At 39.1% G+C, this 127,735-nt stretch overlaps 3 protein-coding genes across 4 annotated transcripts in view; 2 read left to right on the plus strand and 1 right to left on the minus strand.

The window, feature by feature from the left end:
* The window catches only part of slc30a6 (solute carrier family 30 member 6), a 50,944-nt gene extending 36,292 nt beyond the window's left edge, over positions 1-14,652 (plus strand). The window contains exons 11-15 of the mRNA XM_079362782.1: positions 8,416-8,535; positions 9,294-9,396; positions 9,492-9,539; positions 9,941-10,009; positions 12,480-14,652. Of these exons, the coding sequence (XP_079218908.1) occupies positions 8,416-8,535; positions 9,294-9,396; positions 9,492-9,539; positions 9,941-10,009; positions 12,480-13,106 (967 nt within the window). The 3' untranslated portion in view covers positions 13,107-14,652. The remainder of the gene's footprint in view (positions 1-8,415; positions 8,536-9,293; positions 9,397-9,491; positions 9,540-9,940; positions 10,010-12,479) is intronic.
* A 66,123-nt stretch (positions 14,653-80,775) lies between these two features.
* foxg1b (forkhead box G1b) lies at positions 80,776-85,495 on the minus strand. The gene has a single exon (XM_079362869.1). It carries the CDS (start codon positions 85,329-85,331, stop codon positions 84,099-84,101), a length of 1,233 nt encoding a protein of 410 aa, XP_079218995.1. The 5' UTR covers positions 85,332-85,495; the 3' UTR covers positions 80,776-84,098.
* A 1,565-nt stretch (positions 85,496-87,060) lies between these two features.
* LOC306836013 (acylphosphatase-2-like) lies at positions 87,061-119,579 on the plus strand. Of its 2 annotated transcripts, XM_079362871.1 has the most exons (5): positions 87,061-87,348; positions 97,222-97,287; positions 112,972-112,988; positions 114,253-114,362; positions 119,329-119,579. In XM_079362871.1, exons 1-5 carry the CDS (start codon positions 87,251-87,253, stop codon positions 119,344-119,346), a joined length of 309 nt encoding a protein of 102 aa, XP_079218997.1. In that variant the 5' UTR covers positions 87,061-87,250; the 3' UTR covers positions 119,347-119,579. The 2 variants fall into 2 exon arrangements, with proteins under 2 accessions (XP_079218997.1, XP_079218996.1); XM_079362870.1 differs by lacking the exons at positions 87,061-87,348; positions 97,222-97,287 and adding an exon at positions 112,228-112,591.
* Positions 119,580-127,735: the final 8,156 nt, after the last annotated feature.

Here is a 127,735-nt window from a genome sequence, read left to right on the forward strand (position 1 = left end):
AAGTTCTCTCTCTCTCTCTCTGTGTGTGTGTGTGTGTGTGTGTGTGTGTGTGTGTGTGTGTGTGTGTGTGTGTGTGCGTGCGTACATGGCCTTCCTCTGTGGTCAAAGGTTTCTGTCAGTCAATGTGGTGGGCATGATGTCATAGAGTCAGGGTGTCAGTGGGCCGGTACCTTAGTTCTCCTGCAGGCTAAAAGCTGAGCTCGCTCTGCTCATCCTGTTCAGGCTCTTAGAGAGCCCAGCTGTCGTCGGGTGAGAAGCCAGTACACCCTGAACTGGGTGCCAGTCAATCTCAGGGTAGACATACAGGGACAAACGTGGAATGATCCTTGTTTCATAATCTGGTGTTCGACTGTAAGATTGGCAGTCCAATGAGGCTCTTTGAATGAATGATCGACCTCTGAAGTATTACAACAAAAGATTTTTTTAACAAGTTACACTGGAAAAAAATGCGTCACATATTTTATTGTAAACGTTTAGCTGAAGGTATAAAGAGCATACTTTATTTACCTCTTCAGGGATTGACTGTTATATTTGATTATCTTACCTGAATATATCTTCAATGAAACCTTACATTCACGTCTTAAATGTTGTTGATCTCTTTTCTGTGCCCACAATTTCTCCCAGTGTCTTGTGTCTTGCTCCCTTGCAAATGTGAGACTCCGGTGCTTTTCTTTATGCAGGGAGCTGAAACCTGATATGTGTGGTGGACAGCAAGGTGACACTTTGTACAAGAGTTGAATAACGCTGAATTTCTGCTAAATTGTTCCCTACAGAACTGCAATTCTTCACCGGACTAGTATTCCATGCCAGTCAGGGAAAACATGAAGTAAACAGGTTTTTACCTTTCATACAGTTTCAGTTTGCGAGCTACACCTTTCAAAACTACCATAAGACATTGTTAAAATAGTGTAAAGAAGTTACATCGGCAGGGATGATAAAAATGAAAATACGTCTCCAGTTTTCAAAACCTGCTCGGATTTGTCTGACACAGACTTTCAGGAGGGAACACAAAACTGTGTTCTGTACTATTTATAACTCAAGAAAATCTTCTCCACGCAGTACACCGACCAAGTAATACAAGGCACATCACCTGGAACTTTCTCTGACTCCTTAGTTAGTGTTGCAGTAATTTATTGTGTCTGCAAAAATCCTATTTCAAAAACTTACAATCCAGTCAGCTATTTTCGTTGGTTCCTAATGCTGTATTTTTCCCTCAACAACCATGGGACTATAAGCTTACAGTATCTTCCCTCAGTGAGCTGATATGAGAACGCAGCAGGATGTTATCAGGAGAACAAGCGAGTAGGAGTGGATGGTGACGTTTATTCCCTGCAGTCGATGCACAACTTTAGACTGTTATGCAAACTACCGGCATGATGTCTGTGCATAAAGTTAAAGAGCTGTTCATCAGTGTGTCGGGGATAGTCCTCCACTGTGTGAGGTGTGTATGTGAGGAGCCAGGTCAGGAGGTTCTCGGGAGCAGTCCTCCCGAAATGATCTCGATATTTTCAGGAGTTCACATGTGACACTGAGCAGAGCAGACTGATGCAGAGTGTCAACTGTTGTGATGAATATTACATCCAATAGTGGGTTCCCACATCTGAATTGAAAAGAACACACACACACACACACACTCGCATCAGCAGTGCAGGTTACTCAGGCCGACAGCCTGGAGAGTTCTGCAGCAAGAACTGAGTCGTGATTGGATAAGGAAGCAGAACAGAACAGGACGTCCCAGCCTAGTTTCCATCGTCTGTGCGTGCGTGTGTGTGTGTGTGTGTGTGTGTGTGTGCGTGTGTGTGCGTGTGTGTGCGTGTGTGTGTGTGTGCGTGCGTGCGTGAGTCTGTGTGTGTTTGTGTTTGCTTGTAATGTGTCTGTTTTTGTGCACCTCTGACTGTGTGGTAAGAGCGTGTCCCTGTTTAACCCCAGCAGGGTCTGAGGGCCAACTGGGTTATGTAAAGCCTGCTGCTCTGTCGGCCACACCAACCAAACGCCTGAAACCTGTGTGTGTATGTGTGAAAGTTCGCAGAGTCGAGAAAGAAAGGACAAATGTTTAGTGTGTGAAGACAAGAAGTTTGGCTCATGAGGAATTTCGTCAAATGCAAATTCTGCTTGTGTCACATTAGTTTAACCTAAAAGACTCCTGTCTTATTTTTATGTAAGTGTAGTTCATTTAAGTTCACTTTTTAATCCTATTTATTAGATTATGACCTCCATCATAGATTTAATACAACAGAAATGAATGTTAACTTCCAATGAAACACAGTTTTATTTTTCACATGTGATGTCTGATGAGGAATAAATCTCATTATTGATGATGTAAATAAATGCAACGAGGCATGACATTCAGAAGATTTCCTCACTGTGTTCGACCTCACAAAAACCCGCCCTCACATTCACGAAGAAAAACACCCAACAAGTGGAAAGGAAACTTAAACGTGCTGTTTAGTGGTCTGCTGCGTCTCTCGACACAAACCAACCCAAAGTAGCTCCGGCTGCTTTGTCGACAGTGTATAAATGTTTGCTGTCTTGGGGAAAGGGAACTATATTTTACAAAATGAACATCATGAGACCGTCTCGGTGTCACCCAGTGGTTTCTAAAGAGGAGTTTTGAAACTCAGTGAAAACCACATTGGAAATGCTATGCTTTCAATAAGCCTGTAAAGAAACAAAGTGGTGGAGTTAAGGTGGTCCTCAAGCCTCCTTTAAAACGGCATGACGCACCCACAGGTCAGTCGGACACACCCAACTTTATGCACGTTACTGCATATCTCTCAGCCTTTGTAAGATCTATATACAAGAAGTATACCCCCCCCCATTAGTTTTTCATCGATAATGAAGACATTAAAAGTGTCTTTGAATCAAACTGTAACCCTGTCCATGTCTGCTGTGACATTTTAATGTTTAAAAAGGATCCATCTGCTTTTACAGCCAACTTCAATTTGTAGTAGCAGGATTATAACAGTGATGCTGAACTTTCTTACGTCCTGTCAAATGGGCTTGGTTATGTAAACGTCTCTTTTTTCCTTTTTTTTTGCATTTGCATTTGCGTCAATGAAGTTTATGTCCTGAATGGTTGATTAGGTGCGTCCCTCAGAGCTCTGATAAACTCCCCCATGGCGCAGTCTTTAGGGGCGCGAGTCCACTGTGGAGGTAAAACGGAAACAAAGTGTGACGCAGAACTTGTCACCAAAGCAAAATGTGTCATTTAAAGTTTCAACAGCAATATCTACAAAAAAAAAAAAAATCTGAATCAAATACTCCTATGGACAAGGTTCAAACCTGACAAAAAAAAAAAAAGATTTTGTGGATATTTTCTAGCAACCATTTTGTTGTCTTTAATCCGTCGCTCTCTGTCTGCAGCATGTTTGGATTAACACACACAAACACACATTAGGTCACATGTCAAATTATATCAATGCATCAAGAGGGATTATGGAATCACTGCGATTGTCAATCTCATCGCCAACTCTCCCTTCTTCTTTCCCCTTTGTCCCTGTTCCTCTCTCTACATTCCTTGCCTTCCGTCTTTTGGCCCTTCAGTTGTCTTTGCTCCTCTTGCCTGTTACACACATTATTCTGCTGCACAATCCGAGCTGGCAGTTCACTCCCATGTTTGTGTTAATAATGTAATGGGTTCACAATGAGTTCACCGGGTTCAGTAAGATGCTTTGGCTGCAGTAACTGACCCAAAATTAATCTGTCATTTTTTAAGGTGTGTTTTTTAATTGCAGTTAAAATGGCTTAATGTAATCTCCTTTCTTTCCACCATTTATTAAATAGCACTGGGTTTTAGATAGATTAAATACTCAAAGTTAAATGGCTATAAACGTTGTACATAAAGCACCATTTATGCATGAAGAGTGGCCAGAAGAGAGAATGCATACAGTACATACACTTTCAGGATTTTCTGAACATGAGCTGCTGTGTTTTCAAATCATCTGAAAAATGTGCCCGTGTGTTTCTTAGACGTGCTTGTGAAAGTTTCGAAGCACTTTCTGACTCTGACTTCTCAGAGTTCTCCTCAGATTTTAAAACCGAGCCGAATGATAATGGAATCAGTCTTCATCTGCTCTCTCCCCCCCCTGCTAAGTTGTGTTTGACATCAACATGTTTAAAACCATGTGACTGTTTTGTTATTTAACTTTCATCCGATGACAGACACCTTGAGTCACTCTGCCGCTGCGCTCCTCCTCATGTTTGTGACGGCGTTTGATGCTATAGGCGACAGCAGACTCAGAGCGTCGGCCTTTTGACGTATTGGAAATTCAACCTGACACGCAGCGCAGGAACGATCCGCCTGGATGTGCATTCATTGACCTATTCATCTGTTTCAGGAAGACCGGGACAAGATGTTAACGGAGAGAGTGATTGGATGATAATGTGTTTGTGGGAATCACCTGAATGTTTGAGGAAGGATATCAGACGCAGCAGGCAGCTACACTTAGCCTTTAAGTGCTAAGTCGTGTTAGCTGTGTCATTTATTTATGCAAGAAGGGACATTCAAAATACCACATTTTGAGTGACTTTAATTGGCTCTTCAATTTTTGATTGTGTATCCTCTTTTTTCAGATGTCTTCCACTTGGTTGTCAATAAGAATATAAAACATCAATCAAGAGGAAGCATCACAACATTGCTTTCTTTGTTTTGGCTGTTTACCTTGTTGAAGTCAATCACGGTGTTCAGAAAAAAAGTACATGTGTAAAAGATATTGCAAAATATCTTTCAGTTTTAAAACAAGATGTCTTTTCTACTCAGGTGAGGAGTTAGGTCATCATTTCCAAACTTCATCCCCACCATGAGAGCGCCTTCCAAACACACTGGGAAATGGTTCTCTCACCCAAAACAGTGGCGCCAATAACTAGTGCATAAATCAAAGTTTTCCTCCTGCATGTTTGGCCTGTTGAAGCAATAGAAAGCGCATTACTCCGCTACATGACAGCAGCTCGTATCGACAAGGCCAGCTGCTTTGAATTCTTTCTAAAATAAGTAACATGACAGGAGCGTGAGGGAATAAAAAATGAGCCTGTTTGTAACACGCTTCTTACGATGCCCTCTTGGGATCATTGGGTGTATGATCTGATCGTGGTCACAGTGATGGATTCAGGGAACTGGATGGTTGGACCGTCAGAATATGCCAGGCTCGGCTCGTTGTGAGGTGTTGGGGCCTTTGTGCTGTATGCTGTGTCTGAACTGTGGTTAGGCTGAGATGATGATCTCTACTACTGCCTGCAGACGTCCTGGCTGACCTTCTACTGTTGACATGTGGACGTCAGGGGCTGGTTCCATGGAAGAACTGCGTGCTGTTAGATCCAGCTCTTTAAATTGCCTGGGAGGACAGACTTGTAGCAGCCAGGTGGTTCTCCAGCTCGTGCCCTGTGACTCGATGGATTCAGTGTCCTGTTAAGATCAAGTCAGCTAAAAAAGAAAAAAAAAGGGTTGTGTGCTTGTGATTGCTTCCTAGTTTCTGCCAGCATGTAAACAAAGGTTATAGAATTAAAAGGTCAGCAATATGTCAAAGTGATGATACAATCCAGCACTGATATGATTTCAGCCTTCATTTGATCAGTTTCTCCTGTTTCTGGCACGTCTATATGAATAGAAATGCAACTTATTTATGTCTTATTTATGAAATAATATGCAATATAAAGAATATTGATCTACAAAATAATCAAATATACCAAGTGTAAATCTATTGTGGACTGATTACTTAAAAAGTGAGAAAAGTCCCTGAGGATTTTCTCTGCCATCAGATTTTTGTTCACATGGCCGTGAAGTTGCTTTTTTTTCCAGCCAAATAGTAAACCTTTTCAAGATTTGCACGGTCTTTAAATGACTGATAAATTCAGAAACATTGCATCAACTCCTTCCTGCTCAGCTCTTTGGCTTCATCCAACGCCTGGTTTATTGAGTTATGAAGAGAGGATTCTTGACCCTTTAATCAACGTATCAGTGAGCTGGATTAATCTATTTAAGCAAAATAATAACTTGACAGGCTTCATTCCTTTTCAGTAAATGGAAGAGGAGTTATTGACGCGTGTCCTCACAGGGACTTTGATTCATTAAACCAACGGCATTATTCCCGCCGATTAAATCTGCTCCTCAGACATCCACATAACACAGCTGTTATTTAAACCTCCAACGTCACATGATTCTCTCTCATGACACCATCAAAGTCTTTATGTGTCACATCATTCTGCAGCATGTGCAGCTGTCAGACCACATTAAACCTTTTCATATACATCACTTCCTGCTGTAGTGCCTTTGAGCAAGACTTTGTACACCACCCCGACCTTTGTTGACAAGTTAAGTGAACAAAGAAGTCCTGATAGACAAAAATGCTTGAGAGAGGTAACACTGAGATGAACTCAAAGCCAAAATGTAGTTGAGGTTAATTCAGAGATTTTAAAATAAGAAAGATATTTCAAGTATTCGTCACCACCTGTTACCAATATTGATTGATGAGCCAAGGTTGTCATAAAAATGTCAAAACAAAGTGACTTACAAAATCACTTTTTTTACAACTCACCATTGCAGCTCTTTGTTTTGTTGTTTGGTCACTTGTTTAAAAAAAAAAAAAAAAAAAGGTCCGCTGGAAACTCGCAGTTCAACAAGTTTTTTCTGTTTAAAAAAAAAGTTGCGTCCGGCCTGTGGTTGACCTTCCCCCATGTCTCCCCCCACCCACCCTCCGACCCTATCCACTATCCTCTCTAGAATAAGGGCGAAAAAGCCCGAACATAAAACTAAAAATAAAAAAATCACTGAATAGTTTTCTGGAATGAATGACATTTAACAACACAGAGTTGCACAGTCAAATGTCATTTTGTATTTATTCTTATATTTCATATTTCTGCATCTTCGTATCTTAAATTCAGCATCTGTGACACAGTGATTTTCCTTCCTCTTCTGCTGAAATCTTGTGTGCTTAGAAATCTTCTCCAGGCAATATGAAGAAACCTTTCACACTTTGAAAGTGGAATAGACATTTTTACTGCACAGGCACTGATAATGCCATGTGATAGGCCGATTAGATATTTGCAATAAAAAGCAGTTAAACAGCTGTACCTAATCATTTCTGAGGAAACTTTAAATCCAGCCTTCATCACTGTTTCTGATCGAAGCTGCAGTTTGAAGAAAATGATAGGTTGCTGCCAAAGACCAACATAACATAAAACAAAACAAGAATGATCCAATCAACTCCGGTTCAAGTCCACTAAAGTCAATTAAGGCGGTGTGATCGGGTTAAAGGCCTAATCCCAAAGACAAACATAAACACAGAGAAGCTTGCTGTAGAGAGGATGAGGAGGAAAAAGACCCAGAGTCTACAGGGAACAGATGGAGAAACTGGTTTGGTCAGATAAATATAAATCAACCTCTATTTTTTTTTGTTATTGAAGTTCTGGGGTCAGCCGCCTTTCAGTATTCTTGAAAACTGTTTTTTTTTTTTTTCCCCCAAAAGTCCTTAAATGGATTTACTGTACCAAGATAGAACATAGAATGGTGATAAACAAACTTGATCCAAAACAAGACAAACACATAAACATCACAGATCCTCAAAATCTATTAAAATCCCGAATGTATACTAAAGATCAACTTAGTTTCTACTTAACTGCGTAAATTAATTTAACAGAAATCCCTTGAGCTAGTAGTTACACACTAGTACATGTGTTTATTGTTTTTAAGATGTAAAAAGCGCCATGATGACAGAAAGGCTGATACACTGGACCAAAGGAGTCCATGAAATGTAGTTTTGTTACATTGTTTACCTGATCTATCTTGATTTACCTGATTTATCTTTCTTTACTGACACAGGCCAACATTAATCCCTTGCAAGTTCTGTATTTTATCACACCCATAAACCCCTCTGTTCCAGCCCAGCTCAGAACAGCCCGTTTCTGTGTCTGTAGCTTTAAATGGCCCTCTGAAAGGGCTTCATTGGCTTGAGCTTTCTCACACTATGTTCAGTTGTTTATAGTGAGGTGACAGACTCAGAAGGCAAAACAAACACCTTGCTGTGGGAGTGTCATCCACCTGGGGGCGGGTTCACTGCCCTTTGTGATGTCATGAAGGGAAAACTACAAACCTTGCTGAAAAGCACACATTTTCGGAAAAGTGGAGCAAGCAAAATACGGAGAGGACGGACTTTTCTTATAATTGGGTGGTTTGTAAACAAGTTAGGGAAAGGTATATTAGTGTTAGAAAAAAACATTGATGTGTATGTTTCATGATGTTGCTCTTGATGTGTTTCGGTTAAAAATGTGAATGTATATAAAAACCTCAATTTTTCAGATTTGTCCTTATCAGAAATATCTCTTGAGTATATTATTTCTTACACTTCTGTTGCATTTCCTATATTTCTTTATTGGAAATGTTTGGAGTTCACTAATTCTGTTTTTCTTTGTGTGTTTGTGCAGTTTGTGTGGCATCATTCCAGGCCTGAGCAGTGTGCTGCTTCCTCGTATGAATCCATTTGTCCTGATCAACATGGCAGGAGCTATTTCCCTCTGCATCACCTACATGCTCATAGAAATCAAGTAAGAATATATCTCCCAATGAATACAGCTGGAAAAAAAGAAAACAGCGCCCATTACTGTGAATCCTTACTATGAAACCAAACGTTGTTCTCTGGTTTGTGTGTCCCCATGCTCGACGTCCCAGTGGGGGAAAGAACATGCAGAGATGGGAAAGAAAATGAGACTTTTTAATTGGTTGCAAAAGTGTAGTGTGTTGTTCCCTGAACATTTAGAGTGATCTTTATAGAATATTTAAAATAAAAAAGGGGGGGGGGGGGGGGCGAGGTCTCACCAAGGGTTCATTTTGTGTAACATTGAAATGTTTAAAACGAGCACAGATTTTGGAAAACAACAAAATATGTCAGCTTTACACCTTTACAACCAAATTCAACATCAAACTCAAAACTTTCAGAAGAGCTCAGAAATGGAGCTTCAAACATTTCCTTAAAGATAGAATGAAATACTCTAACTCTATATTTTATTACCTGGAACGCCATCACCACTTACCCGGACCTCAAAATGAAAACGTAGGGGTGTTTCTTTGAATCAGGCTTATATACAGCTGCACATAGGAACACAAATGTTTCTTCACTTGATTTGAAGATGTTATAACATTTAGCCTCCTTATTAAAAGTTCCATGTCTAATTGAGCCAATTGTAAACAAGGCAGCTAACATACGATCTTACACTGTTTCTGCAGTACTCATGTTTCTTTTATTTCTTGAATGTTTTTCTTATTTAGACGTTCCTCATATCCTTTGCTGTGTGTGTTCTCTTAGTAACTATAATGCAGTGGACACGGCGTCGGCAGTCGCCATCGCTCTGATGACCTTTGGCACCATGTATCCCATGAGCGTCTACAGCGGCAAAGTGCTGTTACAGGTATGACCCTGCATGTCTTGTATTCATAGACCAACACTGACCCATTCAATGCTGGGTCATTTTAATAACTGCCTCACATCTTTTTTTTTTTGCAGACGACGCCGTCGCACATCATTGGCCAGCTGGACAAACTGCTCAGAGAGGTGAGGCTCAGTGCAACTCAGCCGAACTGTGTTTCTGAACGTCTTACTGTTGCTGTCTGCAAGACAAATCACCCCACAGAGACATTAAATATTTATTGATATACATCTGTAACAACAATTAACGTTATTTTAAGGATTTTCATTGTAAATCCCTTACCGTGAGGAAAGTGTCAAATCCATCAAACACCAGCTAATATTACCAAAAGTTCAGACTGAAAAATGACCTTTAGTGTGATTGTTACATTTTCAGCCTCTCAGCTTCACACTGAAAAATCTATCCGAAAGTTAGGAAGAAATACAGGAAGTATAAAAGGTGTTAATGTCTGTATAATCAACCAGTATGTGAAGTTAATAACATGTCCATTGCCATTGGTTGATTGTTCCTCTTTGTGACCAATCAGGTGTCAACGCTGGAAGGAGTTCTGGAGGTTCGCAACGAGCACTTCTGGACTGTTGGCTTCGGATCGCTGGTATGTTTTTCCGCCACGGATGCAATGAAGCATCTTTTTCAGCTCATATTTGTGACATCGTAAAGCCGGATTCAAACAAACAGTGAACTGTAAACATGAAGGTGAAAACAGGAGTTTCTTATTGCCCCAACACATCACTTCAAATATAACATATAAAGCTCATAGAACTGACACACAGTGCAGCTGAGGCATCCCAGTCTAACGAGGTTTAGCGTCATTGGACGTGACCTCGGTCCCAGTCTGACTCATTTTTCCAAACTTCCTTTTCACCCTTTGCTCTTTTATTATCCTCTCTCTCTCTCATCTCTCCTGCCTCCCTGTTTGTTTGTTTGTTTCGCTTGTCTCCGTGTTTGTCTCTCGATCCCCTCTCCGTCTCGTTGATCCTTCTCTGTCATTCGTCGGTTCGGAGTGATGATCAGCAGTGGATTTGTTCACTCAGACAGAAAGAAGGAACAAGTCATTCATGCGGACATGTCCTCGCTGTCTCTCTCCTCCCCCTCTTTCTCCAGATATTGGAGGGAAACACTGGTGATTTCTGTGTTATGTTGTCATCATGTATGTTTTATGTTGTAGTCGCGGCGATTAACAAGGAGCTGGCTCTCAAGGCAACTGACAGTCATCGAAACAAACACAAAAACATGAAACGCATCTACTAACAGCACACACAGCTTTTGCAGATACACACTCAGCCAAATAAATGATTAATCAGAGCTTACTTAACTTAGCTGCTCTTTACCCCAAATTGTATTGTCGCTGTTACTCCATCCATTCATCGTTTTCTTCAGCTTCTCCGAAGTAGGGTCGCGTTGTCAGCAGTCGAAGTACGTCAACCAGGCTACACTCCCCCCAGCAAGGTTTTCCAGCTCCTCCTGGAGGACTTTGAGGCGTCCTACTCCCATTTGGTTGTACCTGGAAAACCTCCAAAGAGATCAGTAACCAGGAGGCATCCTAACCAGGTGCCTTACTCACCTCAACTGGCTTCTTTCTGAGCGTCGCACCCAAACTCTAAGGCTGAGCCCGGCCACCCTTTAGAGCACAGGTGTCAAACTCCAGTCCTCGAGGGCCAGCTTCCTCAGACTTTTAGATGCCTTTTATACACCTGCTTTAAACCAATGTGTTGTCATCAAGCTCTGCAGAAGCCTGATAACGCGTCACTCATTGGATTCAGCTGCGTCCGAGCAGGGAGACATCTAACAGCCCGAGGAAGCCGGCCCTCCAGGACTGGAGTTTGACACCCCTGCTTTAGAGGAAACATGATTCAAACTGGAAACCCTCCTCACCTCGGCTGGGCTTTGAGGTCCTCTCCATGACAATCAAAAACAGAATCTGTGACGAGGGCCGACACGCATGAGGAATGTGTCTGACTTTGTGCAGAGACACAGCTCCCCTTTGGTCATAGACAGACCTGATGGCTCAAAACAATGACCCCATGTTCCCCACAGTTACACCCCCCCCCGAGGGTTATGGTCATAGTTTCTCCAACTCAGGCTGGAGGACCAAACTGAACTGATGTGGACTGATTTGCAAGTCATTGGGGTTTGTTTTTTTTCATCGATAAAAGTAAGGATACAGAGCACTTAAACACAACCACATGGCGCTTTTTAACTGTAGTTGGGTTTCGTATTTGTCGGCGTGTGTTTTTGGCGTTTTAAAAAAAGATAATTGTCTTATTGACGTGTCATCTGAAGCTAATGAATCTCATTTTGTGTTCCTGTCCCGCCACTCTTCCATGCCATGCCTGTGTTAGTGTGTGCTACACCACTCGCTGCCTGCAGGAGGAGCAGCGTCCTCTATTTACCTCCTTGACGTTTTTTTTGTTATTTTTGTGTCTGTCAGCGATGCTGCTGCTCCTGTTGTTGTTTCCTCTGATGTTCCTGCAGTTACACAACTGTTGGTTGTTGGCCCACTGCTAACAGAGCAGCTGTCCAAACTGATTTGACCCCCTGACTGCACTTGTGCCCCAAGGGGGGAACTCTGAGTGAGTGAGTGTGTGAGTGTGTGTGTGTGTGTGTGTGTTCTCTGTCCTTTTAAGGTCTGAATGTTCCCATGAGGATGGGGGAAATTAGCCAACACTGACAAAATGTAGAGCTCAGTTTAGCGTTTTAAGGTCAGATTTTAAGAGTGAGAGAGGCTGATGGTGCTGAGATGAAGGTCATGGAGTCTTCAGGACGTTCAGTTCACCAGCTGTGTTTGTGGTTCCCGTTTCACAGAGACTGAGGAGGGCAGCATCATTACAGAACAGTCTGAGGTGATGCTGTGATTATGATGTTATTATTATATCTGTGTTTAGCCCAATCACAAGTGATACCCAGCTCTAGTAACAGTGAGTGTGTGTTAAGATCCAAATGCAGCCAATGCACTCACAAGCAACACTAAATATGCTTCCTGTTTCATTAAGCGAGCTGGGTTATTGCAGTTTCCTCGTCTTTCTGTTTCTTACCTCGCTTCTCCTCCCCTCTGATTGTTTCAGGCCGGCTCCGCTCACGTCCGTATTCGCCGGGATGCTAACGAGCAGCTCGTTCTAGCTCACGTCACCAACCGACTGCTGCCGCTCGTCTCCACGTTGACCGTCCAGATATTTAAGGATGACTGGACCAGACCGCTCCTCACAGGGGCTCTCTCATCCTCCTCTATGCCCCCTCCGGGTGCTGCTGAAGGCTACACCTCCACCTCTTCCTCCTCTATTCCTCCTCTGTTGTACTCCTCCGCTGGAGAGCTGGACCCACTGACCTCGACGCCTTCCAAACCCAGCAGCCCTCCTCCAGAGTTTGCCTTCAACACACCTGGGAGGAACATGCAGCCGTTGGTTCTCCCCACACCAGGGCAGCACACCCACAGGCCATATGGAGGCATGGGACTCGCCTATGGAGGGTACCCCTACGCAGGGATGCCGAGTCAGGGCATTGCTCGGCCTGGAGGGGGGCTTGGACTTGGCGTGCAGGGTCTAGGGGCGGGGTATGGACTGGGTGTGGGTGGGAGCCGGGTGCCTTCCTCTCAAAGTTACAGAACTGCCTATGGAGGGTCGACAGCGCCACTCGGGTTTGGAACCAGCAACCCTCTGGCTTCACAGTCACAGTACAGACAGAACAGACCCTGATTGTGCTGAGCTAAAACTCTGCCTCGGTACCTCCAAAAGACTTTTCATGATGGAGGTCAAGGTCTGTGAAACCGATGGGATTGTTTTCTTTTGCAGACAGGTCGGTCAATGCCGCAACCTACGGTTTCCAAATGCAACGGCGGGACGGTATCTTTAAAGAAAGATTCTGAGTTTGGTTTCAGATCTCGTCGAGTAATTCTCCCCTGACTGGTCAAGAGTGATGCTGGGTGTGGTGGGGTATTTATTTACTGAAACGTTTACCACACTACTAAAACTCAAATCTAAGCAGTGTGTTTTTCTCATTTCTAGTCCAAAATATCTCGATACACTTAAACACTACACTGCAAATGCAGCAGCAGATTTGACATTAGCAGTGTCTTAAAAGGAGATGTGCCAAATAATTTAGCGAGTACATCTCGTTTTATGACCCAAGTCAAATCTACTTTCAATATTAAAAACATTGAAGAGCAATGCGTTCCTTATATTGTGCTTTTTATATCTTGAATACGATTTGCATCTGGACTTATTAAGTGAATATGGATTAACTGTAATACGATATTTTTTACTAGAATAAAACAAAAGCACTTCTAAAGACCCCGTGTCCAACTCGCTTTCTTTTCCGGGGAAGGAAAGCGCTGTCCTGTCTCTATGACAACAGTCTGTTGGCAATGGCTGCTGTATCACCGACTGATACTTTTTCCTGCGTGTTTTATATTTGAGATGTTTTTTTGCCCCAGCATACAGAGCAAAGATCTGTAGGAGGCTAAAATAAGGCGGATATCATACATTTTGAAAACAGCACTGGTGACGTCAACAGCGTCTTTCAGAAAAGTTCAAAGATTTCCAGCTTGAGCGCTCGGAGCGGGACGCACAAAAACGACACAGCACTTGTTAAAAAGCTGCTGCACGCTGCGCTTTTCATCCAAGCGGCCGCTTTCTGTTGCCAACGCTCTCTACGCATTTACAACAAGTGAAAAAAGAACACAAGGTGGACACGGGGTCTAAGATTTGAGTTTTTATAGTGCAAGAGAGGAACTTCTGGTTGGATATGCTTTTTTTTTTTTTTTTATTATTATTTTTTATATATATATCAGGATCTCACAAAACCACCTCATTGTGGGACTAAACAATGTGTCCATACTAACTAACATTCCTTGTGGGTGAAAATAGAAGAAAAAAGCATTTCACAGAGACTTAAACTCAAAATAGTTTGACATTAAAAATGTTGGAAGTCCTTTATCACAATAACACGTCCTTTAAATATTTAAAACAACATATGGGACCAAAGGGAGTGAACAGATTGACAAGAGTTCATTATGATTTTAAAAATTCCACTTTAATATTCTGTTGTCACTTGAAAAGCATCAATTCATCTGCTTCAAAGTGTTGCCTTAAAGTGTCCTGAGTGTTTTTACAGTCACCTGTCATAAAGATATTGTTCCATACAAAAAACATGCGACTGATTCTCTCCTGCCCTTTGTTCTGCATTTCTCTTATATTTCCTTCAGATTCAAATTTGTTTTTGGAATAAAAGAAATCTTCTCTCCTTTTCTCTTTAATTGACCCATTTATCACACCTGAACATGTGAACATTACATTGTTTAATTCTGTGACAGTTTGCCCTTTGTATGCTGTATTTGTCCTTGATTTTGTGAGCGACTATATTCATTTTTACATTCAGGAATAGTTACATATTTGTTTGTTTGACTTTTGTTAGGGGACAAAAAGCTTTTATCTCCAACTTCATGAAGTTTCACTGAGTACTGTACCGATACATCACTGAAAACAGGTAATTTAGATAATTCCTTTTCCTATCATGAATGGCATTGTTGTTGGCCTACATTCATTTGCTGCGAGCATAGACATCCACCAAACAGTGACAGGACAGATAGACCTACAAAACTGAAACTGGGAATAACCTGAATTGCATCCGGTTAGCTATAATAATTAATTTACTGAAATCAACACCATTATCAAAATGTATGTCAGAACCATGATCTAGATGAACAAGCATAATAAAACTGGCAAGCTAGTCTACTTCTATATCAACTCATTGTTGGGTAATGGAATAGAGAGCAAGTAAGCAGAGGTTAGCAAGGTAGCTAGCTGGTTAGGAAGCTTAAAAATGAAAGTTTGAAAAGCCAATTTGTCAGCAAGATAAATCTGGGTAAATACATTTTAGTTTTCATAATCTTGGTTAATAAGCTGTACATTTGTTTACAAGCTAATTTAAGATAATGAAACAAAATAAGGTTGACAATAAGGACCTTAGTTTTAGGTACGGTAGACAATTTTGTCTCTAGGATATTTTTTTTAATTTTCTGTTGGGCTCTTACATTTCATTTGCATTTGTTGATGTTAGCATACTCCATTTCTATGCAAACATTAAAGTTGGCAACGTTAACAGGAGGATGAAAAAGTCGAAACATTCTGGTTGGCGCATACGTTTCTTTGCAGTTTTTTGACTATGCATAAAGAGAACCTTTATTTAATCCGCCTGTGGTTAGCAACAAAAACTTTGAATATCAGATTTTTTTTTTTTACATCATAAATTATATATATATATATATATATATATATGGATAATTACAATAGTTTTTCGTTTTAAGGGACTGAACTGGGGGGCTTTCACTTTATTAAGTTTTATTGTGTATACTTATTGTGATAAATTAGCAAGAGTTAAAATGACAAAGCTGTTCTTATTTAACATGCTCCCATCATTCATGTCCAAATCATGTAAAAGACATCAGAAAAAAACCTCCAGATGCCTTTCGTTCATGTGCTTTTGCAGGCGTCACAAATCTACGTAAGTGTGAGATGAGTCTGTATGTTCCCTCAAGGCTCAGTGGGAAACCTCTCCTCCTCATCAGATCCCGACATGAACTAATGACCTCCTGATCTCACAGCGTCTGTTGTAAAGGCAATATCTCTTCTCCTGTTACAGAGCTGATAAGCAAGTAAGTAGATCAACTTTAGACACTGTGCGAAGGAGTTCAGATCCTCGAGATTTGGAAAGGCATTCTCGCAATTCTACACATTTCCTGTAAAAAAAAAAAAAAGCTTTAATATGTGACATGAATGCAGGTGGTTCCATTGTCAAATAGGGGCGTTTCTTAACCTAACAGCAGTCTCGAAACTCTCGTGACTTTTTCAGATTGTCTTGCTCGAAATCTCAGTTTACAGCTCATGAATTTGTCATTGTAAGAGTGGTGGTACTTTACAGAAGTTCAAAAAGTCCTTGAATCAGACTACAGGTTTGAAAGGCAAACTTAATTGTAACACCTAAAGATTCAAGTGCAATGCTTCAAACATACCACAGTGATAAGGTCCAATAAAAGCTACATCCTTTTTAGAAGCTTTACATGCACAGGTAAACAAAATAAACCGTGTTCTTTCTTTTAGTCTGTGCTGCGGTGAGTCAGTTAGAAGTTCACAGTTCTTGGAAACTTTTATAGTGACCAGGGTGAGCACTTTCTCATTTTCTGACCCAAAAATATTCCTCAGTGACATTACAGATCATGTAAAGCTAACAATATAAACATTGTGATTTATGGAAGGAGCATTAAACTAATTCTGAAGACAATAAAAACACCGGGGTAATGTTTACTGAGCTAATACAAGTCCGTTTCTCACAGAATTATATATCATCACTTTCAAACTAGCGGTCACATTTCGCTACTCAGAATTAAGATAAACAGATTTGAAGTCTGTAACTCTTTATTTTTCTGTACATGACGATTCAATTTAATTAAAAAAGAAAACTTTATTTGTGTCCGGGGGCAATTCAAAGGCACACAGAGCAGTAAATGAACGTGCAGCTTAACTAAAATTAGACAAAATAAAGTGTAGACAAAAAGTAAAGTGTCAACATTTAAATGCAAAGTGTAAAATACAAAAGTACAAAGTTAAATATATCAAGAAAGAGGGAACAGAAATATATACACTAAAGAACAGATGTAAACAACCATTGTGCAGTAACTAAAGCTATGCAAAAGGATGAGAATAGAAAAAAAGGATTATAGTTCGGGTATAAAATGCTTTAAACTTGTTAAATTTTCATTTATTTTTATGTTTCTAACCTTTGGTGAAGGATTAATGGTATAATATGCAACCTTTTAAACATTTATACATCAGATATTACATAAATACAAATTTAACAGTGAGTAATGCCTTTCTTCTAAAAAAGAGTGAATTCAAACTCCCTCTGGGCTTGTTGTTCTCCGCTCCTTGTTCATAGGGAGTGGGGTGGCACTTCCTTCAACTTGTTTGTGTTTCTCCCTGTAGAGGCTCAAACGTTCATGTGAACCCCATCCTGTCCAACCTTTAGCCTTTCCACCATCTCGGGTAAGAGAGGCTGCCCAGCACACTTAGGGACGCTGACACAAGAGTACAACTGAAGGAGAACCAACATACTTTCCAAACTGAATATACTTTTTTGGTTTAAAATACGTCAAAGATAAAATAACTGATTTGATTTTGTTCTGCGTAATCTGGATTATGAAAAAGTAAATTATCTTAACCTGACCATGGGACTGTTCGATAAAGACACATCATTACATGTCAACCCAGGACACTCTTTTGACGACCCCAGCAATGTTCCTCCCCTCGTTTGTATTTCAGCCACGCGTCGCCATGCTTGCATAATAATGTATGACACACTTTAGCGACTTAGCAGCGTCTGTTCATTATTTTGTCCCCTGCAATCATGCTACCCCTTTGGCCTGCTGTTCATCGCCCTCGCATCCTTATCAGCTCGGAAAATATTCAAATGAATGAGCGGCGCTGCGGGCCGCAGAGTGAGGCTGAGATGAGGAGACAGCTTTGAGTCCAGCAGAGCCGCAATGTGTTAAGAGGCCAAAAGGCTTCTGACCCCGTTGCTGAAAGACCCGCCTGGTCTCCAAAAAAGCATTAATAGGCACAAGTTCTACTTTTTTCCAGACCAGTACTCATTGATTATCGTCAAACAAACAACAATCAAACAAAGAGAAGAAGATCTGGCACATTCTCCCTCTGAGGGAAGCTTTCCTAGGAGTTAAATCAGTTAACAAGGTGGATGTTTTTGGGCTTTGTTCCAAAACATGATTAAATACAGCGACCGTGGAAGTGCCAAACATTACGAGATGCTCGCTGACAAACCGCTTGACCCCTGGCTCCTTCTCCAAAACAAATTAAAGCTACCCTGTGAAGTCTCCTCGTTTGGTTTGCAGCTCTGTTTACAATTCAAGGCTCTTGACAACTCCTGTGCAGAAGTATGTGTCTGATCAGCCTTCAAACTCCCTCAAACATCTTTCACTTCTCTCACGTAGGTATTCAACCTACTAATGACAATGGCATTGTTGAGTCAATCCTTACCTTCTCATTTAGCCGGTGTTTTATATCCTAGGATGAGATCAGACCGCAGCACATCTCTCACTCAGCAGAGAAGCTGATTGGCTGTAATGTTGCATCCCTCCTTGACCTGTTTGTCTCTGAACACAAACACACTAAGATTAAAGCGTTAAACATAATATCCAACTTGAAATCTTAAGGTAACACAATCGGCCACCAAACCCTCTTAAACACATGACCAACACTTGAGAACAAGATCAAGTATACACATTTTAATCTTATGAAAAACATTTCACTGACATAACGTCACTATTTTTAACGTAACAATATAAATAATTATCAAAAATGCATACATAAATGCTTTAAATATATATTTACAGAATCTACCTAAAAATGCAGATTTATCTACAAATTAATGTTGGCTGACATGCCCATGGGATATCTGCATGTACGTGTCACTAACAGTCTGCTCTCTTTAGCTCTTCACCCATGCTGAAGCCATTAAAGACATTCAGCACCATTTATATTAAACATATGATAACATTGAATATGAACCAGGTTTTTCAAATACCAGTGCAAAACCACATCGAGCCATCACAGTCCAACACCTATCCTGCCTTATTAACCACTATCTAAAAGTTTTACAGACAGAAGAAGGATTTTTTACAGTGCATATTAAGATGTTTTCAAATTGACATTGAAGATACAAGGGCTGAGATTGGATTGTCACCATCCTCTCCATTCTCTTGCTGGCATGCACTTACTGCTCTGGGCCAAACCGGGCCTGAGCACAGACCTTTAATATACAATCATATCTAAAGTATCTGTCATGCAATAGACAAAAAAAAAAAAAGGTTAGTTATCATTTTGACAGATAAGGCTGCTTGATAAATTCACAACATCAACTTACACAGAGAAAAACATTCCACATGAGCATTTCCATTAGCTGTCAAAAGCTGCCAAAGACAGTATGACAGGAGCACTGTGAATGATCTGACAATGGAGAACCTCACCATTGAGCCCGATGCAGAGCCCTCACTCCAGTCAAACAAACTGGACTCTGCGGGTGAAACGGCCTGGTTTGAGTGTACTCTAAGAAACAATTCAACATTGGATTGCTGTGAACTGTAAAATAAACACTTTTGATTGACATGAAGATGAGATGCACGTACCACCAGCTTTGCTATTGCTTGACTTATCATTTCTGTCAAAGGGGACCAGAGAGAAGCCTTCAAGAACCATGAGCTTGGGCATGTCCTCCAGGGCCACATCAACGTAAACACAAGGAGTTCTGACACTCAAGTTCTGGTACTTGTGTCAAACTCTTGTTTACTGTGAGCATCTCAATTTTGCTCCCAAAGGGGCGGACATTACAGAGAAGACTGTAAGATGTTTCCTGTCTCTCTCTCAGAGGTCCTTTATGTAACTGCTGGATGCACCTTAAGCCCATAAAAACTGGCCACTGCTTCCAGGTGCTCTATAGTAGTTAGACAATAGCTGATTGGCTGTGAGATTTGTTGTGGTGGACCTCCAAACCCAACACAATCCACAAATGCAGCCCCTTGCATGTTTTCAACACTGCTCTGTTTTCAGTCTTAAACTTCTGTCAGTTCTGCTGCTGCAAACAGGAAACACGTCGGCATCCATGCAGACTTCAAAATGTGCAAAATAAAAGAGCAGGCATAAACTTTCATATTGTATTAATCCCTATAAAGGCTTTAAGAACATGTTTACTGATGACAAGGTTGCCCTGTTTGACTGTCTCAATACCTTTGGTCATGCTGTGTATTTCTAACCTTTATTGAACATGTTTAAAGTTGTGTTGTTTTTTGAAGTTGTTGCATAGCCGTTCCTCCCACACCACCCTCTGGACATACTTCACAGATGTAGGAATATCAGACTTTTCTTTCAGTTCTTCTCAACCACTGATTGTGCTCTCGGCTGTGTTATGAGCTTTACAGCCTCATGGGACAGTAACAGAATTTATACTCCTATTTCATGTTGATAGAAGTTTTTTGTTTTTTTTAAATGATTGGTTAGAATTGTTGGAGCTACAAAGATGTAAATGTTTATTGCTTCTATTTTCTCCAAAACACACTCAGACACCCGTCCTTCATCCTGAAACCTGTTTAAGTGCCTCGTCTGAAGAATTTAATTTCCTCTCCAAAAGGGGATAATCCTTCCTCTGTTTTTGTTCGATGGCTTTTGGTAGAGATTTTCAACAAACAATCAAAGAAGTACTTTGCCCTTGGAGCTTAGCGAGGCTTCTGCTCCCCAAGCGTTGGATGTGCTCAGCGGCCCTAAGCCTCTAAAAAAGGTCCCCAGGCATTTTAAAGTTCAGAGCTGCAGCATTTGTATTAGTGTTGACTTCACATGCTTGTTACAAAACAAATGGGGTAGAGCCTTTGTAATCTGTGCCGAAAATCCCTGGAAAATGAACGAGATCTGTCCTGCTTGCCTCTCGTCTTTCTGGGTCATTCTAAATCAGGCACTTCACACTGCTGGGGTCACCATGTTCATGCTGCAGGGGCAGCTTTACACACAAAAACCCCCCCAGGCTGGAGCAAGTGCCCTGACAAGTACAGGTCAGAGGCAGCAAAAGACAGGTTAACACTGGAGTTTTCACAGATTTTGTTGTATTCATTTAATGGTCATTTACTAAAACAAATCTTTACTGTAAATGTCGTGTCAGGTAAGACGTCTTAAAAGCTCTGTCACAAGTAAATGTTTTGGAATTCAATGTGTTAATCTCTTGTCCTTGGTGGAAAGGGATTGTTGTCCACAAGGACAAGAGAGGGTGCAGCAGGAGGATAACACATCTGTCCTACATTCAGTAAAGTGTTTAGAGTAACATATATATATATATTGGTAGAAAAACTGTATGCATGTTATTTTCAGACTGCTGTAGCTTCAGACTAGGCAGCTCATAGAGATGCTCTGGATTGATTCATTATCAAAGATATTAAGTCAACTGTTTCACATTTTAGAAAATCTCTTTCTGGTAGTGAGAAGCATCGATAAAGCAGCGGCGCCAACGCCAACAGGGGTACCTTAGCTTAGCAACAAAAACAGGGAACACAAAAATTGTCATTGTCTAATGGTTATAATGTGGGACTACTTCTCACTTGTATTTCTCATGTGCACCCTTTCACATAAACGTAAATGATTCTACATTGTGTAGCTTTCCTCACATGCTCGTCCTGCTGGCTTCACATTAGCATGAAATCAGTAAAACTGTGATTCATGAACTGAATGTCCTATAACTCCACACGATTTTTTATAAAGCCTTACACAGATAGGCTTACTCTGTGAAAGTGAGTTGTTGTTGGCAACCCTTTCCGGTTGCTTTCCTCCAAATGCATGCTGAGAAACGCTGTTCAACTAATCAGCAGCAAACAGGTGTAGCAGTGAATGAATAACCCGATATAGGTTTTTGAAAAGGCCGAAACTTCAAAGACTCTTATCTGTGATCTATCCATCATATGAGCATCAAAGACACGTACTTACACAAACATGAATTAAAAAATGACACATTTTAAAACTTGATTCAAATTTTCATTTTGACTTTTACTAACCCAGCACCTCCATGCAAGCAGCTCTGGGCTCGCAGCCGTTTGAGTGGGTTTCCAAGCCGCTCTGGTCACTCTATTCCTATATCTCTCTCCTCCTCCTCCTGCATCTTCCTCCCTCGCGCTCTCTGTTTTGACTCGACCTGTCAGCCTCCTCAAAACAACACATTGGGCCCTGTGGCGAGCAGCGAGCTGCAGCATCTGAAGAAAGACGGGCTCTCTACAAGGGTCCTGTGGTGGGAGTTCCATGCAACAGACAATTCACTGTGACTTTGAGCCAGTGTTTCAACAGAACCATCCATCCACCTTATTTGCTTGATGGTTCGATCAACAAGCACACAAAATGAAACAAAAACTAAAGTGTTTGAATGAAAAAAGGGACATTGAACAGATTTTATTCTTTGTAAAAAATGCAGTTGATTAGCAGAGTTTCATTAACTTTTGATGAATATTTGAATGATGTAAAATGTGCTTCTTTTGGAGGCTTTTGAAAACTTAAATTAAACAATATTAAAGCATATCATAAATGAGTGTAAATGCATTAACATAACTTAAACAGTTATTAGCGAATCCTTTTTAAGCCTTGATAATTGTCAGATGTAGTGCGCTAAAAATGTCATGTTCTCTGTCTATATTCTGACCCACGAACCTCTGCACAGTGGAATATGTCCCAATCAGCTGATCTTTAGGAGGATGAGCTCAAGACACAAAGAGGCAATCCAAATCAATGATGCTATAATATGACCCAGTATGTCTTAATCCTAATGACAGTCACAATGATTTGAAAAGCAGGGGTTATGTGTGTTTTCACAAACTATGACACGCATTTTTAAACTACAACCAAAGTTTAACTGAGAATGTCATTTTCCTGGAGGGAAAGGTAAGACTGGAAAGGTTTTAGACACTTGTGAAAACACCTATTGAATTGTAATTATACTGTATTTTAAGATTTATAACAACAATGATGGAAAGATCTGCGTCCTTGTGCGCAGTATGTCATTGTAAATGTAATATTTACAGATACACAAAGAATATGCTCAGTAGGTGTTTCTTATATCTGCATATACTGTAACTGAGATTGTTTACTGAATTCCAGTCTTAGCGCTTTTTTCTATTATGACTTATTAAAACCTGCTACATATGTGTCTTTGGTTTGCAGCTTTGAGTTGCTCTTGGACTATGAATGCTATTTGACATTTGTTTTTAATAGATAGATAGATAGATAGATAGATAGATACTTTATTGATTCCGAGGGAAATTCAAGAGGCCACCAATGGATGCTATGAGACAAACCGAAAGAATAACCTTCCACGATATGAGTCCAGGGAATGCTAGGGTACTTATACAGCGCTCACTCCTTCATTTAGTATATTGGGTCAGTTCTCGAGATGAAGAACTTATGAAATAATGCTAAGCTGCTGCTGCTTAACTGTAATACATCCTGGTACAAGTCGGCACAGCACCACAATCAGGATGTCTGAGCTCTCTCTATCCGGCATGAGCAAAGTCATACACAGCTTCAAATGAGTGTATTTACAGTTAACGCTTATAAGAAGTCCACATAAAGTGCAGTTAAAGGGTCAGCGAGGTCATAGCGTTAATGCTGGCAGAGGTGGTGTGAGGTCAGAATGAAAACTGGGGCAGAAAGCAGAGGGGGCGTGGCCTATGACATTGCAGACACATTTGATCCTCAAACAGACTGACAAAGAGATATATTGTTTATTTGTATCTTTAGTGGGTGTGTATGTGTGTGCGCGCTTTAGTTCATGTGGATGATGCAGCATTTGGTGTGACCGTGCTTGCGTATATGTGTTGTGTAATACGAGCAGTGAACACTGTGTTCAGACAGGCAGGATCACTGCATCTGTTTACAGCAACCTCCGGATTAGATGAGACCTCACACTTCAAATAGAGACTAATCCAACAAACACACACGCACAAACAGACACACTCTGAGTCCAGTGGGAACATTAAAGTCGCTGACCTAATCCACAAAGTTCAAATCGAAGCACTTAGAGTCACACTAGTAATCATAGAGCTGCTGTGTACTGAAAACACAAACCCAGCTCACCATCTACATACTCTTTCTATTAGAGGCATCAGAGGCTAGAAGAGCAAGTATGGTTACCGGCATCAACCAAATAAGACCCGGAAATACGACATCATCTATTTTGATTATCAGGTGATTGTATGCAGAATGTTGGTGCCAGCGACTCATACAGCGTTTTGTACAGATAAATAAATAAATATGACTCGGTTCTTAACACTATTTCAATTCGGGGGGGGGCGTGGAAACATTTCTGTCTGGGGGGGGGATGACAGAAAATAATTGAGAATCACTGCTCCATGATGATACACACTAACACACAACATCCAGTGAGTGTTATGGTATTTTGTCATCTGTTTTACAGTTTTATTAATGTGATTTGTTTTTGGCTGTAAAAAGTGGATGTCGCCTCCAGGTTCAAAAATGATAACGCCAAATTGATTAAATCCGTAATTCTAAATAATGACCAACAGGAAGTGACTCTACTGGTTGCAAAAAAACTTAACTAATTGTGTAGAAATATGGGAATATGTGGCTACTTCTCATTTGGTTTAGGCTAAATATGTTATGTTATGTTCTTAATCCTTAGTCAAAGCAAAGAGAAAGACACCTCGCACACTGCAGGGCTTCTATTCTGGATTTCACCCTGGTTACATACGTTTCTGTAGTGATTTTTTGCTCAACTCGGCACTTGTTTCGTTTTCTTAGTTTCCATGTTTTTAATTTCGATTTCCAAATAATCTTGAATATAATGTGAGGTTTTATGTATTATTATTATTATTATTTAGTAAAAAGCATATACAGGAAGTTTTGCTGTCAGGTACAACTACCTTTAATTGACCAGTTACTACAGCACAACTTATGACTCAAAGACAAGGTGAGCCGTTCACCATTTAGCTTATCTTTAAATATACTCAACAAAAATATAAACGCAACACTTTTGTTTTTGCTCCCATTTGTCATGAGATGGACTCAAAGATCTAAAATTCATTCCAGATACACAATATTACCATTTCTCTCAAACATTGTTCATAAATCTGTCTAAATGTGTGATAGTGAGCACTTTTGCTTTGCTGAGACAATCCATCCCACCTCACAGGTGTGCCACATCAAGATGCTCATCAGACACCATGATTAGTGCATAGGTGTACCTTAGACTGTCCACAATAAAAGGCCACCCTGAAATGTGCAGTTTTTGCTTTATTGAGGGTCTGGGGACTCAGAACCAGTCAGTATCTGGTGTGACCACCATTTGCCTCATGCAGTGCAACACATCTTCTTCGCATAGAGTTTATCAGATTGTCAATTGTGGCCTGTGGAATGTTGGTCCACTCCTCTTCAATGGCTGTGCGAAGTTGCTGGATATTAGTGGGAACTGGTACGCGCTGTCGTATACGCCGGTCAAGCACATCCCAAACATGCTCAATGGGTGACATGTCCGGTGAGTATGCTGGCCATGCAAGAACTGGGACATTTTCAGCTTCCAAGAATTGTGTACAGATCCTTGCAACATGGGGCCGTGCATTATCTTGCTGAAACATGAGGTGATGTTCATGGATGTATGGCACAACAATGGGCCTCAGGATCTCATCACGGTATCTCTGTGCATTCAAAATGCCATCAATAAAATGCACCTGTGTTCTTCGTCCATAACAGATGCCTGCCCATACCATAACCCCACCACCACCATGGGCCACTCGATCCACAACATTGACATCAGCAAAGCGCTCACCCACACGACGCCACACACGCTGTCTGCCATCTGCCCTGAACAATGTAAACCGAGATTCATCCGTGAAGAGAACACCTCTCCAACGTGCCAGACGCCATCGAATGTGAGCATTTGCCCACTCAAGTCTGTTACGGCGACGATCTGGAGTCAGGTTAAGACCCCGATGAGGACGACGAGCATGCAGTTGAGCTTCCCTGAGACGGTTTCTGACAGTTTGTGCAGAAATTCTTTGGTTATGCAAACCAATTGTTTCAGCAGCTGTCTGAGTAGCTGGTCTCAGACGATCTTGGAGGTGAACCTGCTGGATGTGGAGGTCCTGGGCTGGTGTGGTTACACGTGGTCTGCGGTTGTGAGGCCGGTTGGATGTACTGCCATATTCTCTGAAACGCCTTTGGAGACGGCTTATGGTGGAGAAATGAACATTCAATGCCCGAGCAACAGATCTGGTTGACATTCCTGCTGTCAGCATGCCAATTGCACGCTCCCTCAATGCTTGCGCCATCTGTGGCATTTTGCTGTGAGACAAAACTGCACATTTCAGAGTGGCCTTTTATTGTGGACAGTCTAAGGTACACCTATGCACTAATCATGGTGTCTGATGAGCATCTTGATGTGGCACACCTGTGAGGTGGGATGGATTGTCTCAGCAAAGCAAAAGTGCTCACTATCACACATTTAGACAGATTTATGAACAATGTTTGAGAGAAATGGTAATATTGTGTATCTGGAATGAATTTTAGATCTTTGAGTCCATCTCATGACAAATGGGAGCAAAAACAAAAGTGTTGCGTTTATATTTTTGTTGAGTGTATATGTAATTCCTTAACACTGCATCCATCCAATACTTTCAACAGACATTTGTTTCACTGTTTTGAATGTTTTCATTTTATTTCCCTCTCTTGCACTAGAGTATGCTACCTCTAAGCTTTGCAATTCAATAATCATTATGTAGTGTCAATAAATTCTCTTCTGAATGTAAAGTGTCTCCTAAATCTTTTATCCATGTCAACAACCGTCTGTGTCTTATTGTATCCTGGTGAGTTTACAGAAAAACATCAGTAGTTGCAAATAGTGTGTAAGAGGTCACAGGTCACTGAGAGGGTCTAAATTCAGATTAAGATCATATTAGTGTGATGCAGTGTCTCTGTTGCAGCAGCAGGGCGGCGCCATTGAGCTGCATTTGAACTTGGTTTTGTTTGACGTTGATGCTGTTTGACGAGTCACCGCCTCCTTGCTCACTCACAGTCAAACAGAGTGCTTTCCTCCCATTAACAATGCAGTGTGTGTGTGCGGGGGAGGGGGGGACAGTTTGCTTTTTCAGACACTGACTCTAGTATTTGATTCAACTGTTACGTCCTATATGACAATTATTCTTGCTTAAATTGTAATGTTTTAATGTACACTTAAGATACTTTTAAACGCTTTAATAAAAAGTTCATCTTTTTTTAAATATCTTTTCAAAAGGTTATTTGTCAATATAAACACTGTCACTGGTTTTAATGCAAATTCATTAACCTTACAAACACATTTATCGTACTTCTTATTATGTTCTCATGAAGACCAAACAATCAACAGAATGTTTTTCAAATAAGAAACAGAAATAAGATCATTAGTTTATTTTGATGAAGTGAATGTCTAACAAAGATAAACAGAATAACATACCAGAAAAATACAAAATAAAGGGAGCAGCAGCACTTTTTTAAAATACAAATGTATCCTTTAGAGGACTACAATGTCTGCCATTGATTTGTTTTTACTTTTAACTTTTTAACTTTATTCCCACTACATTGTTGTGAATCAAAACTTCAATAAGTTAAAACAAAAGTGTTGAGAAAATACATTGTCTTTTAAACGCCATGAATGCAGGCTGCATGTTTATTATTTATAAGTTGTGGTCTAGATAATTATTACATTGAGGACTTGTTTTCAATTGAAATAAATCATTGCAATTAATTAATACTCATTATATTAGTTAATTTAATTGTTTTTGTTTCTTGGTAAAATGTGGTTAACCTTGTATTTATGTAGTATCGTATTGTATCGTATCGTGAGTCGAGGGTATGGTTGCATCCCTAGCTTGAACTGTTTCTTCATTTTATTTTAATTCATACGGTTGTTAAGCTTTTGTATGTTCTTTTGTGACATATTAATTGAGATTCTTTTCACATCCTGGCCACAGTTGATCATCCAATTTCTTTTGTTTTTTTTCCCCCCTAATCACATTGTTTTGTCCACATGACATAATTAAATGACCTTCCTGCCTGTCAGTCTGTCTAATTATGCACACTGTGCCTATGCACTCATTTGCATGACTGGATCTAAAGTGCACTTTTCTTAAAACCCTGCTATAGAACACCTTGAATATTTATTTTTTCATGTAATATTCTTTGGAGGCAGATTTTTTATTATGACATTCTGAGATAAAAAAAAATGCTTTGATTATGAGGTCAATTCGTTTTGTTTTTGTATTAAAGATATATTAGGTGTTTAACCATGATCATCTCTATTTGAAAATCAAGTGAAGGCCAATAATAGTTCATTTCCAACATGATTTGGGAGCCAATGTCTGCATGTTTTGTGTGTGTGTTCATTTGTGTGTGTGTGCATGCATGGGTGCGAGGGTGCATGCGTGTGCATTAATCCCTCCAATCAACAATAGGTGTAATATCGACTGTCTATGGAATGGATGGGTGGACAGATGGGTTGGTTGGTTGGTTTGTTTAACAGGAACACTGAAAGGGCAGCAGGGTTAGATGTGTTTCCATACAACAGCAAACTGCCACAGGGCTGTGTGTGTGTGTGTGTGTGTGTGGGGGGGGGGGGGGTTCTGTATGTGTGCTGCTGAGAGAGAGAGGGAGAGACAGAGACAGAGGGAGCAGGGATGGAGTTGAGGGGTAAATAAGGCCTAGAGGTCAGAAAAGCAAATGTGACCTGAATATTGCTGTTTTGAAGGTCGGGCTACTATTGTGAGAGCAGGAAGGAAAATGACAGAAAACTGTAAACTGGGAATGAGGCTGTTTGTCTTGATGAGTTTTACTCCTATTTGTATTTTACCCAAAGTGTTGAAAGAGTTTTTCCTCAAAGCATAAGATTCTGAAATATTTCAGAGACTGACTTCCTTCAACAGGTGTATCATCCAGTCAGCTGGATAATGAAAGGAATACATTTCACCTGACAACCTATCAGACCTAAATCTTTTGGGAAACCTAATAGTGCTGCAGGGATTAACACCAGGCTGTAACCTCTCATGTTGAACTATAGAGCCAATGTGGAAGCGCAAATGTCCAATTGAGACACTGCGATTAACAAAGAATCCCTATCAGGCCCATGTTAAAATGTTTTACAGCAGGAAACACATTTAGGCTTCAATTGAGAAAGATCCTATTACTGACCTTAAACTGTCTGCTTTATTCAAAGTATTGTAGCTACATAGATGACACGTTTAAGCCTCCGAGACATTCATCTGCCTTAACTCCACCTCTGTTCCTGCTTCTCGAAAGTTAGTTAGAGTCAGCATTTCTAATTTGGCGACTGCCATCAATGGGTTTCATGGTTTTCTGTGCTTGGTGCAACGCATCTGCCAAAATGCTAGCAGAGTCTTATTTGTGCAAAATCTGGTCAAATTAAAGGCTTGTCACCAAATGCACTTAGTCTTTGAGGTGGTTTAGTGGGAGAGGCATAACAGCACTGTGATTTACGACTGTGCAGTTGCATTCAGAGACCTTCAGTGGGCGACAAAGCACATCGAATTGGTACATAGTTTTGTTTTGAGTCAAGTCAGGTAAATATTTTATTCCTGGTTAAAATCCCTGTCTTTTTTCTGTTATGGTAAGTTTTGTTGTCCTGTTGAAATAAACTGTTTGTTTAATTATTTTTTATTATTATTTCTGATTTATTAAAAATAAAATAATTAATACACACACACTCTCTTCTATTCTTACCCATTGAAAAGTGCTCACAGACACTCAGCCAGCTACACAAAAACAGACACTTATCGTCACCCTTGACTAACCCCATTGGCTGCTGGTTGTGTATATGTGTGTGTTTGTAGTGGTCTGTCTGAGTGTGTGTGTGTGTGTGTGTGCCCGCGTGTGTATGATGCTTATGTAAAGCGACAGCCGGGTCTCCAGGTCACTCTTGGGGACATCTCAGGTCCCTGGTCAGTCTTGGCTGCCCGCCAAACTGTCTCAGTGGCCGGGCTTAAGGCGGCAGCAATGAAGAGACCCCTCTGTCCCAGCACCTACACACACACACACACACACACACACACACACACACACACACGCACACACACACACACACACACACACACACACACACACATGCATGTACCTACTCATATTTAATGAATGACACTAAAAATACACTTAATTTTTATGTTATTAAAACACAGGCCAATTTCCTTGATCCATTGTTCTTTAACTGAGTATGAAGTACAAATAAAAGTCTGGGACAGTCCTTAAACTTATTTTCTATGGGTGGAAATCTTCTTCCTGCATGCTGGGATCACGCAGAGTAATTGTTGAGACCTTTTTGCTCATGCAAGAAAGGAAAAAGAAAAGAAAATGTGTTTTATTAAAATATAAATAACTTTAGGTTTCATTAATGCTCAGACGTGTTATGTTGTGTGCGCATGCGCAGCTGCGGTAAAACACTTTAATTATGGCACCTGGTAGTCATTTTCACTCAAACCATCATCAGGAGTACATAGCCCGTTGGTATGCAACTGCTACTACTCACACTGCCTAATAACCCTGTTAAAGTCACTTATATGTGTGAGCACTGCACTTCAATGTATCTGTGTTAGCTGGCCGAGAGTAGCTTGTTAGCCTCTAGCTCCTCGCGAGACGCAATCGCTCAGCGACGCGTCAGCTGTGTAGCATTAGGCTATCATTTTTGCCACTTGCGGGAGAGGCACGGGTGGTATGGGTTCTGTGACAGCATCCATAACAACGGCGTCCATAGCAACCAGTGACGGTGGAGTCGCTGAGTGCATGCTCCTTCTGGGTAATGTAGTTTAAATTGTTTAAGCCAGACTTACTACATTTTTACGTATTTGCAGGCTTCTTTGTTTTCATTATTATATTATATTATTTGAATAATATTTTTGAATAATATTTGTTATTTGTTTGTTGTATTTCAGGTTTATGACCTGTGGTCATTTAATTTAAAATAAAAGTAAGGACAAAACACGAGTTATGACATTGTGTGCTTCCTGATAAGCCTTTTCGGAGGGCTAAAAAATGAAGAATTCCGAACAGTAATGGTGTATTGAGTGTGCATGACCTCGGTCAGGATAAGCAGTATTGCTCATGGATGGAAATAGATACTGTATATCATTTTGATCCCTCAGGAAAAAATAAAATAAAAAATACATTTTATTATGAAGACATTCCTCTTCTTGCAGCAGCACTCACTCATCCCTGGGCCTCTTTCTTTCTTTCTTTTTTCCAGCGTCAGACATGCACACATTCCTGTGTGTGTGTGTGTGTGTGTGTGTGTGTGTGTGTGTGTGTGTGTGTGTGTGTGTGTGTGTGTGTGTGTGTGTGTGTGTGTGTGTGTGTGTGTGTGTGTGTGTGCGCGCGTGTGTGCGCGTGCGTGCGTGTCAGAGCAGGGTGTCTGTGTTTGGACTTCCTTGCTGCGAGTCCTCAGTCGATTTTGGAGCAGCAGCTGCAGCACACTTGAGGAAGTTTGGTTTAAGGACCGAGACACACCAGGAGAACACGAGCTTCCCTCTGATTGGCTGTTCAACAGAAAACGCAAAATAAATAATGAGCAGAAGGGGAAGTTGGGAACCTCGAAGGTAAGACACAAGTTCATGGTTCATTGTTCCCTTCAGGTTTGAGTAGTTGTCTAGTTCACATTGAATAAGGGTCAGAATTAAAACTTAGTCAAATCGTTCTTACAAATAAAAAGGAATTCATTTGAGAGTTTGCTGTGTATGCAAGCTATTATCCCACAATGCATTGCACATAAAATAGACCCATAATGAAGTCATCTGATTTTTTATTATCTCCTTTATCTCCCATCTACTAATTTTGTGGCATCGCAGTTCTAATTATTAGGCATTGGAGCATTAATATGAAGGTTACCATAGCAACAACACTGATGCTATGTATCACAGAGCAGTAAACTAGCCTCACCTTGAGTTAACCTGACCACAGAGACATACATTTACATTAGCTGGACTATATCAATTGTCAATATTATGGCCTCAAAACTATTACAAACTATGTGCCACTGTTCAAGTTCAACTAAATGACAGAGAGCATTTTCTATTGAGACTCCTCACAGGTTGTTGGATCATGCACGTCGTAACACCGAATTCAATTCGACTAATGGGACTTCACAGGTCTGAAATATTAGTGGTACTACTCAAGAACCCCTTATCAGCTGCAAATGATGCAAAAACTAAATGTTTGCATGTACATAAGCTTAAAAGTTCATTCATAATGAACTTTCTAGTAGCAGGCATTATGTCAATAATTACAAGTCACTAAACTAAAGTGATAAAGGAGAAAATGAAGAAATAAACAGGTCATCAATGGTTGTCTTTATATACAACAAAACTGCTGTATGTTATGGACATTTGAATTGTCAAAATTACAATTAAAATGAGATTAACAAAGATTAAGTGCATTCATAAGGCTGCTTAGAAAAACAAGTAAATATTGAAAAGAATTGAAGGACTCTATTGATTCCAGACATTGATATACTGAACAGGGTAAAATAAAACAAGATGTAATCATACACATATGAGGATGTTTGTCAATCTTTAGACTCAGATCTTCAGGAGAGTTCAGGAGCTTCGACTGCAAAAAGTCTCATCACTGTCAGCACAAAAAAACCAGCCTATACTGTAGGTGCAACGTGTAAAGCTCTGCTTTCTCTCCACAAACAAGAAAGAATCAATGTGAAGATGTTAGTGTGTTGGAGCCCTTCATTTCAGCTCTTCTGCAAAAATCTGCTCTGCTGTTGGAGAAAAAAACAAGACAATAAGTCATGAGATTCTGACTGTAGAAACGGGCGACAACAGGAGACTGAATCACTTTGATTTGTTCCAGTGATAGTTCAATTATTCCACAGTTTTCCTCACGAGAACTGAAGGCCCTGCAATTTATGCTACTGTGTGTGCGTGTGGGTGTATAAGAGAGAGAGTGACAGCACTTCTGTACAAGGTGTAAACCCCTCAGCGACCTCAGCACTGTGTGAAATGAGAGCATTTTACACATTACTCCCAAGTCCACATGAAAAGGTCTTTTTTTTTTTTAATAGAAGTTGTCAGGATGTTGTGACAGTCTCAGTTTTAAAGCATTCTAACCACTGGCTCCTAAACTTCCCATAATTCAACAGTCAAAGACATACAAACTGTGGGCCACTGCATTCAAAACAGGCAGGATTCTGCCCCACACTTTGTAAAGCACCTTCAGACTTCTTAACAGACTGAACTAAAGATTTAAAAACAAATGTATATCAAGAAATGACATATACTGTCTGATAACAACCAAAGTTTGTTTGAAAAAAATCATGATTTTAAAGTGACCATATGTAAAGCAGTCAAATACAATCCACTTGTATTATCCTGTAATGTAGTTGAATGCTATATTATAGCAACGTTTTGATATGATAGCTGAATTGTGTAAATCATATATGCTCATGTTCACTTACAGTTATTTCCTGTAAAAAATATTTGAAGTGTTGCGTATTATCCCAATTTTAACCCTCATATTGACCTATAGACTCAACTCAACTCAACTCAACTTTATTTATAAAGCGCTTTAAACAGCCATGGCTGTGACAAAGTGCTGTACATCCATGAAGAGCACAAACATAAAACATAAGTAAAACACTAACAGGGTTAAAACAATAAAAACAATAAGACACTAAAACAAGAACAGAGTCTCATGCTGGGTTAAAAGCCAACGAATAAAAATGTGTTTTAAGATGAGTTTTAAAAATGGACAGTGAGGGGGCGTTAGAATTTAAAAACATCGTAGAAAAAAAGTTTGCCTGGAAGCCAAAAGGTCAAAGTCGTACAAGTAAAAGGTAACAAGACATGTATAAATCTTCAGATCCTCAATGAAACTCAACTATCCAGATACTTTAAATTCTTTGAACTTTATATCCCACTTGTCCCACTTTTATTGATTGACTAATAGTGTTATCATCCCACTGTTTAACCTTGAGTTAATCACATAATCACTTTGTCATTATTTTAAATAGCTTAACATGTGCTGATCCCAGCAGGTGTGTGTGTGTGTGTGTGTGTGATGTTCTCATTCTTCTTCTTCTTCTTCTTCTTCTTCTTCTTCTTCTTCTTCGTTGCTGATTTTATTTGCTGTTGTTAGTTTGTTCATCCTTTGTTATTTGGTGGACTGATGAACTTAAATGTGTGGGAGGTTTAGGCTTCATAAAAGGATTAACGTGAAGGGAGTGTAAATCTGTGTAAACACTCTGATGTGTGTGTCGGAGTGTAAATGTGTATGTGTGAATTATTCAGAGTGGGATCCATCAGGGGGCAGCAGAGTCCCTGCTGGACTCTCTGCTGCGCTGTGGAAGTTTCTGTCTGTGATAGTTTCCAAGTTATTAACACAACACACAATGATGGCTGACGCTCAGATTGTTGTTAAAGCTGTCGGGGGTGATCAAATTGTACAGTAGTTTGAGGTGAACATCATACATTCAATAACAACAAATACATCTCGATTTTCAAAGTTTAAGCCTCTAAGTACAGTTCAAACAGGTCAAGTGTGAAATCCCTGTTGAGGGCGAAAAACAGTTTTCAGACTTTGGGTTTTGTTGTAACGAGCTTACAGCGGCTTATCGAGCTGTCGCCATCGTATCAGCATATTTTTATGTTTTATTATTTAAGAAGGTGAAAGATTAGAGTGAGTAACAGCAGCACTATTGTATTTCTGAATTACTTCATGCTCCAAACACACACACACACACACTCTCTTTCTCTCTCTCTCTCTCTCTCTCTCTCTCGCTTTGTCTAGGTGTAAATCTAATATTTGGGGACCAGCCTCTACAGCCTCCAGGGGACTCTGTAGAATTGGATCATGTTTAGGTCCTGGATTACTTTATGTGAAATCAGGATTAATCTGCAAGTAGAAATAAGGGCCTATATATCCATCACGTGACCCAGACTTGTTTTTTTTGTCTGATTGATGCCAACAGAGAGGTTTGACCTCTGAATAATACACTCATAATCAGGTCCCAAGTTGCTGCAGATCATATATTCCCACATTTATGAGGTTAGTATATCACTGATGTGAAGCAAAACAACCACCAACTTACACTTCAGTACTTCCCAGTTGTACTAATTGTGACTTCTAACCTCAATGGGGGAAAGCTGAGCAGTATTGTGAAAACTAATACTAAGATTAAAACCATGTCCACAAACTTTTTGCAACAATAGGCAGAATTAAGGTGCATTTTTACCCCACAACCAAACTAACCCCGTCTACGGGCAACACACGTAAAAACAAAAAAACCCAGTGGGAACGCCCCCAGGAACATGCTGCATCAAATTACATGTTTGCATTTGGATGAATCAATATATCAAACCTCAAGGTCTTATATTTCATATAATGGAACTGAGAAATACTAATGCCTTGTATCAGCTGAAGGAGCTCAAGGTCTCTGTCCACACGTGTCTGTTTGTTTTAGATCTGCTTATTTGCCTTAGATTGAAATGTAACTCCTGTGTGCTCACGACAAACACTGGTGAATATTAGATTCAATAAAATAAGATTTAAAACTCTGATTTTGTGAAAAATAATATCTATTTATAACTCTTGAACACTATAACTATATATTTTTAAAAAAAAAAACCTTTCTGAATTTGTGCATTAACAAGGATATTATTTCTGTCTAAAAGAATAACATTTTTTAAACTTTAAGTAGATCTTATATAGCAGTTTACACATGTGTAAATCAACTCTATTTATCTAGGTGTAATATGAATAAAGCCACGTGAGTATTTTAATGTTGTTCTTTTGCTATTTTGACTTAAGTGAAGGACCCAAACACTCCTTGCAATAAAGGGAGTACAATAAAAAATATTTTTTTTTTGTAAAAAAATAAATCAGTGACACTGAAGAAATGCCCATTCAATTGAAGGCATCATTTTCAAACTTCAATGTGACTAAAGCTTTGTTTATAAAACATATTTTATAAGCCTCAATGCATTGTGCTCAAAAAAGCTATAGTGTAAAAACAAATGCACACGTTAGCATATTGTTGTGAAAAAAATATTTTTATTGAAAATAGAAGTATAAATTAGTTTGTAATGATTTCAAAGAAATTACCTGAAGTCTGCACAGAAACATGAGCAGCACTAACTGCACCTCCTGACAGAAAATAAGATATGTTCTGTGTTTAACATCCAGGGGGCGACATCAGGCAGGATGGACAGCGCTTTAAGACACACACTGATTTTATTATTTTATTGTGGGATTCTCTTAATTTTACGTCAGATGTGCAAAACTATTGCACATTTTTAAAAACCCAAAACCCCAATCCAGACTGATAAACCCAAAAACAAAAACACTGCACTGAAACAGACAGTCAGACGGGATTAAATGTCACAGAGGCCTTTCAATGGAAATGGACTTATCATTTTGTAGAAACTTATAACAGTGCTAGTTTTTAAAAATATGCACGCACATATTTTCAATATATTTCGAGGATTAATGTTTAAAGAGTTGCACTTGCAAACTTTTCAATCCCTTCAAACTAAAGTTGTTGACGTTGTTCTGTCTGATTCGATAAAGGAATATTATCAGACTGCAGTCATGTAAAAAGGTATGATAGAAAACAAAAATAAAGTGTTGACAAACTTGCTCAGTACAGGTAGAAACCACAATATCAGCAGTTAGAGAGGACGCAGTGAAATACAGTATTGTGACATTAAACAGACGCTCAGCTGTAGCCACGAGATGATGACGTCAAAGAGAACACCCACTCAGTTTGAGTGACAGGTGGTCTTCAGGAAGTGCATCACAGAACCACAGCTTCCTCCAAAAATCAACTTTATATAACCTGACAGAGGTTTATACAACAAGGACTACATTCAGCTAAGGGCTCTGATTGGTCAAACTCCTTTCAAAACACAGTGACATGTTTAGCTTGTTTTTTTTCTTCTATGAAAGACTATAGCGTCTTTAAGTTTGCACAATCATTGGTCGAGATCACATCAGTATATTTACACTGTTTCGCTAATATTTTATTTTTCTTGATTAAGTTTAATTAATTATTTAGCTCCACTCAAATATCATAGTTTTTTTGTAAAAAATTATCTTAAATGTTTTAGAAAAATAATATTATTTCCACCCTGCTGACGTCAAGTGTTACTTTACGTACATAAAGCCGCTGATTTCTGTTTAAAATTTCGCACTTTTTAACCAGAAAAGGAGCCACCATTGCAAAAAACAGTGTTGTCTTCATCGAGAATTTTACACAATTCGAGCACAACACTGATGTGTCTATTTCTGTGGGCCGTGCAGTCAGTAAATAAGAACTGCAGAGACACCGTTCTAGGTCTGAAAGGCCAAAAGGTCATTTTATGTTTATGTGTTTTTCTTGAAAAAGGCTACTCTGCAAGAACGTTTTAAAAATCCACAATTTAATAGGCCTTAGACAAAAAAACAAAAAAAACAATTTTTTTTTTAAAATTAAATAAAAAAATAAATAAATAATATATATATATATATATATATATATATTTTTTTTTTTTTTTTTTTTTTTTACAGTTACACGTCTGCTCTCATTGAGTGTGACATATCTGATAAGACATAGTGTGACATATCTGATAAAACATTTACTCTTTATGTGAAATAAATATATTTCGTTTTCATGTGATATTTGAGTACCTCTACATTTGTCTAAATAATTTTGGACAGATAACAATAAAAGTACAAACCATAAAAGTGTTGATCAAACATTGGTCTTAAATGACTTCAAATGTTCATGAGTGGTGTGAGGACAATAACATAATAATAATAATAATAATAATAATGTATCATTATCATTTTTCTTAATTTAAGTTTTATTTTGAGAATTAAAGGCTATGAATTAAAAAAAAAAGAATATTTACTTTACAGATTTGTTTTTTTTTTTTCCCACGTGGTTTACCAAACGAGCAATATTCACCAGTGTTACAGAAATAGATTTAAGAAAATAAAGAAGCATTTAAAAAAAAAGCATGTCATTGTCGTGGTCATCTCAAGGAAAGTTCAGACATTACATGTTGGTGTATAATCATTAAAAACAAGAATATTTACAGTAAAATAATAAGTTCTTTGAAACAGAAATATTATAATATATTTGTCTTTTTCTTAAGCCATGCGATATATTTGTCGTTATATTAATGTTTACGACTTTCCACACTATTAATATATTTAACATAAAAATATACAAATAAGCCCTCTGAGAAAGTTGGTATGGTTTTAAGTGTATGTAAAACAAATTAAGAGGAAATAAATGTTGTATACCTTGTTTTATGTCAGTTTTATTTTTTGTTATAATTATGATACACACATTCATCACACGAGCCAGCACGAATATAATAAAATAAAAATAAATAATGACAAATGCCCTTAAACGTAGTTGACATATACTGATGTCTTTGTCAGAAAATGGTATAAAAAAAGGCAGCATTTTCCAAAAATTGTTGCGTAGGGTTTAAGCTTTCTTTTTAAAATCTAAATTGCTCAGTGTGTGTGTGTGTTTGTGTGTGTGCTTTTTATGTGTGTTTTCATATGTGCTTCTTTTCCAAGGGATAAACTGTAATCATTCTCAGAAATGATTTGTATTGTCGTTTCACATTTACGCCCAACTGGCAACTTCATCACACAGCACATTTCCATCAAGTTTAACTTTTTATTGTGAAGGACACAACATCACAGCAGAAACGTCTAGGCCTTTCTTTGTGTGGAGATGTTTGTCCTTGGATGCAAAAAAGATTAGTATTGCTTCTGAGAACAACACACAGTGCGTTGTGTGACATCAACATTGAGGTTGATCACGTCTCAAAAATCTTTTTATCTGACTCTGCAAACAGAATGTCAAGACTTTTTCAGACTGGAAATGAATGCACACAGCCTTATGGTGGCTACAGTTTCACATACCTTGAGCAGCATTACTATGGCAATAATGCACCGTCAACCATAGCGGCCATTTTGTGTCTTCGCACGGTTTTTGTCCATCAGCTTGTACATCTTCAAATTTGTGCAGGCTGGCAGCAGCTTTGTGTCCACACCTCGACCCTCGCTCTGTTCTGAAGGCAATTGGATCCAACACCTGCTTAAAAACACACCCCAGGAGGGCGTTTCTACATGCATGTGTATGTATGTGTGTGCGTCAGTGTGTGTGTATGGTTTCATTCTTTTCTTCCCCTCTTACCCCGCCAGGCTCATTTTCTTTTTGTTCTTTAAATTTTTTTACAGCTTGCACACACCCGCTGACCTCTGTGTTGATGCGAGGGCTGCCGCCATCTTGTTTCATTAGACTGTAGTGAAACTGCTAGTGTGTGTGTGTGTGTGTGTGTGTGCGTGAGTGTGTGTGTGTGTGTGTGTGTGTGTGTGTGTGTGTGTGTGTGTGTGTGTGTGTGCTCGTGCTTGTGTGTGTGTGTGTGTGTGTGTTTAGGGGTTCTCTATGTGGCAGCGTCTTCTATTGTTTGAGTCAGTTCTGATTTGATTAACAGTCCGTTGGTGGTCAGCGCTTCACTGGTCATTAGCGGCTGGTTGGACTGGAAAGTCTGGCAAAGAGCCAGAACTAAAGCAGCGTTTATTTCTATAATGTTTGAACTCATGTTGGTATAAACTTGACCATGAGTCTTTACAGTTTTTCAGTTGGTCTGAAGCCAAAGACTTAAATTGTCACCAGATTTTGGATAACTTGTGATGACATTTATTGTCTCCAGAGGAGGACTTAAAAATGTTGATGGAGAAACTAAATTCAACAGATGACTTGTTGCATGCCACCCTGAAGCCATAACCTTGGCACTTTAATGGACAGCATCTCATCTCTTGATTGGCGCTGGAAACTTTTTTTTTTTTTTTGGAAGGAAAGGGACGAGTCAGAGAAGAGCAAGGGACTGGACACTGCTAGGTTTCGAAATATTCTTTTGGTGAGGTTTTTATTAATCAAACGGCCAATCATATGGTTATAGTCAGCATTCTAAGACTGGAAAACCAGCCTGGCATACTTTATATTACATACTTTAATGCAAACTATTTTCAATTGTGGTATGAAGGAGGCGGTTGTCTGGAGATCGACCACCAAGCTAACTCATTGATAAATCACATATTGATGTTTGTTTTCCATTTCTCGTGAGTTTGATAAAAACAGAAACAACTTTGAAGAAAAGGGTTTTTTTAGGTTAATTTTTGAATTTTGAAAAGAGTCTGTTTCCCCTCTGCTCCCATTCATTCGTTATGCTCAGCTAGGCTAACAGACCTTAACCATAACCCTCAAATTAGCTTTCAAGCCATACTCAAAAAGTAGTTTTTCCTGGAATTATTTTATATTTCTGTTGATTATAGATGAATGTTGTCACACTGTAGTTGCAGTGTACAGTTGTGATCTCAATAGTGGTTAGTTATTTGTAGCTGAATGTTTTCCAGTTTTGCTCTGACTGTTTTGTTTTTGCCCCAAAGGAATCATCTGCTATTATTTCCCAAAAATTCCTTTTCTGTTTGAATAAGACATGTTGTGTGTCATCAAGACCACTTCTGTGTGTGTGTGTGTGTGTGTGTGTGTGTGTGTGTGTGTGTGTGTGTGTGTGTGTGTGTGTGTGTGTGTGTGTGTGTGTGTGTGTGTGTGTGTGTGTGTGTGTGTGTGTGTGTGTGTGTGTGTGTGTGTGTGTGTGTGTGTGTGTGTGTGTGTGTGTGTGTGTGTGTGTGTGTGTGTGTGTGTGTGTACATTAGTTTTTGAGACTTTCTGCATGTTTCTCTACATGACTGCATGCCTTAAAGTGACTGTGTATGTACACGTGTGTGTGTATGAGTAAGCAAGTGTATACGCACGTTCCACACGCTTATGTATGTGAATACGTGTGTGTGTGTGAGCATGTGGAAATATTTGCACACAAATGAGCAATCGTGCATGTGTCTCAGTCCCTTGGGGCTGAGGTACGGAACATCTGTGTGTGTGCTTGTATGTGTGCTTGTATGTGTGTGTTTTCGTATGTGTTTCTTTTCGGAGGGATACACTGTCATCATTCTCAGGCATACAAAAAAACTGTGAGCGTTACTCAGTTTTCGGAGTGATTGACCCTGAATTCTTTCTCAGTCAAACCCACCTCATCTTATTCTGGAGAATATTTCTGAATTTAAGGTTGTGACTCTTTTGCTCCGCAGTGAATACACCAGCAGTATCAGCCTAAAAAGCTTTGTATTTTTATTGTTTTGTCAGCAGTAAAATTGACGGCAGTATTACTTTACTAGTAGTAAATAGAATCACTGTATCTATCAGTTAAGATACCCTGTATTTCATGTCTTAGATACCCTTTGTCATCTGAGCATCTGTTTTTAGATGGCTGTTTTAGTGCATCTCTTAACATTTGTTCGTGATATTCTTTGGTACCTGTTTAAAGGGGATCTATTATCTTGTTTTTTTTTTTTTTTTTTTTTTTTTAAATAAACCCATCCTGTCCTTTGTTTGTGGTCTGCTGAAGTCTTTCAATACATAGAAAAAGGCTCCATTTCAAATTTTGTGACATCACAAGTTGGATATTGTTAAATAAATCCCCTCCATCCCCCTGTTTTCACCACCCATGGACTCCACCCCCAGCTTTGAGCAAAACTTTAGTGCAGGTTTGCCATTTTTATTCTTGCATCAAAGGAGTGATGCCAACCGGGAAAATTCAGGGAGGCTCATTGCATTTAAAGAGACACACACCAAAATGGAGTGTTCTGAGAGAGCTGGTTTATACAGGGTCACACACCTTCTCTGGTGCTGAATCATGTTATATTCTGACCAAAGCACAGTACAGATGTTTCATTTAGACCACAGGGGACTGTTTTTAAAATATGTCCCCGTTAAGATCATTTACTTTTATTAAGAACCCTTTTGAGTCTGTTTCAAAGTATTCAACTGCTCATTTCAAGGTACACTTCAAGGTGCTGCTGTTTCAAGGTCTGGACAGTTTAAAATCTATTCGACAAATGTGATTCTTTATTGTGATAAATGTGATACTCATTTCTCATTTGACAAATATACCAATAATTGAAGTGCATCTCTTCTCAGTGCGTAATTTAAGTTTAACATTAAACAAAAAGCACAATATAAAGGAACAAGTAAAAGCAGATCAAACATGGGCCTACATGGTTTTATGCTTTGCTTTATATATGGCTGTTGCTCTCTTTTTCCCTTGATTAGAAAGAAAAAGGCTGTAATTTTCCAAAACAGCTGCTCAGTGTAGTTTTTGTTAAACAAGCTAGAGGAAAAATTGCATTGGTTTGGAAGTTTTTAAGTAATGCACATTTGGTGCTCGAGTGAGTATTTGGGGCAGCAAGATGGTGTATATGGGAATCTAAATGAACTACAGTGTGTGTACATGATGACAGTGTGGAGCTCTGTGGCACAGAGCAGGAAGATGCATCACGTTTATGCCTTTATTTGGTCAGGGCTTTTTTTTGTTGCTATATTGCTGTTTATGTTCTAGTGTTTGTTCGGGGACAACAAGAATTTTACGAATTTAACTCCTTTTTCCTGATGTTCACTCACTATTGTCATGATGCAAATTCAGGTGAAGTTAGGCTGTTCAGTGATTACCTTATTTAATTGTGATTAATTACATTTTTTTAATCACATTTTTGAAATTCCATTGTTTCGAATATAAGAATAACAGTTGTTTGGCTTTTATTTTAGATTTTTGTACTGACTTCAGCTGAGATTACTTTACTAGCTGTTTGAGTTCAACAATGCTTTGAAATGAACCCTCTTTATGGATCAAAAGTTCTTTTTAAAAAAAAAAGAGACATAAAGGTATCAGTCTCGGAATATTATATTTAAACATTTCTTTCGCTGAATTAAGTTTACTGTGACAGACCAGATTGTGACAGATTCAAGCCCAATGATGACTTTTACGGCACATTTCACTGGAACAGCTTAAATGATATATAATCCTACAGTATTGTTCCATATATTTAGCTGCTGGTTGTTTTTAAGACAAGTTGTTTTGAATCTGAGTTTTGATGTTCCATAGTAGTATACTGTCTCTCTCTCTCTCTCTCTCTCTCTCTCTCTCTCTCTCTCTCTCTCTCTCTCTCTCTCTCTCTCTCTCTCTCTCTCTCTCTCTCTCTCTCTCACTCTCACTCGCTCAGTCATCATGTATGTAAAGGAAAAAGATAAAAGCGTCCTACATGCACTGAAATGGTTCTTGTGCGCTCTGTGAAATGTAGCCCAGCTAATGCCACTGCCTGCATGGCATTATATTTTCTGTACACTACACATGTACAGTAATAATTCTTGTTAGTGTGTGTCTCGTCTCATTGATTGAGCCCTTCCTGCTCTCTGATTGTCATGGTTTCCAGATGCCTTATTATGAACGGTTCCTTCTTCCTTTAATGACTCATCAGTTACCGGGCAGACATTAAAATGCAGCCTGTGTTCAATAAATAGACTATAGGTTATCAGCAACATACATGATTTGTTAATCATCAAACTGGATATACATGAAGTCATACGTCTGTCTGGTTGTTGCATTACAAACAAAAGGAAACTGTGATGTCATAAAGTGTGTTAGTGATAAAAAAAAGAATCTACACTAGGGGTGCTGATATTTATGCCCCTCTTATGCCGTATCTGCAATGTGAAACGCACGAGGTGGTTCCAGAGACATTGTAACTCTGTAACATATTATCCTGTTGCAGATGCAATATGTGAGGTTCAACTTTAAACAGAGTTAGTGTCAGCAGCCTAAAAGTCAAATAATAGACTAGAAGGCTTCAGAAACATGTCCAGTATTTGTTTCAATGCAAATACTTAAAAAAAAGATTTAAAAAAATCGTCATGGAGTCCATGTTCGACGTTCAGATGTGGAATTAATAGGCTTTCATATTTCGCAAGTAAACCTCCATATCAAACTGGAAAAATTAACGTGTTATAAAAAGGCTTCTTCATCTCATCACAGTAAATCAGCTTTCTACTTGGAACTGTATTAAGTTAAAACCTACACTCGTTACTCGTTATCCTGGACAGTGATGACATGTATACACGTATGTAAAACTGTTGCCTTATACATCACAGTCATCCTTTCATCTTTCCTCTGTTACGACTGATTAGTTGCCGCTCTCGCTTCCTGCATCATTTTGAAACATGAAACTATCGTTCTGAACCCTCGACTGTAATTACAGGCTAAAACATCAAGAGACATTCAACTCTTGGGTATAGCTGCAGAAGCATTAGGTCGCATTTCACAGGATGCATTAGAAACCAAGTGCTTGCAGTGTGTTGTTTGAAAATGTTAAATTTGTTTATTGAAAACAGCTTGTAAAATCCTGATCAGTAAACCGCAGTAAATCCCTGCGGGACAGATGGTGATATTAATGCTGGATAGATATGCTGGAGCACAGGACTGAAAATATAATGTCTCCATCTGAGTCTGATGGTACAGAGCCCAGAGAGATAACTATCACTCATGTTTGTTTTTACAATGATGGAGTCAATATTTCAGTATCTGAACATAGCAAAACATTACCTGAAAAATGCCATTTAGGTCATTTTAAACCACGTTTTTTTCATAGAAGAGAATAATATCTTAAGGCAGAAGTTCCAATATTAGTCGAAACATTTTAAAATGTTGATCAGAACAATAGCTGGCCAATGATAACATAAAACAAGCTAATTGTTTCACTGTAATAAAAAAAAGGAACTCCTCCTACATTTTCTGTGTAAACTCTGAAAATCTGTTTTCACTTTTAGCTTATCCTGAATATTGTCAAAGATCAGACCGTAGTTAATGAATGTTTGTTTAACATAAACCTCTAGTGTCTATGATATAAGATAGTAAAGTCTTACATCAGCCAAAAATGACCTTGAAGATAAATCTAAAAATGAACTCTGTGAGGGATCTTCAGCTCGCTCAACAAAAGACATTGAAGTCTTCCATTTACTGAGCATACAGTTTGTATCTCAAGACAATACAATTAAGTGCTGGCTGCTTGGAGACATCTACACAGAGTCTGAAATAATGAAAGTTTTAATAGTGGATAATGTTGCAGGAGACTAAATAATGGTTTTGTATTTGTTTTATCAACACAGCATTATCAGACCTGCAGCTAACAAACTTGCTAATGCTAATGTTTAGTACTCTGTTTGTAGTTGGATTTTTTTGTTGTTGTCATTGTTGTATCTCTATAGCTCATTAAAGCAGAAATACAGAAGGCCTCAGATTATCCTATTCACAAATCATAATGCAGTATTTAAACATCAAGGTAATACGAATGAGGACTTAAGGCCCAATGTGGTGATCTTATATCAGATGCTATGACCTTGAAACAGGTCAAAACATTTTTTTTATAGTATTAAATTTGAGATGAGGTACACCTTCGCTTTATCATGTTAAAGGCATAGTGCTATGCAACATTTTGAAATTTGGGGAATGCATACTCTATTTAAGATTAAAACAGATACCAAGTTTTGGGATATTGATCTATATGGAGCAGGATATTATTAGGCTCCACTATGCTGTTTAGGCTGTGTTACTCTCATGCTTCATGAGAAAGGATCCTTCAAACATAGATTTTACCTGGTCTATTTTGGGAGGGTTTGTCACAAACATGTTTTAACGCTCTGCTACTTACTGCTTTTTTTTTTTTTTTTTTAATTTAGGTCCTCCTTTAGATACTGTCTAGGCCTTGCTGCCTAAGCTCAGCACTGTCAGACTGCAGTGATTTGAACTGTGGCCCTGAGGGAATCCTTCCAACCCTTTAAAGATCAGCCTCTGCTGTGTGCATATGTACTGTGTGGCCTGTTTGTGTGTACAGGGCTGTATGTCATGTTTTGAAATATACAGTCTGGGATCCAGATGTGTGTCTCTGCAGGATTTGTACACAAGAGGTCAGGCGCTATCATACACTGAGACCCAGAACAAGACGTAAAGTCAAAACCCTGTAACTCCAGTGGAGCAGGGAAACTTAACCACAACACCTTGAGCACTTTTTTTTACTTTGATCCCATTTAAAGAAGTGGGAATATTTATTTTTTTAGAAACGTACAATCCTTGATTTCTATCAAAGAATCACCCAAAGTTGCATTAAGAGGTTTGCAGTGACAATCTGGCAGGGTGGTGAGCTTTGCACTCGATGGATTACAGCTGCACTTGTGAGACAGATCGTATGTCAGATGTGGCGGGTGTAGGTACGTACAGAAGGTCCTCAGGGTTAACGGCTTAAAGCTCCTCTGATGTGTTTTCAATCAAATGGAAACTAAAGAGGCAACAGAGAACATCGGATAAAGTCAAGAGCAGACAAACCGGAGCACACAATGTTCTCTGCTTTCAAAAACGCAAAGATGATCCTGATTGATCTGTAACTACAAGTGGGACGAAGCAGCGAGTGACCTTTAATAACCGTTTATTGTTTTGATTTCTGCCTTTAAATACTTGTTTTGTTTTCGACTGCAAAGTAACTTTATGTTTTCTTACATGCAGCATTAGTCTCCCTACTATCATATTGACATCACACAAGGACATTGCTGAGTTGGAAACATTTCACCTGGCTCTTTCTGAATTTGAAAAATACACCAAAGAACCCCTCTAAAGCTTACTACTTAGAGAGAGATTTCCTTTCATTCCTACTTTCTTTCTGTTACTACTGGTCACGTTTATAGCTTGAAAATACTTGCAGTTACTGTATTGCTACCACTGGCCTGGGTTATCGCCTTAGTGTGTCATACTTCTTGCAAATTGTCACAGTGATTTTTTTGTGTTAATATTGTTCCAGTACATTTTTAATTTTTTTATTCGTGTTTGTTGCTTGTAGAGCCGGTACGTTAATGTATGCCCATCCTACCGACCTGCTTCATTTCCCTCTTCATATCACATATTATTTTTCTGCTGCTTTATGTAAACCCATTCACAGGCACATAAGCTCATCATATAGCTCTAACCTGAGGGCAGCGTGAAGAAGATTAGAAGGTGCTGCTACAGTACATGGTGCCGATTGTCATAAATATATTCAAATAAAACATGCATTCCTGTAATACCCTTCACAATTGCTAAGCAGGCTTTAAGATATAACCTAAATATACAAATTTCAAGAGTGGAATAAATGAGCTAAAGCTGCAGTGGGGAAGAAAAAAAGCAGGAAAATAAGTGTGACTGTTTTAGTTGGATTTCAATAAACCTCTTTATGTACAGCTGTAGAGTGAATAATCCAGTATTTTGGACTTCTGTTGCTTTTCAATCACTCCAGTGTGTTGCAATTAAGCAAATTAACCCAAATTCAACCAATTTCTTGTATAGTATATATAATATTCTTATATATATTTCTCAATAAGTGACACTGGTCATCAGTGTATTGTCATATATCTGAGTATCTAAAGTAAGTGATGGTACATTTCCTGTTTTCATGAAAGGATATTGAAAAAACCTCCCTACCCTCTGGCTCTGTAGGGCCGCAGACATCATCTATGAATATATAGCTGATGAAGTATCTTGTGATTTCCTGGTCCTCTTCTTCCAGGTTCACATTTTCAATAAGTTTCATTCTGTGGATCTGCAACACATGACAAATACCATTAAGGCCTTTGAACACTGACAATGTTTTTTTTGTTGTTTTTTTCCAGATGAATTTTTGGCTCCGTAATACGAAAAAAAACTTTACGCACAGAAACCTTGCACACTGAGTCTGATGCGTTTATTTATTTTTATTCATTACGAAGATTTGCAGTACAGATAATGCCTCGTACTCACCACACAAAGTGATCAAGCAGGGAAAATCATTTTCAGGTCATTCACCAATAAAAAAAAAAAAAAAAAAACAACGGGGTCTGTCCACATGAAAATAAGACAAGAGCAAGGACAGAGCTGCAGAGTTTTTTCCGATCACTTCCAGGTGTATTTCAGTGGTCCAGTTTGATACACTGCTCTCTATAGGCTACTGTAACCACACATTAAAAAAAAAAAAAAAAAAAAACTGAACCGCAGCTGGCAGTACGTTTGAGGTCCTACACACACACACACACACACACACACACACACACACACACACACACACACACACGGGGATGGTTGCGAAAAAACAGAGCAGAAAAAATAAACTTTTTACAAAAGGTTTAATGATATATGAAAGTTTCTGAGTCAGTGTTTAAACATGACTGATATAACATGGGGTAGTATTTATTTTTTAACGTGCGTCAATTTTGGATTAAAAAACAGACTCGGTTTTCAATGGCCTTTACTCACATAGAACAAGACCAAAATGAGATAAAACAACATAATACTTTTTCTTAGTCTTATAGTTCAAACTTTAACAAACAAAAACTCTTTGACTCTGCTGTATGTGTGGAAGACACACCAGGACTCACTCGCTCTGATTCTGATTGGAAAGCACTGATTTATCGTCTAAATTTTTTCTTTTTTTTTTCCAGGAAGTGGATCATTGTGTCTGTCTGTGTTTGTGTCAGTCCAGATTTGGAAAGACTGCGTCAGAAATTCAACTTTTCTTAACAGACCATCAACACACAGCTAGAGGTGAAGTCACTTTTATGGAAATGAGGAAGACAAGGGAAGCAGAACGAAGCCAAACCCCAGACCCACAGAGTTATGAGCTGTATGTGTGTGTGTGTAGTTGTGTTAGTTCCTCGTTGATTGAGTATCACGGTATATGATATCTATCATTATTAGAAGCATGAGCTAAACTTGGTTTATCTCAATCCACTTAACAAAAAAACAAATAAGGCTTTGTGGTCTGAAAATGGTCTGTGGTTCATAAGAGAATGACACCAAATGAAAGTGAGACTAAACTCAGAACTCTCCAAAGAGTGATTCTGTCTCTTTAAGATTTTTTCACATTTTCCTTTTTGGCAAGACAACATTGGGGTTTCATCTTGGTAATTCTTTAGTGTAATTTTCATTTATTTGCAAAACTCTACCCACACTATACTTCATTGTGTGGAGTACTTGTTCTGGTATTTAGCTGTATTAAGTGCATCGATGTCCATGAACCCCAGAGGCTTCGGAAGGGAGGTGGGGCAAGGGGTCTCCTAAGGCAAGACATGACGGTTAATCTGGGTGAGTGGGCATGTGCTTTCGGATGTTTGTGCTGTAAACTCACTCAACAAAAAGCCATGCAGAGATGTGTGGTTTGACTTGGTTCTCCATATATACTGTATGCTGCTCAGGCTCATTGGCACGAGTAGGACTGGCCCAAGCACTAATAACTAATAACCATTTATTATAATAATTGAATATTGTTATATTTCTTTCCTTATCATCACATGTAATATATTTACTATCTGAGACGAACTAAACTGCCTTCAGTTGACCAGAATGTCATTGGCTTGTGAGAGCTGGGAATGGAGACAGGAGTAGGATGGAACTACTTTGAAATGAACTTTAGGTTTCACACTTTTTCAAGCCTAGGGTTACTAGATACAACCTTGGTACTTCTTTGGCCTGATAATGTACAGACTTATAAGTAAGACTAAAGCCCCCTTCAATCATGAACTCCAGAAAGCGTCCAGACAATTTCTATAAAATCGGGTCTTAACTTTGTTCTGACTTTCTTTTCACTCCCCCTGAGACCAAGAGATGGTAGACCATACAGGAAGAGAAGGAGTCAACTCCAATGTATGAGGATACTTCAGCAGTGTCAGCCGTGAATATGATCCAGACGATCACTTGTTGTGTTCACACATCAGGTCCCCCAGATTTCTTACAGACAAGCAAGCTAGCAGAAAATATACAACAAAAATTCAACCGAGCATATTTGGAAATTAGGCATTTACAAATGCAGCTATCCCGGACAATTTGCAGAGTGCAGTGCATGTGTGAGTGGGGTTATAGTAAAAATCCTTGCATAGAGCTGGACCAACGATGTGCAAGATTAATGTCATGGAACTGTTTGTTGTACATATAATAATAAGCATAGCTTTGTCTATAGCAATAAATTCTGAATTCTTGTGTTTATTTGCAATCATTTTGTTCCATTCAAGAGCTCTAGTCCAGAATAAACGAGGCCCAGATAGAGGTTAATATGCTTAAATGTAGCTAATTTCTAACATAGGACTTTTAATCTTAAATCCATTTTGTGTCCTAACTCGCAGGACAAGGCTGAGCGTGAGATCCATCTGACTTTCAGGGATGCAGAAATATCACTTTTCCATTACATGGGTTCAACCAAAAAAACCGAAGTGCAATCTTTGTCTGCAGTTAAGTTGTTCTTAGGATACAATGACTGAAATTTGAACCCAAACTTTTCCTTTAAAAGTTTTACGTAAGTCAGCATTATGTTTACAACATGACCTTCTGACTCCTCGAAAACGTAACAGTTGGAAGTCTCATTTCAGTTTGAGATGAATCTTAGTGTCGGCAGTTTTCTGCTAACAACAGGGCTCAACCAGCAGCCCGTTTCAGAGAAATGGTTCAGCGGTCACACTGACAGAGCAGCGGGGAAGGCTTGTAAAGAGGTTTGACCAGGCGTGACTGCTGCCCCGCCCAGAACAAACCCCCAACAGAGAGATCATGATCAGAGGACGAGGGCGGCTTGGATTTACTACCCAACAGGATTCTCTCCACAAATAATCTGAACACAGATTACAGAGTGAGGCAAAGCAAGCAATTTATATAACCATACAGGATTTTGGCATCTGTTCAAGTGAAATACATATAAGTCATACATGTGTCCATCGCCTTCTTTATTGTTTTTCACAGTTTTTTTTTTTCCCCCACAGTTATTCATACATACTTTGTGCTTCAAAAGCAAAGGCAAATCCAGGCTGCAGGCTATCACCTTATCTCTTCTTTATTTTCACTGAACCACAGGGGTCCCTAATCCAGGAAGAGTTAACCTCCTCCTCTGGTCAGACAGCAGACGGACATAAAGACACCAATTAGGCAAAGGTAAGGAAGGGGAAGGAAAGAGAAAGAAAGAAAGCTGGCACAGAGTAAAAAAGGCACGGCAAAGGTCAAACCTAATGCAATGTAATGCTCCAAAAGAAAACACAATAGGCGCTAAGAGAAAGTCAAAGACAGACAAAAACGGTAGGAAAAAAACAAGCAGCAAAAAACTAAGCACCACCTGAAGCATAGTGGAGTGACTAAATGGAAAAAAAATGATGAGTGAAAGTGTTGGCAAGAAGCCAGATAAACCATTAGCAAAGGGAGGTCGCTCAGTTTAGCATGACGATGACATGCCTTAAAACTATGCTTCCCATCTCACATTTCACTAACATTACAGTCCTGCTTTTAACCTTCTACACAGTTGGTGTGACACCACTCTTTTATCTCCAAACAAAAACTTCACATAGAAGGAGAGAGACTCTATGAGGGTAGGATCTTTCCTAGACTGCAGGAATGAGTGATGAACTAGACTAAAGGCCAACGGAATTCAACACAGGACTATGGATACATTATGACTTTATTTTAACTTCTGGTTCAAAGCAGGCGTAAAAAACAAAGGATAAATCCCTGTGTGTTTAAGATCAGATAGATAACTAAAGCCTAAATGTATCCCCTAACAATTAATATACACACACACATATATATATATACATACATACACACATGCATGTGAATGTTTTGTTATTCTGACAGCAAATGAACAGATCATTGTTACTGGACTTCATTGTGCAAGATGTAATCCATCAATTAGAGGTTCGCATATATGACTGACAATGCTGATGGGATTGAGGGGTTTGACTCCCTCCCAGCTTCCTTAGAACAACAGTGTTCTTTGATGAGCATTGTTGAATAGCGGCCTGGCACCCGTTGCCTGACACCCACAGCTGAGTAACCGCAGACCACTCAGGATTATTGTCAAGGCTGACGACCTGTTTGCTTAACCTTCTCACCCGACCCCTAAGGAGAGGTCAAGGTAACCGGCCTACCCTCCCCTCCTTCTTGTCCTGCTCCTCTTCTTGTTCTTACTCCCTTGTCTCCTCTCCTGCTGCTCCCTCTCGCTCTCTTCCAGTCTCACAATGCCCTCCTCCTCCTGCTTCCCACGCTGCGTCGTTACCTCAATTACATCACACATCATCAGGCACGCCAGGGATTTGGGCTGGTTGTGTTTTCTCTCATGCCAGATGTATGGTCAACTATATGAGAACCTGGTACTGTGTGTTTGTATGCAATAGTAATCATTAGTTTCTCTTCTCCTGGCATCTCCATGGTTATAGTCATATAGTCTGTTGATTACAGTTGCCATTTGGGTAGTTTTTCTGCTCTTTTTTAGAAGTACAATTTTGCTAGATGGTGGTTTTATCTCAATTTCCCTTAATTTTTTGTTATTAAAAGAAAATTATCAGAGACCACAAAAATTTGGGGAGGAAATCACAGTCCACAAATTGAAAATGCTAAGAAAATAAAATCCAAAACTATAACTTGGTTTAAACGCATATAGTTAGTCAATTTTTCTGTATAACAATTTAGAATAACATTAGAAGAGAACCTGGATGTCTTGCTAATTGACACCCTCTTTTTCACCCTCACCCAGCTTTTGAGTACAATTCATCCTCTGGTCACACATTGAAAGCAAATCCCACAATTTTTCAAATTGTGGTTCAACTAGAGTTGTGTTGACCTTCTTTCTTGTTTTTGGGAGATCATCAGCAAAATGCAACAGATCCAAAGCTACGTTTTGACCCTATTGTCCTTGAAAAGTTTGGAAAGACTGGTGACATTTGCATTAGAAATGCATATGGAAGAAAAAGGACCTATTTCATCCTGACAACTGGATCCTATAATGTACTGAAAGCTTTAAACATGGTCTAAACTGTTTATTCAATCTAATTTTAATCTTCACTGCGGGACTGGTCCTAAGATCACTTTAGTTTTTGAAATCTGCACTGTTATATGGATTTAATCTTAATGTATCTTTGTCTAGCATACTTTCCCTTTATGAATATTAAACAAAGTGTGTTTTTACCATAATGAATATATGAATACAAAGTTGAGTCCTGCGCTGTCCTTATTCTAGTGATGCATTAGCCGTGTTGAGCTAGCCCAGCTGTTAGCTGTTTGTCCAAATGCAGCTCTTAATGTTGGTACACAGAATTAGGCTGAGCAGTAAAGCTTCCTGTTATCTGGCAGCATTATCCATCAGGAGTGTGTCACATTATTGACCTGTAAGCTTGTGTTTTGGAAAGCAACGGCTCTGCAGGTCAGCGAGAAGCACAAGCGACGATGCAATGTTCTTTAGGTTGTACGTTTCTGCAGCAGAGCGATCTATTCATAGGTCAAGTAATACTAATTCTCTGGAAAACAAAAACGTATTCTTAGTGGCAACACTTCAGACAGTTTCCATTGAAGGGTTCCAGTGTAAATATGGAGAGGCTTTATATACTGTGCCAAAACCCCAAGAAATACCCGCTGGTTGGCTGGTTGGTGTACTAGTTTCCAAGTTCGGAAATGTGAATGCACTGCCCCCTCAATGCTTTTCCATTCAACAATAATTAGTCTAATTCAAGTTACAGTTACATCAACAGATGGAGATTTTTCACTTAGCATTAAAAGTAAAGCTGTAGTATAATGATTGTACACTTAGTTGTTTTTAAAAGAAACCTTCTTATGGAGAGTGCAGAAGGTTTCTAAACCAGGTCAGTGAGCAGAAGTAAAAAACAAAGACCGAAATGGAATGAAGTTGTCATTAATTAATGGTTAATTAATTAAGAACACTGTTGCTTTCAGCTATGACAAGTTAAAATGTCTCTTGTGGAAACAAATTCTAATGCATATATTGATAATGTTCTTCTCTTTTTACTGGCTTTCCTTTTTGTGTAGCCTTAGAAATACAATAACGCAGTCAGAGGTGTTGTTGAAAATAAAAATGGAGGGTATCATTCAATTGTCTCTTATTATTGTCATTCTTTCATTCAGAGAATAGGTCTTTGTTGTCATTGCTTTTACAAGGAAAAACAGTTCAGCAGCTCTTTTCACTTTTTTTTTTTTGACAAATAAATGAACCTCAATGTTCGCTTTAGCGTTGTGTTGATTTTTTTGTGTGTTGTGCGCTATTACTGCCAAACCATCAATCATGGCAGCTTTTCAGGTGTCCAGCTTTCATGCCGATTTGGTGATATTTCTATATCTTGTACCCATAATGTTAAAGGCAGGGTTGGTCATTTTCGAAAGCCAGCCTGATTTTGAAAGTAGCATTACCTGAGTGCTCCGTCTGCAACAACCCCCTCCCCTCTGTGCTCCCTCAAAAGCCACGCCCCCTACTTACATGCACAAGCAACATTGGTCCAGAGGCGGACCTCAGCTCATGCTTGATTTTGTTCATCGAGGTGGTACATCGTGGCAGACATGTAAAAATAAATGGGTCGAGGATATTCCACTCCAAGTCAGATTATCATTTTGTCATCTATTTACAAATGTGTGTATGAATGTATAAATATGTTGTGCATGACCAAAGGTCCTGCATTTTCTCTGTGTCCAGTATTACCATTACATATTGAAACTAGAGGATACACTGGAACTGAAGAAGACCAATGATTATGTCTTTACTGTGAGATTGGTGAAGTGGAGTATGTAACTCACTTTTGTCTAAACGTCTATCGAATGAGGAGCTATAAATATTCTTTGACACATGCTCAGGGGTAATAATATTATTAAATGGCTTTTTGATAGCCACATTCCCAATATCAAAAGATATATTTATGAAGCCTGAAACACACAACTTGTGCAAAGTAGCAGACTGTGGATCTTACACGGCTTCATGTTGCATGAACAGGTGTGCATATTTGAAAGCATAGTCTCTCTCTCTTTCTCTCTCTATTTCTCTCTCCTGCCCCTGTCTCTGTCTCACCCCTCATGCTCTGTCTTTTTGTATCAGCTATTTATTAGGTCATGCGAGTATGTTTTGTGTGGAATTGTTAACTGCATCTTTAAGTCATTTTTGTATTTATTTAATTTCAGTGTGATGGCACTAGAAAAAGGTTTTCTTAAAAAGTGCCTAGATAATCCCATAAGGGATGGGCTGTGTTAAGCGGGCACACACGAAAATCCATCCATTCATTCATTTATTCATTCAGCAAACAAACAAACAATTGGCCGTACAGACTCCAATATAGTCTTGACTTTCTTATTCAATGTGACAATTCGGCCCTACGACATTCCACCGGATATCTTTAAACATAAAGTTCATACTTCAGAGTAGCAGACAGCAGAACAAGGGAGGACGTTTTTTTTTTTTTTTGTTCTGTGACAATGGATAAGGACTTGGGTTGTGCTGTTTGCCACGTCTGTCTTTAAACTTGGAAAAGTGCCGTCATTGAGTAAAAAGTGCAGTCAGTCGACACGCTGGCATGTGTGAAATGCAAGCAAGAACCTTCGGAATTCCTGTGTGATTGCTTTGTCTGAGACTTTTTTTTCAGATCATGGGCTGAGCCAAGACTATGAAATTGAGGGCTTTAGCCAGGCTATTTGGCTTGACTGTGACGCACACCTGACGGGCAAATCACAGGGAGGGGGCGTGTGCTTGTATGTAGAGAGATGAGGATGAACTAAGGAGCGTTAATTCTCTGTGTCTGGAGGGGAATTAAAGATATGGTGTGCATCCTGACTCTCTTCTAGCAGAGGAGTTTGATGAGCAAGATTTTACTGGCCAAATTCAGAGTAACCCTCTAAGTACAGATACACGTTGATGAAATGGATGGTTTGAGAACGCTTGAACAGAAAATGCCAGGAAAAGTCATGGGCATGGTTGTATTGGTGGCTGCTTGCCTCTGAACTGTGTCATGTACTTAGGTGGAATTTTGACATTTCTTTTCCAGCTTTCTTGATGCACTACAGCGATCAGCAGCAGCCATGATTACAAACCCAAGTGTTGAATGATCATTGCCATGTGGTGTTTATCTCCTTAGTCATGAAGGTCTTGAATGTATTTTTAAAAAACACACACTAAACATCTCCCAAAGCATAATTAACACATTCCAATTTACTTATACAGCAGTTGATGATACCACTGCAACAGCTTAATTTCAAACCTCTATTTCTGCATTTTATTTAAAAAGTGTTTTCTTAGCGAAGCGAATTTAAAGCTAATGTCACCTTCTACCAGGCAGCATGTTTTCTTTTGTTTGTAACTCCACCACTAACTAAAAAATCAGTAATTATTCCGGGGAAGTTAACATTGCATGTTGCAAATGGGTGTGTTGTTACCACATATGGTTTATCAGAGGTGTTTCTGAATGCAAATGTCCCCGAATGTGCCTGGGGGATTCATTAACACTGATCATCATCTGATGTGTGGTGTGCCAATGTTTGATAAATAAGAATTGTATTGTCGTAAGACAGAGTATAGAAACCTTTTCTATGCACTTTTCTAATAAATGAGGCCCTTAGACCAACTTTTTTTTTTTTTTGCATATTTGGGGTCTAACTGACTCGGTGGAAAATGTATCTTCAATAGAAATGTGTGTATGATGTAATAGCTTAGATCTATTCCTTTGGGCTCAGTGTTTCCACTCAGAGTACTTCCACTAAAAGTGCTTGTAAAAAATAATCAAATAAAGCTATTTTTTACCAAATAAAAGACCCACACGAGCTGTATGTATCTTCAATTTAAGACCTCAATTCCCACCAGCACTGCTGTGGTCAGCCCCGTCTCCCTTAAGGGAACTAAAATGCTGGATGTTTTTCTTTTTGAAAATGGGTTCATGCACCATCTGCCCTTTCCAATCAAAAACTTGAGCAGTGTCTCAGTTGTCAGTCCCTCCAGGAGTTTGGCCTTTTTTGTAATTCCTGTAATTTCTTGTTTCCTTACTGCTTTTGGAAAAAAAATTACAATTCAATATGTGATGTTTAGCTGCCTATTTTAAATAACTTTTCTAGACAATATGAATACAGAAAAAAATGAAACTGTGGTAAGTGTAAAATATGTAGTAAATGTAATCCTTACATTTACTACATGTGTTTTACTATGTCGGTCCAGTGCAGGCAGCACCTTCACAGAACTTTTGATAAGGGGCTGAATGATAATGGAACTCCTTGAGTTCAGTGAATACCCTAAGTCAGTAACAGGATGAGCTGGAACACTGATATTGAACCAAACATGTTATGTTTAGTTCAGACCAAAGTCAGCTGCTTGATCACCAACAAAGCGTTATCTCAACTGACCTGTTTGCAAACTGACTGAAGTTCAGTCTTATGAAAACAATTCCAAATGGGTGAACATAATTTCAAAATTACAATGCAACTTTTACCAGTTAAATTACACTTTTTTTAGTCTTTGCAGCCAAAATGGGAACCATTTAATGTAAAAAAACGAAAGTTTTAGTTTTTATTATAAATTCCTCCAGAAACCTGTTCTGCGATCCATTTTGCAATCATTGTCAGTAAGAACACATTCATTTCCAGTGTGGAGACAGTAGGACAGAAATTGAGACAGTGTCCTACTTTATTTACACAGTAAGAGTGTACCCATGTCTATGGCAAAGGTTTGTCCAAAGCCTGTGACTGTTTCACAACAACCATCCTGACTCCACCTTTGTTCGAGGCTGGTTAGCAGACCTGCAAACAAATATGTCCACGCCAACACTCTCAACGCTTTTGATGAGTTTGAGCAAACCCCCATCTTTACCGCCCAACATCTGCACTGATGGCTAAAGAGGGCCAAATCCCTGCAGCTACCATCTGGTGCCAGGCCCCCAAGATCATCAGTGGAGTGTTTGTTTTTTTAGGAATGGACTATAAATGTACTCATCTGTAGTAACGCATATCTTTTTGTATTCCAGATTACTGATGTAACACGGAGAGATGGATAGATGGGTAGATGGATGGATAAATGGATGGACAGATGGAAAGCTTGATGGATGGATGGATGGATAGATGGATGGATAAATAATTAGATGTATTGACAGATAAATGTATAGACAGACTGAGGGATTAGAGAATTAACTGTTTTGGTCCTTCGGGTATGCTACCCTATGACATCACAGATTAGTGTCCTGGCTGCAGGCAGAGAAACAGCTCATGCTTGCACATATTGATTTCACTGACCAGCAGTAAAGTGTTTCGTGTTTACAGGTTGTTGTTTTTATTTTTATTTGTTTCCTTTTTTTACTCTGTGTCTCGTCTCAAACTGCAGCTAGCGGCCGGAGGCGTCTTCTCAGATTACACTGAGCTGATGAGAAGGAATGCGATGTGAGCACACGGCTGCTGGTCACAGCTTCTTCTGCCTAATTATCTGCTCATTTTCGCCAACATTTCACAGTTTGGGCATGCAGCCGATGTTGTGTTTATGCACAGTGACTTACAGTGACACTAAAATAACCCTCAGTAACATGATCAAGAACATAACAGCCAAGAGTTATAAAATGCCTCATACAACATAAAAGTCACATGTATACACCCATGGGAGTTTAAAGTCCATGTGCTTTGACAATTTTTGTTTGAATAATAAATGTACATAATGGCTTTAAAACAGTGTTGTACCCTGTACTGTATGTCAACTTAGGATAAAGTAATGTCAGTGCTCAGTATAAATAGTTTATAATATTCTGGCCTTATCCTCACAAGAACATTTTTTGTAACATTTAAATTACTGAATTGAGCCCAAATGCTGCTAAATCCTTCCCGTGTACAATATATCATACTTTGATTTGACTGTTTCAATTATGCTCCCTATGCTGTCATGAAAATTCAAGGAAAACATCTTAAAAAATTGAACATTCACAATAGAAACGTATATTGTTCAGAGCTTGAGCCCTTGTTGTTAATTAAACTGTTTAACAGTATTTAAAAAATATACATATATATAAAGTAAAATCAACCTTTCCATGAATACACCAGTTAGGATCATATTCATTCAGGGTTGCATTTGTTTTTAAATATTATACATTTATAACTCAGAGTACAGTATAACAACTCAGTGTGCACCAGACTACACTTATGTACTTTATTACTAAGGTTAATATCAATTAAGGACTTTGAAAAAAAAAAAAAAAACATTTTTTAAATCACAAACCAAATACTGTTCGTATTACAACCTTGTTGTGTGTGTCTGATTAGATTCAACAGTGTAGGGAGGTAAGGAAAGTGACAATAATGATGATAATGATTTCACTGGAATTACTAGTTAAATTAATTATATCAAATAACCTGTCTTGGTTATTACAGTGAGGAGCAATAGCAACAACATATCTGAAACCCTGTGACAGTGTGGAAAATAATACTTGAAAATAATGAAAAATTACAAGGTAAAACCTGCTGAGGTAGAAGTTTAAACATTTAAAATAGAAAAACTGATGTGTCATACAGAAAATGTAAATGAATCCCTGCAGTCATCACACTGTTTTGAGGTAAATACAAACTCTTATCAGTTCAGTATAATCATAACGAAAGTCCGGCTTTCATTGTGATGTTTGGAAAATTACTTTGAGGCTCCTCTCCATTTCTCTACAGCATGAATACATTAACTATACAGCATTATTATTGTTACAAAAAGATCGGCCTTGTTTCATTTCGTTATGTGTTGTATGTTTTATAATAGCCTACAGTTGCTTATTCTTTCTGAAAGACCGGAATATTCGACTGTGACACATAAACCACATGCCGCCGCTTTATTTCTTCTAACTTTATGGACTTTTATTAAGTTATAAACATGTTTCGTTCTTTATCTCTCCGTAAAAATCCGAGAGCGGAGATAGAAGAGTGGTTAATGGATCATAACGCATTAAATAAATAAAAAAAACATTTACCAAACTTTTTTTGCGCCTCGACGTATATAAATATTCGTTATATCGATCTATTTTTTAATACTTTTTCTTTTGGTTTTATAAAGTAGGCTTTCTGTCTTTAATTCTACGTCGACTAATTGTGTTTCTTGGACGTCTATAAAGTTTCTTTCTGGATGATGTATGCCACTGCAGGAGAACAACTTTAGAAAAGATTTCACAGCTTCTGATCTCTGTTTTATCTCTTCCGCGTGTCTGAGCCGTGAGTACCAATTTAATATATTTTCTCCTGAACATTTAGAGTTACTGCAGACTTGTTTTTAATGAGGCGGACCAAAGAAAAATACTATTTAGATTAATTAGGTGTAGACTATATGTAAGATGAATAAAATAAACAAACAAAAACACAACTATTTTAACAAAAAGCAAAACGGGTCACATATATTATACTTAAATATGTCTAAAAATAAAGCATATACAAAATACCAACTAAAACGTGATTAACAAGAGGAATGTAAAGAAACCTTAAAAGGCCTGCAGGCCTAACACTGCTGTTTCATTTTAAAGCGAGCTTCAGGACGACCTATATATTCATAAACTTTAGCTTTATTCAAACCTCTTAGTTTATTTTTGTGGGTTAAAACGATATCACCTTTGCCTTTGCAGCCTATAGCCTATACGTGCCCATATGCGTCTACACAGCTGAAAAACAACGTGACGTATCCGCCGACTTTTCCGCTGATCGGACTGCTTTGCATACTTTTATGCTTAATGGGTAAATAAGACGTTAAACAAGTATTTATTCACTACAGAAAAGGGGATTGTATTTATTCTACAGTACAAATGGCTGTTTTATGTCATAGGGCTTGTTGGTACACTGTACTGCTATTCATCTAATGTATGAACGAGTGTTGTTGCAGAAAATGAAAGTTTAAGCTCCTACCCAAAATAATATTGTTTTATAGCTGAAAAGAAAAAAGTTTTAGAAAAATAAACAAAGACTGGAACACAAACAACAAATAGAGCATCTGCCCATTTTATCAAGCAACTTTCTTTTTTTTTAACAATTCATCCTTTTGAATATCTAATTTATTTTAATGATGTCAATTCATCAAATCAATAATATACACTTATTTATTTATTTATTTATTTAATGTGCAACCCTTTACTGAAGACATATAATCTGATGTTCAAATTCTAAACTTGAAACTCCATTAAATATATCAGGATGAATAGTTTACATTAAATGAAGATGTATTTATTTTCAGTTCAGTAACACAGACGCTCTAACAAAAAGGTGTTTTTGACTTTCACATGTATTGACTTGAGGGCAGGTTAAAAAACATTTTTATTTGTTTCTGATACGTGTTCTATTAAAAACAAATTCATAATATCATCACATGTATTCGTGCTGGTATTGGGTCAAAATTAGCAGAGCAGTTTTGTGTTAACCACACTTCTATACTAAATTATTAAGAGGTGTAAAACTACTTATAATCATAACAATATTATATATATTTTTTTATTACTATTTTTTTTTCATGATTTTATATTAATTCCACTTTAAAGCCCCTGAACATAAGTATTGGTCTGTCATGTAAACGTGCCAGCTTGATCACTGCAGCCCTTTGTAAGTCCTTGTCATACACTGACTGTTAAAGAAAACACACAAGCACAAACCAACTACACAAACATACAAAAGTAGCACAGTTTCTTTTTAATAAACAGGCTGACAGTAATTTTCATAAATTTTTTATAAATCCATCACATTGCAAATGAAGGCTGCTTTGACTTTTTTTCTGTCATACATTAATGTTGCATTATAATGTTATTAAGTGAATGATATCATTATAGCCCAGATATATGATCTAAATGGATTACACAGTGCTAGTAAGTATTAGCAGTTTGTTATTGTGACTTACACAGAAATTTTATCATACATCTATAACATCTTTAAAACTGACTCACAGTGTTGAAGAGTTGTTACAAATTAGATTATCTGAACCTCGAGCATGCAATCAGGAAAATGAGTGCTTACTTCACAAAATAGCTACATTGAGATCCATTTAATCAAACACTGATGTATTAGCAGTTTTTCTCCCTCCACTCATCTTCTACACATAAAAGAAAACAACATCCTGTCACATGAAAAGTTCAACTGCTTCGCAAGCTGCTGTACTAACATTTACACTAAATGTAATTTTGTTTACTGCAACATCTAAGCTCTGGTCTTGACCTTCGACATTTAAGACAGTGATTCCTGCAGAGGCAAAGTGGATGTTCTTTCAGTTTATAACACCTTGTCACTGCATTATTGACCACGAGCTGAGCTGAGCCCATCAGCTGGTCAGAGCTGCGGCGATCTAAGGTGATTAGTTGTCACGTAAAGGGGCGTCTGTTAAATTCGCAGAAGGAGAAGAAGAGGAGGAGGAGGAAGATGGGCTGCTGGTTTCTGACCTCTCCATTGGCTCTCAGGCTGTTTTTTCTTGGATTCCTATTGGCTAGTTTTGGTACCCATGAGAGCCGGGACAGGAGTGAGGCAAAGGGTGGTGAAGGAGGAAGATGTAAAGAATGAGGATGTGATGGGGAGGTCAAATAGGCCACGCCCTTTAGAACTCAGTAGGTTTGAGTGTTTATCCCATTCTGGCCCCCAGCCATGCCTCACACTGCTGAAGCTCTGCAGCCTCACAAACCAACTTCACCTTCCCTTTTTTTGCTTTTATTTCCTCACCTCGTATCTACTTATTTCCCTTCAGGTAACTTCGCCTGAACTTTTTCTTCTAGATCTCATTTACTGACCTTCATTTCCTCCTTCTTAAGCCATTGGTTCCTCCTGACATTCATTCACATCCTCTTTTTCCTCACCCTTAGTAGATCTCCTCTTCTGCCTTTCATGTGACAATTTCACCCCCTCCTATCATCTGACATTGTCTCCTCAACCCTCATTTCCCCTATTCACTCTCAATCTCCTCAACTTTCATGGTCAATCTTGGTCAAACCTCTTCATCCGTCAGCTTCGACTCCTCTGCGAACGCTTAAACTTACTCCTTGTCCTCTTTGTCTTCTCCACTCCTCTGACTCATGGGCATCAAACCCATTAAATAGGTGGGGTACAAGACCCACCCACTTTTTGGTACCATGCATTTGGACCACCTCACTTATACCTTTTTAGAAACTCAGAAGTTTTGTTTCTTCATACTGCACTATTTTCAAAGCTGTTCAGTCAAATCTAATCCACTTTCTTCTTCAGTGTGTTTACATGATGAAGAGTCCACTTATTGTGTAACTCCTGCTAAAACTTGACCTTTAAAAATCATGTAAACATGACATCCCGACTAAAAAAATCACACTTCATCAGATTCATGACAGCCACACACGCCTACATAATGTTATTGTAATCAATTTTCTAGTCAGTGTGTGCACCTCTAAAGACCTCTGGGCCTATAGGAGCGGTGCTCATGCTGTGGAGTTCCCCCGCAGGTCTTTGACCTAGAAGTCAAATAGTGTAAATGTGTTGGAGAAAGCCTAAGGAAAACAAGAGTATCAACATGGCGTGTGCTAGATCTTGAAACACACATTTTTGCACAGACATGTTGTGTCAACCGAAAGAGCTTAAAATATGAACTGATTGATGAAAGGAAAACAAAGACTGACAGCAGCCTCATATGTTAGCATAATGCTAACAAAGCTAATTTCACAGATTATTTTTATGTTATCAATTTGGTTATACATCAGATAATAACATAAGTACTGTTTGTGCAAGAATACTGTAAATCCATTTAACCAACACAAGAGAAAGAAAGATCACTTAAGTGTGTGGGTTTGGTAAGACAGACACTTAACAGAACATTTAAATAAATACTAAGGTGCATCTTAAAATCGCTTAAAATCAAATCTTAATAGACAATTAAGGGGTTAAAACATGGAAACGTACAGGTTCCTTAAAATGCAAAGAAAGGTACCTTTGCATATGCACTTATAGATACTTTTAAATACACATCTACCTAAAATATTTTAAGGGTCCTTTTAAACAGAAGTGCTAGTGTACATCTAAATACACATTGTGTTGTACATTCATCTGAATCAGGGGAATAATAAACAGAACCCATAGGGCCTCTCAGAACTTTAAAGGTTTTTTTTGGGGGGGGGGGTTTAACTACAGTACAGCTGTCATTACTAATTGCTTACTTTGCTTGAGAATGCGTTCAATTGGGACATACTACTCCAACTTTGATCCCCTTGCTAAAACGTCTCTAACAGTCCAAAGCACATCTGTCTGTTTCTGCCAGCTGTTCAGTCAATGTGACGGATCTTCTTCTGCAGAGGATTGTGCGTCACAATATCCGAGTAACCATTCCAGTTCGCACAATGGAAAAATTTGGCTAGATGTAGGAGGTCATGATGGTATTTTTTGGTATATTGCATTTGACATATTAGGACCTACATTTTTTTATTTTGTTTTGCATTCAAAATAGTATGACAATATGAGTAGCGAAGGGCAGTTTAATTTCTTTGTCCCTTTTTCTCCAATATGGTATCTCCAACCAAACAGGCTGTTCTCAAACAATGACTGTTTGCACTTATACCAACTAAAAATGTTATATAAATGCATTAAACCAAGGCTATGGTGAGTAATATAAGCTATATATAGTGGTTAGGGCAGTTGATTAGTGACTTGTTGTCCACACTATGATCTTCTTTCTAATACTGTCCGATTGGTTTATGTGCATTAACCCAACCAAAAAATTAAGGCTGAGCATACACACTGTGGTCCTTCAAAACAAACTCTAATGGGTTTCTGTAAACAGATGTGTAAGGCTACTTTACAACAAAGCTTAGAACTACCTGAAAACAGTTCCTTGAGGGTACCTTAAATCTGTCCCTTGAGGTTAGGGTTACACATGCATGGCTTCTTAGTTTAGAAGACAGGCGGAATCGTAAAAAAAAAACCCTGAAAAAAAAATTAAAGGGTTGCTCGCTCGAGTCCGCGTCAGCACATGGAGAACAACACAAAGAAAATGACAGCTACTTTGCTGACTTTGTGGCTTACTTTGATTCATTCTAGTCAGATGTAGCCACACTCTTGAATTTCTAAATGGTAAAAGCTGTCCATGTTATGTACCTGTGCTTGTGCCTTGTACATGAACTGTACTGTGTGCCCATGCAGGCTAAGTATGTGTACTGCTTAAGCACAGATCGGAGCACTCCCTGTGGTCAAACGAACTGGACTTCGGGCGTGAGGTGTGCTTTAACACGATACGGATTGCCCAGTGTGAAACAGCTGCCAAACAAACAAATACTCTAACATGCCTCAAAGCCACAAACTTTGTCATCAACATGATATCTAAGCAGTGGATGTGAAAAAGGATTGGTATTTTAAACCTGGAACACTAAAACATTTTTCATTTGAAGTACTTTGTTTTTAATAGAATATGAACTGTTGTGTGGATGTATTAACCTAGGCACACATACAGACATGAGATCACTGTAAATAAAGAGAAATAAAGAGGAGAGTATTTTAGTGTTGTTTTCAGGATCCTGTAGGATACATTGGTCGATGTAAGAACATATCAATGAGAACATGTTTCTTCACACTGTTTATTAAAAAAAGGAGATACTTGAATGTGAGCTATTCCTAAAGGTGGCTGATGTCCTCTTCAGGTTTCTGCATCAAACAAAGAACTTGGACCCTAACCTGGACTGGACCCTGGTCCTCTGTGGTCCTGGTTTTTCAACGCATTTGGACTAATGTTTGGACAAACCAGTTTATTTTTAGGCTACATTTTGTGCAGATTAAGCTGGTAAGTATGTTAATGGGTGCTGGCTGTCTGATGGTTCTTCACTCAGAAGTCTCTCAGTTTGTTTGTCTAACTCTGTAGCAGTTTGTCCCACCACCTGCCTGTTTACATTTTGTCTTTTTCCACCAGTCTGCTCAGCTCCAACACCTGTCTGTTTCTCTGTCTGTGCAACTGACGGTCCGTCTGTTTGACTTGATATTTTGTTCTCGTTTCTGTCTCTTTTCTCTTCCTTGTTTGTCTGTCTGAGTTGTAGCAGCCTGTCCAGCCTGTCTGTCTATCTGTCGACGTGCAATTTAAATCTGGTCTCACCTTCTATCCTGAACTCTTCCTGGCCTCTTTATCTTCCGAAGGAGTCTACAGAATTGTCCAGGAAAAAACTTGCCCTTTCCTTTCTTTTCGATTCAGAATGCAGCGACAAGTGACTCCTAGGCCATTTCAAAGAAAGACATTTCTGCCACGACTGTCATTACTCTAATGTTTATCCTATTTGAAGTGTCTGAACCTCCAGCCGAGGAAATCTCCTTCACCTATAGCTGGGTTGTGTCTATGACCTTTGGCCTACCATTTGTAAAGCCAGAGACCTGGAGGTTCAAGCTTTTGTATTTTCACGCTGGTTGCAGGTTGCTTAAGAGGAGAGTGACGGCGACGGAAACGCTGATTAAATGAGAACAAAAAGAACAAACAAAAGGTTTTAAAGACACAAAAGAATGTTTCTTCCACTATTTTCTTTCTCTAGCAAAAGCGATGGCCTAAAAGAAAATAATTAATTGTTTCCTTCCTCTTGTAACTAAATCCAATTACTCAACAAGGTACCAGCTAGGGTCGTAGCTGGTTGGGTGACACCCATCGCTTTCCACCTCCCTCCCAAATTTAACCCTCCTCCACCACAGCTTAACTCTATGGAGAAAAGGGGAAAGTGGGTTTAAAATGGCGGAGGTCTCCGGAGCCAACGCGAAAGGCGTCGGACTGCGCCTTTACTGTACATCTTGGAAACATGCGGTGCTCTCCATAAAAGGCCGCTCAGAGCAGATGGTTGGATGGACGGATGAAAGGTAGGAAGGAAAAGAGCACGAACATACAACACGCAGCATAAAAATGAAAGCATGCATACATAATAGAGCGTGAAACCGTGAGGTGAGGATGAAGAGCGGGTTTGGGGATGTCCCCCTTCCTCCCCCCATTTACTTTCCACTTCCATTTGTAGAAACAGGGGGGAGGGTAAAAAGTAGGCGTGGAGGCCAGCCCTCTGACCGAGGTAAAGCTAGGAAAGGCGAGTAAGAGCGAGATGGGGGAGGAGTCACGGCAAAATGGCACCTAGCCGGACCAATCAGAATGCGGCGCTCTACGAAAGGGAAAAAAACATCAAACTCTAGTGGAAGACTGAGATAATTCTAATTAGAAGTGACTCTGCGTGCCAGTGATCCATGCAGACTATTAGTGTTGTCACGAAACACTGCGGATGCTACTGGGCATGCTCAGTGAGTCGGGCAGCCCCCACATCACTGGCGAAGGGAAGGTCACGTCGCCCGGGTGTGCAGCAGCAAGCGCTCCCTCAGCACGCTCTGGGTTGCCTGGATTCTGCACGCGATCTTCACCAGGGGGCGGGGTGGGAGCAAGCGCCGCCAGCCCGGGTCAGGGCTCGTCTTCTTCCTTTTCTTTTTTTTTTTTCTATTTCCTGCGTTGTTTGTTTGAAAATACTGCAGCACGGTTTTGCTGCATTTGGAGTGCGGCTAAAGCCCATGGCTTTAAAAACAGACCGCAGAGAGTTCAAGGCCACCAAATGCTGCCAAAATAAATCGACCCGCTGCTCAATTGACTTAACTAAGTCACATTTTAGCATGGAGCAGTTTAGCGCAAGCATGAAAATAAAAGCAGGAGCAGGATCGCCCATCGCTGTGCCAAAAACATTTTGATGTAACTGAAATGCAACAGAGTGATGCAAACAAACATTTAACTTTTTGCTCTTAGAAATACAAGCGTTCACTTTTACACCTTCATTGCCCTTTAAACTTTAATGTTTGCCTTAAGGTGAAACAAACAGGAAGCTATAGTGATTAAAATGGTGGCAAAACTTAGTGTGACCTTTAAAAAGACCACAGCGAACTCCGAAATATTACAGTTTTGTTTTTTTGGGGTTTTTTTGACCGCATGACCTGTAATCCTGCAAATTAAGAGATTTGGCAATTTACATTCCTAGATTGAAGGAATCCTGGTTGTATTTCAGGCCTGTTTGCATACATTAAGAGATTAATGATGCAATCAAGCATTTTAAAGACATCGTTGTGCTCAACTGATGACATTAGACCAGTAAACCTCTAACACAGATGGTCAACAGTATTTATAATAATTAGCAAATTACAGTTTTTATTTGATCTAATTGTGATGACTGATGTCTGATGTCTGAATGATGTCTCTGACTTTAAACTATAGTGTAAAATACTTTAAGGGGTCAAACTGTGTCTGTTTCTTCTTGGTGTACAGAAGTGAAGACGGAATAGCTGCATTTAAAGATCCACGTTTAGGCTTTTTAAACTGATTTATAGCTTGTGCTTAAAGACCAGTTCATTTATTCACATTAAGAAGCAATAACTCTGAGCTTGTGACATGAAGTGTGCGCTCTATGCAGAGTGTATGTGTGTGTGTCGGTGTGTGTCGGTGTGTGTGTTTCATGAAGAGGGTTGGTATTGTTTGCATTCTTTTTTGTTTGTTCTAAAATTTATTTAACATAACAGATTCTTTGTTACTTCATGCTTTGTTCATTTATTTTTTCCATGTTTTACAGCTTTTAAAATAATGTCGTTTTCTTTACTCGATGATGCTCGCGGAACTAGTAACACATTAGATTCAGGTTTTTTTTCTGCCAAAATTGAAATATTTTTTTGAAATGTTTTAAAAATAAAAATACAAAATAAAAAAAAACAAAAAGATGCAGCTAAAAAGGTGAATTCTATTCATGTTTATCACACACTTGTGTTAACTACTAATAAAAGAAACGGATATGAAATGTAAACTAAAAGTTGTCTTTTTTTAATTAATTACTTTGGAATTTCAAAGTAAAAAAAATTTAACAGCTTTAATTGTCATTTAGTTAAATAAAATCCTATTGTGGGCATACAATCAATCAAATGAAAAACATTTTAAACATTTATTTAGATATTTACGGTATATATTATTTAAATGATGTTTTTTGCTACACTGCATGCTGTACATGAATACATTTTGTTGAATTTCTGCATTCTTTGAAAGTGAGTAATTTTCTGTACACTTTCTTTTATTTTGGACTAAATTTCTGAACAACACTATTATTTATATAACCTATTTTCCAGATGTTGAAGTAGAAGTGTTTAAAGAGGGTTTGTTCCACGGCAGAAAACGTCATATTGTAAAACTGCATCTCCACAGTATGAGAAGCATTAGGCTCCTCCCACTGAAACAACAAACACACGCAATATAACCAACATGATGGAGGAGGGGGGATTGTTTTATATAAACGAACTGGTTACTGGAGGAAAAGGTTGAAATTAGCATTTGGTTGAGTTGAATCGTTTGAAGGCCGATGGATGGAATTTTTGTTTTTTTACATACATTTCTTTAAAGGTAAATATTTGTTGTTTTTCGTAAAAGTAGTTGGAATTTCCCTCCCAACATATTTGAATCTATAAATTATCCAATAAAATAAAGACAATCTAAACTTCATAAACATTGCTCAATAGATGCCATAAAAAAAATCTAATTTTTTTTCTCAATTTATTTATTTATTTTTTTGCAAAATCAAACTTTGATTATGAAAGTTCTTTATGAAAATAGAGCCAAAATCGGATACACTTTATCATCACTGTTTTTCACAACTAGATTCAACAAACCGTGCTGCATTCACTGATTGTCAGCAGTTTTATTTTATTATTTCAACCAGTGAATACACATCAGTTCCTCTCTAGTTCTATTTATTTAATCCTCTCTAGATTGCGGATGGTTAACGATTCGTTATGACAAACTATCTTTAGTTTTCATTTCCTGCACTGATTATTAGCCTGGTTATGTGTCTGATTTCCTTCCAGAGGCTTTTGAAATATTCGGACAAGTTTGAGTAGTTTACTTGAATATTTCCATCCTGTGTAGGTCAGGTAAAAAAGTAATAGAATTGACTCTTGAATCTATGCTGCTGGATTCAATTGATTTGGAAGTGTCCATGTTTGGTGCCAAAACCCTGAAGAGTTTTCCAACCAGTAGTTTTTTTCTTTCTTTTGTCAGGATCCATTTTAGGAACATTTACTGAAACAGGAGATTTTAAAAGAGACCTGGAAAGCCCTTTGACTTCACTCACATTACAACGATGACTAAAAACAAATGGAAAAGGTCTCACATGAAACCATTCCCTCTTGTCATTTTTCTTTTCAAGAAACACTTCCTTGAATACTTGATGTTAAGAAGATAGTTCAGTTGTCTTGGATGTTTTTCTATTTTCCTCAGAGCTTAAAATGAGGCAACAAACAGAAAATGTAGCAATCTTCTTACCTTGAAATTCCTCCTATACTTCTTCCTGCTCTCCTCTCTCAGCAGTGATTTGCTGCTGTCGTCCTCTGAGACTTCACATCTTTAAACTGTAAACGTTCCGCTGAGTGTCCTCAGCTCTGCAGACGTCAATCATAAACAACAACATGCAGATTATATGTGACACACACACTGTTACTGTCTGTCTGTCTGCTTCACATTGTCTGTGATTTTGTGTGTGGGGATTCATAACTTATCATCAATTTTATTCTAAATCTGATTAAGACATAACTCCCTTCATGCGCAGAACTGTTTCTGTGAACAAAGAGCAACAAAGTTTTTCTGTTTTTTTCCTTCTTCACAGGCGCCGCTGACACTTTGGTGATTTGTCCTTTTTTTCTAAAGTCAAGGCTCATTTTTTCTCCTTCTCCTGGTGGAAACCTTGTGTCAACCCTTAGGCTTATAAAACTCAAAGAAAAATCTGCGGTGTATTTTCTATTTTTTTTTTTTAACAAAAATATCTCAACCGAACTTCATGAGGTGTAAATAAATGCTGAGCTGCTGAATCCTCCAGCAGCCTGCAGCCCAAAAAAACAAGACTGTGCACACTCACTGTAGTTTTCTTTAGGTTTGACTCCAAGCACAAATATTTTACACTCTGTATATTTAAACTAACAGCGATGGGAGGGTGATTTTATCTTGTGCGAAGCCTCAGCAGCTGAATAGATTGGATTAATCCTAAATCTAAAAAAAACAACAGAAAGTGCCAGAAGGTCAGGAGAGCGAACACACAAACAACCTGTTTCTGAAGCTTTGGATTTTTTCTTAACTTCTCTAAATTTTTATATTAATAAGGAGGATCATCAACAATCAGCACTTTCTGTATGTATCACTGTTAGCCAGCTGGTTACATTGTAGAAGCAAACTTTCAGCACAATGCTCGAGTAGTGAGGTGACATGAACACAGAAACATACAACAACAATGTCAGCCTTTTTATCCAGCAAACCTGCAGAAAACACAAACACTTTGGTATCAATCAGCACAGCACAGAGGTTAAAGAAGTGTATTTTTTTCAGTTTCCTACACTTCAGTCAAAGTTAGTAAAACTCAATGAAGACAAAAATAGTCCATTAAAAGTACATGTTCTGTATTCTCAACGGAACTAAAGCAGAAGTATTAAAGTGATAACTACAAATTGTAAATGTTTTAAAAGTTCCTGTTTCCATAAACGGCCTCATTGCGTCCACATGTTCCACTGTGATACTGTCTCTGATTCATGAACGTGTGAGCAGGGTTTTGTTGAGGGGGAGTTCAGTGATGTTAAATATTCTTCGGAGGTAAACTCGTATTACTATTTTGAAAAAGATGACGTGTTTGCATGTAAAATTTTGTCCCAATAAGAAATAATAACTTTAAAACATAAACTGAGGTAAAAGCCTGATAATCCAGTACATGGGTAAATGCCATAACTGGTGATAGAATCTACAACCAGAAACAGAATAAGAATTTATCATTTCAAAATGTAACACAATTTTCAAATATTTTGCCAAGAAGAAAAGTATAAATCATTACCATATATATTATGTAGACCCCTCAAACATAATAATATTATCTAAACAACACTTTTTACCCTTAACAATGTTAATGTGGTATTAAAAAACATTTTATCATCAGTTATTAAAGTATGTAAATACAGCAGAACAGGGTGGAAAAAATATGAGGCTTTTTGAGGATTGAGGATTATTCTTTAAAAAAGGATTGCGACTTCTTCATCAGAGAGTTCACATTTATTAAGAATATCTGCAGACATTCACACAGTTTGGTTTATTTCGAATCTTATTTGTGGATTCACTTCTAATCTTACATTGATTGATAAAAAAAAGGTTTTCTGTCCTGGATCCAAGTTGCATGCAATTCTTCAGCATATTATCATTTGTGTTTTATAGTTGTTCTAAATGCATGGCTTAATGAAGTCTGAAGTTGAAATAATTCAGTTTTCTTTCCTCCTGTTGATGGTTCAAGACTTTTCTTGCCTGCCCGTCCAGTGAGTTTGTTGGGGCTTTGAGCCGTGCAGGCCGGGATTAGCTGCCTGGAAGTCAGTGCTAATGACCTGTAAAGGACTTTGTTTAGCTGTGCGCGGGTCAGCAGCCCTTTAAACTTCAGCTCTGCAGCAGATTAGACGCCACTTAACACAGAGGCTTCAAACAGCAGAGCACCAGAATAACAGAAAAATATATCTAAATCTCAACATGCAGCACAGCTTCATTTGTGCCCTAACACCTTACTAATATAAACTCTGAAACACTGATACTCAATGTGTCTGATCTGATTTATGAGCTCACTCTTTTTATGTTAGAAAGTTGATCTAAAAGGAAAAATCTAAGCGTCATTAACTGAATCCTTTGTAATTATTTGCCCAAGATTAAGTTTCGTTTTTGTTAACCTGCAGAAAGCAGCAGCATGAGTCATTCCAGGGGTCCTAAGTATGATTAAAAAATAAATAAAAACTCTAAAGGTGTGTCTTTCTGGAGAATAAATATCCACGTGAAAGTGTATAAATAGTTATTATATGTCAGTTTGTCATGCTTCATTTTGCATGTTCACAGTTGTAGTCGAATGTTTCATGTGGCGTGAATTACAAAGTGTTTCTTCTGGCAGGCGAGCTGTGTGGTGAATTAAAGGAAGTTGAGCGTGACAGAAACCAGACACCAAGGTTTGAAAACACGTCTCAATTTTTACATTTTTCATAACATAGTAATCACGCTCCAATTTCATACAATCCTGCTGGCACCATCTGCACCAGCTTCTAATGTTGATAAAGACAAACAGAAAACATGAAGTCCAGTGTGGTTAAAGATGCAGAATGGAACATAACCCTGATCGAGTTGGCATGGGGAAAACATTTCAACTTAAAAATGTTGTTAAATATTATAAAACCAGAGTTTTCATCTACGGATGCCCAGAGGGGACTCTTTAATGCCTGACCTATTACGGATCTGTGAATACTGATCATAAAAGGCCTTACAGAATACCCTAAAACGTTCAATTAAAGCAGGTAATTCTCAAACTTTTTTAATCAGCAATTTGTCACACTGACTTCAAAGGTATCTCTTGAAAAATCAACCTGAAATGTTTAATTTCAAAAATTCTGATTTAATTTTTCAAGTTACCCTGAAAGCAGAGCGGCATTCTAAACTCCACTATCGTCCTACTCTCTCTTGTCTTCAGATCAAATTCAAACAGCTTACTGCATGTGATTGTCGTGCAGCTCAAAACCAAACCTATGGGTGAGCAGTTCTGTGTGTGTGTGTGTGTGTGTGTGTGTGTGTGTGTGTCTCTGTCTCTCTGTGTGTGTGTGTGTGTGTGTGTGTGTGTGTGTGTGTGTGTGTGTGTGTGTGTGTGTGTGCGCATGTCTGTGTAAGTCTGTGTGTCAGTCCTGAAGGCCTCTCCGGCTCAGTCAGGCGTGAACTGCTGAGTGTCGAGGAAGCATCAGAGACGATGTCTGCAGGCACATGTTTTGATCTCTGAAACCGGCGCTATCAAACAGATTACAGCCGGAAATACCTGACAAGATGGCAGACAAAAGAGAATCTAGCATTAAGAAAGGACATACGGTGGATGCCAAACCTGAGCGTGATCAGTCTGAGGGTCTTATGTGTCGGATCAGAGAGAAATATGAGGGACGTTTTTCATCTGTTGAGCTCAACAGGCAGGAGAGGAGGAGACTGTTTCTACCATGTTCAGGATTTTGAGTTTTGAGTTTTAGTGCAAGTTTAACAGCCTTTTTTATCCCAACGAGTGTATCATTTATGTTGGGAAAGCTTGTCTTCAAAGTTTAACTTCAGAAGTTTAGTAGGAAAATAGTTTGTGGCCATTTTGAAAACACAAAGCTGAACAAAATAACAACTAACTTCAAGTGTGCAGGAGCAGAAGATAAAACATAAAGTGAAAAGGATAAGACGGGTGGGGGTTCAATCAGACAAATAAAAGTGAACTGAGCACTTCCTAAACAACATACGACCCAGTTGATATTCCTGCTATAATGAGGGCTCAGTGATACAGTATAATAGTACCTGATCCATTTGTGTGGTTTGAGCTCCTTCATGTATTATGCCTCATGAATGACTTCAACCAGTAATGCAATACCAAAGAGACTTTAAAAAGAAAGTAACCTGATACATTGAATATATCTGATTTTTTAAGACTTTTCGTGTACAATATGTTTATCTGTAAAAGTATTGTTTGTAATAAACTGAATCCAGACTGAATACACTTTTGTAATACAATCATTGTCGAACTCTACAGCTGTAAGAAGAGTGTCTCTTTAACTCTCAGGCAATGTTGAACAGATCAGCTGTTCACTGACTGTTTTAAGTAAGTAATATGCCTGGCAGCCTTTGAGCTTGTTTTACCTACTGTACTATACAGTACAGTTATCAAAGAACAGACGGACAGTGTGCTCGAGACCCATTTATTTAGCTCACTGTTTATGACCTAAAGGGCTGACATATACAAGCTGGAAAAAAATCGTCATGATATTGACTTTAGATGAACACAATTACAATTCAACACAAGTTAAATACATTTAACACAATCAGTTTGAATGAATGTGTCTTATTTTAAGTAACTAGTGTAAAACTTCCACCTCAACATCATCTCTTATAACCTTTATTTATTCTCCAGAAATCAAGTCCTCATTTACAATTATGTGCAGTATAATTAAAACAAATAAATAATAACAATGATAATAACGCATTTTTTAAAGGCGCCTTTCAAAACACTCAAGGCCACCTTACAAAGCAGAACAAAGACAAAATACACTGATTATATGAAAAGAAGAATAAGCAGCAGAGAAGGCAACGACAGAAAACATTTACTTTTCTGTTATTTCAATAAAACACAGTAATTCTAATGTGAGTTGTATAAGTAAATGGCCAAATACTTAAATTCTTAATTGGTAAAAGAAAAGCTAAATGGATTTATTGTCAATTAGTCATGAGGTGGATCCTTCAAAAACACTCAGTGCTCAGTGTCTCACTGGCCTTCATTATTCGGACCAAAATGGATTCCCCTGTTCACAATAAAGGAGTGATTAGCATAGCCTGAGTCATAGCTTTGATCAGAGGGCAGTTGTTATTGTTGAGACAATCTGAATGGAGAGGATTGGAAGCCTTTTTTAAGACCGAAGTTTGTTTTAACTGTTTCAACTCTGTCTGAACTCTAAATTCCCAATAAGCTTCCTGCTTTATTTGTAAGCAGGTCAAGGATGCTGTGACCTCTGACCCAGAGCTTCCTTTTAATTGGTTGCCTGAAAAGTTTTTTTTTTCTTAAGATCTGCTGCTGGCACACCTCTGACTAATAAACAAATGTAAATTATGTCTTATATTCAACAAACTTTAAAAAAAACTTTGAAAGCATGTGCATTTCTTTTTTAGGCTACACAGAGGGACAACACACCTTAACCTCCTCCCATTGTACAAAATGAAGCCAACATACCCCTGTGAGGGTCACTGAAATTTTAACTATAGGAGCTAGAGTAGGGATTGGCTGAATGAGCCATGTTATTGACGTCACACTGCATCCGCTAACAGAAACACACTGAACTTATCAATGAAACGGCTAAGATTCTTCGGATCGGTGCAGTCCACAGCAGAACAGATACTTGTGTCTCTTTAAAGCAGAAACTCACAGTTTCTGTGTAATGAGTCATGTGTTAGTGTTTGTTTAATTTCCTTTCACTTCTCTGCTTATCCAATGCACACAGGGCAGCCCATCATGGCATTAACCTTTTAAAACATCAAATAAATAAGTAATAAACACAAACTTCTCAGGAAAGAACAGTGATTTAAAGAGGAATCAGTGTGATAATCACTAACTCAAAACAATGTTTGAATTCATTGACATGTATTTGGATCGATTAGTTTGACTCATGTCCCGTCTGTTCACATGAAGGAGGCGTGATGTATGACTAATACTGCAGCCTGTGAGTAAAAGGAGTTTTTAATATTTTAGCTTCAGTTACAGTGAGTTATTATGTTGTCCATTCTTCATACAGTCAATGCTTTGCTCCTGATCTCTTATTAGACCAGGTGTGATGTGTAACCTGTACAACGACACACACTCACAGTGTGTTAAGTTGACAGTATTGTGAGGCATGAGTACTTAGGATCCCTTTCTTTAACTGTAATTCGCCTGCTTGAGGGCTGTGTATATGTGCATGTGTATATGTGCATGTGTCTTGGCCTGTCAGCTCGGTTCTTGTAACAGCAGCATGTTTACTTAATCCCACACTTCAATGTTTCAAAACTACTGAGTTCAACCCACAGAAACAAAATATTCACATTACATTTTAATATCAAACTGTGACACTTTGTAGATCTACACTTTGTAGATCTCTGTGTAACACATGCAAACAGCCACGCCTACTGTTTTAACTTCATACCTTTTATAAACCCAATCCGAGTCTATGTGATTAGCTAGTTAAAAAGAAGCTTTGCTTTTCTCCTGCAGATAAAAACAACAAAGTTATTTCATCATTATACCGTGGGGAACTAAAAAAGAGTGAGGGACACGACTGCAAGCCTTCACGACAGAGTTAGCAGGGAGCTAATGAAAGATACAGGACACAGTTCAGTGTGCATCAGACAAACATTCTTACAACCAAGGACAGGGCACCATGCATGATTACTATTGTGTTGTTTTTTTCTATTTCTTCCTGTGTTATGTGTTTATATGAAGAAGATATGTATATGTGTATGTATGTATATGTATTGACCCCACGAGAGGAAATTCCGTTTTACACTCAGTTGTTGAACATGTTACACACACATACACAAACATGATCCTATGGCCATGAACTAATGGAGAAATGTCAGAGTGACAGGGCTGCCCACAGCGAGCACATCTAAGCTATAGTGTGCCTTTCTCAAGGGCACCTCATCAGTGCTCTGGAAATGAACTGTCATCCTTCCTGCTATCAGACCAATTTCCAGACTTGGTCCAGTTCCCAGCACCCTAGAAACTGGCCCACTGCCCCCCACACTGTACGTATCATTGTACTAACTGTTCAAGGCTGTCCCCCCCTGTGGGACACTAAAGCATTGTGGTGTTATGCATGTAATGTTTTGTTTTTTTCTTATATCAATTTAATGTTTGCTGTTGATCTAATTTGTTGCTTTATGATCATAACCCTTAAACTGCAACTTGTTCATGAATCTCCCATCTAACATTTCCACTAGATGGACAACTAACGGCGAGAGATGCAAATCTGCTTCAGTTTCTGGATCACGGACCTGACATCCAACAGTTAGGAGGTGGGAGGTCAGTCAGCATGTTTTATTCATAGCTACAGCCCAGTTTTGTCAGCTTTGAAAGGAGGTGACTGTGAGTCAAACTATCTATTGACAGAGTGATAAAAGAAAGTCTGAAAGCTGTTTGTGCTTTACAAAATGAGGAGTGGATATTGAAGTTGAATATTTTTCTTAAAGGTGGCTCTATTTTAATATATCTAATCAGATTTTTTTTTATAACATATAAGACAGCCTTTGAAAAAACTAAACTCCTGCGAAATGATCACAGTTTGTGTTTGTGTGTGCGAGCATGTGTGCGCGGACGTGTGTATGAGCATACATTTGTGTCTGATGCTGACAGAGTGTAAAACTGTGTTCCTGCAGGGGATGTGGAAGGTCCAAACGCTCAATCACCGTCACTTATCAGCCCTACAAGGGTGGCAGCCACCTCCCCCCCCCCCCCTCCTCCCAACATGTCTATGTGTTCAGCATGTAAAATTCACTGTATGTACTCAGAATCTTTAATTTTCTTCAACCTCAGCCAACTTATTTGATGAACTTTGATTAGAAGTTTAGGGTCCTTAAAAGAGGAAATCTGGTTATAAATGAACACTGGGTTTGCATCCTTCATGCATGACAACTCCACCAAAACATTTCTTTTGTAAAGCCTATGCATTTGAAAAACAACTTCTTGTGTTTACCATTGATATATGAACCCATGTTTACCAAAATCAATGCTACCTGTCCTCTTATTTCAGACTAACATGGTACATGTGTCCATCAATGGTTGTACATAGTATTGAAAGTAGGATAATGTCTTCAGTGTTTTTGTTCATTAAAAATTCTACTAATTAAATTTCAAGTATAAAACTCTAAACTTTGATTCCACAAAGTGACATAATGAAGCACTATGAGCATAATGGCTGTTATCACCTGGTTATGGCTGAATTGTGGAAAACTCGACTTCTTGCTCTGGTGGTTGATTCTAAGTCGGCTCCGGTTTGCACGATCCATACAGCTGTTAAATTTGGCTACTGGATTTTGAAATGTGTGAACCCGCTTTCGTCTTAACAACACTGACTCAGCGACAAAATGAAATCACAAGGCACCCTCCCCCTCTCAGCCCCGCCCCTGTGGGCAGCCCCAGCTGCCAAAACAAGCGGACTGAGCGGACTGAAGCACTGCGCTGACCTAAATTCTCCCAAAGAGACTCCTCTTTAAGCTGCAGAGATACAGGGACAGAAAGGGACAGACAGGACAAAGACAGAGACAGAGACTGAGAGACATAATAAACAGACTGGATGATCAATGGGAGGTCACATAGACTACTGCAAACTTTCTAACTTGTATTCACTTACGTATTCACAATGTATTGGTGCTTTACAATCGATACAAATAAAACATTAAGACGACCTGTAGACTGCATCGCAATTATTTATTCTAACTTTTATATTTAAATGTTATGTACAAATCTTTGGTCTGTTCCATCAGTCATTGGTCTGACTTTGCCTAGTGAATGGTTGTAAAATGATGAATCTGGAAAAATGAATTCAAACTATAATTCTTATCTGGTTTGTTTGAAGTTTGTGTTTTCTCTGAAGTCTGTGGTGCTGTAGTTTGTCGTGCTCTTGTTGAATCTTTATAAAGAGGTTGGTATTTATAAAAGCTTTCAGAGTAAACTGTTGGTTTAATTCAGTGCTAGCCACCATGATGGGTGAGATAGTTCTCATAGTTTTTTAATATGATATTAATAAAACCCACATACTTACTTAAATGTACCTAGGACATGCTAATAATTAAAAGTTAGTGTAATTACAGCCGTAAAGGCCAATCATGTACTGTATGTATATTGTGTTAGTGTATAGATATCAGATAATGAGGCAACATAAACTCTCTACAGGTCAATGAATGCTAAGTTAACACACTACTCAGACACTCTCCTTATCATGTATCATAACACAAAAAAAGGTAAACAAAGGATAATTAAATGATAAACGTAAAATAGTTATTATTATTAATGTGATGAAATACTGTTGACTTCACATTTTTTTAAGATGGATGTTCAGAGGAAACAATTTGTGTGTTTGGACAATACGTGGCATTTTGGGCTATTGGATTCGTCAGAAAGCAAAGACACATGTACTGTAAAAAACCACACATTTGTATAATCAGGCACTTGAGCTGGAAATAAAAAAAATCTGATTCAATCAAATATTTCAGTCTCTAAAACTTCAGTTTGTGCTTTTATTTTCTCAAATTGGTTCCTGTTTTTCATGTTGGGCCATTGGAGAGCTCAGTGTTGGCTCAATATGAGTGAATGAACACACACACACACACACACACACACACACACACACCCCACGTGACACCACTCAAAGCTGAGTTCCTGCAGCAGAGCTCAGACTGTGTAAACAGAACCACTGAATCCATTCTATAGTCTACATCACTGAGAGCAGACAACATTCATAAAGTTGAAGTGAACTTAAAATGAACTTCACATTTATCAAATCAAAAAGTGTGTGTTCAGGAGCAACTGTGAAGATATTTTATAACATGGTGAAGGACTTAAAAACATTGATTCCTATTAAATAATATAGGACATAATGATTCCTGAGACTTCTCCTGTGAATGAAAAATAGATGCTTCGAAGACTATGTTAAAATACGCCTTCTAAAATCAACTTCTAAAAAGGAGATCGATAATCAATAAAACAGTTATGTACAAGTTATACCTTCTTCATTATAATTCTAAAACATGTGAGAATAAATCATCCATCATGTTTCAGACAAACCTCTTTTTAAATTATTGTCTGTCTAGAAGAGCAAAGGCCATTTTATTCATAAAATAAAAAAGTATTGCAAGTTCAGAATAAAAATAAATAATATTGATATGTAGTCCAAGATGATCATCTCAAAGTCTGGTATTAGAGGCACTTTTTCTGTCTGGAAAAATACATCAGAATACTAATTTGGTTTTTCAAATAGTTAATGCTTCATTTTAGTGTTTGAAACATGTGGATAAATCGTTGCAGTTGTCTCCCAAAAATGGACATTCAAAAGAGTTCTAATGAAATCAGTATAAAATCTCTTATATTAAAATATTGTTTTTATTTTTATTTTACATGAACGATAGATAAATGTCCAGAAAGGTTTAAATAGCAAGGAATTATATTGACAGTAAGTTGGAAAAGTCTGGTGCAGGGAGGGCATAATTAGAAATTGATGCAAGTATGGGAGTTACGAAATGTCAATGGAAATCACTTTCTCATCTTAAATTTGGAAAAAAAGGAAACTTCAAAACTAAGCAGTACTGTAATTAATCTAAAATATAAGTTTATATTTTAGATTAGTGAAACTAAACTGCATTCAATGGACGAGGCTCTTACAATAAGAGGAGTGGGTAACGCTTTAAGTATATCTGCCCTGTACATAAAGATATAGAAGAGACTCATTTAAAAATAAGAAAATACTGGACCTCTAATCTGCATGGGTTTGAATTTTGAACATCATGTTGAACAGTGCAGTGAGCCACATTTCATGTACACATCATCAGGCAGAAACTCTGCTTTGGGTTATTTCATCCTTTTAATCGACTTTAGTTTCTCTGAAAATAAAAACAGACAGACAGTAACGAAACAGACAGTACAGACTTCATACAAGTGAACGCACACTAGTGCCAACAAAATTAAAACAAAGTTACCCCATCAAACATTTTTAACTATTTTTATTTTTACAAAAACCCAAATGGAAAAAAAGTGACAAGTTTAAAAAAAAACATTGAGCCTGGATAGGTCTGCATCTTGCTGGGACTCAACCCTCTTGGTGCTGTTTGGGGAATTTTCAAATCAGAGCATTTAAATGATTTAAATGAAATGCGCCTCAGTCAGACCCGCTGGACTGTTTGTGCTTCATGTTGATAATAATGTGCTTATATTTCTATTGGTTGACCTTGTGTCTTCATATGTTAGCTTTTTGTGTGTGCGTGTTGACAAGGTTAACCTTAATTTTGGGCTTCAGGAGGCTTTTTTTTAGGTCAGGTAAGTTTTTTGTCAGTCCTACACTGTAACAACATAACCAAATAAAAAACAGTGGGAGAAAACGGCCAATCAGAATCCTTCATTTTGCTGAGAAGCAAAAATACAGAAAGTAGATTTTTTTCATTTTCAAAAACCTAAACTTGAATCATTTAAATAAAATTCAATGAGCAGATATTTTACAGTTATACGGTGATTTTTATGTTTTGCAATTAATCAGCCATTATCAGGTGTTTTTTTTAAAGTGGTAAACGATTAAAGGTTTATTCAAACCTTTATGTGGACTTTAGTGTTTACATTGGAACCAAATGTATTTTTTTAGTGCCTTTTTCAATTTAAACTGTAATGCATATTTTAATGAATAGCTGTATTAAAAAAAAGTCATCACTATATGTGCAGCTTCTTGTTCTTATTAGGAGCTTTTGTTTGGTTTATTTCTGCAAAGACAACATTTGTGTGATCAGGATTGTGTTACAGAGCACTGACAGCACAGACCTGAGATCTGAGGAGGATGGACAAATCAATACCTGCAGCAATCAATACCTTGACAGTCCAACACTGCACATCAAATGTTTTTCAAAAGATGACTCATTGACGTGTTTTAAATAAAAATGCTCATACAGTTACAAGGAGAGTAGGCCTACAATTCAGTATTTTATGCATTTTACTTGATTTTTTGTTACCTTTCTCGTGAAAAAGTCATTAATTTAAGTATATCTAAAAAGGTTATTTTCTTATTGACATTTTAATTTCAAACGGGTGAAAAAAAATCTGTGAACAATGAACTATACCAAATATTATTAATTAAGGATACTTTTCTTCAGGTCCAGTTAAAAAAAAAAAAAATAAATAAAAAAAACCTAAAAAAAAAAAACCCATCAAGTTCTTTAAAAAAAAAAGACCATGGTCCTGGTGCAAAGACATCCAGGGTTTTTTTTTATAATTATTTTATTCAAACAAATGTGTATAATTTATGTAAATAGCCTAGCTGTGTAAAATTCTGGACTTCAAATAAGAAAGCTGCACGAGGAATGTTGCAGAAACTACTCTTTAACGTGTACAAACGTGTAAAAAAAAAAAATCCCCTGAATTTTTCTTGTAGTAAAAACTCTTCCTTTTTTAATCACTAAAATCGTGGTATGCTTTTTATGGCTACATCAAAAATTGATATCGGTACCGGGTTTAAAATGGCGGAACATCGTCACCTGCTGAAATCAGCTAATATGTGTTTAAGATGCCCTTGAATCCTCTTGTGAAGCTTTAACTTCCCAATAAATAACAATAAATAGTCATTAATTGCACAGCATTGTAGTTAGCGGAAAACATTGGATCCCAATGTGTGCTCATTGTTATATATTTACTGTTTTTTAGAAAACAGTAAAAAAAATATTGTGTGCTTGACAAATGGGTAATTTGTTATCAATGGCTGTGCGAAAATTTTGACCTTTTCTGTCAACGCCCAAGAGGATCTTGGGACTGAAAATATATATTTTTTTTTATCCAGGCAATAATCCCATGTAAGAGACGCACCAATTCCCCTTAAATTCGCTGCATGTGTGCATGTCTATGTTCTCTATGTTTGTGTTTTTGTGTTTGAATGTGTAATGCAGGATATGCGGGATTGAATCTGTTGGTTTACCAAGAGCCCCCGTGTTTCCCCTTCACCAGAAAACAGAAAAATTCTGCTCCATGTGCAGGCCTCCACCCTCTGCGCTCCACGATTCACTGACTAACTTTCACCCCAAAACAGAGTTGGTCAGCGGGCTATAGAACCGTGATTGGGGCGGCTAAAGTTTGTTCAATTTCATTTTTTTTCTTCCTAAGAGTACCAGGCTTGTTTGTTTGGCCTTTACGCACATGCGCAAGAGGTTTTACGTTCAAAGAGGCCTGTAATCACGCATACACACACTCACACACACAAGCGTGCACACGTAGGCCTTTACATACAGAATAATACTGTGTTAAAAAAAACAATTGGGGCTCCACAAAGAACAGAAAACACACAAAAGTCATTTTACAGCTTGTCGTTTTTGCATAATTCTTCACATGAAGAGTTCTGTTCCAAATACCGTGTATTCATTAGCCTTGTAGATTAACTACAGGTCAGCCATGTTTGAATTTAAGCTTAATTTAATTTGGATATTTTGAAAGTAAACTCTTCACAGAGAGAAGTTCTGATAGCATCATCATCATCATCATCATTAGGCCTGCCCGGGGTCAAACCTGAGTAGAGATATGATTGTAGGCTTATTTTTCCTCTCAAACTCCTTGATTGTATCTGCTGATGTAAGGCTTCATCAATTCATTATTAACTTTTTCCTAGCAAAAAAAGAAAAACAAAAAGCATTGATTGTCTTTTTTCTCTCATTGATTGTCTTTAAATTCATAAATAACTATTAAACCTGTATGACTTCTTTCACCCCCTCCCCATTATCGTCAATACTGATGAGTATACGCTGACAAATAGATTTTAAATACATTGTACAATAAATACAAAACATAAATAAAAGACTCAAAGAATGAACTGAAAATCTTTGTACAAGATATAAATAGCATGAAATATAGTTAAGTGTTACCTTTGGCAAGTCTAGTTACAGTTGTACAACCAGCGGGTAACAAAGTGTGTCCCTTTTTCAGTAAAATGCTAAAAAAAACCCAAAAAAAACAGAACCCGTTGCTCTTCGGGTGAGAATATGGCCAAAAGTTTTACTTTTTATATATATATATATTTTTTGCAATCCATGTTTGATATTTACCACTTATAATTCGCCCTTAGCATGACGTCTTTTGTGCGTCCTCATCCCGGTGCCATCCATGGAGAGGTGATGTTGTATTGGGGAGAGGGAGGGGGGAGTTCAGTTTAGGAAAGCGTTTGGGGTTACCCTCTTTTGATGGGACAGCATCCCGGGAAACCCCGCGGACACACCCGGGGAGAAGGACGGTAATGAGCTGTTTCTAAGGGAGTCTGATAATAAGGACTGCGGAGAGCTGCTCGGCGCCAAGCCGCCGAACCCCGACGCGCTCTGCTGAAGGTGCGGCGGAGGTCCCCCTCCCGTTGGTCCATGAGTAGCTGCAGCAGCGTGTTGGCTTCCTGAGACAAAATACCCGGCAGTCTGTCCAGAGAGAAGCCCGACTGGCGACGTGTTCATACCGTAACTGTTCGACAAGCCAAGCGCACCGGCGGCAGACCCGCCAAGGATGGAGCGCCCCAGGTCCCCGTTACTGAGCTGCTCCACGGCGGGCAGAAGTGACCCGTATCCCGCAGCCTGGTTCAAAAACCCGGGAGAGGAGCCGTTGTAATGTGGATGATGATGGTGGTGGTGAAGAGAGAGAAATGGAGAAATCTGCCAGTACAGCGGGTTGTTCGCCCGCTCGTTAATCCCCAAACCGAGAGGAGCGAAGCGCAGTCCGCGCTTCATCGCCAGTTTGCCCCTTGAGGTTGCTGAGCGCCGCCGGAGTTTCCCGGTAGTCCCCCCAATAAAAACGTCATCGCTGCTCGGGTCAAGCATCCAGTAGTTCCCCTTCCCCGGGTCGTCATAGTGCCGAGGAACCTTAACGAAACACTTATTGAGGCTCAGGTTGTGACGGATGGAGTTCTGCCAGCCCTGCTTGTGCTCGCGGTAGTACGGGAAGTTTTTCATGATGAACTCATAGATGCCATTTAGCGTGAGACGCTTTTCTGGGCTCTGTCGAATTGCCATCATAATAAGAGCGTTGTAGCTAAACGGAGGCTTGTCATATTTCCCGTTTTTACCATTATTACCGTTAATATTCTGCTCCGATGTTGCCTTGGTGTTATTCCCTCCTCCGCCTCCCCCTCCACCTTCCTCCTCCTCTTCCCCCTGCTCCTCTTTGCCGGGTTTCTCCGGGTCCAGAGACACCGTTGAGGAATCCACCTCCGGAATATCCAGTGACTTCTCAGAGTCGGAGCCCGGCGAAGGAGAGAGCGTCCCGGGGATGCCGGCGACCGCAGCGGCGGCAGCAGCAATGACTGAGTCCGATCTGTCGCACTTAGAAGGCAGCAGGAGGCTCTTGATGCTGAAGGAGGAAGACCGGTGGACGGTTGGTGGATCTTTAACATCCTCCATGCCCGGTGGCGGGTTTCCCAAAAAAGAGGAATAAATAATAATTTAAAAAAATAACTACAACTCCAAGCTCGTCCACCTCCGTTGTCCTGTCAGGAAACGAAAGAGAGACGGAGAGGAGAGAGAAAGAAGGGTCAGGATGAGAGATGCATGGATTGAGGAGTGGAGAGAGATACTAGAAACAGACAGAGAGAAAGAGAGATAGAGCGAGGGGAGAGCGAGAGAGCGTGGCTTGGATGAGGAGAAATTAGTAATTAAGGAGGTTCCGACTCGCGGCTACATCACGGAGAGGAGGAGCTTCTCCAACTTGGTGATTTTATCAACAAATCCTCTTTTCTGCGTCTTCTTTTCCGTCCTCCGTCTTCAAACTTAGACCTTTAATGTTTCCAACAACACAAACCAGTCATTTTTAGCTGTCCTCTTTAATCTGCGTTTACGCGCGTGCACCTTTCCCTAAATGTGTCGGAGTAACTGTTCCGTGCGTCATGCAGGTTATACCCTGTGTGCGTAAAATTCCAGTCTGAGGCTGTGCGTAAAAGCGCACGTACGTCTGAGTGTGCGCGCGCCCGTGCTTGAGCTCACATGGCTCCCCGGCCTTGTTTTCTCAACGACAGTAATAGTTTGAATTCATGTCGGCAAACACTGCGCGTGCACGGTGTTCGCGTACGTGTGTGTGTGTGTGTGTGTGTGTGTGTGTGTGTGTGTGTGTGTGTTATGCGGGGAGGGAGTGGGGAGGAGGCCGGGGGAGGAACTGAGCGCGCCGCTATTGTCTACTAATAAAAATCATTGTGCCGGGCATCACACACACAAATACACACACACGCACACACAAACACAAACACACGCGAACATACACACAAACGCGCGCACACACACACACACACACACACACACACACACGTAGTAAAGAGTATCCCGGTCTGATGCTGTAACCAGAGCGTCTCCTGTTGGTAGCAAGCAGTACAGCACCAGAAGTAGATCTTTTAACATCTGACAAGTAATAATAATTTCTATTACTGTTATTATGGACTAATAGTACTACTACTACAAACACTACTACTACTACTACTACTACTACTACTACTACTACTACTACTACTACTACTACTACTACTACTAATAATAATAATAATAATAATAGTTGTATTGAGGCTCAATATCTTTAATTTGTTTTAAAAGAAAAGAAAAGAAAAGTAAAGATAATATAAAAAGCTTTTCCAGTGTCAAATGTTCTGTTTTTTTAAAATTATTTTTCAATAAAGCTCATTTGTTTTTAAAAAGAGACTTTTGAGTAGGTTATTCAATGTGTTATTTTCCTCCAAAGTTATATTTCTGGACTTGTGAGCTGTTTAAGGTGTTTTTAATCAAGCTCTGAAAAGATAAGAAAACAGTAATAGTGCTTTAATTTTTTGACACATTTGTTGCTAAATCTACATTTTGAGTGCATTGCTGTGTTCCTTTAACATAAAAAATATTCCCATTTAAAAGCCTTGTGCATCGGGAATTTGGAGATTGGCCGAAAATAATAAACAAATAGCAAAATGTATCTAGATTTTTCAAACTCTTTATAAAAATATTCGTGTTAACCAATTAAATCAACTGGTCTGTTAATTAATTAAAATTCCTAATATAACTTGTAAAAGTTTTCTTATACATTTTCAATGTAATATTTATGTTAAAATACTAAAGGACAGTTGCGCTGCGTGTTAAATCAAACGAAACGTGAGTAACATCCATGCGCGTACTGCGGGCCCAAACCATCAACACGTGCTTCTTAAGTGCTTTATTATTTTAAGTGATCACTTAAACCAATTAATTGATAACTTGTAATTTACATTAAGTTCAGTTCATCCATCACTTGCACCTCCCGTCAAGATGATTAAATTCTACAAATCAAGGCGAGGGCGTGAGACAGGTTAGCGATGCACGTTTTGAGCGTCATGGTCAAACATGCCTTACTGAAGACAGGTTGCTTCCTGTTTCATCTTCAGGAAGAGGAGTTCAAGGCGTCATGTTTGAGGTAAGCTTGTATGCGCGTTTTGCATCAAGTGGTGTTCAGTGTTTTTCTCTGATTTGGCAAGGCGTATGTCTGCTACAGGTCGTATAATAATTGTTGGTTATCGTGCAGCATATTGCTGCATTGTTCTTTAAAGCTGTACGGTCGAACGGGTTGAAGGCGCGTGTGGTCTTAGTGATCAAACATTTCATGACATCTAACAATGGTACAAGTATGGAATGGAGAAACTGATCACTAAAATATAAAGTAAGTTATGCGGACCTCTCAACCCATTTCCTCTCCCTCTGTCAACTTCGCTGTAGATTTGAAGTATGATAGGAACCCCAAACTCATTTACTACAGGACTTTAGATTATAACTATTAACACGGGGATGCGCTTAGAGATGCGTTTTCATGGTCATCTTATAAACAGGCTCCATCTTACAAACAGGCTCTTGCACACCATTGTGCTTCCATGCTACATGTGGCACAACACACACCATGGCCTGCAGCTCTCTGGGCCCATGGAGGTTTGCCTAGTTTATAATCCAGCTCTATTTCTGCAGCCCACTGGGGAGCCACAGTATTAACAGTCCTTGGAGACATTTTAACTAATAATAAAGGATAGTTACAAAAAGAAAGTGACGAGTCAATTTAGTCATAGAATTATATATAGCTTGGCATCGGTGGAGGTAAACTAAATGTATAAATGAATCTCTAAAGCCAGAGTACATTTGATGTTTCTTTTAGGCTACTGTAGAAAACAGGCTTCCATCATGGTGGACTTCATGTAACATATCTGTTCCCTGCAGATGTATAGAGTTAACTATAATAGACTAATCCAAACACTTTTAAATGTGGCATTCCTCAAAATTCTTAGACTGGTCTTATGAATGTTACGGCTGTATGTTGCCCTGGACTGTTTGTCCCTTCTCCTTTCCTGTTGTCTCCAGCTCCAGGTGAAGTCAACAATTGGGGACTGCGGTGCGAACGGCAGGGGTTTTGTGTCGTTGTGTTTGATTACATTAGCTGTAAATTGATCTTTGTTATCGTTATTGTTTGTTTAATAGAAATAAATCCCATTGGTTTGGCTTTGGTAAGGTGTTTTAAGTGTTTTATAGGGCTTAATGGGCGCTTTGTTGTTTGGCCCCATAGGGCCAATTTATGGTGGATATAAAAGCTCGATATTCATTTTAAAAATAGTTTTAATATATATTTGAAAGAACATATTTTAAAGACTGTACTCACTGACACCAACAGAGCGTTCTGATCACTGTTTGTTTACACTAACTGCAGATTTTGTATGACAACAGGGCTGAAATCCAGATTATACTCGCTCTCTTTTTTACACACACACACACACACACACACACACACACACACACACACACACACACACACAGGTCTGCCTCCTCCAATCTGCTGTGTTAAATCTCAGCTGTGATTTTGAGCCAGATGGTGTTTCTGTTTAACTGGATCTGAGCCTCCAACAAAGGCTACGTTCACAAGCGTGAATGCTCTGGCTACCACACACACACACACACACACACACACACACACACACACATTTCTGTTACCTACATACATTTCCCCAAATAGTGATGATACGCTGATGGAAAAAAGTCAATGTGTTAAAATGGGTGCTTTAAGCGTAGCTGTCGTGTGTTATCCACTTTGAACAGGGCATTTTATGTGCTTTTAAGATAATGCCTTAAGAATTGATCACAGTTTGTCCTACATGTTTATACTACTTAATGTGCTCTTACATTAATGATAATGGGCTTAACCTCTTTCAATAAGGTAAGCAGTCTGTCAGCTTGCAACGTAGGGGGAAATTCTGTTTATCTTCATTACCTGCTTATCCTTTGTAGGGTCGTGACTCGTGGGGGGGGGGGGGGGGGGGGGCTGGGGCCCATTTGGCTGGGGGACAGGCAGGGGTCAGACTTCATAGGACTAAGGCACAGTTAGAAAAAAAAAACACATCTACACAAAATAAGAGAGCATTCAGGCTGAGAAAAGATTTGAACTAAGATGTATTGCCTCATTCACCACCCGGGATGCCTGGTTGGATCGTAGAGGATGAGTTGAAAGAATAAAGTGTTTAAGAAGTGGAGCATTTTGTGTGTCTGAGCAACTGGCTGATGGTGTATTAAACCTGCTTTCTTTTCTAGTAACCAGCAGGAGGTGACTCTAGTGTTGGAACAAAGAGTGATCATATGGAACTATGTGGTGAAAAATTAACTTTCATCTCATTTTAAACATTACTGCTGAGAACAAAATTCCTTGTTTGGTCTTCGTCCAAGTCTTTTTCAACACAGTATGATTTCCATTTTGAAAATGATGGTTTCATTCAGAGTAAATGAGCAATAAAGCACAGCATGCATTTGTGCACATGTGATTAACAAGTGCCTACCATGGCATACAATATGTATGGTGTGTACCATATGGTCAATTCTTACTGTAATTAGTCTTAAATTCATCTTAATTATTTAACAAATACGGCGACATTCTTAATGTCAAACGTGAGACTTCAAAAGTAGTCCAACTCAAACCAGTGTGTAGCATCATGATGGATATACCACTGCCTACAATATCAAACTAGTCCATAGTTTTGAGGTAAATCAAATGAGAACAAACTCACAGCACTTTATGATACAGCAAGGTAAGAATGAAAACCTCTTGAAAGTCAATATTGTAGCGAATGAGATTTTTGTGTGCTGTGATGTCTGAATTCTACCCCATAACTGTGGTTAAAGCTGCTATTACAATGATCAAGAAATCCTGAATGCTATTGTTGATGGTCGTCTTTGCTTTTGTAGTCCACACTAAGGCGTCAGAGTTCATTTCAAACTTTTACAGTGTTAGAAACTTTTATTGCTATTAAACCAATACAGCAAAGGCTGATGGGAATGTTTCTCGTCCTGCTGCAGCTTTGACAAACATGAACGTGTTATGATGGACGAACTGTAGGGTTAACAAATCTAATGATTGCTGGAGTGTCTGCAGTCCCACTCTGACAGGAGAGCCTCCCAGACCTCTCCACCTCCTCTTTGTGCACACTCTGTACTGCACTCTGCTCGGTCTCCACAGTCAGACAGTTACAGCTTCATTCGGTAGTGTCAATTTTTCCGCTAGCCGAGCAGGCCTCCAGCTGCACAAATTACAGAACTGTTGCCAAAACAGCCCAAGTATTTATGAGCCGCTTTTAAGAGTTAGATTATCATGAGTCTACTCTCATAAAACATGAACTTGGCTGACTCTGTGGCCACTCGCCCGCTGTAAGAAGCTGAGGAAGGAGACAGAAGCCTGATATAACCCCTCAGCTTTGATTTGACAGTTTTTACAGTATGTCTCCCGCTGATATACCGAGCACTCGCACATTTCAAGACCAACTGCTGTTTGTCTACGACGAGTCAAATCCTGTTGAAGGTCTGATTGACTGCAACTGTTAAATCCGATTTAGTCTTTAAGGAGAGGGGATACAGGAGGGACCAGATTTATGGTTAGAGTCAAATAACATTTTGAACAAATAAACCTTTATTATTTCAGCTTTTCACAAATGCGTTGTTTTCTCTCGCCCTCTTACCCCCATTTTCTGGCCTGGGTCTGCAGTAGGGATGAACCAATAACCAATTTAATATTGAACGGTTCATTACAGCAGCCACAGTTTTATACGTAGTGTAACATAATAGAGTTAGATGATCATTTATATTAAATAGTATATGTACATTCACAGTTTAGTTCCAGAGTTATTTCACAGCAGCAGGCCTGTCACTCTGTGACTGTTCAGCATTCATCAGAGTGACAGCCTGGGGAAAGTGACTGTTCTTATGTCGGGATGTTTTGGCGTACAGTGATCTGTAGCGCCTGCCGGAAGGGAGGAGCTTGAACAGTTTGTGTCCAAGGTGTGAAGGGGGTCTACAGTGATGCTACCTGCCCTTTTCCTGACTCTGGACTGTTATAAGTCCTGGATGGGGGGGAAGGTCGACACCGATGAGCTTTTCTGCAGTCCTGATTGTCGGTTGCAGTCTGTGTCTGTCCAGGTTGGTTGCAGATCCAAACCTGATAGTAATGGAGGTGCACAGGACAGATTGAATGATGGAGGTGCAAAACATGATCAGCAGCTCATGGGGCAGGTTGAACTTCCTGAGCTAGCACTGGAAGTACATCCTCTGTTGCCCACTCAAAATGAAATCAGGCTGCAATGTCATTAATGTGACGCTACGAACCAGCAATACTCCTATACACAATGAATAATCAATGCTTTATGACACGTTTGTGTTCGAATCAGCACATATTATAAAGCCTCTATACTAGGATATTATTTTGATTAAATTTGGCCTCCTTTTGTACTATATGTGTTTCTGTGTGTGTGTGTGTGTGGGGGGGGGGGGGGGGGGGGGGGGGGAGTAGTATTATAATAACTGTGGTATAGTGAAAAAAAAACTGTCTTTGGAGTAGTGTGATTAAGGTTGTCACAAATCCTGGTTCATTAGCTCGGCTCGACACAGCACAGATGCCTAATGAAATTAGGAAAAAAGTTATTTCAATTTCAGCCGACATCAATAATTGCTCTCTTCTCTGTAATAAGACTTGTCAAATCTTTGTACCATTTCTATAAGAAAGTGTTTTTGTTTTTTTTGACCTTTTATCTCATATAATTGTAAATGATTCATTTATATTTTGTCATTATAAACCAAAAGCCAAAGGGCAGATTTTGTTTCTTCTGACATAGATGTAAAACATCTCGCATTTACAGTAAAACAATGCTACACTTATTTAAAGAAAAATGTTGGTTCAGGACATCAATTTGGTTTTTGTTTAGTTTACTGCTCCGACTCCACTGAGGCCATTTTATTGACACGTGAGCCACCTCCTTCTGATCTAACCGATCTATTTTCATCTCATGGTGGTCTTTATGTTTTAACACCTGTGATCGTATAAAGTGATAACAAGATATGGATTTGGTGATTATTCTTTCGTGTAAAGTGGTTTATAAGGTTTACTAAACATTATTCTGGCGACAGTCTCTCTTCTTAATTGCTGCACTGCAATTCTTATTGAAGAAAAACAACATGAGATTTCAGGTTTTTTAAAGATCCAAGCATGAGTGCTAGATGTCTTGTAAGGTTTTACTTCTGTGTGTGTGTGTGTGTGTGTGTGTGTGTGTGTGTGTGTGTGTGTGTGTGTGTGTGTGTGTGTGTGTGTGTGTGTGTGTGTGTGTGTGTGTGTGTGTGTGTATCTGCAGTGTTCTGCTTGTAAATCATTAATCACAGTATAAAATAATGATGTCTCCACCACACACTCACGTAGACAGCAAGGGCTACACATGTAAAAGGGGCTAAAAGGGAAAAGCAAAGCATTAACACTGGCAGGATTACATGTTGAATTCCCACTGCGACCAGCTGCTACTCTAAGTGTTTGCAGCTTTGATGTGTTTTGGCAGTTCGTATTTAATCGCCCAATAATCAGCATACACATCATGTTCAGCGGGAGGTTTGCAAGACCTATTCATATTTTAGCTTCGAGAAAGATACGTCTTTAATTTGAGATGACTTTGTTTTAGTTCTACCAGGGTAAAATTGTGTGTATAGTCTGCATGCTTGCAACTGCACATGTCTTCCTACCCTGCTAGCTCTCACATCCTTTTTGGATTGCTGAGCCTTATGCTTCATTTCACTCCACATCACCTCATACTAAAGTATGCTCACACTCATATGCACTGTTACTGGCTTCACACAACTTGCAATTATTGTTCTTTTAGTTTTATTTCTTGGTGTATTAATTCAATATAGTTATATTCTCATGGCCTTGGTCCTCGGTTGCGATAAATTCAGACTTAATCGACAGTATGTAAAATCCACTATGAGGTTCTCAATCAAAACAATAACAAACGATGATGTCGAGGCTCGCGGGGGAATCACTCTGCTACCCACAACGTTTTTATCAAAGCAGCACATACAGCAACAGAATGGCAGTAGCGGCTAGCTCTAGCTTATGCAGTGATCTTTGACGTAACATCCGATGTTTCCTTGACAATGATCAACATTTTGTGTCTGTCCTGCAGGCTGTTGTGTCTACAGAATAATATGCCGCTCAATAAGAGTAGCGTCTCGGAATTGTAGCTGTTGCCCCCAAACTTTTGACAGGGTGAAAATAATTCTAGCAATGCTGAAGCTTACCCCATGTGTTCAGGGACAGCTGCTTCATTTAAACCCATTTGAGCCCAACCTAACATACAGTATTGGTGTTATAATATGGGAGGAGTTTCAGCTTTCTCAAGAGGAAAATGTGGAAAAGAAGAGATGGTTCACAAATGTAATAGAGAGGACCGTCCTGCAATTTGAGGCACACAGCTGGTGCATTGTTCTCCAGGAGGGGCACAATTTCTCATGGATAAACACAGATGTATTACTTACTTTGTCAGCATGGTGCTTAAACGAAACTGAAATACCATTATCCAGCTAATGGTAGCATTTTTTTCTGCCTTTATTGGAGAGCTGATGGAGATGGGTATCGGGGAGAGAGAGTGGGGATTGACATGCGTGAAAGAAGTCACAGGTTGGATTTAAACCTGGGCCGTCCGCTTGCAGAATACAGCCTTCATACATGGAGCGCGCGCACTAATCACTGTTCCACCAGCATCCCTCAACGCTATAAATTTAACTTTGGAAATGTTCTTTTTACTTCATTAACAAACAACACCTTGCAGCCATATGTTTCCAAAACTCTTTGGAGACCAACTTTAAAAACTGCCGATCTGTCATGCTAGTCTGCTCTGCTGCTCTGATCGACTTTAATAGACAGTTTATGCCCTGATTTAGTGACACTGCATGACTCGCTCTATATGTATCAATTCATGAGACGTATTCTGCACTCGTCAAAGCCCCCGAGTCAATAAAGGCCCAGGACATTGAACTCTAGTCCCTAAGACAAGAAACATACCACCAATCAATAACTTTAGAAACTTACAACACTTTAAATCTACATTTTCATTGCTGATTAGACATTTTATGCCACGATATTTACCTACCTTTCCTAAATTGTACATATATGTATAGCTTACATTTTAAACTTAAAGGAATCTTATCCAGTGAGTCTCTCAGTGATTCTCTTTGTGGGGAGCGGTTGGGTTACATTCTAGCACCCTCTATTGACCAGTTGCCACTGATAGATGAGCCTGATACAGGTTTATTATGGTATGGTTGATTGTTAAGTGTGATTGTTAAATTGCTTCCTAAAGAATGTTATAAAATGACATAAAACGAAGCCAGTTAAAGCCCTGCTGGTTTGATAATGGTCCCTCTCTTAATGATATGATGGTAAATTGATGTCAAGGATGCAAGTCATTTAAACATAGCTTAACATTCTCAAAATGACATAAGTGTATCATCATCATCTAGTTTAACATCTTTGCTTGGTGCCTTAGCCTAAATATACCTTCAGATCCTATTCTAGCTTTGCAGAACTTTAAAGCGTATTATTGAACATATTATCTTAGTACCACTTTGTTGCAGCTGTTGCAGTCAGTGTTTCCTATGATTTGAAATTAAACATTCATAGAGAAAGAGCTTCATTCTGATCTGAAGTCTCATATTTGAGAAGAAAAACATTTCAGAACTCTGAAGCCCTGTCCGACTGATTCAGCGACTGTCGATTTCCTTGATAGAGGTTACACTGTTTTGTGAACCAGGAAAACTCAGTCTCCTTATTCATCAGCAGTACGAGGGAAAGTATGATGAGATGTGACAGATTGTCTATCAGTATGAAGTATCAAAAGCGCCTATTTTCAAGGATGAGCTGCCTCTCATACCTGACCCCCATATCTTTGACCTCTATGGCGAGTCTTTGCTTGACCTCTGTGGTTGCAGTTCTTGCGAGGTTGTGTGGTTGTATCTGCCGCTGTCGTCACTCACTCGATTTCCAGGATTGCAGATGCTTTCGTTGGACATTAGACAAAGACCTCTGAACCTGTTTTTGTATTGTTTGGTTTGTTTTGTTTTGTGGTACCGACGTATGTTGTTCTGTCATCCGCCAAATTTCAAACAAACTGTGACAGACATGACAGCATCATCAGACACAGTTTGATAATCGCTTATATGACCTGACATGATCCAGATTGAAACGGTAGAAAGTTTAGACTGGAGTAGTTTATTGGATGTAGAGAGATATGAAGAAGGAAGAAGTTGCTGTGGAGAATTAAGGGCTGTGGACAGGAACTTACTTCCTGTCAAAGCACGTTACACAGTGAGGCGGTTGTACTGTACCTCTGTAGTGTACAGTGCAGGAAACGAGAACGGCCCTGGTCCTGTTTGCGATATTATTACAGCCTGAACCGTTACACCGAGAGACGCCAAACTAAATCAGGCTGACTCGCCGGCAGCGTGGGGGTCATTCAGAGTTTACATCTATTAATAGCACTGGGTGTTGTAGTAGAAACACACACATGGTCTCCACCCATACCCTCACACACACACACACACAAAATGTATTTACAAGTACATTCATATATGCATCCACCCCCAAGGCTTTTCCCACACACTCACATACACACACACTTAAAACACACAACACTGCAAGGAAACATGTACACACACGTCATTGAGAGGATGAGGAGAGAAATGGCGGAGAGGAGGAGGAGGAGGAGGGGGAGGAGGAGAAGAAGGGCAGTACTTGTTGGCACACTGACAAGAGTACCCATGTTGCCATGAGGCAGGGAGACAACATAACGTCCGTTTCAAATCAAAACATTTGGTTTTCATTCAGGGATGTTTTTCTTTCCTCTTCCTCACCCCCCTCCCCCCTCGTTTGGGACGCTCACACACTGACCTATATAGGCAGACAGTGATAGCAAAAAGGGGCAAGTGAAATAGAGTGTGGTTTGCAGTGCCAGGTTTGGGAGAGTTTGTTTGTTGATGCCTCTGCATGAATGACATACAAATATGTAGCATGTTGAAGCATATCATCACTGCTCTATGTTTTAAGTGTCCTGCAGTACTCATTGATGTTGAAAAAAACCCGTTAATTTGAAACAGGAAATTATTAAACCATTAAAGCAGGAAGTCACTATTTGTACGTCCCAGAGTCAGCATCCATCTATGGTTAGCCTAGCTGGAGCAGGTGGAATAAATAGGGTAATAAACAGTTTAAAAAATAATGGCATCAACAACTTAAATGCCAACAAGTGGGCTTTAAAGGCATGGCGGTCGCCCTGCTGGAAATGTTCAGTCAACAAAAAGACAGGCAAAGAGCTGGAGCTGAGGCAGGTCTTAAGCATCCTGATAAATCACTACACTACGCCTGCATGTTGGCCAGGTCAGCCTTGTAATGAATCACTCTTACTCTTCATAGGATCAAAATGGATCACCCCACTGTGTGTGCCAATTAAGAGATCATATTTATAGTTTCAAATGCTTTATTAACAACAACACTTTTATCAAGTCACTTATAAAAAGTAGAAATGTCTTGTTTCAAATAAGCTACTTTTAATTTAATTAAATGAACGACATTCCTCCATCCCCATTCTCTTCCATTAATAGTCATTGGTGTCGTGGTTGGGACTTTTTATTTTGTTTTAATTGCTTGTGTCTTGTGTGGGTTTCATTACTTATTGTTGAGTGTTTCCTTTATGCTGTTTTGCGTTTAGCTATGGGTAATATTGTGGTTGTTTTCTGTGCTCCTGGTATTGCTGTAGAGGCTGGGAGGTGTGGGGTCAGAGGTTAAGTTGCTCATTAGGCAGAGCTGCGACTCAACGGCTGCTGATAAACTCCAGCTCAAGAGTCCTCTGGTTGCCAGTTTGTGCCTGCCACTTCAGCAGCTCTCAAATGGATGAAAGTATCCCTAGGTTTCCAAACTGCTTTGTCGGTGAAATAACGCTGTGTTTCCCTGTTTATCCAGTACCTCCACCCAGCAGGCTTCTGTGCCTCCTCCAATTCCCCTCCTCACTCCATCAGCAGCCTACCTGTAAGTGCTATTGTCAACAGAGTGTCTGTGCATTATTTCTCAAATCTGTAAAAAAAAATAAAAATAAAATAAAATCCCTTTGACACATAACTCTTGCCTTAGCCTCACGTTTGGGTCTGACTCTGGAAATCATGAGAATCAGTTCATCCAAAAGTCATTTTCTCCGTTTTTTTCCAGCGTTGCTTTATTAAATGTACATTTATCTGCCATTATCTGCCAAAATTGTTACCGCCATCAGAATCTATTTAGTACACAGAAGAACTAGTCCATTGCTTGTAGGACACCATTATCTTCTTGGTTCTCATGCATATGGATTCATAGTGAGTGAACAAGACAGCTCATAATGACACAATACAACACATCAACTCAGATGAGCCATACAACTAGCCTTTATAAGCTTAATATAAGCTATTGTAATAATACCAGCTAAATACTGGGAACAATGTATATACCATGAAATGTATTCCAAAGAAATGTGAAGTAAGTCAGTATTTACAGCAGTTTGAATATAAGCCTGGAGCATAATTTCATAGGATCAGAGTCCCTTTTAGCTCATCAGCTGTAATAAAGCTGATGTTACCTGGAGAACCCAGAAGAAAGCCACTGCATGTCAGTGCCCATCAAGGGGTATTTCTGTATCAATTCTGGACTGAGACACATCGCTCATATTGATAGGCAGTCTATGAGGCCAGCTGGTTGTACATAAGCACTTTATCTTTGGCATGGATATGCGCAGTTATAATGCAAAGTGATGGGAGAGATTTAAATGTCACCAGAGGTCGGAAACAAAGTGCTTCAACTTCTAAAAGAAAGGAGAACATTTCCTTTTTTCCCCTGAAAAACTATAACCTCTGATTTTTTTAAAAACATCTTACATACTGTACATAAGGCAACAATTCCAATAATGAAACCACGAAAGGTGAGATGGGCCACCAAACTTTAGAATAGAATGCCTTATTGTCATTACAACACAGTACAACACAATTATTTGGCTTCACCTTAAAATGCACACAGCTAAAAATAAAAACAACAATATATAAAAAAGTAACTCTAATTAAGGTAATATGGGCTATGCAAGGTAGGAGTTATTTACATGTAGCAGCATGATAAATTATGAATCGATATTGCAGAAATGTAAAATGAATATTTGCACAGTATGAAATGTAAAATACGGTGTGGTTAACTGATGTAATCTCAGACATCCATTTACTGGATGACTGCAAACAAAGTGACACATTTGTGAGAGTCTGAAGGAATTCTTGTGTCTATCAGTATTCACTTCTCTTCTGAGAGTAAATTTGCTGACGTAAGTTTTTCTATATCTCTCCTGGTTCCTTCTCCTCTTCTTACGCAATCTGCTCACTGCTTGTGAATTGTTGCCTGACATGCTCGTGTTCAGTGATAAGCAGGTGTTTCTACTGCTGCTGACTCTGAACCCGCTTGAGGTGTCCCTCATGGGTTGCCGTACAGCAGGCTTTACACCCAAAGTGGATTAATGGGTCAGTTTAGCAAAGTTCACCCAGGGTTCAAGTAGCAGTTCACACAGAGTTCAGCCTGGCAAACACAAAGGGGGGGGGGGGAGAGAGCCGGAGCCGCTCTGCTGTGAGAATACATAGAACCATAATAAACGGAACAGACAGATACAGTGAACCATAATTAAAATATATATATATATATATATATATATATTGTAAACAGAAACATAGAGCAATGAGAAACAGAAGAGACTGCCACATAATCATAACGAAAATAATATTGAAAACGGCTTTACAAGCTCAAATCCATTTACTAAATAGCATAGAATCATAATTTCTAGAACACATGAAAACAGGGAACAATAAAAATAGAAAACAGAGACATAGATCTGTAAGAAACAGAATGGACAGAAACAAAGAACCATTGTACTGTAGGCAGAAACATAGATCCATGATAAAAAGAATGAATTAAACAGAACCACAATCGCCAGAATAGAGAAAGAAGCTTATCCCCTTTAAAAGGAGCAGTACAAGAAAGCTGACACAACAAAGCCTGAATATCCAGTAATAAAATGGGTGGCACAACTGTGATTATTGTGTCAATTGATGAATGAACATTTCTCTGTCATCACCTGATGTTTACAGTGCCTCTGTTTAGAATGTTTTAATTTATGTCGGAATAAATATAACCTGAAAACACAAAAGTGTTTGACCAAATCAAAGTTCAAGTTATTTATTGATTCATATTAATTTGTGATAAATGCCTATAAACGTTTGATTTTATAATTGGCTGTAAAACCAGTTATGTAAGAGGGAGTTGGCAGGAAACAAGGATCTTTAGTGGCTGGCTACTTCGCATCACAGAATTAAAAGGATATAGGAATTTGCTCTGGTGTGCACTGTTCTGACCTGTGGGATCTTTGCGGTTTTATCCTTACAGAATTTAACAACAGCGACAAAATCTGCTTGACTGTATTGTAGAGCTGCAGCTATCGAATATTTTAGTAATCGAGTATTCTATCGAATATCCCGTCGATTAATCGAGTAATCTAATAAATCATGCTTTTGCTTAATTAAGGTTTAATTTGTCTTGGGTCGTCCCTACAAACCTGCTTCTTTGCAGTTACCATGGAAACACCTGCTTGTTACAGCCAACCACCTCTGCTCTACAGCTGCTGATGATGCTCACCATATTACTGACAGGGTCCCAAATTCACTTTCTGATTCACTGGTCAAGGCGGCAGGTAGATGAAAAATACAGGCCAAACATGTTTTAATGGCTGAAATAGCAAATACTGTTTTGTGTAGCCTACACATCTGTTACAGTACATTTAATTGAGAAAGCATTATGTTCTGTTAAATCAATCACAGAATCAATCATTATTATTCACAAACAAGTTCTGTCTTGATTTAGCTTTGAAGACATTAGACATTTAATATAATCCGCCTGTATATTGTTAAAAGTGTATCTCTGTCTGCTCCTGCAGCGCGTGCATTCAGCGTGCTCACAGACTACAGAGACCATAGACGCGTCTATGACAGAGACTGTGAGAGGGCGTTGCTATCGTTGTGTTAGCTGCAAACACGGAGAGAGTGAACGGAGAAAAGCCGACCGTTTGACCGGATCACGTGTTCCCGATTGGGTCGTATGGATCACGGATCAACTGTGTGCTGACTAAAAGTTAAAAGGGGCACGCCGCGTTCGCGTGTGTGTGCGCGTGTGCGTGTTAGCGCTGAAGTGTCTGTGTGTAAGAGAGAGGAGCAGGTAGCTGCAGCTACATTAAACGTGTTTTATACTCATACCAAAGTTTTGATGACGCAAAAAACCCCAAAAAACTTAACAAAGCCTCGAGGCAGCGAAAGTTCCTCGATGAATTTTTGTAATCGAATTATTCGAGTTATTCGAGGAATCGTTTCAGCTCTACTGTATTGTTTCTTATTGGAATGTCCTAACTTCCCACAAATGAAGCAGCATGATGCGATGCATCATTTTTATACTCAGAGGCCCTTTTTCTGTTTTCCTTTCTGTAGCTTGCGTAGAAATGGACGAGGAACGAGGAGGCTCTGAAAGGCACTGGCACTGGCTTTTCTGAATCAACAGAACTTGTTAGCTTGTTTTACAAAATAGAGATAGAGTGGGATTAATATTATCCAGTTTGGAGAGCGAGCTTACGAATTATTGGTTGCGATGCACCGCAAGATTCAGTGTTTGCATGCTCTTAGAACATGGTGTTAGGTGTGATGTGTGTTTTGGTGTAAGCAAAAGCGGCAAGACGTCCTTACATGGCTCCAACACCTCTTATCTACTGCATACATTCTGGCTCCAATATATGCGCAATATATCAGTTGCTGCCCAAGGGTATTTTGGTTTCACTTTTGTACAACAAAAGGAGGTAGCAATGAATCGTCCATCTTTATATGAATTCAGTGGTTTAAAGGGATACTTCACCTGTCGAATCCGTATTGACCCTGAGCAATATATGTTGTAGAAATGTGAAATACATTTTGAAATTTGTGCCTTTCTTGACACAGAAAGTGTCTTCTTGGCTCATGTGGATGAAAAACAACAACTCCCAGAATGCACAGCACCCTAGGCAACTACCACTGAAGCTACAGTGTACTTACAGTCTCTCTTCAACCCATATGGCTATTTTCTCAACTGATTACGAGATTTATTCCAGAAGGAAATGGCACCTTGGGAATTCCTGGCAGCAAACAAACTCTATGTCTGTGTCCAAAGGCAAACAGTGAGAGCACCGACACCACCAGTCGGGTCCAGCTCCGCCAGCGGCAGGCAGGTCGTGTGCCCCAGCTGTTGAGACCACAGCTCAACTGCTCGCTATGTGCCTTGTAGAGATAGCCACAAACACCTGATTCAAGCAGAATACCTTCAAAATCCCCTTCATCCATCAGTTTGAAGTTGAAACGTACTTTTTTCACCATTTTCGGTTCTTATACGCGTTCTCTACAAAGCCTGTTAGTATAGCTTCTTAGCAAGATGGCGGACGTTAAATGAGGTCCCGCCCACTGATCTGTAATAGGTCTATAGCTTCAGTGGTCAAAAATATGAGGAACTAGTGATGCACTTTTAATTAATTGTCTTTTAAAGTATGTAACAGAAGTCAGACTCCTTCTTCCTTTTTCCATAAAAGGACATGGGGTGTACATGAAGTATTGTGACTTAAAAAAGTCATACATGTTTTATAAGTTGCTGTCAGGGAGAATGTTCTCTGTTTCTCCTGATACAGTTACATCGTGTGTAAAAAATGAATGCAGTCATCCATGTCCCTCACTGTCACATTAAATTGACTATTATAATAGATGTACTGTTGTCTATCATTTTAATTTTATTTCAATGAAAATATAACATTGTGTTATTTCTGCTAGAGCGCAGTTTACTAAATATCAAGAAATAGGATTCTATATTAAGAACTCTAATGGAGCTGAGCACAAGTTCAAACAGGGAGACTGGTTATATTCTTTCACACATTAATTTAATTTCTACTAAGCCACTCCCTCTCGACCACGTCCATCCATCTCCCTGCTATGGTGATCAGCTGATTTGATGCGTTTACTCTTTAAGTAATAATCAAACTCGATTCTGCCATAACCTCTCCCAACCAATCATCCTGCCACGGCCACATTTTTTCTATTTTTGTTGCCTACTGCAGAAGTTAAAAACTGCACAACTTGTCTATGGCCACATTCCTTTGACCTTACGCTGCCCAGGTTGAAGAAGTAGATCATGTAACTAAGACTGTGTAAGACTATTTTTGACACATCTTAGTTTTATCCAGCAATAGTCGTATTATGCTGAAAAAGTTTAGGCTCTGCGATCTTCATTTGTAGAGGTTATTATTTATATTAAGGCACTGTAGGGTTGGATTATAAAATATATTAGAAAGTGGTCTGGCAGTTGGTTCTGAACAGAACATGTGTCAAATATGATGTTATATGTGCAAAGCTATGCAGTTTGTACTCTGATAGTGTGAAGCCATTGTTTTCATTTCCTCAATTTCTCCAATTCTATCTTTCTATTTCTTACATGTTCCAGACATTCCTAACGTGTAATGTGTGGGATTTTCTCCATCAGAAATCAGGAAATCACCTTATCGCTTGTAAGAAAATGTACAGAAGTTTCAACTAAACGTTTGTTGAAGCACTTGAGCCTCCTTTGAAATATAGATTATGGACGAGGTGAATTATGCATCGCAGTGTGATCGTTTGGCCCAACCTTGTTGGGACCTGCGATTGTCGCGAGGTGGTTCAGCATCTGACTTATTCATGACCCTGCAGCTGGAGCTGAGGGACCAACAGTTGAGCTTTTCCACGCTGCAGCTCAGGGCTGCATTAGCTCCTTTACCAACCCCCAACTCCCTTTTAATGAGGCTTTACGAAGTATTGGTCACAGTGAGGTCAGAAAGACGGTGGTGACATGTTCTATCTTGGTGAATGGGTCTTTATTTAGATGAAAAAGGGAAAAAGACTTGTAGGTCTATGGTCTGTGTATAGAAGCCCTAAGCAGACATGCATTGCACTACATTGCATAACAGCACTGGTTTACCTGTGGTAATAGGTTAATTTAAGTTTTTTGTAGATCTTTTGGACTGCAAGACTTAAACTCTCATATGCATGCTTTGCTTTCAGAAAGATCCATTCACTCATCAAAATAGAAATGTAGGCCACCGAAAATGTCCTGGTGCTGTAGACATACACGCCTGATATGGAAGCATGTCAGTGAAGGGTTTTTGTACATAAGAGTACAAGGTTGAAGATGATGAAAAGTAAATCATATGTTTAAAGAAGCAAGCCAAAATCATGAGTAGTGGGGTAATACGTCTCACTTTAACATGCCTTAAGGTCAAGTTTAAAAAATGAGACTACACGTAAATCAGAAAACAATCTTTCGCTTCTCTCTTGACCTTTATGAAGTCATCACGGAGGAGGAGCAAGGGACCAACTTCCAGGAGAAAAAAATTAAAACAAACATGGCCCTCAAGCATGTTTTGGTAAAAATGGTTATGATGTGTAGTTCTAATCCTAGAAAAAGTATTGAACATTTTATGACCCCATCTAACATTTGTAATTTGTATGAATTGCTTTTACCGAAGCCTTTATTCTCTGCTGTCGTCCTGTGCAGCCCACAGAGATTACATATATGACACTGAGCTACACTTATAAACCGGATTTGACTCTGCTAAATATTTGTTTATATGACAAAGATAAGCACCCTTCATCTCACTCTAGCGCACACACACACACACACACACACACACACACACACACATGCAGGCATTCTGTGTCTTGTTTGGAGTCAGACACCAACTGACCGGACAAATGTTCTTTTGCTTTTCCTCTGAAACACTGCCGCTGGCTAACACTCGGCTTTGTATGTGTGCTTGTGTGTAAGTGTGTTTGTGTGTGTTTTGACTGTGTGTGTCAGTTCTTTCCCACCCTCCAGGTTTGTGTGTATTATAGCGGCCCACTGCTCCTGTGTCCTTTCATTAAGGTCAATTTGGTTGCAAGGGTTGAAAACATACACACACACACACACACCCATACCCACACACACATTTCTACTCCGAGTCTTTAGTACCTACTTCATTCAACCCTCATTGATGTGTGTACATGTATGCTTGACAATGTTCAATTGGCAAGATCAGGAAAAATGGGACAGTTAAAGATGCATCTAAAATGATAATACAGCATGATTTCCAGCTAAGCATTTGTTTTGTTTTAACACTTATTTTTAGCATTTCTTTGTGTGTCATTTTCATTTGGAAGGACTAACAAAGCCTCTTTAGGACATATATCTCATTTCATTATCAAACTTGAAAGAGATATGAAGAGAAACTGTTAAATATTTATCGAAATGATAAATGAAATCAATCAATCAATCAATCATGTCCCCAGGTCAGACCTGTAAGACGGCAAAAATAATTATAGCAAATGACTAGTCTGAAGCAAACATTGTCACATGAATGTATAGGCCACAGAATTGCAGCGGTGGAATGAAGTTTAAAACGTGTATTCCTTTTGTTAGTACCTGGAAACAGAAAGCTGTAAAGAAATGAATTTAATGAATGTGAAATAATGTTTTTTTTAAGGGGGAATATGTTCAATATGAAGGCTGTTACATTACCAGCATGATGCAAGTCTCAATTAAATGCTTCAATGTGAACGTAAAAAGGGTAAGCAGCTTCTATATATAGGGATAGTTAGGGAATAGGCTAACTGGAGCTTAACTATTAGGATGATGGGATGAAGCATAAAACGCTGAAAGCTGATAATTGCATGCTTTTAGCACAATGACATCTTCAGTCTATTCCAGCAATAATGCCACAAACTTGGATTTAAATATAATGATTACACTTGTGAAAAAGAGGTGTTATCTTCGATGCAGCTTTGTGCACACATGACTTCAGGTTGGACGTCCGTTATAGCAAAGCCAAGATCAACCCATAATGATAGTTAAAACTTCTGTTCAATGCTAAATTACCACACAAACCAATAATCAGCTTATAAAAGACAAACTGACTTTTGTGTTTTGTCTATCATTATAGGGCAAGAGAACAGGTGAAATATATTCATAACCAACATAGTCACAGTTTCAGTGTGAAACTAGAAGGAAACCCAACAGATAGATGAGATATACAATCGTGAGTTTATTATCGAATGCATCAGTGTATTTTATTCTTTAGAGCTGAACTGAAACACTGTCAGCTACTCTCAGAGTTACATCACTGAAAATAAAAAGTGTAGCATTTTTGTAAAGACCAATACACTGAAATGTAAATATTCTATATTATAAAGCATAACACTGTGACATACATGAACCTGATGGCTGTAATGTATCTCATATACATCCTGCAGCCTTCACGCATATAAGACTGTACATGGCTGCTGTCAACACAGATCTAATCACACAGTCGGCCTCGCTTATTGTTTCTCCTAATGTGTGTATGTGTGTGCATACGTCAGTTTGTGTATGTAGTGATATCAGGGAGCAGTATTTGTGTGCGTAAGGCTAATGCTAATGCTAGCAAAGAGTCCAGCACGTTCCTGAGTGTGTTGGATGACATTACTAAAAAGAGTCGACATGTTACACAGCAGCCGAGGCTTTAAACCCTCCAGCGTTGCATACTCACACTGAACAAGCACACACACACGTACACACACACAGAGACTCGCAGCTTGGCTCTGTGCCCATATTTATGACAAGACCTCTGGGACCCCCTTAAATACACTCATACACACACAAACACACACCACCACCTCCCCCATCCACCCAAACTCGGCAGCCCAGCTCCTAATAGCGCCCAACATCTTCCTCTGACGTGGCTGTGTGTGTGCTTGTGTGTGTGTGTGCATGTGTGTGGGGGTGTGTGTGTGTGTGTGCGGCTGTGGCAGAAAGAACACTGCGACCTAAAAACCCAGCTCACTGAGAGCGACTGCACGCCGAACAGAAGGCTCATCCAAGTGTAAACACACACACACACACACACACACACACACACACACACACACACACACACACACACACACACACACACACACACACACACACACACAGACGCACACGTGTACAGTGGAGCACGTAGGAACGTGTGGGAACACACACAAGGCTCGTGGATGCAGCAGATGCAGACACATTAGCACAGAAATCAACACATCAATAAAGAGATGTGCACATTGTGCAAACACACTGTGTGTGTGTGCAAACAAACTGATGCTAAGAACCACACACGTCATAATTCCAAACATCAGTTATCAGTTCAAAATGGTAAAACTATGTCACAAAAAAGGTTTAGACATTTTTTAACAAGGCTTAACATTTAGAAAAAAGCAACCAAGAAAATCTGACAACGTGATGACAACGGATGCATCGTCATGACAACTGAGCACTATCCACTGTGATCCAGAGTATCCAATCATGTTCTGTAAGTTTACCTCAAAGTTATTTTTTTGTGATTGGCATTTAAATGTCAAATAATTCACATCTTTTATGCTCAGATAAGTTATTGTTCGACTTGAGAAGTGCTGGATTCTGTTCATTACTCACTGTAAGCCATTAATGTGGTCTACATTGTCTAACAACACTGATGAAACAGGCTTCTTTTCTTTTCTTTTTTTACTGCACACATTCACAATAAGTCAAACTACTTTAAGAGGAAATAGATTTCTGATTTTTTTTTGTGAAAAATACAAAAAATTTTACTTACACATGTAAAGGATAAACTGGGGGAAGAGAAGGAACCGAAGAATCAGCAATAACGTAAAGTTCCTCACAGGAGCTTTAATCCTTCTTCTTTATTTAGATGTTTCTGTGTTTGCTCTCAGGAATAACAGACCTAGTCCAAAAGTGTTTGTACTGAACTGGGAAAGAGGGTGTTCAAGTGTCCCTCTTAAATATTCAGGAGCTGGTTTGGATGAAAACTTCTTCTGGGTGATGTGGATGCAAACCATCTGGCTGTTAATGTTTTTTAATTCATATCTTATTCACTGCCTTGTGTGTTGTGCTTATTTCTGTCCCTGTTGTGTCTGTGTGGGTGTTTGTGTCTGTTCTTTCCCTGTCGTTTACCTTGATACACCCAACACATTTATCATCCATCAGCTCATCACAACCCACTCCATCAATCCATGAATGCTGTTGTGGGAGCTACTCTCCGACTTCCTTTACTTTGATATTCTCTTGTAGGTTGGCCATGTTTTTGCACCTCTACATCTGATTGTTTTTCTCCTTTCCTTCAGGATTCCTACCGGTCTGTCTGCTGACCTGCTATGCTACACTTTGTTTTATAATCTTTGTCAACCTAACTACCTGGGAATCTCCTTTCCTCTGCTGATATCCAGTCGCCTTTAATCCAGGTTCAGTGCATCAAATATGTTGAAAAAGGCATTAGTGTCCTCGAATTTGTTGACGGCTGACTTGAGGATGTCTGTGATTTGTTGTGTGGCTATGTGATGGTTAAAGTTAGTGAAGCCAGATAACCTAAAGATATGCCCTTGGCATGTAGAAATCATTTCATAGTACAGGCTTCAGGAGCCGAGGGTGAGTTAGCAAAACTCTGTCTGTTATGATGTATAACATTTCTCCTATGAAAGGTCATTTACTGGCACTGGTGTGTGTGTGTGTGTGTGTGTGTGTGTGTGTGTGTGTGTGTGTGTGTGTGTGTGTTTGTTTGTTTGGGGTTACATATGCTCCGTGTTTTGTTAGTTTGTGTGTCTCTGCGAGGGGGTGGTCATGTGTATGTGTCTGTTGTTGTTATGTGTAGTAAATATTTCTACAGCAGCAATCATTTTGGCTTCACATCAGAGTCCTCAGCTGTCAGCACACCGGCCCCTGGCAGAGAGAGAGAGAGAGAGAGAGAGAGAGAGAGAGAGAGAGAGAGAGAGAGAGAGAGAGAGAGAGAGAGAGAGAGAGAGAGAGAGAGAGAGAGAGAGAGAGAGAGAGAGAGAGAGAGAGAGAGAGAGAGAGAGAGAGAGAGAGAGAGAGAGAGAGAGAGAGAGAGAGAGAGAGAGGAGAGAGAGAGAGAGAGAGAGAGAGAGAGAGAGAGAGAGAGAGACTCATGAAAGAGCGAGAAGGGTGAAAGAGAAAGAAGAGAGAGATACTCATGAAAGAGAGAGAAGGGTGAAAGAGAAAGAAGAGAGAGATGGAAAGACAGAGAGAGGTGGAGTGCGAGTGGAAGAGAGAGACATAGACAAACATAGAGACAGACAAACGGAACCTGAACCACAGCACCAGTTCACAGATCTTTGTCTATTGTCAGTCACCTCCCACACAAACAAATCATACAGAATTAGAATCGGATTCACAGGCCAAGTGTGTGATCACCAGAGGTGGGCACAGTTCATCAGAAAATCTACATTTCTAACTGTTAATTCTTTAACAGAGTTGTTTACTTCTATAGCAATTAATCAGTTTATTACAATAATTAACTGATGTTAACATAAAGGTTAAAAAGAACGCCTTATGCTCCTGCTGGCCGGCACAGCCTGCGATCAAACCACGCCAGGACTAACCGGGCCGAAACACGATTACCTTTTGTACTACAGCACATGCATACTTTATGTTATTATGATGTGTGCACAGTTTACACACAGGCTGACTCGTTGCATGCTTGTGCATGAACTGTATCTTACCAAAGCGCACCACTCCTACTGTAAGTGTGCCAGAGTGAAGGAAGTGTACCGTGCAGTCTGTTCTCATGTATCCTTGCTTGATGATTCTGAAATGCCCTTCCTCTTATGATGGCAGGTCCAGAACTACTTCTGGTTCACCCGAGGATCGAACAATGAGAAAAGGTCTTGTAGGGGAACTGAGGTCAATCAATCAATCAATCAATCAATCTTAATTTATATAGCGTCAATATATCTCGAGACACTTTACAAAAGCAGGTAAAGGACCTTACTGTTTGTCTGTTAACATTAACGAAAGAGCAGGTAACAAGACCATGCTCATCATTATGTTTACAAAGGTCATGTTTATATGGTAGCCATTTTTCCTGTAACATCACTCTTAGGATGGGAAGTTCAAATGTTGTCGTCTTCTCTCGACTGTGTTCCAGGTTTTAAGGTCGTAGACATTAAAATATTTCAGACACATTCTGAAATATGTTTAATGTGTCAACGCTTCCTATTTGATAAAGAACCACAAAGACAATGGATGCTGAAAATCTAGAGAGAGTGGCACATTTTATATTCTGCAATGTTTAAAGACTCCAGACAATTGTTCACTGATATTTCTGTCAGACTGACAAGCGGTTTACTGAAGTCATTCTGTAAGTTTCAATGAACCCTTGAGTTTCTTTATTTATTTGCTAAACATACAGTACACGTTCCACAAACCTCAGCATGAAGGAACTAAGGCAGAGAAAGAATCCTATTTAAAAGTGGAGCAAAAGAATAAAAAGGCTGACGATGAGGGAGGAACACCATGCGATGAGATGAGTACCACTGATGAGACAGTTGATAAGCCAATGACAGCTCGAGAATGACAGCAGAAACGTGAGTGAGCATGCAAAAAGGGATGAATGAGAAAGACTTGATCGTTCGCTTAGAGCTTCATATAAACATTTTTCCTTCATGCAGTGTGATGATCTTTTGTTATGTGATAACATTGAGGTCCAGGACATCAGGTTTATGAACACGTAACTACGAACTGACGACATTACCTCTCAGCCTTAGCTTTTCAGTGTTTACAAGTATTTTATCATGTTAATTTTTGCTTCTGTTTCAAATTCAGCGTCATATAGCAGTTAGCTTGGGAGACACAAAATGTTTATTTTATTTCTATTTTTATTTGTAATAAATCAGTGCACAGGTATCTTAATAAAGATCTTTCATTCTGTGATTAGGATGGTCTTTGTGTTGAATTGGAGATGATGAATGATAGAGTCAGTATTCTTTCTGTAGCCGTACTCTGTGCTGTTGTGTTTGCGGGAGGCAGGTTAAGAAAACAAGAAACGATGGTTCCTGGAGCACTGAGTTTTGTTTGGAAAATGCCCAAAACCAAAATATAGAAAATGAGCTATAGGATACAAGACTGCACGTGCTGACACTCGACAACAGACTGTTGGATGTTTGAGGGGTGAATCTGAATGGAGGTCATGAAACATTATTTTGTGTGTGTGTGTGTGTGTGTGTGTGTGTGTGTGTGTGTGTGTGTGTGTGTGTGTGTGTGTGTGTGTGTGTGTGTGTGTGTGTGTGTGTGTGTGTGTGTGTGTGTGTGTGTGTGTGTGTGTGTGTGTGTGTGCGCGTGCACAACTTTTGGTGAGTGTTGATGCTTGAGGGGACGACCAGTCATAGCAGACTGTTTAACTTCTGGAGCTGAGTCAGCTGGCCACACACACACCCGGTTGCACAAACGTACACGTGCAAACACACACACACACACACACACACACACACACACATACAGTATACATTCACACACATACAGGTTATCTATGCTAAACTATGGAACTTTTTGGCTTTTCCCCTAAAGAGTGATAGTAAACTCTGTGTGTATAATGTGTATTCATGATGTTAAAGGTCAAGGTCAGAGGCTTCAGGACGGTTGAGGACAAACTGTGACTTAGCTCGGCTGGTTGCATCATCAACATGACGGCTGCAGTTACTCTGACTGACGTCCGCATGTATCGATGTGATCTGAATATTTTGGAGTGAAACATTTCATTCTTATTTTCTCCTTTTTTTTTGTTATGAGAACAGATAAATAAAATGAATACCAATGTAGGCGTCTGCATGCACTTTACTTTCTCTTGACTGAAAACAGTTGTCAGACAACTAGCAGGCTAAACAGAAGTACCTGGACCTGATCTGGAAATACTTCCACATTGTTGATAAAGACGTACAAAAGGCAACACTCTTCAAGTTCCACCTGACTGGAATGGTCTTTATCTTGCAATGTCCCTGCTTTCAAAGACCTGCATGTTTTTTGATTGTCACTTCTCATTATCACGTTGTTACCCCAGTCATTAAAATGCATAATTTCTCTTTCATTTTAAATGGAAGACATACTGGTCACAGTTGTGGTTATTTGCAGAGATTTGCATTAATCATGCATTTATTGCAGACAGCTTCATAAAACCATACATACATACGGCTAAACAGTGTTGAGCTGTAAATTCAAACATTGTGTGTATATCTTTATGAGTGCAGCGTCCAAGCAGAAATTTGAATGGTGTGTGTTGGTTTTGCGGACGCTTTAGCTCCTGGTGTTTGTTTTGACACTCACACAGATTAGAACTGTGTTTGCCCTGATTGTTGAATGTGCTCAGTGTTTCTGGGTGTGTGCGTGTGTGTGTGTGTGTGTGTGTGTGTGTGTTGAGATTACAGTGTGTCCGGTGGTATTAAAGGGTTTAAAGAGAGATGTGATGGTCTGATAGACGTTCCTAGATGGTCTCAACACACACGCGTGCACGAATTATATGCTGCTTATAAATGTTAGCTGACTGTATATATAGTATACAATCCAACATTTAAGTACACATCTTTCATAAGAGGAGTGACATTCCCCAACTGTCCAAATATTTTGTTTAGAGTTCGTCTCTAAATGTCATCTCTTTAGCAAAATGTCAAAATGTGTGTGTGTTTGTGTGTATGTGCTTGTGTGTGTGTGTGTGTGTGTGTGTGTGTGTGCGTTCATCCTACTGATAATTTTGCGAGGTCTGTCTGACATCTAGTGGACCATTAAAGTACTGTTGTATTTGGAAAGGACTTTAATGCACAAAATGCAGCTTAAAACGTGTCATATTAAGGAAGTGGAATGCACTGATTGCTTCAAGAAAGAGACAGAAATAACAGAACACAAAGAAACAGTGAAACTACCATAATAATAAAAAAGAATACCACAAACAAATCAAAAGAAGTGAAATAAAATAAAGAAAATATTTTAATTAAAAGATGGAAAGTTCAAACTATTTTAGATCCATTTTTGGGAATGAAATAAAGATGACATTAAAAGCATGAAATGCATGAAAATAAACTAAATAAAGGTTCTCCTTTTAAGGTCTTCATACACTTTAGTAGGTGTATTAAATCAAGTTACAACACAAGTAAATAGGAGCACCAGCGGCACAGACTGGTCTTTCTCTCTGGTCCTGTTGGGGAGATTTTCCTTTAAAAACTGGAGGACATGACCATGTTGTTGCATAGATCCGTGGAGAGAGAGGGAGCGAGCAAGCAGAGGGAGTTTACTCACTCGTTCTTCAGCCTCCTCTCCTGTTAAAGGGACAGTCTGTGTATTCCTCTCAGCATGTCTGAATGTGAAACAACAGGAACCAAACTGGCGTCTGTTGACTTTGAGATCTTCGGTCATGTCCAGGGTCTGTATGTTTAACTCCACTTCTACTTCTTCTTCAGTTTTCTGCTAAGCTTTGTGAGGCGGGTCTGTAACTGATCTGTCCTGAAGCTTAATATAGAAACAAGTGCAGTTCTGCTGCTGCAGGCAGGACAGAATCTCTCTGCATGGTCACTTCCTGCAGCTCTGATAAATGATCCTGAACGTATCATAGTCTAATCCTGCATGTTTCTGTCCTTGAATGGACAAAATGCCGAAACATTTACGTAAGCTATGTACAAATAAACTATAGAATGACATGCAATTATTGTTTGATATTTCTGATGGCGTACTGTATATTTAGTCTCACTCTCTTCCCCCCTCTCTTTCTTGCTCGCTCTCTTTCTCCCCCCTTTATGTTGACAGGAGTCTGTTTCAGAATGGTGAGTCTCTGAAGTCATTTGCTTTTCTCACCAGCTGCTTTCCTCTATTCCTTTACTTTTCTCCTTATAACAACCTTTTCCCACTCATGTATCTTAGAAACCAAATTATAGTTCTTTTTTTATGGGAAAGCCAATATAACCATAACAACATTATGTGTGGTCCTATTGTCTTCCACCACCCATGAGCGCCTTTAATAACTTTTAACCCCATCCAGTAAAAAATGATATCTTATCCAAATGTTTGTTATTGAAAACAACATGGTGAAATTCTGAGTAATAGTGAATGTCTGGTTAGGAATAGGAACAAAACTATTGGTTAGGTCTCGAAATGGGGTTTTGAGGGTTCGAATACAGTCCTTAAATTACATGATGTAAGTGTGATACATTTTGGAGTAGTTTTTCGTTTGTTTTGTAAAGGAATTATTTATTGACGTTTGGCTCAACACACAATGAGATTCAGGAAAGGGCTTATGGTTTGTGTTAAATTGAACATTTTAGTTATGTTTCTTCAGTGACCTCAGAAATGTCGATTAAGTGACATGTCCGTAGAACCTTATATGAAGAATCGACACTGATCTATGTTGCTCTCTACTCAGTAAACGTCCTGTTCTTTTGCCCTTGATTCCCGCCCAAAATATTTTCATCATTAGTCACCTGACTTTGACTTTTATCCTGAGTAATTCTTAAGGACACTAGAGGTCGCTGCACAACATTGTTTCTCACTAAGCTTTTTTTAACATTTATTTAGCCAATTATGTTGTTTTTTAAAGTTCACCTTTGCTGTTGATGCACAGCACTTCTGGGGCTATCCCTGCATCCCTCTGCATCCCCTCTGTTTTTCTGTTATCGATAATGAAATTGTGTAAGCTGAGAACACTTGTACTAGCAGCATTTCTTTAAATGCTTCTCATACTTCTACATACTACATACTTTTAAAGAATATGCAAATTTGGAAATAAACATGTATAGCTGCACAAGGCCCATTCCACACTCCTTGTTGGTTCGTTCTAACCTGTATACTAACCTCTAACCCTATTTAGTGGATTTCAAAAAAATCCCAAGAAATCCATTTAGATCCTGGTCCCTGCAATGGAAAGGCTTTGAATTCCTCCGAAAGTCCCTTATCTCTTATGTGTCTGCTTTTTGATTCAGAATCCATGTTAAAGCATCTTTTGGGGGTTTTTTAAGTAATAATTATTTGTCCTAGTTTTATGAAAATGGCAGAAGAATGTTAAATGTCGGCACCTTCATCTTCACCCTGCAGTACACAGAAAAGAAGGGTCTGAATTTGGGCCTGGTCGGCTGGGTGAAGAACACTTACAGTGGGACGGTGGTGGGACAAGTCCAGGGTCCAGCAGACATGGTGGAGGAGATGTGAGTTAACAGTGTTACACTGCTACATAAGTCCAATTATAGCACGAGTGTTTTTTTAATGATTAGACCTTTATTTTACAAACAAGAATGTGTGACAGATTGTCAGTGGGACAGTCAACTTGAGTGAAATCAGTATCAGTTATGTCCTGGCTGTTTGCATAATAGTCAGCCACCAGATGGCAATCTTCCCCTTCATATCATACTAAAAGCCTCAAGTACAGCTTTAATTTTTCGTTGTGTCATTCAGAGAGCTGCAGTCTCTGCAGGTTTGTTTTTTATTTCCTCTGTATACTTAAGGAGATAAATCTTTAAAAATTAGGGTGCTGTTGGGCGGGCGGTGCTGCGTTTTTATGACGGCTTAGAAAAATCCCCTTCTCTCTTTCCTCTCCCTCAATCCAATCCAAACTTTTTTTTTTATGGTTCTGTCCAATAATTAATCATCAGATTGAAGCTTGAGCTCAGTTTCTTCCAATGTCCTCACTGTCCAATAGGAGTGATGTCACCAGGGTGTGGACTTCTGGCTGATGTGACATCACTGCCTCAAGGGATTCTACTACACAGACAGACAGACAGACAGACAGACAGACAGACAGACAGACAGACAGACAGACAGACAGACAGACAGACAGACACACACACACACACACACACACACACACACACACACACACACACACACAGAAGAAACTGTGTCGTAATTCTTGGTGTTAGTTTTCAACTCTTGCAGCTCCAGGCGGCTGGAGTTTATTATTTCAGCTTTCAGCTCCAAAGAGATAGATATCCTTTATGGACACTTGGGCTGTTTTTCAAACAGGTGTAAACCTGTTTTATTTCAGGAAATAGAAGGAGGAAATTTGATTGGATGTACTTTGTTCATTGTCTATCACTCAAAAGATGCATTTTACAGCTTTCAGTGGGGCCTAAAGCACAGCAGCTATTGTATAATGACAAACATGGTTTTAATTGACACCACTTAAAAACTTTTTTCTGTCTGAATTTCAAGTCTTCACCTTCACTTTTATTGTAAACAAGCTACAGCGCAGAATACAAGCGCTTATGGACAAGAATAAATGCCCTGATATTTGACTGACTGGATGGGGATCAGTTTTAGTTTATTTATCAATAATCAATTTATCTACTTTGCCACTGCAGTGTTTTTTTTGTTTGTTTTTTCCATGAGAGGAGAAAGGAAAGAAAATGAGAGGGAAAAGAGGAAAAGAAAGGACAGAGCTCCAGCTTGTTTCTTGAGAAACTAACAAATTATTTGCGCTAAGGGCTCAAACCACCACTGCTAACTTTCTTTATTTAAGAGAGAGGAAGTTGGAAACGAAAGAAGAGGAGAAATAATTTAATGGTATTTTGCACTTCGAACGCTTGATATCAGGACAGTTAACACACCTCTGAGTGAGAAACTGTGCATTGGCATGTGCATGTGGCTCTTTGTTAATAAACTCAATTAAGCTTTGTTTCAGAGAAGGTGGTGTGCCGCGAGGAGAAATACAGCTGAAAGAACAATCGACTGGGGTTGTTGTGTTTGTCTTTTAATGCCGCTGTCGTACGGGACCAATCAACAGACTGCACTGTTTAGCTTAGGTGTTTAACTCCACCTTTTAGGGTTGGGTCTATATTCTGTCACCCCAACAGATGGGTACCAAAAAGTAGGACGGTACGGGACGGTGGAAACACCACAAAATATGTGTCATACCGAGATGAACTGAACTGAACCGCTTGGTGGAAACAGGGCTCAAGATAGCACATTTGAGCAACAAGGCAATGCATAGTGTTTCACACAGGATGGTGGCTCAGTTGGGAGAGTCGGCCGTCTCTTCTCTTTACCAGAAGGTCGGGGTTGATCCCCAGCTCCTGCAGCCACATGTCTGATGTGTCCTTGAGCAAGACACTTGATCCCAAATTGCTCCTGTTGCTTCGGCGGCGGCATATGAGTGTGTATAAATAGGAGTAGTTACTTCTGATGGTCACTTTACAGAGCAGCCTTTGCCATCAGTGTGTGAAGGGGGGTGAATGGGTAGGTGTGACATGCGGTGTAAAAGTCCTTTGAGCAGTCAGAAGACTAGAGAAGCACTATAACAAACACATCATGACCAACAGCAGAAAAAGACATTTCATGACTCAGTCAAACAAATCCATCAATATTAAACAGAAGAAAAATGAAAAGGAACTAAAACAGAAGCTAAAATGCTGAACGACTTTTAAAAAGTAAAAGCTAAAGTGAAGAGTTGCAGTTAAACTTTATATTCAAAAAGGATTACAGGTAAACACACTTAATTTCCCCCCATTCTACCAGGCATTGTTTCACTATTACCACTCTCCCTCATGACCTTCCTAGTGACTTTACTTTCTCCACAATCTCACTTCCTGCCGGGCCTGGGAAACGGGAAACAGCTGTTCCTCTGGACAGAGGAAGAGTGGGAGGGAAGAAGGGGGGCAAATAAGGGACAGAAGTAAGGGGGAGACTGGGAAATTCATAGGAGTAGAGAAAGGGGAGTGGTACTGAAAAGAAGACGAAGAAATATTAAAGCGATGGAGGACAGAAGAGAAGGAAGTGAGAGTCGGGAAGTAGTGAACGACAGAGGGTGAAAGAGAGAAATGTAGAGCTGCTGCTGGTGGTGGGAGGTAAATGTGTAGGTGGTTTCCCTTTTTTCTCCTGAGAAAAATAATTCCTTGAGTGCAGTGAACATGAACAAAATGGAGACTAAAGAAAGCAAAAGGGAAATGTATCAAACTAAGCTGGAACTATATCAAAACTCAGTGGACAAGGGGCAGAGATGGAGAGAAACACAGTTACTGTACTTGTGTCTGACATTCACATGGGTTGCTTCATAATAATCCAGAGGTTGTTGTCATTTGTTCAAATGTCAAAATTTGAAGATTTTCTGCTTTTTGATTGGCCAAAAGGATAATTGATCTGGCTGTAAGATGATCGGTAGAGACGGCCCTTTGGTGCACTATGTATATTTCTTCGAGAAATTTGAAAGTTGGAGAAATTATAATAATGTTCATTTCCAAAGAGTTTTACAAAAACAAAAAAAACAAGACCAAAGATCATTCATAAGAGGTATTCTAGCAACATTCATGTTTGTCTATAAACAGGGTGATGAAAATGAGAATTAATCATAATGACGAAATGTTAATAATGATAATAATAATAATGAAATGATAATGGTAGCGACAGAGAAAATGATCTTAATAATAATAGTTGTGATTATGTATGTGAACGTTACCAAATACCGAGTCTAAATACTTAATAACAGATATCTTACATATTAAGGAGTCTTTCTAAAGTCTCTGATGGGAGTTGTGATAATAAAAAACATATTCTAACCATAATACACAATAACTGTCCTCAGAAGAATATAGTTTAAATGTTTGTGCTCATGAAACAGTGTAGATTTAGAGTAAAATGTCAGCAGATTACAAACCAGCAAATATCCAGCTGTGGAGGCTTAACGCTAATCTGCTTCGTTTGTGTGTGTGTGTGTGTGTGTGTGTGTGTGTGTGTGTGTGTGTGTGTGTGTGTGTGTGTGTGTGTGTGTGTGTGTGTGTGTGTGTGTGTGTGTGTGTGTGTGTGTGTGTGTGTGTGTGTGTGTGCGTGTGTGCGTGTGTGTGTGTACAGTAGAGTACTAGGTCACATATCAGATCAGTTGACTGTAGATGAAGTTTTTTTGCCAAAATTAAAAAAGTAGGACAGCCCGTCTCTCTCTCTCTCTCTCTCTCTCTCTCTCTCTCTCTCTCTCTCTCTCTCTCTCTCTCTCTCTCGCTAACTCGCTCTTCTTCTCTTCATTTTCTCTCAGTTGCTCTCTCATTTCTGGCAGGGCTTTAGTTGGTGCAGCTTCATGGACGTGACCCTGATCCCCTGAGAGCTCCTCTCTAATCTACAAACACACGATCAGAATTATCAGATGGTCACAAAAACAGTCGGTGGTGAAACAGTCTTTCTGCAGATTGCAACTCAACACGCTCAGATTCACAGGCTTAAATATGGCTGAAGGAATGTTTGTGTTTTCCTATCATGGCCCTGGGTACCAGATGCAAATTTGACCCCCCACCCCCCCAACTGTCTGATTGTTGGGGAGTCTCTATATTTTTGTCCCTGACCCTCAGCCCTTTGCCTCGCCTCTTATCCCAGAGTCTCTCTCTCAATATTTCTTGTCTCCTTGTAGCTGCTTGTCAAAAAACAGGAAGGACCAAAAAAATTATTTTAAAAGCAAAACATCTTAACAAGCACTGGATTTATAATCTAATAGACAGGCTGTTGATCTACATTACATACACACATTACATTAGAGCTGAACAGTCTTTCACTCCCCATTGTGCAAATGTTTTAGTAAGTTGAAATTTAACCAGGAGTCAACTGGACTGAACTGACACTTACTTGTGCCTCTGCATGGATGACAAAGTGCTGCTCTGACAAAGCTTCCATATTGCAGGATCTAGCAACAAGAACATCTTATCTATGTTGGAAGGATGTCAGATGCAAAACATATCAGCAAGGAGCTCCTATTTAAAAGGATTTATTAACAAGTGTTGTTTTGAGCCAACATGCTTTTCCTCAGCCTTTTTTTTTGATCCAGCACCCTCTTAAAGACATGCTTGTTTTGATCTGATTTTTCAAGGATATATCAGATGCAAAGATTGGCTAGATCTTTAAGATGTCATACAAATTACATGAGCATAAATGCTAATATGCACGTCATTGACTGAACAACATTCTTTTCAATAAGTGGCCTACACACAATGAAGGCAGACGCTGCTTTGGAAATCATCCAGTTCACTCATGGCGCTGCCTTTGGGAGAAACTTGGATGTTCCTTTTTCACTGGGAGGCAATCTACTTAACTAGCCGAGTGCTCGAGTGCTCGGCAATACAACAGAAAAGGGTCTCGTCAGAGTTAAACTGTCCACATATCACATGATGACCTCTGAGATTCTTTATGTGTCCTAAACAGGAAGGTGTGGTTGAGTAAAGAAGGAAGTCCTTCCAGTCGAATCACCAGAGCCTCCTTCACCAACCAGAGGAGCGTCGACAAGTTGGAGCTGTCGGGCTTCAAGACCTGCTTCTGACTAACTCATCGAACGCACCTTGAGGAACTCTTCAGACCTGTGTTAAACCTAACTGTTGTTCATTTCAGTTCAATTTCATACCCAAGCTCCTGTCAAAGTTCATTAATAAAGACTGATAATTAATTTGTTGGAGCCACAGTAGCTCTTTGAGTTTTTCTTGTTGGAGTGCAACGGAAACTCAGATTTCTTACTGCTCCAGGCTAACGTGTGTTCTGTCAGGAAAACAAATAACAGTAATGGTTTAATGAAAAGAATGTTGATGTAAATGTGTCCCTCTCACAAGCATCTCTAACTGAAGCTGTAACAGCCATGTGTTTAAACTACATGTAATTACAGCTTCTGTGTAACAACTCTGATGATTTACATTGTGTGGAGAGAAAAATCAAGTTAATTTATCTCAGTGGTTGAGTTAAATTTAGTAATGATTTGGTTAATCTCTGAATTCTTAATTTCTTCATTTTAAATCAATTTTCTCCAAATAATATTTCTGAAGAACCTTGACTTTTAATTCCTCCGTTAGCAATAAAGAGTCACCAATCAACCTAACGTGTATGTGAACAACGAGGGGAAGCTGGAGTCCCCAGAGAGAACCCACACAGACCGAGGGAGAACTTTAAAGTCCACATTGAGTCCCAGCCAGCCCATATAAGCCCATATATTGACCAGTCTTCACCCTATTGTACATTAAATTGATCAATTCTGAGGGAGTTACCACTGAATACTCTCGGAAATATATTTTAACATGTGTTCACTGATTCACTGTAGTTCACAACAGCAATGTGATGATGCAACATTAGGCAGCTAAGCTAGATAGCTAGCTCTGGCATCCAGTTTATGTATCATTAAGTTCGGTTTAGGGTTAACCCGTACCCTATTTTTTTACACATCACACATTATGGCACACCATTTACTGTATAGGTATCTGTTTATCCTGTTCTGTCAAAGCAGTTTCAGAAATGTCCACATCAGCAGCAGTCAGCTTGGTTTGTTTAAGAAAATGCATTTTCAAAAGGCCCCAATGGATGTTTGGCATGAAGTGAGGAGAAGTGGGCGGGGCTAAACTTTGCCAGAAGATATTAAATGTGAAGTATGATACAGTTCAGAAAAAATTGATGACGACCTATGTGCATGACCTTAGATCAGTCCTGGATGATAACCTCAGTTTTTAATTGAAATACATAAACACGCATACACACATAATTCAGATGTAATACATAAGAGCAAGTCACACTCGATCACCGAGATGGTTTGATCCAATTAAATCACAGCAGGAAAATCCCTGATCAGCTGTCATGGCATCAACAACAAAAACCCTGACACAGCAGGAACAGAGCTTCTGTTGACTGCTGCGACTCAGAGTGCACATTCTGTGAGTGTGTGTGTGTGTGTGTGTATGGATGTATTTGAGGAAAAAAAAATCTGGAGACACAAAATATTTGGCTCGAAATATGGGATTTTAGAATGTGAAAAAAATGTGGGGGGGGGGAACATCACGTTAATCTATGGAAGTAATTTTCTGTCATAAAATATCTGAACTTCAAATGAAAAGCGTCGTGAGGATCAGCTCGAGGGCCTTGTGTTTGTGTACGTGTCTGAGCTTAGAGACTCACTCTCCCTGGATACTCTGATAGAAGTATACGCTTTGTCGTCATGCCAACCCATCTCAAGACATTTCTCACAAACATACAGACACACACACACAAAAACACGCACACATAATCTGCACAAGAGACAAAAGGATGTTGGCTGTTTGATTATAGGATCTGATGTAATGACAAACTTATATAACAGTGACGTACACACAAGCGGCTGGAGCACAGGATGGACACAAAGACCCTCCATCCACTGTCATGATAAAGCTGTGTGCAGTTGTAGGTGGGAGTGACGGGGGGGGAATAAAGGATCATAGCTGTAGGCGTTGTCTATACAAAATAGACGACCTGTATATCAAGCTGGAGGTTACTATTCAAAAGTTGGCATTCAACCTTGTGAGTTTCTTCAGAAATATCTGTTATAGCAAACAACTAAATGGTATTTACCCCCAAATAAATTACATGACAGATCAACACAATCACAGTACCCAGCAAGCTGCTACAGGGGTTAAAAACCTAGGACTGGTGTGTTGTGCAGATCTGTAATGTAGAGTCATCATAATGTGGAAAATGTATCAATTCTAAAATTGTAAAGTACCCAGTGAGGTCAGTTTAAAAATACAATTGAAACACATTTTGACCATAACCTGTTAGTTGTTATAATTAGTCGGGATGTTTTACGTTTATTTTGTTTGTTATGTTAATTTTATGTTTTAGTCTTCGTACTTTATGTGTGTTATGCTTGTTGTATGTGGAAAACAGCAAGAGTAGCTGCTGCATGCTAATGGATTGGAATAAAAGATTAAGGGAATTAGACTAAATTTAAAAATAATGAGCTGAAATACTGGCAAATGCATCTGTTCATATTCATATTTATTCATCAATTTAATGCAAGAGCTAATTTAATAAAAGCAGCAGATTTTAAATGGATTACATGTTGTGTGTTTTAGAGGCCCTTATCAAGGAAAAAAGTGTCAACAACCACAGAGCTTGGTGCCAATGCGGAGGGAGAGAAAAACAAGGAACGACAGCACTCTCTCATAACCGTATGGTGATGTCATCAGGGCTGCTTTCTACGGTATTCTGTTGCATCTACATGACCTGGTGAATAGCTTCAGGCACATCAGCCTTGCATGGCTGCACTTTGCTAAACACCTCAGTCAACTAAAAGATGTGTGGGCCACTTACAATGTTTCTCCCACGAACACTTTTGAAAATATTCTATACTCACACAGTTAAAAGCATTTTGAATCAGACTATACAGGTGGTTGCATACTGCTGACTTCCTATCAAGCAAGACGCTGCAAGAGCTGCATTTCATAAGCTATCGATTGGCTAACAAATTGGTACATAGAACTCAGCTTCTCTCACACATTCATTATGTATCTGTGTCCCAATTTTTATCCACTGTTTGAACACTTTTGCTATCCTGAAAATAATTTTCAGGTTTGCAAAAGTGTTGCAACAGTGTTGCTGGTGTCAAACTCCAGTCCAGGAGGGCCGGCTTCCTCAGACTGTTTGATGTCTCCCTGCTCGGAAGTAGCTGAATCCAATGAGTGACTCTTTATCAGGCTTTTGTAGAGCTTGATGACAACACAGTGGTTTAAAGCAGGTGTGTTAGAGCATGGAGACATCTAAAAGTCTAAAGAAGCCGGCCTTCAAGGACTGGAGTTCGACACCTGTATACGATCATATTGTCGCCGTCTAGCTCTCCTGAATGATGCATGTCAGTCCTAAAGACTCTTACACTGCCAAAAAGGGCTTGTACACTCCTTTAATCACAAGTTAAATCAGAAAGGTACCTGACATTACTATGGGTCCCGCACTTAATGCCTGCATGCTAACAGAAGCATTGAGATGAAACACTGTATGTGGAGCGGTGCAGGGTGGGTGACATCATCTATTGCATCTAGGAGTTTACTTCGCAAATTTCACCTGCGCCCAGTTTGTCTGACAGGTATTAACCCAGTCATGCCGAGAGACAATAAATAGCGAGTTTTTTTTCTTTTCTTTTTTAAAAGAAGTGTCTCATTTCTAGTTAAATTCTGTTCCACGGCTTCTGAATCAAAGATCATCCCAGGACCAGCTCAAACACTTTTGTCTATCCCCATCCTGCTTAATGTCCCTGACGCTCCAGAATATAAACCCCATCATCGTATGCCTACAACATCACTTCTCGCTTTCCCTTCTGTTAGATGCAAATTCTTCGATGCAAAATCTGCTGCAAATATTAAAAATAATATAACAGCCTCCCACAAACTGTTGCTATGAGAGAGACAGGAAGGAGAGAGAGAGGGAGAGAGATAGATAGAGAGAGAGAGAGAGAGGCCACCCACACACCTCAACCACTGCGTAAAAGCTGGAAAAAATCCACTGGCCTCAACCTCTTCTTCCTCCTCCTCCTCTTCCTCCGCCTCTTCCTCTCCTGGCAACCGGCTTGGCATCTCATAGTGATCACCATGGCGACGCCACTCTGTCTGCTTAAAGTGTTTGTGTGAGAGATACAGAAAGAAAAGAAAAGTTGATGCCCTCTTGTTTTGCCAGTCGTTTTCTCTCCTTTGTGTCCTCTCCTATATCCTTTCCTGTATCCACTCTTCTTTTAGGTTCTTTCATTTTCTCCTCCACTGTGTGTTCTTCTTTTCTCCTCCATCCATCTTTTATCTCTCTGAAATCTGCTCAGCACTTCAACTGCCCACACAGTTAGTCTTATTCATCATGACACACATAAACATATATATACATACACACACACACACACACACACACACACACACACATACACAAACACCTGAGTGGGTGCTGACAGCCAGTTGTTGCCAAGCAACATGCTGAAGTTGATTCCAACTTTGCTGTGAAAGAAACAGTGACATTTAACTCAGGCAGAAGGTTTTTTTTTCCTGTTCTGTCCCTTGAATTTAGCACAGGCAGATTTTGATGTGTAATTATAGAATAAATCAGAGTAGAGACTAAAACATCCCCACCCAAAACCTAACTGTAGTCTGTGTCAAGATACTGCTACTTCTCTCACAGTAAAGACAGCATATTTCTAATAAAATAATGCTGTATTATAGTCTACACAAGTATTTTTTGGAGAGATCACCTTGACTGAAAAGGTAAAAGTCTTATTACTCTGTATGTATTGCATGGACTCTTGCTCAGAAACTCTCCTTATGACTTGATCTATGTAAGTCTCACCATAGGTGGTTTTAGACCTTTTTGTGGGGGACTCATTCTACTCATGCCATATATCATACCTCAGCTTTGGTGAGATGCTGCTTACTTGGAGGTTATTTATATAACAGAAATGTCGTTTCAGTACTGGACCCAGATAGGCCTAGTTGATTTATGAAAAAGTAATAGTACACAGTTTAGAGATGCAGTGTTTTAAGTTGTGGACATTTAAAAGGGTGTTGAGAACACTGAGTAGAACCTCCACTGAATGGCTAAAAACAATGTTAAATTAAAGCTTTTGATCCAGTTTTTATGATACCTGAATAATTTTTAAAAAATGGTTGCGCAAAATCAGCACATGTTTTTATTTGTGTGGGATGTGAAACTCATCCAACTATATTTGACTGTTTTTGATGTTAGAAAATATTTGTTGTTGTTTTGTGCAAGTGATAAAGGAGGATCGAACACTTGCAAATAACTCTGCATGTTACAATCTCTTAAGGAGCTGAGCACCCCTAAAGTTCTGATCCTAATATCATCCCAACATAATAAGTCCAACACAGTAGAATTGGACGGAGCCCAACAAGTAATTTCACTACACCTGCATTTTCTGTGATGACCAGTAGGGGTCCAGTCCAACGATTGTATAAACCTCAATGAGAAAATTAGTTTTCCAACATGTTTTTGGTCTCGATAATTAGTGTCAAGTCTTTTTTAATACAAGCTCATTTTATGAATAGTGGTCTCGTTAACAATATGGCAGACCATAAAGTAGGTTTTTCTTCAGGATGTCGGCTGCTTAATTTATTTTGACATTTAGTTCAGGGTTTGTTTTTTGCATGACAAAATTGCATCCAAGTTATTATCATACCTTTTGTTCTGTCTGAAGTCAACAAACAATGGATTCATTTATATGCAAACTAAATTATAAACGTGCACATGTGGAATTAACTGGAAAGAAATAGTCTAGGTTCTTTCTCTCAGGCCCATAAAAATCTGTTTATTTCTAGACAATATGGTCCACTTTTGTTTGGAATTGATCCTTTACGACACCCAACAGCCACACATACAATTTCAAAAGATATTACTTTATTGTTGTTTTTAAACTATGCAGCATCAGAGTCTTGAATCAACATGATGTGACCTCTGACGACTTTGACATTTTACAGAGAGAGAGAGAGACATAGAGAGAGAGAGAGAGAGAGAGAGAGAGAGAGAGAGAGAGAGAGAGAGCGAGAGAGAGAGAGAGAGAAGCAGTTATTTCAGACACTGGCAAGCAGCAGCTGCATGATAGGAATTACCTTGATGACCTTTGACCTTCTTCTCACTACCCTCTGCCTCAAAACAAACATGGCAGCAAGTCTAGTGGAACTTTCGAAATGGTGTCTGGTATCTAAGTAATAATCCCCTGCAAACACACACACACACACACACACACACACACACACAAATTGTCACATTGGGTGTCAGCACGTTTGCATGACCTTCAGACATCATTTGGAGTGTGTATAGATGTGTGAGTGATGACAAGTCAGAAATATAATGTCATGACAACATGACCAGCCCCTGTAGATGCACAGCATGAATATATTTCAATAGAGAACAGACCTGATACTGTCCATTTCAACCTGCAACATCTGATTACTTCAGCCACTTGTTTCTTCGGCAGCAGCAATACAACATTTGAACTTTGATGTGTTAAACAGGGAATCCAAATTATCACATCAAGCAGCTACAGACCATTGTTTTTGTTTTTCATCTCCTCCTACAGGAAATATCTTGAGCTGCTCAATGCTACCTTCACCAGATTGCCTCTTACTACATCTGTCTGATCTAGCAGGCAAGTCACTGTGGCCTATGGCTTTAAACTGCACTTTAAGAGCTCTGAAGATTGTACTTAGAATGACCTGGAAAAATTAAGTTTAACTGCAAGCAAAGTTAACTTTGAATCTTCGTAGTCATATTGATTTCCACCTTCAGGCCCCTTGAGTTAAGCTGAAGCAAACTGTCAGCTAAGAAGGGAAATTTCCGTTTGTATTTCGTATGGATTTGTTCAATCATCTTTGTTTACGCAGTGGCTTCATGCTGGTTTAGTTCAGTATCTGATACATTCCAGGACTGTGGTAAATTTAAACTCAGCTTTTGATACAGCGTCAACTTGATTTGTCGTTTAAGGTACATCGTTGATCTGAGTGGGCTTTTAAGATAATTAAAACGTCTTCAGATCACCACTGATGCGAGCGGGTATGACATTGTGTTCTGGCTGCTTTTGCTCTCCAAGTATTTTTCTATAGCCTAAACTTAAGCCTGCTTATACTTAATTTGTCAATACCACATCCTACAGACATACTACAAATGGCCATACTAAAATCCAGGAGGTGTTATCACTCAAATTGAGTAAAGGCTTATTGACATTGTTAGACTTAAAAACACATGTCAAGTCAAGTCAAGTCAAGTTTATTTATATAGCACTGTTCAGACACAAGGCAATTCACAGTGCTTTACAGACATAGAAACAGAAAAACATTAAAACAGAGCATGAAATCATAGAGTAAAGGTCTTATTCATTGTGACAATGGATGATGTCATTTTATGATATAAGCCTTTGTCAGGTACTCTTGGACTCAGCAAAAGCAACTGTACTTGCGCCAGATTTTGCAGTAAACAGAGAAGTGTGAGACATTTGTTTGGGTCTGAAGGACAAAGTGTGTTTTTATTTTGAGAACATTAAGACACTAAGCAAGGTAAAGAACAAATGTGGTCCATCCTGATAATGGGCAATCCCTTCGGCATTATTTTTGTAGGTTATTTTTGCAACTGAGAGAATCTTTTTCTTTTTTACTTACCAGAAACATTTCATAAATAAGATTTTTAGGTCAGAACATGGCAATATAAAAACCCAATAAAGCTTATTGTATTCCTCTGGATGTATTTTGACCAACAAACATGTATCTGCTGAACAGCCTCCTTCCTTTCCTACAGATCATGTAAGGTAACTAAAACAGTGTTCTGCAGAAAGTAGAGTCGATGTCTGATGATTCACCAGTGTAGGAGGTTTATAAAGATGAGAGTTTGGACATGGAGCTGCAGGGTTTGAGTCTCAGATTGGAGGAAGTGCTGGTTCAAAGTGTCGAGGTGAGAGCAGGTTAAGCATTTAGTCGGATGAGAAATGTGTCTGAAAACTCATTCATCATTCAGCCCCCACCTCTGTGCCAAACACATTGAGACATCATGTGACAGACTTACTGATGAAATACCTTAAACCATAATATTAAATAGCCCTTTCTTTATCGTAGACCATCTATTTGATCACACCCATCCCCAACTTTTCAGTCCGGTCTGTTTGGCATCAATCAGTTTCTGCAGACTCTCCCCTCTACACCCTCCTCCTCCTCCTCCTCCTCCTCTCTGCTGGCTGAATCTCCGCCTATCAACCAGGATCAGGAGCGCTTCATTTTAATCCCACAGAAACCGAGAAGGGTGGAGAGGTACGTGTTATATGAAGAACCTAAAAAAACTGCACTGTCAC

Source organism: Symphodus melops (genome assembly GCF_947650265.1).
Source record: "Symphodus melops genome assembly, chromosome: 15".
In the NCBI taxonomy this organism is placed as follows: Eukaryota; Metazoa; Chordata; class Actinopteri; order Labriformes; family Labridae; genus Symphodus; species Symphodus melops.

Coding starts and splice junctions, on each gene's coding strand:
- foxg1b (XM_079362869.1), bottom strand. CDS start 85,331: ATGGAGGATGTTAAAGATCCACCAACCGTCCACCGGTCTTCCTCCTTC.
- LOC306836013 (XM_079362870.1), top strand. CDS start 112,522: ATGTCTGAATGTGAAACAACAGGAACCAAACTGGCGTCTGTTGACTTT. Junction 114,363..119,328: donor GCAGACATGGTGGAGGAGAT/GTGAGTTAACAG, acceptor TGTCCTAAACAG/GAAGGTGTGGTTGAGTAAAG.